The sequence below is a fragment of the Vidua macroura genome, chromosome 3 (assembly GCF_024509145.1).
Source record: "Vidua macroura isolate BioBank_ID:100142 chromosome 3, ASM2450914v1, whole genome shotgun sequence".
In the NCBI taxonomy this organism is placed as follows: Eukaryota; Metazoa; Chordata; class Aves; order Passeriformes; family Viduidae; genus Vidua; species Vidua macroura.
Genome location: NC_071573.1, coordinates 59714231 through 59829624, shown reverse-complemented (window position 1 = coordinate 59829624; position 115394 = coordinate 59714231). Strand labels below are relative to the sequence as shown.

Genomic DNA, 115394 nt, shown 5'->3' with positions numbered 1-115394 from the left:
GAAGGATGCGTTCACACGGCTGCTAGTACCAGGCTCGGGAGGACAAGGAGGATGCGATAGCCACAGCATCGGGGCTCCTCCTGGCCCAGCTACCTGAGAAATGACAGGTGAGCCTCCAGGCTGCCTACACAGCATTTGAGGCATTTCTGCATCCTCCCCGCTTCTTCAAAGGGACAATGACAAGGCCAAACGCTCCCCAGAGCCCCGGGGCTGAGCTGCTTTGTCTGCAGGATACCCCCGTGTGCATTAAATAGCACAGAGCAAACAGCCCGCAGCGCCCGAATGCTGGGAATGCCGCCTCCTCCACACAGCCCAGCCTCGCCTGAGGAAAAGCTGCAGAAACTGGGAAATGCAAGTTTAATTCTGCTTCATCATATAACTTGGTCGTTGCTAAGATTTAGAAATAGCTGAAGCAGTGAAAAATGTACTGGGCATCCTAACCCAGTAATAACAGACAAGTCTAATAAACTGCAAACACAATGGAGTATTAAGTTAAAGGCCTGAAATAGGCAAGACTACCCTTTACCTTACATTCGTGGTTCTTGCTGTGTCTCAAAGCATGCTGAAAGGAGAGACAACATAGGCTCCGAGACTTGTATGCTTATATAGAGTTCTTACATTAATTGATGGTTGGAAGTGTCATTTTATCACTTTCATGAATTGAAGTTACTAAGGAAAAAAGCCATTCTGATATGCCCTTTTGCTGCAGGAATGCTGTATACATAGTCAATCTATTTTTACCAGGCTATTTTATTACTGATGATTTTAGCATTGCTACATGTGCGGGTGTTTCCTCCAAGATCCCACTAGATGGTGCACTAATGAGAGTATAATGCACATTCCTTCCAAATTAAGGGCCTGCCTTGATTATTATTTCTGTCATATAACCTCCATTGATTGATCCAGTCAGTCACTCCTGCTTTATAAAACTTCAGCAGAGATCATGGCCAGTTTTCCTCCAGAAAACAGTACATCTTTTACTTTATGATTTCAAAAATGTATTTCTCCTTAAAAAAGTGACCCTTTATCAGTGAGAATACTTTTCCTGCAGGTCACCACTTGGGTACTTTTTTTTTAGGCTCAGAGGTAAGACCCAGTCATCACTGATCAATGCTCATTCTCATTCTATGGAAACAAGATATCCAAATACTTTTCTAGTGAAGCTGTGTGCTTCATGAAGAAAATCCTGCTCCTCATCTGCTGTTAGCTCACATCATAAGCATCCACATTTTGCTGTTAAAGATCTCAAAGTCATATGATTATTTAAAGTAACCAGTAGAAGAATAATATAAAAACCTGAAAGGGAAAAATGGATTATAAAATAAACTTTTCAATGAATTTTCTGTACTATAAAAATACCTAAGTAGCCTTTGTAATAGAATGATAAAATAATTATGAATGTACAGTTACTAGACTATTGATCAGACTTATTGATCAGAACTGCTAATAGCATGGTATGCCCTCAGAATATTTTTGTTAACTCCTATAGAAAAGCCATTGACTGGAAGAACATGCCCTGTTTCACCCTTTTAAATAAAACCAGAAGATTCCTTCAATTTCTTATTCTAGCAATCATGCACAGACAGGGGTTGTAAAGAAGCCATACCTAAGTGTTATCAGAAATGCTGATGCCTTTGTGCCTCTAAATGCATTTCATTGGCTCGTCTCTAGAGCTCTCACATCAGCATTACCTGGGGATTGAATAAAGAATCATCATTCACCTATCTCTCCTGTTTCTTGTGGAACATAATCAGATTTCAAATGACTGAATTAAATGGGGAAAGCTCTGAGCAAAGAAAAGGTGAAACACTGAGCCCCTTCTATGCATGGTCACTACATATCATGGAAGATGCTCTGGATATTTACTGACTGAAGGTCAGAGTGTTTGCCATTTATATTCTTTTCATGTGTATAAAACAAAAATGAAAGTATGTCCTGTTTGGGGATCCATGCCCAGTATGGCATATAACATCTGAAAGAGATGGAAGTTAAGCCACACCAGAATGGTGTGATTTTGAAAAAGCACACCTTCCTCCTGGCCCAGCATCCAAATCAGGACCCACCCTCCTGACTGTGTTTCTGCCTCCCACTTCCTGCTCCTGCCCTGGCCCCTTATGAGCAGACACACAGGCCCAGCAGCGTGGGTGGCACAAGCTCCAGGGCCACCAGTGACACAGAAATGAGGCACTCATTTCCATGCAGCTCCCTGGGCCAGCACAATGCATGATGAAATGAAGGGGAGCAGCCCAGCCCTGGCCTCATATTCCTGATGAGTGTCCTCTTTCCAAGGCATGAGCAGTGCCTAAGCGGTGCGTAATTTACTGTATGGGCCAATTTCATTCTCTGCTATCACATCTCGCTTGGGCACCTCTGGCTTTACATAGGAAGAGTAATGTTTTCAGTATTTGGCAAATAATCTGGCAGAGCTTCCCAGACAGTTATTACTGACACATTCCACCATCAGCAAGAATTCCTGTTATTATCATTGTCATCTCTGTTTGCTAATTGAATCAAAATATCCACTCCAGAACCTGAAATGAGATTAAGTTCCCATTATACCCAGGCCTGTATATAATTATGATGGATGATGGTTTCCAGCTTGAACAGATTTATGGTTTAATTATACTGTAGAATGACCTGTAAAACCTCTTTATTAAATAAAAAAAAAAAAAAAAAAAGAAAACCATTTTCATGTTATTTAGGCTGGCACTTGCTCTCCAGCAACAGTAATGAACATAGTAGCATACCTTTTAAATAAACAGAGAAATCTATTCCCAATATTGATAATGTTTCCTAAAAAAAGAGAAAAAAATCACTACCAACTTATTTTCAGATCTTTCTTTGCCTAACAGTTTAATTTTCAAAGACATGTTATACTTTCATCTGCAGTAATGAAATGAGCTGACATTAATATTTCAAAGCCCAATGTTTAATTAAGTAGTACCTGAAAATACATAATTTCTCTAACTTCAGACAGACCATTTTGAAACAATAAATATTTATAAAAGGCATAAAATGAAACAGCATTGCTTTGTTCAGATATAGAAATACAAACCTACAGAAGAAAAAATATTAAAGATAAAAGAATCTATGGACTGCAAGTTCAGCAACTAGCTCTGATAGAATCTGATAGTCTTCATTTGGAAAATGAGGTCATTGTTAAGCAATCAATATTCATTATTTTACAGTTCATCATCATCATTGTCCTCCTCTACATTTTCAATTCATAATGATCTTAATTGCTTTCTGGAACCATACAAAATAAAAGGAGAAACTTACACAAAGGGATCCTACAGAATTTGTCTAGGTAAACCAAACAGATAGCAAAGGTAAGAGGACACAGGGCAGAACTCTAAAGGTGAGGAAAAAGTTGTTTAGTGGTATTTCCAAAATGAAGTGTCAGAAAATTTGGAATCTTGACTACTTCCAGAATTTTAGCAATATTTCCTCCTCACTTACCTGCTCTGCCATTGCTACTGTACGCATCAGTACTCTGGGTTCTGCTTTTCCCTTTCTCCATCATTCCAGCTGGCAGTTTAGCAAAAAAGGAGATCTAGCAACAACCACAAGGTATTATGTCACAATTCTCACAATTCTCACATAGCAGTATCGATCACAGATGGTGGTCACCACTGAGGGCCTAAATCGCATCCACTTCCACAAAAGAAAACTATAAAAGCAGATTATGCAAAGGGACTAAAAAAAAAACAAAAAAAAAAAACAAAAAAAAAAAAAAAAAAAAAACCACCAAAAAAGAGTGACTAATTGCATTCATGTCATATACCCACTGTAATCTGTTGAAGGCTGGTAGAAAATATCTCAAAAACTAATTAGCAACTTTTGAATGTTCCCAATGTCCATGTAAGTTATGAAAGGTGTCAATGTTGCTAAGTTGCCCCTAGGACATGACTCAGTTTGAGGCTTGCAGATTTCTGCACAGCTAAATGTCAAAACTTCTGTTATGTGCCTTGCTTAAGCCTGATGCCTCAGAGAGAAGCATCTAGTGCCATTTTAGATGCCCGGACATGTCTCACCTGGCTCTTTAGCTACTGTGTAGGCATCTCAGGTTCCCTATTACACCTTAGGTAGCATTTGGCAAATTATTCATATTTTCTGAATAGCCACTGGCCACTACACTGGAACTTAAACATCCATTCCAACTGTAGCTATAATCAGAACTTAGACACTTACCAGAATTATAAACGCCTACTTACAAATATAAGAGTCTTAGTCTCAAAACTCATCCCAGTCTAGGTCTTCCAGTGTGTACCACAGCTTTTCTGTGTATTTCTGTGGTAATTTGGTACCAGAACTTTTATAAGCACTCTGTTCTGCCCTTCACTCTTCAGCCTAATCCTGTGAGTTTGGTAACCTTATTATAGAAAATCTGCAACTACGAGCAGTATGGGACAGGTTTTAACCTTCTGCTACAGCATGAATAGGCAGAGAAACAGTAGAAGCAGCTTTGGCTTCTGTTCCAAGAAACAATGACCATTAATCTGGCAAAATGGGGGGACATCAGACACTGGGAGAATGAAGTAAGATTGAATTACACTCCAACTCCAAACACAAGGCTTCCTATAAGTCGCAGTTTAAAACCACTAAAAATTTATGATTACTTTCAATTCAGGAAATCACAAAAATATCACATAAGCCCTCTTTCTTGTCTCTTTCCTCTAGATACTTGATCTAATTTCAAATGTTATGAATACCAGTATTTTTTCTCTGACCAGAGTCTTAACTTTACGTACAAAACCAAAAAGGATTTGAAATAAACAGATGTCAGAACATATTACATAACCTCTAAGTTGTAACTAACTAGTACTAGGAAAGGAAACTGTTCTTGACATTCAAAAAAAAAAAATGATCAGACAAAACAGAGGGAAAAGAGTTTTACCATTTATTTTATTGCACATATTAAAATATGTAGCAGCTACAATATGTATTGCACTGATGTCCTATGGAATACCTACTGAATATTTACTGTGCCATTCCTTTTTCTAGTTCTTATACATGTAGGGCCTGATTCAATTGCCTGCTGCATGTTGTGAAAAGTTTACCACTTTTCAACAGGCTGTCAGGCATCTGCTGGTCTCTTGCTGTTAGCTGCATGCTTCCTACAGCAATTTTTTCTTTTAGGGTTTGTACTTTTCCCCCTCTCTTCTCATCTGATCAAGGGAAAAGAGACCAGTTCACAATTAAGAGAAGGGTCAAATAACGACAATTCACATCTTTCTAATGTGAGACAAGTAGAGATTTTTATCATATATTAACTTACAATGTTAAGAATGCTATCACAAAATTTTAAAATGTCCATCATACTGTTCCTTCTCTTTACCCTTCCTTCTTCAGACAGAATTGCTGGGTACAGTCTCAAACTGAATTTTTGTTGAATGTGCTATGCAGCCCAGCAATCCACAGGAAAACCCAAAAGAAAAAAAAAAAAAAAGGATAAGTGTGTTATCTGATATGGTTCAATCTACAGTAAAGTCATGCATAGCCAATGTCTTTTCTTATTGAAACTGCTGCACTTAACCTGTAAGTTCTACATACCTCTAAGTAACCTCTGAATCTGAGTTCCTTAAAATAGAAGAAGACAATTTCAGAGGATTATTGATTTTCTAAAAGGTCCACCATCTGTGCCCCTTTGCCGCGAATTTTTTTCCTCACAGCTACCAAAACAGCCAATCTGGGATCTTTAAATAGAATATAACAGTTTGAGAAAGCTATAGGCTTACTAAAATGACCTACACAGAGCTAGAACACTCATATCTCAAATCTTCCATCCCATGTATTACAGCCCGTAGTGCTGGCTTTTGCTCTCCCTTAGTAGTGAGTAGTGACCACCTCTGAAGAAGTTGGTTGAGTGTTTTATCATTAATGCAGAGTGGTGGGAATGTGTGTAGTGTAAATACTCTCTCAGTTCCTTTTAAGATCCTACTAGGTGTAACACACCCCATCTCCCAGACAGGGGGTTTCCACGGATATGGTGTGTAATTTCTCTTCATATTTCTTGCAAAAATGTAAAGATTTGACCTTAAGCTTTGTAGCTGGAAAATTCTAGTCTAAAGCACTTGCAATAAATTACTCCACCTGCTGCATCCTATTTCTATGTAACTTTTGCTTTTATGTTTTCCTGCTTTTAGTTATATTGATCTGTTTTCTATCTACTCAACTGCTCATGTAGGACACACCCATATGATCAGCTTTAGAAGCAGCACCTCTGTAAGCTGTCACAACTTAAACCATGTTAAAAGTGAATATGGAGAGAAATCACTACCTTCTCCAACTGTAGCATCTTTGTCAAATTAGTCAGCTGAAAAAAGGATAATTTAGTTCAGAAAGTCAATAAAAAGAAGATATCTTGTCTCTTATCTTTGAAATTAACAACTCATATATTTACTTCACTCTAGGATTGTTTTACTACAAAATAAAATGTTATTTCTTTCAATTTATTGATCTTGTTATCCTTTGTCTCTTTTTTTCATTTATGAAAAATTTGCAGATATTAATCTTATAATAAATCGAAAAATACCAATAGTTCATCATTCAAAATATTCTATTTCATAATTTTTTCTATCCAAACTTTTTTCTGATTGTGATCTGAAAGTACAGTTTTTAGTGATTATTGATGAAGTAGACAGAAAATTATGATGATATTGACAGAAAATGTCAAAATACACATAGAAAAGAGTTGAATAGTTGAATGTGACAGTCTTTGGGTCAATAGGTCCCTGCAGAAGAATTAATTAATAACAGGTGTTAAAAGTAATCCCTCAACTGCACAAGAGTTCTGCAGGTACAACCAATACAGCCCTTCTCCAGGGTTCTCAATTCCCTTTGCTGTTGTTTGCGATGAGCAAAACACAAGTAATCTGGGAATAATCTAAGCAAAACAAGCAAGGTGTTACTAGGACTTGTTAATTCACATTTCAGAAGAAAAATTAGAAACTTAGGCTATTTTAAGCTGATAGAAAAGGAAGGGAGAGGGGAAGGTAAGGTGGTGTGCTTCACAGCACAGGCAGAACAAAACAAATGAAGAATTAATATACTGAAATACAAGCCACCAATTAGTCCCGCCAGTGGAAAGCACCAAATGGCCTTCAACCACCTTGATATGGCCCATCCAAAGCTGCCTTTTCACACTGAGCAGTATTTTAGTGGTAGAAGAAGGGCTGAGGTGGCTGAACTGGCCTGGGCAAGGAGAGAGCAAGGCAGGTCAAAGGAGACCTCCACATCCCCCATATTCGGCTGGTTCCAGGCACCTGCACAGCCCTGACCTGCAGCCAGACTGCCGGTCCCAGGCTGTGCAGATACCACTCACTACCTGCAATTTCCACCAAAGGAAGCAGAAATGGCCAACAGAATTGCCTGCAATTGTCCAGTGGTGAATCTGCGGGATTAGAGGTGATGTTCTGGTCCAGGGCTGCTCCACAGACTTTAAACATAATTTTTAAACTCTGTAGAAACACATTTTCTTCCTTTCTGAGTGGACCATGTTGCACTGCTGGTCATGTTGCTTGAATGAGATACTGACTTCTGCTAAATTGTCACAGCAAGAAATAAAAATCACTATCGCTATTATTATGGGCTGATAAAAAAAAAATATCAGCCCATAAAATTAGAAAAGCTGGATGCACCAGAATGTTTTGCATCACCAAATAGGGTCATCTTCCATCTGTACTTACACACTAAAATAGCTGCATAGCAGAACCCAGCTATCACTTTGCTGTCTGATCTGTGGGAAAGGGGTGCAGTGCAGTAACCACTGGGGAGACATAGCTGAAGCTTTGCCCATGCAACCTTTGACAAATATTATAGGGGCTTTATTTATATTTCATTTATTCCCTTTTTGAAAAATCTAACCTTTAATTTCCCTGAGGGAATGTACCCACCTTCCTAAATGATAACTTATTTTCATAAGGAATGAAGTGTAGCACATGGAAAGGCAGGCAGTTTTACCAAAAGTAGGCCATCATACCATAAATTAACCCACATTTAAAATATTTTTCAGCTACAGAATGAAAAATTACTTTTATAAAATCAGGCTGAGATTGGTTTACCATGTCTGCAGTCCTGTGAGTAGGTAAAGATGATGGGAGTGTTTTCAGTTGGAAAAAGTTCTGGCTCTGTTCTCATCCCCTAGCTCATTTGGAAAGATTGGTGTAACTAGGGTGTTAACTTTCAGACAGTGATATCTAAATAACTACCTCCTGTGATTCAAGCATGAGTGCTTCCACTGACTCATGGATGCAATGGTTCTTCGGTGTCTTGGCCATGTAACTTGTGATAGTGTACACACAGCAGAGAATCTGGATAATGTATCCTGTACATGTTTCAGTGTGCTGGGTCATTTCTCAGAATCCAGCACATTTCTTAGGTTATTGTATTGTCTTTCTGGATCTAAGTCCACTCATAGGTTACCTGTTACTGTATGTGACAGTAAATGCAAATACTGAAAAGATAAAGGAACCTATATAAATACTTGCAGTTTTCTGAAAGGAATTCCAGGAGTTGCTAATAAATTTATAAAGAATAGAACAGGAAGAGTACACTGAAGATAGTCTGAGTATTGCAACTGCAGTGACTATTTTCAAAGTGTTTTTTAATCAAATTATAAAGCATAAATTATAGACCTGCAGGCAGAGCTGAAATAATCCATCAGAAGGTGTCATTGCACAAGTCCTTAGGTGCTAAGAAGTTAGTAAAAATATCAACTATTGGAGAAAGGTAGTCAAGAAAACAAAACAACCGACTAATGAATCAACAACAACAGAAAAAAAGCCAAATCAAAACTGTACAAACCAGATAATATTTAGCCCTAAGAAAACTATGCTAGAGGTGAACAAGAATGAAATTGAAAAGCTATCTAAGAAAATTACTTCTTTCACAGGGATGGTGGTTTTGGTGATCTAAGGAAATGGGTGAAAGATGGTATAATTAGAGTCAAGAGAGAAAAATCCAACAGGAAGGTGAGATGCTACACACAACTGTATAAGAAGATGTGCAGGGTTTGTAGGAGCCCCAAGGTACTGGCATGATTTCATGGAGCTGGCTGTGTTGTGGGCCAAAGCATGACACTGGGCCAATGTCAGTTTTGACCATGGAGCAGACCAGAAACTTGTTGGGAGAGTGAATTTCAAGAGATGATGGATGGAATCACTCACAGACATATTTACCACATCCATGTTTTGGAGAGGATGGTTCCACACCTGTACGTGCACATAGCACAGGGGCAAAGCCCACACTTTGCATTTGTAGGGCCTGAAATCTTAACAAAGTCAGACCAATACTACACCAGGTGTGAGCTCCAGAGCCTGGATGGAGTTGTGATTTGGCAACTTAAGGTATTCAACAAAGTATTGCAACACAGTCAGTCCTGAGGAAGAAAACCAGATTAAAAAATTGTTTACACATTGAATAAAAAGATCTGCTGGGGAAAGTTTTCTAGGGAAAAAGATGTCCTTCAGTACACAATCTCTTCTTTGAATCTTTTTTCTCCATCCTGCATTTTAGTGGAAATGCGTAATTAAAAATAAAAGTGAAAACATTCCTCTTTTCTTACAGGAAAAATTGGAATGTTCTTGGTTTATATACAGCTAAAAAGATTCATGGCTGTCTTTTGAAAAACTGCACATCCTTTCTAATGTCAATGTTCACTGTAATGCTTCATCAATGCTCTGTTGCTGCTGCAGCCATTAAGGCTGACATACAACTGATCCGGAAGGAAGATAATTTGATTAGGTTCTATAAACAGAAGAATAAATAAATGACTGTAATAAATTACTGTTATAGCTGTATATGCCCTTTTGTCAGCAATTTCTTGGAACAGTTACTTTCATTTACCTAATTTTCATTAAAACTAATTAAAATGTTGTAGGATTTTTTGTTAAAAAACATTGTAGCTGAAAAATAGATGCAATTTAGCACTAATTTACCTGAACTTATCTGACTTCTTTGACATATTTTAGTTTTGAGTAGAAAAATTAATACTGAAATTTTTAATTTAAATAATGAAGAATTAATTTTCAAACTATGCTAAAAGATCAACACAGAGCTTGCAAAAGTAAACCCATTTATTTCTCAAAGTTTTCAGATGGTGTTTTTGCAACTGAAGGATTTAGCTTTTTTTTTTTTTTTTTACCCCTGTCTTAATACAAGGTGTTGCTGACATTTTTTGTTAAAGCTGCTTTTGCCTATGGGCTCCACAAGAGGGTAGGAAATCCTTCCTGAATGTTTAAGCTGTGACAGAAAAGATTAAAAGAATAAAATAGAGTTTAACAATTCTGACGACAAGCAGGCACTGCAGAAATACCTGCGAGTTCCTGATCTGCAAATCATCTGAGGGTAAGAATATAGCCCTTTTCTGAATAAAAAATCACTGTCTTTGAAGAGAACTCTGAATGTTGCTGTTTGAGGCATTGCAACAGGGAGGCTGAGTTCAGATTTCCTGGGTGGGATACTCTTAACCACATCTAGCTGTCCTGCATGTTCAAACTGGGATGTACCAAAAAGGAAAAGGACCATGGACATGCTCCTAGACTGAGGCCCTCACCTGGATGTGGAAGCTTGAACTTCCTCCTGAAACCAGAATTGTCCTTCCTCTGAGGGCAATGTCAACTCTTGCTGGAATCAAGACGTCCTAACCATTTCGTCTGATTCTTTGAGGAATGAGAACACTGTCTGTATTTGATATAGACCAGAATTCATGCTAAACAGTCCACTTGTGTTTAATTCCACTGTGTAGAGTGGAAAAATAGATAATGTATGATAATGTTTTTCAGGGGGAAAAAAACCCAACCCCCCAAAAAACCCACCGAAACAAAACAAAAAAACTAACACAGACACTTATGTTCCCCTGTGTACCAGCAGGTGTGGTCCACAGAAAAAAAAGTCCCTTTTATTCTGATGAGCTAGGTTTTGTGCCAAGCAGTGGGGTATTTTTTAGTAGAAAGTTTAGCACCAGCATCAAGCTTAACAGCAGGGAGAACAGCATGGCATGCCACAAAGTCACTCGAGAGCAAAATTACACCATCTGACAGATCTGCAAGAGCCCTTAGCCAGAAGAACTACTAAAGACCTACTGACAGGTTGCAAGTCGTTTGGCAAAACTAGCTAAGTAGATACTCATTTAACATCCAAGGGCACACATTGAACACACAGAAGGACATGACACACTGAAACCTCACAGACAGGTCAATATTATTCCCTGAAGATGTGCTGTCTAAGACAAAAATTGTCACTGTAGGAAATGTCGTGTACTGGGTTGACTCTAAATTATTTATGCTATATGTTAATGAAGTAATTTTATCATTACTTAAATGTCTCCAATTGCATTGTGTGTCACAATGACATTAAACACTTACAAGAGCTTTCAGGAATATCTAAATGTTTCTTTAGAGACTTAGGCATCTAACATTTATGTAGCACATTCTTGTGCAACTAACAGAAGGGATTTAAACTCTGCAAAATAGTTGAGTACCATGGAAAATACTGCTCGCAGCAAACATTGTGAAGACACTTAAAAAGGATCTGTATTTGTCTCTGAGACTAATGTTATAATTTTTTGTGTTCCATCATTTGACTCATGGTCTCACTGTTGGGAGGATATCAGGGACCATATATAATTTGTTAGCTTTCAATAAAAACCCATCACGGACTAGTTATAACACACAGACAAATCTGGCATGCAAATTTCTCTGAAGAAGGCAGATTGAGCTGCATGCAGACAGTATCTGGCACAGCTGGCTGCAACACCGTTTCTGCTGCAACAGTTCACCTCTCCCTCCCATTGCTGACACACTACAGGTCCTATCACCCCCAAACACTGCGTATCTCACATGGCTCAGCTCCAAAAGGAGGAGCAGAAAGTTCCTGGTGACATCTCAGATGTGACCCTGGCCACTAAGGTGTTGTGTGAAAGGTGTTGTATGCAAAGGTTGCCCTCTGCTTCCCCAGATAGCTGGCCCCCAGGAATGCACTGCAGGAGCAAAACTAGATTAAGATGAGTTTAGAAAAACCTGAGGCAGCAGCACAGGCTCTGAAAGTCAGGGCTAGGCTGTGTTGGAGATCCAGCTTTCCAGAACTGAGTCTCTGGCTGCAATCAATCTGGCTGCTCAGGTTTCTTGCTTGCCCCAAGCACCTCTCTGGCTGCCCTTGTGTTTAATCCAGGGGCCTTCCAAGGCATACATGGAGCAATGTTATGGGACAGCACATTATCCACCTTGCAGGTGCCTAAAGGCTTTATTGCATCCAGCTCTGCTCTGTTCCCTGGTCTGGCTATTCAGCTAGCGACAACTGTGCACAAAGAAACAACTTGTGTCAAATTAAAGACCTTGGGGTTTATGTTTCAATTGAGAAAGGTGAGAGCCTTACACAACAATTCAGATAAGTCTGTGACCTTCCAGATCCTTGCTGTCTTAAGTGTTTCAGGGTTGATGTGAAACTTGAATTCTGCAGATCCAAAATAGCATGTGTTTATGTTATCACAGATCCATTAAGAAGTTTTCAGCAAACAAAACAAGCAGCCATCACTGGCATGGCATGCCAGTGCAGATGTGATAAGCCAACAAGTGGATGAACGTGGATGGCTTTTTGGTAGTCCCTCTTTAATAAGGGTAGAGTATACACTGTAGGTGTAGTGCAAAAGGTAAATCAGGGGTACAATTCACAATAAAACCACTTTAGTGCCTGCATTCACTAAAGACAACTCAGTTAAGCTCATTTTAAACATGTAACTGATGTGAATGTTGACAGTGCTTCTTTCTGATTTCACAGGGAGGTCAGCATGGCAAGGACTTAAGTTAGATGTTCCAGTTCAGTGTGAAGGTACGGTGAGATGTTAGCAGGTGTATTTTATAACATCTGGAGCCTGACATCTAAACAAAGACCAGACAAGCACAAAGCTGAGTGCGAGCCATGCTCTGGTTCCTGAGTACTCCTTCCCAAGTACAAAGCACACAGAAAATAAAGGGTGAAATCCTGATTCTATTGTTTTCAGGGGTAAAGATCAACTTCAAGCCAAAATTACACTCCCATTCTATTTGCTTGGGAATAGCAGGAGACTACACATCTGCTAACGTCTCCTTCACAAATTGAACCTGGGATACATTCAGTTTAGGGTTATTACGAGTGAACCCTAAGAAAGATTAGCTGCATAAATACAAGACTAGGTGAAATACTGAGTTTATGGGCTGTATGTAAATAATTTCTGAAATTAAAAAGAATTCTACAGGACTGACTCATAAAATTCATATTGCATTCATACTGAAACATGAATATTCAGGAATCCACTGTTTCTTCTTCATTTCTAGAGATAGTCTCACTTATAGAATCTATTGCTGTGACTGATCTTCAGATAAAATTTTTATTGTACAAAAATGTGGATTAAATATTTTGTCTTTTAAGATATATTTAAATGTTTTCCGAAGCCATGGATAGAAAAATCTATATATTAATGGATTGCAGAAAGAATTTAGATATCCAAGCCAGTTTAGAGAATCAAACAGAGGCAAAGGAGTGGAAAATTTTAAAAATGAATCAATTAAGATTGCAAAAAAACAAGAAAACAAACATATTAAGAAACCCAGCATAACAATACTCAAACTCTTAGCAACTTTCCTGTCTTTATTCTTAGAAAGCTCAAGCTTCTTATTATTTTTTGAGAGCCTGTGTGCCTGGCTCAACTTTGATGTGTGCCTTTGGGAGACAGTAAAAATTTTAACATAAATGCCTATATAATGCAAGCAGGAGCAGATAAACAGACTGTAAATAAGAAAGCCCCCCACAGTTTGTTGAACACAATCAGGCACAAGCCCAAGCACTTATTCAACATTTCATAGCCCTCAATTTCAGAAGCATAAGCTTCTGAGAAAACCACACCAACAGCAAAAAGCAGCAGGCACTGACCAGCACACAGCCAATTTGTTTTATGGCTGTGGCAGTCATGGTGCTGGAGTAATGCAGAGGGTGGCAGATTGCATAAAACCGATCCATGGCAATGGAACAAAGATGGAAAATGGAAGCTAAACTGAGCATCAAGTCAAAACTAATGAACCTTGCAGCATATAATTCCAAAAACCCAGCAGTTCTCTACAGACCTCACCATGCTGTAGGGCATAATGGCAAAGCCCAGCAGAAAATCTGTTATAGCCATGGATAAGATGAGGAAATTGTTTGGAGAATGGAGCTGCTTGAAATACAAGATGTAAATGATTATGGCCAGATTCCCAAAGACGGTGAGAACGAAGACTGCTGTTATGAATAAATACATAACCCCCCGTATTCCTGCTGACCTAAGGTTCTCAAGAGAGGATTTGTTTCCAAACTCAGAACAATCAGTCAAATCCTTTCATATATTTGGAGAAATCCTTTCCGAGACTTTTCTTTCGAAGTGCAGTTCCATCAGCAGATTTAATTTTCACAAGTTTCCAAAATATTCCAAATCCTAACATGAGAATACAAGGTAAAGTAAGTCAAGAGCATGAACTCCATAACTAAATGAAATGCAATAATGCAGAAGCAAATACCCTTTGCACTTAATTTTTATTATGATCCTATGAGATTGCAGTAAGGTATATTCTGCTCCACCAGACCTAACTCATAATCTGATTGGACAACAGCATCAAGCATTTTTCTTATGCTTTCCTAATTTATTCATGTCTTGGGTTTAAATAGAGTCCCTGTGGCCTCATTAACACATCTCATTTGCACATCACCCTCACACTGGGAAACAGCCTTATGCAGTCTGTGATTAGAGCTAATGAGAGAAAGTGACCTGGGACTTCATTACAGTCACTGTGCCAGACAAGGCTCTCTGTAAATAGAGGGCAAGGAGGCTCTTTTAGGTGCCACCTTTAGGTAATAGGACACCAGAGGAAAAAGTTACTCCTGAAACTTTCTGAGTTGGGCCATGCCCAAAGCTGGCTTTTATTTTAGTTTATTAACCAGCCTTCTAGGATTAGGTGAAGCTCACCAGCAATCTGTATGTGGAAACTCCTTCTTCTGCAGAGAATAAATATTGGTGACACCTTGGTTAGACTGGCTTTCCCAGAGAGTTTTTCATCTATACATTGAAAATTTCCTTTACTATTTCCACTTACATTAAATAGTATATGGTGGTCTTATGCAGCCACAATGTTTGGATGCCCTTTCTATTGGTTTTGGCTGGGAAAGGGTTAATTTTCTTTTTAGTAGTTTGTGTGGTGTTGTGTTTTGGATTTGTGATGAAAGCAGTGTTGACAACTCACACACAATCCCCATTTAAGCTAAGACTGAGCAGCGCTTACACAGTATTAAGGCCTTCTCTTTGAGTAGCCTGGGGGTGCACAATGGTTTGGGAAGGGACATCTGAACCCAGCTGACCAGAGAGATATTCCACACCGTATGATGGGCTCAGCAATAAAAACCTTGGGGGAAGAAGGAGGAACTGGAGTGTTGGGAATTACAGTGTTTTTTTCCCCAAGTAACCATGACAAAAGGTGGAGCCCTGCTTTCCTCAAAATGGCTGAAGGTCTGCTTTGTGGGTGGGAAGTAGTGATGAATTCCTTAATTTGCTTTACTTGCATACATGGCTTTTGCTCTACCTATTAGACTGTCTTTATCAACATTTTTTTCTGACTTCTGGAGTGTGGCTCTGGTTTCTATGGATTTATAAGTATTAGCTTTGCAGTAGGTTCCAGGCACTGTCTGCAGGGACATGCCCTATTTGAACTACAGTCTGTCCTGCAAGCAAGCTGGGATCCTACTCATTCACAAATTCCTTCTGCAACCAGAAAACAATGCTTGAGAGAAGCCACAACAAGTTATGAAAAGAAAATTACCAGCTGTAAACTCTGGTAGAGCTGGAATTATCTGGAAACACAGTAATATTTCCAGATTTTTTGGGAGATAGGGCCATAAGGAATAAAGGGAAAGAAACAACTTCATTGACTTCCTGAAGGGTCTACATAATATGTGCCGATCTTACTAAATATACTTTAAAATGCCTTAGATTGCATTTGTCATAGAGGATCTAGCTTTCTTTCAATCTAAATTATGACCAGACAAAGGAGGTATCACCTGGCAGCACTTCTGAAATTGTTACTTCAAGTGAGATCAAAATGTACCAAGTAATCACACATTTTATTTTCAGAAAGTAACACTGAGGGTGAGAATATTAACTAGAGCAGGGCCAGACTCACTGGAGATGAAGAAAGAAAATAATTACCCATTATATAGCAGAAAGAATTTTTTTTTAATTTTATCTTGCTTTATTTTTGTGAGATTAAGTATTAAAGTAGTCATATTGTCATTAGCCAGGATCCACAGTAGAAGTGCTGATGTGGTGTACGTTTCATTGTTCCTTTTTACATCATTTCTAGGAGGGCAAACTTTGCAAGATGGCAATGACACAGTAATATACACAATTTCAGATCCTGATACTTTGCCCTGCTGAAATGTATCATCACTCAACTTTTTAGCTTTCCAGCACAGAGTGCTTCAGTACTCTACAAAGTACAGAAAACAAAGACAAGATACAGATGTGATGCACTTTTACAAGAAACACAAATGGAGGACATACTGCTGAGTATAGCTCTTACTTTAGTACAGAGTCATCAATTTCTCTCCATGGTCTCTTCTCAGATACTGATCATTTCCTGCCCACTCCCAGTACAGTTCCTTCATAATTCAGCTGAGTTCAACCACAGGATTTCTTCACAATCTTCTATATGCTTTCCTCGAAAACTCTAACAGCATTGCCATGAGACAAAATAACATGTCCAAGCAAAAAAAAAAGTTCTCTAAGATGCAATGTAGCAAATAATTTTTTCACATCTAAGCATTCATTAGATAAACACAATTTTCTGGCATTCTCAGGTGCAATGCAGCTTTTTTACGATTGCTTTTCACTTCATGCTTCATTTTTTTTCTTGTCTTTGATCTTGTTAAACACACTTTTGATCTCATTAAGCAGCAAAGCCTTTAAGTGACAAACTCATAAGTGACAAGTACTAGCTGAAATGGAAACAGAAAGAGCAGCACAACCTTTCTCTGTCTCACCTTCTCTCCATGGAGTTTGTGGGTATGGCTGGCTGTTGCCCTATTTTGAGCTTTGCACACATATGGAAGGGGAAGGACAAAACTTGGAGGGCTTTGGGTTATTAGCCAAAGATGCCAAGAAATCCAAAGGAAAAGGTTTCTCTGCTCTTTCTAGAGGAGAACACAAATGAACACAAATATTGTAATATAAATACACCTTGTTCAAGAAATTAATCTGTTGTGTCAGAATATTTTTTTAATTATGAAGATTAGGGATATAAACTGCTATAAGTTTTTTTTAAATGGAAGTCTTGCTTTTCTGTGCATTGCAAATAAATAGATATAATCAAAACACCACATACAAAACCCAATCTGGAATGAAAGAATATGTAAAACACAATGGTTGCTTATCTGCTTGAACTACATTTGGTAAATAGGTAAACAAATTTTGGAAGGAATTTCCTTCCTTCACAGCTCTTACATCTGTGAGTTCAGCCTCCAGGCAAAAGTTCAAAGCCATGAATCCAACCATTTAAAGCATATTAGTCTGAAAACAAATGAGTCCTGGAAGACTCCTGTTGAAAAACTTTTCCAAACAGAATCATCTTCAATGCCCTGCGAAACCACATGTAAAAAAATGCATAAACAATTGGGTTAAGTGTAGAATTTAAATAGCCAAACCAAACCAAAGCATCAATGAGAACAGGAGGTATCACGTAATTCATAAATGGATTGGTAGCTGTAAAGAAGAAGAATGGAGTCCAGCAGATGAGAAACGCTCCCATTATGATACCTAAAGTCTTAGCAGCTTTCCTTTCTCTGCAGAATGAAATGTGGTGCTTCATTTCAAACTGCATTTTTTTCCTGCTAATTGCATTGATGGATCTTGCCTGCTTCCTGGCTACAGAGTATATTTTCCTATAGATGCACAGCATAACAAATCCAGGGATGTAAAAAGACACTATGGAGGCCACAATACCTGAAGTTTCACTAAAAATGAGAAAACATCCTCCTGCACAGTGGACATGATTATAAATCTTTTCTGCCCCTCTCAAGTTTAGGTCTAGAAAGATCATCCCAAAAGCAAAAGCAGCAGGGACCATCCAGCTTATACACACCATGACCACGATGACAAAAGTATTTATCTTTGATTTGTATCTTAAAGGGTCACACACAGCATAGTAACGGTCGATGGATATGAAGGAAAGATGGAAGATAGAAGCTGTGCTCAGCATAATGTCCATGCTCGTGTGGATCTTGCAGAAGAACTCCCCAAAATACCAGCAGTGCTCAACAGACCGCACCATACTGCAAGGCATGATGAAGAATCCCAGCAGGAAGTCTACTGTAGCCATTGAAAGTATCAGGAAATTTGTAGGTGTGTGGAGCTGCTTGAAATGTGATATTGAGATGATAACTGTCAGATTTCCAACCACTGTGGCCAGAATAATGCAAACCATGAAGATGTACATGGAAATACGGATGCTGTTCGACCAGCTGCTCCTTATGCAAGAGCCATTTACGGATTCACAGCACAATTGCATCCTTACTGGAGTCTCAAATCCACGTAGGTATGCAGCACAGATATTGTTTTTCCTAAATCTGAGGTATGTTTATGACTAATTTTCGATTTTCTAGATGGGAAGAGCTGCAGAGAGGAAAATAAAAGGGCATTGTAAACATCTTCATTTGGTTGGATGTGTAGGAAATTCACATCTCATTATTTAGGAAGGATGAAAGTATTTTGTAATTACATTTATCAGAATGACATTTTTATAATCTGACTTCCCTGGAAATGAGAATCTCCTTTGGAGAAATAAACTGCATAATGGGCTGTTCTCACACCAGGACAGCAGTGACTCTGAGAGGCCTGCACTGGGCAGTGCCTTGTCCAGTGGGCAGATGAGAAGCCCTTTTCAATATTTCCTGTTTCCATTTTCAGTCCTAGTCTTCTTCATCAATATTGGCTGGAGTCCTGTATCTCCACTTTGCTCTTGAAAATCAGTAATTTTAAATTCTAAAGCTCCCTTAACTTCTTTTTGGATACAGAAGTCTAAAACAGAAGGCTACAAGTATAAAACAAAAGGCTAAAGCTGAGGAGTCCATGCATGACCTCTCCTCCAGCCCTGCCCTGATAGTGATGACTGGGCAGATCAAGTTTTACTGGAAAATCCTTGCAGGCTTTAGCTGTAAATAGAGATGCAAGGAAAAGACCTAAGAGAAGAGAAAAAAAAAAAAAAACAAAACAAAACCAAAAACTTTTCTGCCCTTTTGCTGACAAAATAAAGTGGAAGAATCTGACTAATCTAAAACATTATCTGCTGTATAAGCAAATGGGTTTTTTTCTGCCGAGCTCTAGTTTTTTTTCAGTGCTAGGAGTTTAGCATTACTATGAGTATTGATTATATTAGTCTGATTTCTAGCTAAGGCACAAACATGGAGAGAAGCATTTTCAGAACACATAGTTTGCATCCAAGGACACAAACACCGCTGTCCTCTTGTGTAGGTAGTAGCATGTCCCTTTTGCAAGTCACTCTTTTTATGAAAACTTTTAATGAAAGTACTTAAGCACTTGGCAAGCAATATTTATTTCTGAAAAATCTGTTTTTCTTTTAAATAATAGAAAGATAGTGTTATTGTGAAAAAAATAGAGATCGTTAGCATATGTTCTTCAGTAACACTATCATTATGGTGTAAAATGGTTGTCAGAAAAATACTGACATGGCAATTCAGCCAGTACTGATCTAACCCACTTGCTTTGGGATTTAGTTGCCTCTGGTTATTCTGGATAGAACACAATTAAAAAAATAATTTATTTCCCATACTAAACCAAATGTTATTATAAGCACACCATGGCACTGGAAACTGAATGAACATAGACAAAAAACTATAGCTAGCAAAACCTTGACAGCTACAGCTAGCAAACAGCCTGTGTTACACAGAGGGATTTTGCAAGTAGGGCCAGGCAGTGGCACCCAAGTACCAGGGACAAGGCTCACCCAAAGTCTCTCTCAGGAGTAGGGAACATATGGAGTGTGAGTATATTTATGTACTGTTTGGGGTGCTTTTCACTTCCCTTTTTTTCTGCCTACTAATATTTAACACCATCTCTGCTCTTTTTCACCTCATTTTAATTATCACTTCATATACCTTTTCCTTCCATTTTTTGTCAGTCTCTTCATGTTTATTTTCCTGCCTGTCATTTCTTCTTTCAGCACATTTACACCCAAGGCCAGATGAATATTTATTAACTGAAATTTTCAATTTTCACAGTAGAAAGAATTAAACACCAATTTAACTGTATCTACTGGGCATCATTATAAAGGTTTTAAGCCCAATAGGATTGTAAATGTGTCACATAGATTTTGAACTTCATTTGTTCTGTATAAACGTATAAATAAATTAAATTAAATGATTGTGGTAAAACACTCTATGAGGCCAATCAAAAATAATTAACATGCTATCTCTAGTTTTCCTGTAAGATTTAGAAGATCGATAACTGCGCTGTGTTTTCTGATAAACTGTTTAGCCCAAAGAAATATGATCTGCCCTGAAAACAGGTTTTCTTAAAAAAAAAAAAAAAAAAAAATCACGGAAATTTTTTTTTTAATAAAAGAAAGTAGAAACTCCAGCCAAAGGATGGAGATGGAGAAAACTGAGATCAAGTGTGGGACTTCGCATTTCATGGAAACTAAATAAATCAAAACACGTGGCAAACTGTTCAAGTGAGCTGAACTCTGAAGAAGTTTTCAAGAAGAAAGCAGAATGTTTTCCTTCCATATATAGTCACAAAAGTTAAAATGTAATAAAATGGAAATACAAAGAAGCATACTCTTAAAAACCTCTTCTCTTACCTTTGTCACTTCATGCTGGGTAGAAGTCTGTTCTTGACACTCATTTGTTTTCTGCTGGTTGAGTGGCACTTCTTCCTTTTAAAGACCATCTCAGAAGGCAGTTGATCCTCTTCACCAGCATTACAGTTCTGGGTAACACAAATTTTGAGAGAACAGGCTTTTAATCCACAGCTGGAATAGCCTCCAGAAACCCCTGGGGGATGGTGGTGTGATGAACACCATTCTGGCCCTATCAGCTGTTGATGTAAACAGTAGATCAAACTGTTTGATTTGTCACCCATGTAGAGGACTAAATCATGGCTGTAGCACTCATACTTGTTTAATGAGCCTTATTTATAGGTAAATTGAATTGATTTGAAGTGTATTTACTTGTTTGATTAAATGTTACAGTCATATTGTGAGCGGCCCAGTATTACCTAAGGAAAGAACAAAAGACACCACACAGTCTACCTCCTGTAAGCTTTTAAAATATAGCAAAATACATAAGTATAGGTTGGTTACAGAAGCATGTAAGATTTCCTTGGAAAGGTATAATGTAGACAGAGTGACACATTGTGTATCTACCAGCCTAGTTATGATTACTGAACAAACAGGTTGAATCTATCAGCTCACCAGTTAACAGCTACAACTGTTGAAAAAGTGTTTTAAGTAAACACCTATTATTGGCCATACCAGAGTCACTGATGAGGAGCATCAATTTTTGGCTCCACAAAGGACTATGCAGCTTTTTAAAGTAGTGATACTGCTGAATGTAAAAAAGTGTTATTGTGATGACCATCAGCTAAAGCCCAGCTAAGCTGGGTGCCTTGAGGGCATATGTCACAAGGTGGGTTAAGATACTACTTCTTGCGAATTCTTCTGATGGCCTGGGTTAGCTACTTTATTATGTTATGTGCACAAAAATCAAAATAAATGCATGTAACTCTGGGGGGTTTTTTGGGTGTTTTTTTGTTTGTTTGTTTGGTTGGTTGGTTGGTTTTTTTGGGTTTTTTTGGGTTTTTTTTTTGTTTTGTTTTGTTGTTTTGTTTTTTTTTTGTTTTGTTTTTTTGTTTTTTTTTTTTTTTTTCTTTTTGGTTTTTTTTTTTTTTGTTTTTTGAGTCTGCTCTCTTATGCAGACTGGAGTTTTGAACTACAAGGTTCTCTTTGCTATAGCAAGAGAGTTTGACAACTAAAAAAGTGCAGAAACAATGATCAGGCTGAGAGAGAAACCACTGGAGAGTGTTGAAAGGATATGTTGAAGAGAGGAGTCAGGTCCAATTCTTCAGAGCTAGAGAAAAGTGAAAAAGACATATTAGGTCCCAAATACTGGTCTGTGAAAGAGGCCTTTACCCTTCTGAGACGCTGTGTGCTTCCTTGGAGCCAGGCACTTCTCTTTCAGGATTGAAGGTTTCGGCCTTGGTAACTACTGTCTTGACACATACACATTTTATAAGAAGGTAAAATTTCAGGGAATAAACCCATGTTACATTACTCTGTACAACTCATTGTTATAGAGAAGTCTGGCAGCCAGCTCATGGGCACTCAGTCCAAGGCCATGCATGCACACAGGGCTCTCCCACCATGCTCCATGCTCTCTTCCTTGAGTAACAACAGGGTCAAAACTCAAGGGTATTTTCTGGAATGGCAGCTCTGCTTCAAGTGCTTGTTCCAGAGACAGCTGCCTGGCAGCAACCTGTAAACTGCTGGGGGAACCCCTGGGGCTGGGGAGCAAGTGTGCCCTGCTGCAGAGAGGCAGGCAGCAGCCAGCCATAGAGTGTGGGTTTCGCTCTGCCTCCTCCTGTGCCCAGGCTGTGTGTGTGGCCAGAGAGCACTTCCCTCCATCTCCTGGCTTCCAATACAACTGTACTGCAAGACCCACGCACGTCGGAAAGGAGTGGGCCACAGATCTAGGGGGAGCTGTGAGCATGGGAACAGTGATATTTAATGGTGTGTTGGCTGAAATGAAAGTAAAGCAGAAGGTTTTGATATATCAAGATAATTAAGCAGGCCAAATTGTCAACTAATTGAGAGTGAGAAGTAACGCTGTGGTAACAAACTTTCACTCTGTTGGTGCAGATGCTTCAAACAGGCATTTTCTTGAGCCTTTATGCTGATGTGGAAAAAATATTCCAAATATTTATGCCACGAAAATATTCTCAGAGTTGCTCCTTAAAGTATCAAGGAGAAACATGCCAAACTCTGTTTTTGTGAGAACTCAAAATACTTACAAATTGTCAGTGTTTAGCAGTCTTGTCAATCTGTAGTATAGTAAAACAGTTATACATCAAAATTCAAAGTAAAAACTTTTCTACAAAATTGTTGCTGTGTTTTTTTTTTTTTTTCCCCCTAAAGAAAACTATATTTCTGCAATAAGTAGTTTTCAGAGTTTTGGAAAACCAAAAAAGAGAGATGTCACAGTGTCTAGAATACTGTGGGTCATCTACTCTCCTTGTTTGTTTGTCTTTAAAACATAAAGTAATTAAAATGGAAAACAGCACAGAAGGGAATGGAAACAGCACTTTTTCCATCATAAAATCATATTTGAAAAATGTGTTGAAAAATTATTATGTCCTTCTTACACAAAACTGTGGAAGGGACACTAGAAGTGGGAAAGAAGAGAAAAGGACTTGAGAATGAGAACTGTTACTGTGAAAAAATGTCAGGAAAGCATTGGTTTCTACTGTGATTCATTTAGCTTGCATTTCTGTGGGTACTGTTTGGTCAATCAAGAAAGTTTCTCATTTTCAAACAGTTCATTTTAAAAACTGTTTCTCTGTTAGGAGAACCATGGATTCATAAATATTGAAGGCTGTAAGGTGACCCTATAGCTGAAGAGGAGTTTTGAAAGTGTATAATTCCACTCACCTTTTATGCAGTTCTCTGAAAGAAAAAAAAATTAAAAAAAAAAAGGAAAAGGAAAAAAAAAAGGAAAAAAGAAAAAATAAGAGAAAAAAAGAGCACAATATTAAAAAAAAGTCTTCCTAAGTTTCCATTCATATGTTTGAAATCTAGGGGGAATGCCCAAATTCCCAATAAGCTATTACTACAAAATAATTCTTTCTTTATAGGGGTTAAACAAGAAGATCTGGCAACTACTAATCTGAATGCTACTTCTGCAAACCTGATGCAATTCCACTGAAGACAGTCTGAAATTAGCCCGGACTTGTACCAGAGGAATTTGAAGAATACATGACTGAGCTTTAGACGTTTTCCCATGGTTTCTTTTCCTAGTTTTCAGTGGAAAACATCAGTTTTCCTTGCCAAGTAAAGCCATCTGTTTATACAGAGTAATGCAATGTTTGTGCTCTTTCTGCAAGTATAGTACTTAGGATAAGGACTATAAATCCAAACTCCAATATAAATGCAAATCTCTGAAATGCACAGAGGAGTAAGAGTTTCCAAGAAAATAATGTTTTAATAGCAAAGCAAAACATATCCATCCAAAGCCAAGAAACTATCTCTGCACAGGGTGCATATTGGTAGTCTCAGTACTACATATTTGGTAGTCTCAGTAAGTAATGCCATAACGTGGTCCATTGCCTTCATTCTGCAGCAAAAGCTTCTCTCAGGGCTCCCGAGGGCAGGAGCAGCCCCTTGCCTCTCACTCCAGCAGGGCAAGTGAATCCTTGCATCTGCTGCACAGAGCAGAGGCACAGCAGGGCAGGTCTCTTGTGTCTTGCCAGTGCTCCTCTGCACCCACCAATCCAACAGGAAAAAACTGCAGTTACTAACTGTAACTGCTTTGTTGATATTTGCTGGCTTCTGAACACCACCTCCAAAATGAAGGCAAACACAGAGGAGGGAGGCACTGAACAGTGAAAAGGTACAATCCCATTCTGCATCCTTATGGCCCTCTAATAACTTCACAGAAACTAAAGAGACTTACTCTGAACTCATAGCTGTGTGTGAAAAGAGCTTTGCCCCTAGCTATATTTCTTTTTCAGCCACTGGGAATGAATGGCTTTTTAAATCATACTTTAAATCATACTTACTGCTGTTGGTGCTATTGCTGTTCCTTACAGAAAGAACTGTGCAGAGTAACAACCATTATCTTCAGTGCTAACTGTAGGAGATTGATCTTGAAAGAAAATATAACCCAGACTAGCAAATCAGCAGCTCACTGTATTCCAGACTGCATGACACGGCACAGGAATCACTTCCTCATCACCAACCGGTGCGGGCTGCAGATACAGCATGGGACTGACTCATCCCACACCAATTCTCCCAGCTAAGTGGCTACATGCTTGGTCTGACTGGTTCACAGCCTGCTGGGAAAATCTCATCAACAGGATGACGTAAATCTTAAATATCCAGAAAAGACAAACATGTAGTAAATCTATTCTGACACAAGCCACTAGCATATGCAAAGATTAATCAATTTGAAGTAAGCTAAAGCCAGGCTTCTTTTAAGAAAAGAAGCATGCGGAGTGAAGGAAATGTTTATTGTGGTCAAGGAGCAGATGGAGTTAATAGCACTGAACTGTTTTTAACATTGCCCAATATTTCACGTACACCTTTCCGTTTTGTGTAATGTTGACAAACTTTAACACTTTCAGTTATCTTTAAAAATTTGATTTCTCTATCCCAGAGTGGATATTTTCCAAAAGCTCTAAGCACAATACTTTGACAGTGTCTGGCAACAAGACTGATTAAAAGATATTGCTTCCTTCTAATGAAAAAATTTGCTAGCTGTTTATTTATGATGCTCAGGTGTTTATATGATATGCTTTGTAGCAGGGACTTAAGAGCTGTTGTTTTCCTATTTATATACTTTTACCATACCAGAGAACTATACCTGCAACTCAATGACAGCATCCCCCATCCTCAAACAATAGTGTTAGTATTGCTGTGGAACACAAGAAGGAGCATCCTTCCAGGAAAAAAAGTAACCCCAGAGAAAAGAACTGACCCACTTTGGGTCAGTTTGTGTGTGTCAGTTAATGGGCTGCATTGGAGAGCCAGGACTTTCAGCTCCTGCTCCCCAGAGGTTTCTCTGAGCCTATAGCAGGACCTGTAGGGCTAAGGCTCCCCTGGATGTTTGGGGTTGGGATAAGCTTGGGACTTAGGAAAGTATGGCACTGGCAAGGTGCACAAAGGACGTAAGGCTGAAGAAGAAGGATAGCTCATGGTGAAATGGAAGTCTTGAAATGTCACATTCTGGTCCGGAAGTGCGACTACTCTACTGGAAGCCACTGAGAGCTAAAATTGCTAATAAAGACTTATATGTCAATAAATGGTGTCCTCTAACTTACCTTCTCATGGAGTGTTCTCTGTTCCTTTCACAAATGCTGAATTTGACTACAGTAGACACGTGTTATTTTCCCAGAAGTATTGCATCTGTTGTCTAGTAGTCCATTTGCAAGGCCAACAGGCTGCAGATGCCAGTGCTAATGCACTGTGGGCCATTTTAAGGGGGCAACCTGCTAGGGCCATCTTTTGCTTCTCAGTCATTACTTGCTGTAGGAAGCAGTGATGCTGTACGTGAACATCAGTGGTATCATGGCACTGCAGAAACAGCAACACAACTAGTGCAGAAATTACCAGTGCCAGGGGCTGTACCTTCTCTTGCTGACCCTCTGCTCAGGAAGACATGCCTGGACAGCCCATTTTTTCACCACAAAAGCTTTATTTATCTTGTCAGTAGGTGCTCTATATCAGTTGAATACCAGGTCACTGAAGAAGAGGTAAGGGTGTACTGAAGTAGATTTGAACTTGATTTATGAGTTGTTATCAAGTTCTTACTGACTAGCTAGCTCCTGCCAATACACAAGACACTTAAAGGGAACAGATGGCAACAGGAGGTTCAGCTGTTTAAATGTTCCTCTACCATCTTGCGTACGTTTTTATTCATGCAGGTGAGGAGTGGTGAAGAGAAAGCATCTCTCTCTTCTCCTCCCTCCCTTTTTTACTCCCTGTAATCCATTTTGTTCTTATCTGCAATTCTCCCTTCTACTTGCAAATGTTTGTAAGTCATCAAGATCTAATGATGAGCCCTGGCAAATCAGGGAGGAATACAGGTCACATCCTTGGTGACAGAAGGGACAACAATCTATAAGAAAAGGCTCAGCAGAAAACAACTGGCATTATAAGTCTCCCTTGGCAAAATACAAAAATGGTTACATTAAGTGTAACACAACCCTGAAGTACAAGAGGTTTCTGTTTTCGATTAGTCTGATGTTGAGCTTGGAAGGATTCCTGCAAACAGAGGTTAATGTTAACATGAATAAACAACTAAAAGGCCTAGTATAACATTAAAGATAGTCTCATAAACTCTTCAACAAAAAAAAATGTTTAAGCCAGTTGCTAGGTAATGATGATTGATTAAACTTAAGCTTTTATATATACACAACCCTCATACATACAGCCATCTGATACTCTTAAGGTACAGCTAATTTACACCAGTTATGAAAAGACCACACATATTTTTATACTCACGCCTGCCAAAAGCTTTCTGTCTTTCAGCCTAGCTACCAGGAAGTACCTCATTATTTATTAATGGCCATGTTTTTACAGTTTGCTCTTCCCTCCTGTAAATCAGTGTCAGATATGTTTGATTTCTTCTTAGACAAGAATAATTCTTCTTTTTAAAAAAAAAGTTCCCATGAATGAATTACAATGTGTTTTCACCATTTGTTTATGGTAGTTATTGTGGCCAACTTGGCATAAAAACCTCTCTGAGAAAATTGGAGAAGACAACCTCTTAACAAGAAGGGGATGGGAAGAAAATAAAGGTTTGTACACTTTTTAGATCAATTTTTATACACTTTGTCAGCTGGGTGATAAACTAAGGTACTGGGAATTTCACAAGATCAGTGTGCATAACTTTTGTCAGAATGGGAGCTATATCAGTCTCTATCTCTGAACTCTTCAGGGCAGAGTTGATGACTTCCAATCACAACTAAACCCAGTCAAGTTGTGTGAGACCCTCCATGCAGAGGGAACTGAAAAAAAACACAGATTATGACTGTTTGAGTTCAAAGCTAAATGTAGAACAGCTCTGTTTCTGCAGATGCACAATCAGTAGATGTAAACTGAATGTAATGTCCATTCAAAATGTCCAACTTTATTGGACCTCAGTGAAGAGAGCATTAAGTCAAGATTTCTGGCTCCTAGTGGAGACAAAATGAAAAGAAGGGAGAGTTTTAGGTATTACACAGCAGCACTTGGGTAGCACAGGAATAAATCCTATATGGAAAACTTAGAAAGGTCTCTAAAAAGCATGGAAGAGTGTATCCTAAAGAGTCTGTAAGTAACATGGCAATAGCATAGGCCTAGAGTTCACTGTACTTTCTTTGCTCAACTTAATGAAAACTGTCTGTCAGTACTATATTTTGTCTAAGAATTTCATAAATGTTGCAGAATAAAGGTTAGATTTTTCCAAACTCATCCATAAGTTTGACAAGAAAGTCTTGCCTGAACCGCCCCTCTCTCCCCCCCACAATGAATTTTCCTTATAGAGCCCTAAAACTAGAACTGAATAGACCTTTTTCAGGGTACGAAAATCAATCTCAGATGGCTGGAAAACACATCAAGGTGAATTGTAAAATAGAAAAATAACCATCTTATAAAAAACTGACCTTAATATTTCCATGTATTTAACTTTGATAAGTTCAAGTGTGTCTCATACTCCTAATTTTCATTTAGAAGTAAATGTTCAAAATTGCTGTTACAAAAGTCATCACTTGCTCTTGAAGACTATCTCAAAGGTATTCAAATTATTTTTTTTTAGTTTTATGTTATTATGTTTTGCAGTACATAAGCTGGGTGACCAACTGTATGCAAATATTCATTCTCTCATTTTTCTGAAAGAGGATTTCCTAAAGACTGACTATTCATTTGACATTAAAATCTATCCCTGCTTTGTGTACTCCTTGTTAATCTTGCATCCTGACACTATCGCAGGTCCCAGACTATGAGTTCGTCAATTAACTTTAACAGTAGAAGTAGCAAATAAGGATGGATAGACAAAGTTAAAATCATGCAGTTACAATGCATTTCCTATATTGTACATATTTGTAGTAGAAATTCCCTGCTGCCATGAGAATATCTGAACAGAAACTGGATTATTTCCCCTGAAACTTTATAGTAATGAGTGGTTACAAGAAATATTTTAATACTTTCACAGCTGCTATTTTTTTTCCAGACTGAAAGAGAAAATAACATTCTGTTGTCAATATGCAAAGTTTCTGTTTCACCAATCAGCTGTGTCTGACTCACAGATAAATATCACTTGGTAATGTTGTCATGCTCATCTGTGGCTTCAGTAGGAGGTGGTGTTTGTCTACAATGTTAAAAGGTTAATTTTTGGAAGGTGTACTATAATTACTTCTCTGTTGGGGGTCCATGACATCTCATGGTCCATCACAAGCCACAGAGAAGCATTCTTGTATTATCTGTGGTAAACCTTATAATAACTGCTGCTCTCTTTATTGACCTATGCAATTTATATCTCTCTTTCAGCTTTGTTGCCTGCCCTGGTGGTGGGCAGTGGCATTGCAAACACTATCTGGATGAAGTGGGGTTATAATTCAATTGTTGGTTAATTAGAAATTCTGCAGTTCAAATTTAGGTCATTGTCATTCTGTCTATCACTCAGTGTAAATGCACTGATTCAATGTACCTAGGAATGCTGTCCCATACTGTCAGTAATTCACCCATGATAACACGAATTGTTCATAAACATTTAGCTTTGAATTCCTTGGTCTACAAGTCGCACAACCTCTGACTGTACCTCAGTGTACCACATTATTTAATGCATAACTTGAGGTCATGATAACTTAAATATATGTGTAAGGACATAGCTGAAGAGTTCTTCACTCTTTAAAACTCCCTATTATTAAGATTTTGTTTCTCTGTTTTTTTCCCAAGGCCTCCTTACTTTAATTCAATATGTAAAATAAAGTAAATTAGATTTTACTCAAAATTTCCCCAAAATTGTTACCAGTTTTACTTAAGGTAGCTACAAGGTTTGGATCATATTTGTTTAAACGGAGTATTTTTCTACCTTCATCTGAAGTCTTGCATCAATAAAATCTATTATGAAGTTGTTTTTCTTTCTCTGTGGTTAGAAACACTGTGGACAGGTGGGTCTTGTTTGCTTTGGCCAGCATCAAGGTGTAAGGAAGATATATTGATGTATGAAGGGCATGCTTTTCCAGCTCAGAGAGGGATGGGTCTCATTAAGATACCATCTGTAGTAGCTTTTGGGGTGGGATCATTGACATGAATTACTTATAAATTAATTTGACTTTTCTATTCAGTACATCTGTCCCAGAGTCAGTAAATACTGCTGCTGTTAGAGATAAATTTGTCTGTTGTGTTGCCCATTTGTTGCATTGGGCATTCATCACCTCTCTGCTTCTCTGTTCTGAATGTTTCTGTAATTTGCATCATTTGAAATTTCCTTTTATTACAAAACCTCACATTTCATTTACTGAACTTTGTCTAGTCACTTGTGACCACAAATCACTGAGGTGAAGATCTGGTTGGTTTTTGCAACCCCTTCAGGGAATCCTCTCTCAAAAGCAGGGTTCATGGTTCTTGTGTATTGAAATGATGGAGCTATTCTGAGGATGCTGAAACAGTCCATGCAACTTCATCCTCTCCTTGTCCAAATTCTTGCTTTGTCTTCAGAAATGGGAAAGGGCTTAATAAACTCCTCAGCAGTTCATTGTATGACACCCTTGGAAACCTCTCAGGGAGAGGAAAGTTGTGCAGCGCATCTCAAAAACTGCAGGTCAGCCGTTCTTCAAATTTGCTTTTAGTGTAATTTTCAAGGAATCCTGGACTTCTGCACTGCTAATGGATGAGATACGAGAGTCCTTTCCTGATATCCTGTATTTAACTAGCAATATTAATTGTATCCTACCTGTGTCCAGCTCTGACAACCCAAGACAGTCAGCTCTGCATGTACCTGGGAAGTACCCAGAACTTCAGAAATGCCAGCAAGCAATACATGGAAGATTTTTGTGTTCACTTGTGAGGTGCTGAACAAGGAACCAGCAAGCACAACTTAGAATCCCTGTCTGTTTTGAGTAACTGCTCTCAAGTGGTACATTTATCCCATTGAGTGCAAGTTCAACTGTTTTATTTTCAGGATGAAAACACTCCCAGAAAGAGCCCCTAAAGTTGCATGCTGAGAAGCTGCAGCACGGGGCAAAACAGAAATCATGTGATTTCAACAACTTCTGGATAACATACATAGGTACGCGTGGGGTGGGAAGTCACAAAGTGTCTCTTACATGCCACATTTAGCACAGCTCAGTGCTAACCTTGGTGCAGGCTGTAAGAATGGCAGTAGATGCAAAATGCTATGGGATAAGTGTGGAGGTAGGGACCACTCCAAGGCATATTTGATGCAAACAAAGCTCATTTGCTCCATAACATGATAGACAGAAATGAGGCCCAGAGCTGCCAGGTCTGATATATCATTGCTAGAAATCCAAAATAAGGCCCATTTCTTATGCTATAGGGTGAAATGTGTTTCAGGTGCTAAAAGATTGCCTATTTCATATATCTTAACAGTTTTGAAGAAATTATCCATGTACCCAGGAGAAGGTGTTGGAATACTGTGTTGTATATAGTAAGTTGGATGTGACGTGCCCGGGACCTAACACCCATCTGCCATGTAAAAAGAGGTGCAAGATCAGAGGGACTGCAGAACTGGATGTGCTTTATGACCTCAGCCAGGCCCAACACCTGGGTAGGTTACACCTGGAGCACCACTTTCTCTCTCTAAGATTGCACCTAAGATAATTTCAAATCTGTTTTTCTCTTTATTTATAGTACCTTGGTCAGAATGGGGCCAAGGCTCATTGAGTGTTAAGTAGGCCCTGTTGACTGGGCTGTAAGGCTGAAAAATACAGAAACTTAATGATTATACAGTCTGAAAAACAGGAAGGGGCAAAAGGGACAGAAAGGCTTTCTTGGAGAGAATTTATTCTCAATAAATTCTCATTTCATAAATTTTGGTGTCAGTCTTCTTTCTGCTGTAATCCTATCAATCTATAGGAAATCTTGGAGAAAACAAAATTTCTGATTAAAAGGTTCATGCAGACAGATCATGCATACTAAAAATAATTGCACTGGCACAAGCACTGTTAAAAAGTCATGCACAGCAGGGTGAACACATCACTTTCTCACAAATAAGCCCAACTGCCACAGGTGCTGAGCGGAAGTGCAATATTGCAGAATAGGAATCATACAAGCTAACTGCTACGGCTCAGGAGGAAATTCCCCTACTGTCTCTGGTGAGTGTGTAACTCCTAGGGAGATACTTTACAGGGAAATTCGCAGGGGATGTGGGTGGTCCTTCTCATAAAGCCTTCCAAAAAGTGTCGCTGTTATGAGTGGTTTCAAAGTGCCATGCTTGCTTTCCAAACGCCCGTCACGTAGCACCTGGTGGAAAAGAGAAAGAATGGCACTAATAGTCAACTATCAGAGTAGCAATACTGCATAGTACAGAAAGAATAGACCTTAGATGCTGAATACTTTGACGCAACACTTTTAAAAACAATCATGATAGTGAAAGAAAACAGAATTCTCTCTGGGTCTGCCACAGCCTCCCCATTATAGCCTTCCCACATTTCCTTGGACCCAGAAGTCATTAAACCTTCCTCTGTCTTTGGAAAAAAGATAATTTTCTCTACCTTATAAGAAGGTGAGAGTGAGAATAACTAATTTGATAGGTTCTCTTTAGTTACTCATACAAGGCAACAAAGGTTATATGCAGATCTAGGACATACTTGAAACATTTTTTGATTTGTTGACCCCAAAACAATTTTCAGATGGAAATAGAGAATTTCAGGGTACTGGCCATATGTAGCTTTTCTTAGTTCCTTTTTATCAATTTGAAATCACTGTTTACCAACTGTGAACATCTGTAAAAACATTTTTTGCCCCTGCAACAAAAGGTAAGCATGTATTTCTTAAGAAAATACAACCTATTGTTTTAAAATTAGACCACAATCATATTTTTAGCATACCAATAAATTCTTTGATGGGCTTATTTTTAGAAGTCTCATTCAAAAACAAGTATGAAGGATGAACAAGGCTTTTCAATTTCCTACTTTGTAAAAAAAAAATCACCCTTGTTTCCCCTAAAATTTTTCAGGTCTTTCTCACTGTCGTCATTGTCTCTTGTAAGCTGTTAAATGCTTCTTCCAATCAATTAGGATTTCATGTAGCCTATTGCATAAAACTAATATAAGGCTTATAAATGAAAACATCTTTTGGCAAAAATAAAATATGAACTGCCAAATAAAAAGAAATAAAACCCACAAACCTCTCAAAAATCACTTTTAACATTCTTAACTGCATAGAATCTCTGCTCTTACACATAATACTTCTAAGTAGTTTTTCTTGTTTGGACAATTTCTCAGAGTATTGTATTTTATTTTCTCCTAAAATGCCCATCATGAGAAACCTGTAGAAAATAGCTCATTGAAAGTCGTGGTTTCTTCATTTACTATCTGAAGTGGGAATGCAGATTTGCTAAAGAAAGCACTGAAGAGCTCCAGGACTGGTATGTTCTCATCAGTAAGGATTGATTCAATCCACCTGTTTAAATCTGTCCCCTTGGGTTCCAGTCTGCAGAACCAAAGAAAGTTGTTCTGGGATGGGACTTTGCTGCCAGATCAGTTTTCAGCACCACAGCGTGAGAAACCTTGCAAGAAACAGCTCCAGGGTGTCCCATTACCTCAAACTCCCCAGGGGCCAGCTGCACCCCGCTGTACAACACTTCTGGGAAGACATAGCTGGTGCCAAATGTGCCGCTGAGGGAGAACATCTCAAACTTGGTCTGAGCCGTCTCCGTGGCTTGCCCACACGTGCTCAGGTTTGTGCTGGGGCACTTGAGCAGGCTGCAGATCTGTGGGGAGGAGGAGACAGAAAGGCAAAACACCACTAAGCTTTCAGCAAGCACAAAATGGATTTGATAGCAAGAAAAGTTCCCAGGATGGACAAATGTTTTTAGGTGGTTGGCATGTGGCCACACTCACCTCTAAACATGCAATTACCTGCCAATGGTATTTTATGAGAGAACCGTGAAGCCCATCAAATGCACCCAGGACATAAACTTCATCTTTCCTCTTGTCTGACATCTGGTAGACCAGATGACAGCAAAGGTCTCCTTGGCAAACAGTGTAATTTCCATCCTTGTGCCTGAGTTCTCTGAAAGTGAATATATCCTTTCGGACAGGTCCCGAGAAAGTGTCATTTTCACCAGGAAATTTCTTGATGCTCGTGGCATACAAACTCCAGTTGATGGCAGGAGGGTAGGTGGGGGAAAGACGGGGGTGTGCACTCAACTCTGCTAGCAGGAGATGTCCCTCCTCAGTGGCACTGTCGTAGTGGTAGGCGGCAGGTCCTTCTGGCGTGAACAGCCCACTGCCTGCCAAGGACATCACCGGCCCTCCGTTAGCCAGCACCACACAGCACAGCTTGGCAGGGGCACCAGTCACCTCCCACACCACACTGGCATTGTTTTCCAGTGATACTATTTTCATTCAATACGTTACTGAGAGTTTTGGAATCATTTTAAAGCACAGAACAGCTGAAATAACCATCCTAATGCTAAAACTTAGGTTCATTTAAAAATAAATCATAGCTCTCAGAGTGGCATATTTGACAAAGGGGGCAATCATGGGGGTAGTTGTGTTTCACTGAAGGACACACAGGGCTGTGGCCTAAACTCAGCTCAGTCCATTTAGGGCAGGCAAAAATGTTCCTTTGTAGTTTTCACTTTGCTTCAGGGGAAAGTAACAGATGCAGCTACGCCCTTTTCTCAGTTAAGAGAATAAAAAATAGGCAGTAAATATATATTAAGAGCAAAACATAATATCTCTAAGTCTTCAGCAACCACAAGAAAAAAGAGAATGTTTTATTCAGTATACAAGTGGAATTCTCCTTTTGGTTTTACACTATTAGGGTCTGAGTAAAACATTTTTTTCTCCATTTAGCTGTTGATCGAATTTTAAACAGCAAATGCTGCCTCTAGATGAGAGACTGAAAATTTAAGTGAAACTTTGTGCTATTTTTTAAATAAAATTTCACTTTTAAGTTATCAAAAGTTAATGTCACAGGCTTTCTATTTTTACCTTTTTCAGAACATTCAACATTTTCTTACCTGAAGTTGTTTGTTGCATTCAGTGCCAAATCGCAAAGATCTTGAGTTCAATTAAAACACTGTTTTTCAGAGACTTCACTATGTCTTAAAACATTTCTGCCTGCTTCTGAATCTAGGAACAATTTCCCTGTTCCTGAATGCAACTCACCTGTCATTGCCATGCTGGTGTTGTGAGTATTTGCTGAGAGTAAATTAACACGCATGCCCATAGCCCAAGCAGAGTGAATTTCAATTGCAGTCAGAAAGGGCAGGACATTCATCCAAGCTGTTGGGAAAAGCACGGTGTCCACCTGCATCTTGCTCACCAGGACCACGGCAGGCTCATAGAAAAGGATGTCAAAGCAAGTGAAAATGCCAAACTTTCCAAAAGGAGTCTCAAAGGTGACAGCTTCTGGCTCTTTTGGATAATTAAACTGAGTTTCACCTCTAAACAGATTGTACTGCAGGTGAAGAAAATGGCAATTAGAAACTGAAAATAAGGCAAGATTATGAACAGCTTTTGCATCTGAGACAGGCTTTAATGCAGAACTGGGAGTTGAGGTAGCTGAGCTGGCTAGCACAGCTGGTTTGTATCCATCCAGCTGACCGTCCCCCCCAAAAATGGAGTGGCTGTGCCCCATGTACCTCCTGAAAGCAATGCCCATTCAATATTAGCTGCTAAACTCCAAGACCAAGGGCCAAGATGTCCCCTCCAAAAGCACTGACTAGGTTGGGTATGAATGTACCAAGGAAAAGCTTATGTTCACTGAGTATGGAAAATTCTGTCAATGCTTCTTTACCATTTACTGTCATAAACGTAGCCCCCAAGTGTTTGGCAGCTGGCATGAACTCTGCAGCTGCAGTGCTCCTGGGAATAATTTGCCTGACTGGTCAAGCAATTGCTTGGTTTTTCTTCTGGCCATAAGATCATCAAATCATCCTGGATTGACTGTCACTTTATAATAACATAAAATTCTTGCATAAACAATCTGAAATTGGTGCCAGAGAGCTGAAAAATCCATTGATAATAAATTAGAGTTTGATGCTGAAGCATTTCCTTACCTTATGGTACCGAGCCACCAGTTTCCCCTGTGCATCAAACACGACATCCGTATTGTACTGGTAGCGACCGTCCCTGGGGCAGTTGGGATCGCTGGAGTCACACGGCTTCTTGTCCCCAATATTTGCAACTACATAGATGGAGTTATTTCTGGCCATGCAGCTGAGTCGTTCCTGCACTGGTGCTGGACCAAATCTATTGCATTTTAGGGAAGGAGAAAAACAAAATTAACAAAACCTGTGCTGTCAGTGGTGTCCATTTCCAGAGTACTTGACGTCTCACCGGCAGCATCTCCAACCCTGCAGCCATGGCACAGTAGGCAGATACACAGAGTTGCTGCAGTGCTTCCTCAGATTGCTTCTTGCACCTTGCGGTATGGCCTCTGCAGGGACATGCCTGCCAGTCCCCTTCAGCACCTGGAACATGCTCTGCAGTAAAGAGGTAATCCTCAGGCTGGGAAAGGGCAGAACAGCAATCTCCGGGCAGAGGAAGACACTAGCTTGGTGTCACACAAGCAAATATTTCAGCATCAGGCATACTGGCACCTGAGGACTGCAGCTCTGGGCCCTTAGCACACTAATTAGGGTTGAGCTGTGGGATAATGCAGATGATATGGTTAAGGCAATTCAGCAATTCATTTCCTCCCATAGACAGGAGCACACAGACCTGTAACCATGGCATGAAGAGCAGTGGGTTATTAATTTTGAGATATGACAGGGTCCATGTGCCAGAAACTGGCAGCACCTCTGAAGCATCCATAGCAGGCCATAAAGAGAGCAGCCAGTCATTCCCCTTTGTAATGTGGCAATGCCTACAGCTGTGCAAGGTGTGCATGGTCCAAAAAGGAGGACCTCCATGCAAGATACACACACAGCACCAGGAATAAGGCATGCCAGACACTGATGGCAAGGGTTATATTCCCAAAAGCCGCTAGTGAAACCCCTGATTTGGAACAGTGAGGAGGCACTCGGATCACATCTGCTAAACCTGTGTGGTGCACCAGAATAAAGACCTGCTTAGACACACTGCCACCCCCCACTCCACCTTCAATGAAAGACTGTATACTTTAGCTACTTTACATCTCAGCAAAAAGTTGCACATCCTGTGCAACTGTGACTCTTCTTCTTGGAAGCATTGAGTTATTATATCCTCACAGATACAATAACCTGCTCCTCATCAAGCAGGTGCAGAAAGCCATGGTGAAAAGGGCAGACCACAGCTGTAATTCCATAGCTGAACACGTATTGCAAGCTGTATGAGTCTGAAGTCCAGTGCTCAGCTCTAGCTTAGTTTGTCACTGCTGGAATACGCTGCTTGAATGACAGATCATGTTCTACAGCACAGAGACTCTAGCAATTCAGACTTTATCTTACCTTAATTGTGGAAAACCAAGATTAAAAGTTCCTGGGTTTTTATAATTTAGAAGTTTGGACTTCATTTACTGACTTCATCACCTCTTGCTCAGAGACTACTTCATGTCCACAAAAATGGTTTGTGTGCTTTTGTTGCAACAAGTCATTTGCAACAGACAAACAAACCAAAAAATCAAAGAAATACTACTGTTAATAATTTAGAGTCAGTCCTATTCACAATCGTGTGGAAAAATTGAAAGCAGAATGAGAAGCAGGATATTCTGGCATCAAAAAAAGACATTTGCTTAACTTTTAGTAACCCAAATTCTGTATGTTGTTTGAATTTCACCTTAAAGTGTGTAATTTTAAAAAAATCATAATGTTTCCCTCATCAGTTCGTCATGGACATGCTATATATTTAAACATTTAACTACCTTCATACTCAATTTTAATTGAAACTTATATCAGAGTTGTTAGCAGTTCTTAGTAATTTAACGTGAGCTGCTCAAGGCTTCATGAGATAACAGGTTGAAATCACCTAAAGCACTGCAGAAGGAATCACCTTGAGGGGTCAGTGCAGGGAATCCAATTCACCACCGGATCAGGGATATCCTCCAGGTAGGGGTAGATGGATTCTCTTGTGAATCGCCAGCCATAGATGCCGTCTTCAGGAGTCACAATGATGTGGGCACCCTGTCACAACAAGCTCCATTTAAAGGTCACCCATCAACAGACAACCAGGAGGGTCAGCAGGAGCAGAAAACACTGATGGACAACCTTCATGGTAGCTGCCCTCGTACCTGCTGGGCAGCTTCCTTGATGGCCCCTTCCAAGACATCCATGTTTTTGTTCATCAGGGCCAAAGCATCGCTGGGAGAAACGGGCTCCTCGGTGGGATGTGGCAGGATGACGGCGTGCTCGTAGACAGCTGCCACGAAGGTGTCGGAAGCAAGGGCCTGAAGGGCTGCGAGTTCAAACACCACAGCGAGCAGGATAGCCTGGGAAGGGAGCATGGCTGCAGCCTCCCAGCTCCTAGAGCGCTCTGAACAAACAGTGCAAAAGGAAAATGCAGAGAAAAGAGAAGGGGGACAAAGTTTACTTTGAAAGAGGGAGGAATGAACTGCAGGTCTGTTAAAGCATTACCTTGGAACCAAGTGTGAGATATAAGAAAGTATTGCAGTACACAGTAAGGATGTCACAACTGAACAAACCAAAAATGCTGAGCAATGCCAAGCCTAATGGGGCTAGTAAAGAAATAAATCAATAAAAACATATCTAGAAAGAAGAGTCCAATTCTTGTTGTTATACTCTTCCCTATCACTGATTACAGCAAGATTTTTATCTGTGTAGGCTCAGCTGATACCCAGGTGGATATCGCCACCTGGCGATATGTGGAGCTAGACTTCTGTGAATTTTGAGTGGCAAAACTCAGGGTAATAAAATCTTCCTTATTCTAGTATCTTTCTATTCCTCAATTCCTGTGCTATGTGTCAGTAGGTGCAGCTTGCATCTGAGTTTCTCTAGACCAAAGAATTTGCATTACTGTCTCACTGTACTTAGATGCCATGGACCCAACACGCCAGCAATGGAACTGTCCCTTCAATTCACCCCAGTGTCTCTCCCAGTCACTTCTGTTTAGCTGAGCATCGCTTTCCAACAGTCTTCCACCAGAAAATATGAATCTGGATAGAATTTTTCCTCAGAATTAAAGCATGTAAGTACCTCATTGCCTGTCTCTCACTAGCCTGAAGCAAAAGAGCAGGCTAGTTCACAGGTGTAGTAGCATGCCTGCTCCTCTGCACACCTTTCTGTCCAAAGGAAGCTGCACTATATTGAGAAGCCTTCATTTTAATCTTCAACTCATTTCAAATCCATTTGTTCCAATGACATTTTCCATTTTTTGACCTTCTAGTATTTGCAGTATTCTCATTTGAAAAAGGCTATGTGAGCAGGGGAAACAGGCTGTCTGCTTTCAGCTACAGCAGACTGTCACTGTAGAGCTGGTTCAGAAAATACAGACCAGCAGATGAGTGCAGATACCGCAGAGTTCTCTCACAGAGTAGTGCTGACTGAGGGTGTCAATCATTAGGAACTTTGATTTTTATCCAGTGATGTTCATCCCTAAGTACTTCACTACACACATTACTACATCCAGCATGCTCATTCAGTAGCCTTAAATACAAGCCTTTTGAAGGCTGCAGTAGAGATCTCGGTGATACTTGAACTAATGTAGCTTTGAAGCCTTCCTCCCTCTCTGCCTCACTTTTTTACCAAATGAAATATAGGTTGAGTCACATTAAGCACAGTCAGACATCATTGTGAAAGAGGAAGCAGCAAATGCTCCTTTGTTTAGCAATAGTGAGGACATCAGCCAGAAAGGAGACTGCCCTGCCAGGCTGAGCAGAAATATTTACAAGTGCAGTGCTAGGGGAATGCCCCGCAGAATTCAAGTCCCACGGCCGGGACAAGGTGCAGTGGAGTTCTTCTCCCTGTTTGCCTCTGTACCAGCAGGCACCGCTCCCTATTTCCTGCGGAGCTGGGGGCTCCCCCAATAGCAAGGAACTGACACCAGGTAAACAAATAAATCCACCGAATAAACTGAAGAAAACTGCAGTGATCTGGGCTCTCCGTGGCTGTGGACAACGTAAGGGGAAACTTATCTAGAGGTCCGCCTACTTTCCACACTTCTCTCCTCCCAATCCACTCTTCCCACCCAGGTACTGCATCCACCCCCATCGCTGCTACCGCCTGATGGTGGGGGCTACCTGAAGATTTACTTGTGGGAAGTAGGATGCAATTCGGTGTTAATTTTTCTTAAATCAGCTTAGCTGTAGAGGGAGTCTTTCCTCAGACCGTGCTCCGGCTTCTTTTCTTGTGCTCAGCGAGAGGAGAGCTAACAGAGGAAGACTGCTGCGCATTCCAAGGGTTAACCTTGCCTGGAGAAGGCTGTGTGAAAGGTCCCTCCGACAGCCACGCAATCACTGCCGAGCACTGAGTACATGTGAGCAGGAGTCAGGAAGTCAGAAGGCGCTCACTTCTGGCAACAGCACGTAGTTATGTTACTTGTGCCGTAAGAGGACAGCTTTTAGTCGGGCGTAGGTAGAAATTTAAAGATACAGTGCTTTTCCTCTCCGAACAGTGGAATGTTCCCCATTACTTCTACTATATGATTTGTAGAGGGCTTCAGTTTGATACTTTCACGGACTACAGTCTTATTTTTAAGACATTTCCTTGTCAGAAACACCAATGTGTTTTGCCTCCTGCGAGTCTGTATTTTTTTAATGTTGTTGGTCAGATTAAGCGTAAACAATGTTTGTGCTTCAAAACAAACCTTCAGAACAAACAACAGAATTAGACACACATCGAACTCTTAGCTGGGAAACACAAAGTAATCCAGTCCACTTGCCTAAGAAGTACAGTCTGCAGGGCCCACATCCTCACACGTGCCAGCGTGCCCCACCTGCTCCAGCGGTTCACTCCCCTTTCCCAACACCTGCTGGCACAGTCCCGGCTCTCCCTTGCCCTGCTAGCAGCAACCATTCCATGGAAACACAGACATGCTCCTGAGAAATTGCTTGTACTGAGCATTTGTGACACAAAGAGTTATCAACAATCCTGTGCTAGGGAGATTCCTCATCCTAAAAATGTGTCCAGAAAGATTAAAGTAGACTCCTCTCTCATGAAGTACAGAGCATGGTATGATAACACATTGTGCGCTGAGCTGAATAACTGGTTTTTGAAGGAACATGTTTTACAGACTTGTTTTTCTTTTCAATGGAAATTAGAATTTTCCAAGGTTCTGGTAATCTCTTGTTTACAAAAGCACCTGTTCAGAAATGGGGTGGGAGCAGTGTTGTGAAAATGGCTGCTAATAAACCAACAAACATTTCAAATAATTAAAAACTATTTTTTATTGGGCCACACCCTACTGAATCCTACACCACTAAAGTAAGAGGAAGTTATTTTCTATTGTTCCCAGTGTTAAGGCCAAGCCAATGCCAACCAAAGCTATCATATAAAAACACATACACAACGGTCCAGCAGCATATTGATTTTTGCTGCAAAATCCAGTCAATAAATCAAAATACAGTAACTATGCCATTAGGAAAGGCAACTTGAAAAATAGAATGCCATTTTAATTATGAAGATTAGTATTAATTAGCATTATTTGTGATTAATTAGTGTTACATAAACAAGCAGATGAATGCTTGAAGGATCTACATTGAAATCATGCTGAAGCTTGATCTGTGCGTGGTGGGTCCTTTTCATACCACCTCCCATAGAGTGTTACCGTCAAAACTGGCTTTGATGTAGTATTCCGATTTATCAGACGTCCATCAGCTAGCACCTGGTTATGAAAAAGTAAAATAAGCAGGAGCAGCATCAAAGCAGTACTTTTGTATGGCAAACTCAAAATCATATATTCAGTAATGTTGATCTAATTGAGAGAGCCCCAATCTCAATTGGAGCTAGCAGGAAGTCTGAGAAAAACTACATTTCTGTCTTGAGGGAGATCTTGTTCTAGAGGATCTGGGGGAAAAGGGCAGAAGAGAATTGGCAAGGTGGACTTACTGTATGAATACAACCAGGAAAATCAGGCAGAAATAAAGCTACCTTGAACTTAAGGCAGAGGAGAGAGGACTCTGGTAACAATTAAGTTGCTCTTGCCTTTTGACCACTGATGTCTGACAAATCACAAGGGTATCCCATTACCTCAAACTCCCCAGGGGCCAGCTGCACCCCGCTGTACAACACTTCTGGGAAGACATAGCTGGTGCCAAATGTGCCGCTGAGGGAGAACATCTCAAACTTGGTCTGAGCCATCTCCGTGGCTTGCCCACATGTGCTCAGGTTTGTGCTGGGGCACTTGAGCAGGCTGCAGATCTGTGGGGAGGAGACAATGTATTTAGCAAGACATTAACACTGGTAGGGAAGCCTTGTGTCATCAAAGCTAATGTGTGTCAGAGCAGGTGATAGTCACAGGATATTTTTCATAATACTTGGGCGACTCATTTTCAGTTGTAGCTTATTTTTTTATCCCTTGATCTGATTGGGTGTATTCCAGACCTGCATTCTTATAATTTTATAAATAAATTGTGTTTTATATAAGTGCAGCCAAAGCACTTTATTTCATCTCTGAAGCCTGATCTTGTCCCTTCCACTAATTCTTTCAATTGCCCGTTGTCTTATTTGAAGGTTTCTTTCCTACATGTCTTAGAAGATGTGTTTGTGAATAGAAATTTTAGGCAAATGAAAAAAATTCTTCCACATAAGTACATTGTACAAGTGCACATCCAGGTCCTCTTACTGCTAATTGTATATGTTGCTAACGGTACTTCATTAGATGGCCTGGTAGTCCATGGGAAATCTGAATTTGCTGTTCCCTGTCCAAATCCTAGTTAATATAGGCCAAGGAGATGATGTCAGCATATTTTGTTACAGTTTTGTGTTAGTAGTTGCAGCACATAGAGTAAAGTAGGAATCACAATGTTGTTTCCCTTTTGTCATGAGAGTTAATTATCCATCTGATAAATGTTTATGGTCTTCATAAGGAAATATGAAATAGGGCTAGCCCTCCTCTCATTCAGCAATGATTTGAAGCATGTTGTCTGGTTTTGCTGATAGGTGATGGAGTTTTTCTACATGTCTGGTATAGGGGGATAGAAGCATGTTTGCAAAAAACCAAAAGTATTATTCATCAGCAAATATGGTTTTGTGTTGAAATGTAAATAAGCAGAAAAATAAGGAATATGTTCTGAGAAAATGAAAAAATATTGAGGGGAGAAAGGAAGAGTAGAAATTCCTGTATTCTCTAGAACTTTCAATACTGGCAGAGACTATGTGGCAACTTCCACAACCACTGAAATCAAGTTTACAGCCAAGCTCACCAAGAACTGAATTTATTCAAGCTATCTTCCTAGTGTTAGATAAGCTGTTTGCTGGATAACACCAGCCCTCATATCCCGAGGTCTGTACCAGCTGGTACAAAATGGTGATGCTGACAGACAGAAATAACTAAAAAAAAGTATAATCTGCTGGCACAATAACTTAATTATGAAGGCAAAGGATGTTTTCAAATATGGCTTTAAGAAAATTCAACCAGTATGTAGCTCACTGTCTTTCCAAATATTTGATTAAAAGAGAGGAAGAGAGGATATTTCCACTATAAGTCATAAGCCATTTAAGTAAGCTTCATTGCTATGATTTGGATAATGACAAAAAAAATTAACATCTCTGTGACCCTAAGTTAACAGAGCATCTCATAAAGATAGCTATGATCAACTGATTTTTAACAGCAACTCTTTGATGAAAATACACTAAGACCACATCTGGAGTACTGTGCCCAGGCTTCTCAGCACAAGTAAGAAAAGGAACTACTGGAGAGTGTCCAGCTGAGGCCACAAAGATGATGAAGAGTCTGGAGCATCTCTCTTATGAGGAGAGACTGCGGGAGCTGGGCCTGTTGAGTCTAGAGATGACTGAGAGGGGTCTCATCAATACATACAAATATCTCAAAGGTGTGTGCCAAGAAGATGGTGCCAGGCTCTTTTCAGTGGTGCCCAATGACACGATGAGGACCGATGGCCATAAAAACACAAGAAGTTTCACCTCAACATGAGGAAGACCTTTTTTACATTTAGGGTGGCAGAGCATCAGAACAGGCTGCCCAGGGAGGTCTTGGATTCTCCCTCTCTGGAGACACTCAAAAGCCACCCAGATGTGTTTCTGTGTAATCTGCTCTAGGTGACCTTGCCTTGGCAGGGGGATTGGACTATGTGATCTTCAGATGTCCCTTTCAATCCTAACTATTCTGTGATTCTGTGATACAGAGGAGATTCAGAACACTTAACTGCAGATATTCACAGAAGAGAACCTAAATTTAGCCAATATTGCACACCCCTAAAAATAGTGAGTACACTCTGGGCATTTAAAAGAGGTTTAGAGACCTCTCTACTGCATTTGTTTGATTTGAAGGCAAACAGGCCTGGAAGTTTTAGCAACTTCTTTCTATTACTAACAAAAGGTGCACTAGGACTCCGGCATAGAAGAGAGACATTGTCTTCTCTTTTTCTACCACAGAGCTGAAGGTTTGTCCCTGTAAATAAGCTTCCTAAAGTAAGTAGCCCCCTCCAAAGAATTACCTGCAGATAATACTGTCCTTCAATAACATGAAGGCCATCAAAAGCACCCAGGACATAAACTTCATCATCTCTTTTCTCTGCCATCTTATAGCTCAAGTGACAGCAGAGGTTTTTTTGGCAGACAGTGAGATTCCCCCCAGGCTTAGTGAGCTCTGTGAAAGTAAAGAGGTCTTCAAAGATGATTCCTGTGAATTCATGGTCATTCTGTGAGAATCTTTCAACACTCAAAGCATACGAGTTCCAGCTGACAGCAGGCGGGGAGGCAGGAGAAAGACGAGGGTGTGCATCTAGTTCAGCAATGAGGAGATGACCATCTTCAGTTTTCATGTTGTAGGAGTATGTTCTGGCTCCAGCTGGTGCATAAATGCCACTCCCTGTGGAGAGCACAATAGTCAGTCCAAGAAGAATTTAAAAAATCCTGTTATCCTTCTAATTGTCTCTACTGATAGCTTATCCACTATTCTACACAGATTACCATTATTTTAGTCTCATCAAAGGTGACCATTAGCAACTCAGTACACAGAGCTCATGCTTTGGCAAAGAATAGCATTTATTCCCTTAAATAAGGTCTGCTCAGTGTAGCCAGAGGCAGAGGATGTTTGGTTTTTTATGTTATGTTATGATTATATTTATGGCCTCCTCAGTTCTCTTTTTTTCCTGTATGCAATAGAGCTGATAATTCCTTTTTTCTTGGCTGATTGATGCAAAAGGGCCAGCTACTGATTGAGACAATCCAAAACACGACACAGGCAAGTATCACAGGCCTGTCCATGAACAGAAGGAGATAGCAATTGTCCAGCCTCCTTTACACTGGCTGAGAATGGGTGAGTCACATCTGACCAGCACCAAGCAACAGAGGGAAATCAAAGGTCTGTCATACCCATCACTGCAGAAGCCTGTCAGGCATTTCAAATGAAAAGTCTCAAAGCAATACTGTGGTTGCACAGCTCAGTGAAGATACTGGTGTAATTGAAATATACTATTTCATAAGCTGAGCTCTAAAAAAATCAATGCTACATTCTAAAATGAATATGTGGACTTCTTAGCAGTGTTACTACAACAGGCCTGAACATGTGTTTTTAACGGTTTTTTGTAACAGTGTTAAATACAGCTATAAATATCTAATTTGGCAGAAGAAATGGAGCCACATATATGGTTTATGAGTATATTTACAGTTTGGCATTCAATCATAGACTTAGAAGTGCAGAGGGAAAGAGCCTTAGAAACCACAAAAATTTCTGTTCAGCTATAAGGGCAGTGACCTACTACTTATTTAGAGCCATTAAAAGAAAAGATAATCCTAAGAAGCTAGGGGAAATAAAACACTACAAGTTTTGTTGCGTCTTTATGAAACCAATAGTAACAGGATCCATCAGCATTGAAATTTGGTGACTAGACTCTTCACCTTCCAGAAAAATACATTATATTCCTCTGCAAAATCACTTTGTAGAACGGGGAATAAGAGATTTGTGGTTATAAAGATTCTTGCACAGAGTGAAAATTAAGTTACCTGTCATTTCCATGCTAGTGTTGTGAGTATTGGCAGCTAAGACATTGACACGCATGCCCATAGCCCAAGCAGAGTGAAACTCAATTGCAGTCAGAAAGGGCAGGACATTCATCCAAGCTGTTGGGAAGAGCACGGTGTCCACCTGCATCTTGCTCACCAGGACCACGGCAGGCTCATAGAAAAGGATGTCAAAGCAAGTGAAAATGCCAAACTTTCCAAAAGGAGTCTCAAAGGTGACAGCTTCTGGCTTTTTTGGATAATTAAACTGATTTTCTCCTAGAAAGAGATTATACTGTAGGGGAAGGAAAACAGAGAAACCTGTTAGAGGCACTTACTAATCATGTGTCTTGGAGTCATTCCCTAAAACTGTTCAGAATGACTAAAGAAAAATTTTGACCGTGTTGGAAGCCCTCACATGTAGGACATCTGGCTAACATTGTATTTTCATCGTACCCAAAATATGGAACACATATTACATATTGCCCTGGCATCTAGCTAGGAAAGCAGCCAGCTGCCTTCAGGTCTGTTGGCGTCATCTTCATAAGAATAATCTCTCCACTTCCCCCACCTAGTTTATATTTCTGGTGACCCAAATGCAACCAGAAGAGAAATAGTAATGTAACAGAAGTGTGGGGGATCTGGTGCCAAGAGACAAAATCGGTGACTTTGGTGTGGAGGTGCCCAGAATCACTGAAAGTACAGAGCACCAGCAGGAAGCACAGGACAGTATTTTGGGATACTGCAGAGTAGAAAACTAAGGTTGTGCTGATGGGGGAAAGGCAGATTATCTCAGCCAGCAGAAAAACTGAAGTTTGTGACGTTCTCAGCTTTCCAACATTTTCCTTCTTCCTTCACATACATATTTATTAAGAGTCCTTTATAAATGTCCAGATGGTCTGAAAGCAAATATGGACACCACACCAGAAAAGAAGTTCACGTTTACTTAACTTGTAATTCAGCACATGGGCCATAGCAGGCTGGGGGACAGATTTGTATTATCAGTGTTTCACTCACCCAGTTTGCTCACAAATAGATATCTTGGCATTGTCTTTAAACAACCAGATGAAATACCAGGCCCAAAGTGCATTAAATGAACTGACTTTACTCTATCCACATTGGCATGATATCTGGTTCATAAACAGCTTTGATGGAACTTGCAGGTAGGCACATAATACTGAAAGAGGAACTTCCATTTGGTGCAAATGTTTCAATATCCTTATGTGTTTTTATACCCATCTTAGGTTCATCATTTTGTCCAAATAATTCCCATTGTGCAAAAACTGTGCCAAACCAGCATCAGAAAAAAAGGCCCTGCTTCTCTGAAATCAGAGTGCTCATCTACCATGAAACAGATGAGAACACTGAAATCCAGGAACATGAAGTGGTAGTCTGGTGAAAAGCTGGCACTGAAAATTGAAGCTGCTCAAGCAGCAGAATTTGCAGTAGTAGTGAGCTAATGAACTGAGGAAGTCAACCAAAACCATATGCCACTAAATTGCACCAGAACAATCATTTTTCATTCCAGTCTGTTTTGAGAAAAATGACAGCAAATGCAAATTTGGCATTGATGCTTCATAGCAAGAGAGATATTCTTTTAAATTATAAAGAAAAACAAAACTCTGACAGTGGACAATGACTGGCATCTAATTCTCTTCCCAAACTGAGACATTTTGGAAGTAGTGGAAAATTAATTTCTGTCTCCCCAAGCCCAATTTACCTTATGGTACCGAGCCACCAGTTTCCCCTGTGCATCAAACACGACATCCGTATTGTACTGGTAGCGACCGTCCCTGGGGCAGTTGGGATCGCTGGAGTCACACGGCTTCTTGTCCCCAATATTTGCAACTACATAGATGGAGTTATTTCTGGCCATGCAGCTGAGTCGTTCCTGCACTGGTGCTGGACCAAATCTATTGCATTTTAGGGAAGGAGAAAAACAAAATTAACAAAACCTGTGCTGTCAGTGGTGTCCATTTCCAGAGTACTTGACGTCTCACCAGCAGCATCTCCAACCCTGCAGCCATGGCACAGTAGGCAGATACACAGAGTTGCTGCAGTGCTTCCTCAGATTGCTTCTTGCACCTTGCGGTATGGCCTCTGCAGGGACATGCCTGCCAGTCCCCTTCAGCACCTGGAACATGCTCTGCAGTAAAGAGGTAATCCTCAGGCTGGGAAAGGGCAGAAGAGCAATCTCTGGGCAGAGGAAGACACTAGCTTGGTGTCACATAAGCAAATATTTCAGCATCAGGCATACTGGCACCTGAGGACTGCAGCTCTGGGCCCTTAGCACACTAATTAGGGTTGAGCTGTGGGATAATGCAGATGATATGGTTAAGGCAATTCAGCAATTCATTTCCTCCCATAGACAGGAGCACACAGACCTGTAACCATGGCATGAAGAGCAGTGGGTTATTAATTTTGAGATATGACAGGGTCCATGTGCCAGAAACTGGCAGCACCTCTGAAGCATCCATAGCAGGCCATAAAGAGAGCAGCCATTCATTCCCCTTTGTAATGTGGCAATGCCTACAGCTGTGCAAGGTGTGCATGGTCCAAAAAGGAGGACCTCCATGCAAGATACACACACAGCACCAGGAATAAGGCACGCCAGACACTGATGGCAAGGGTTATATTCCCAAAAGCCGCTAGTGAAACCCCTGATTTGGAACAGTGAGGAGGCACTCGGATCACCTCTGCTAAACCTGTGTGGTGCACCAGAATAAAGACCTGCTTAGACACACTGCCACCCCCCACTCCACCTTCAATGAAAGACTGTATACTTTAGCTACTTTACATCTCAGCAAAAAGTTGCACATCCTGTGCAACTGTGACTCTTCTTCTTGGAAGCATTGAGTTATTATATCCTCACAGATACAATAACCTGCTCCTCATCAAGCAGGTGCAGAAAGCCATGGTGAAAAGGGCAGACCACAGCTGTAATTCCATAGCTGAACACGTATTGCAAGCTGTATGAGTCTAAAGTCCAGTGCTCAGCTCTAGCTTAGTTTGTCACTGCTGGAATACGCTGCTTGAATGACAGATCATGTTCTACAGCACAGAGACTCTAGCAATTCAGACTTTATCTTACCTTAATTGTGGAAAACCAAGATTAAAAGTTCCTGGGTTTTTATAATTTAGAAGTTTGGACTTCATTTATTGACTTCATCACCTCTTGCTCAGAGACTACTTCATGTCCACAAAAATGGTTTGTGTGCTTTTGTTGCAACAAGTCATTTGCAACAGACAAACAAACCAAAAAATCAAAGAAATACTACTGTTAATAATTTAGAGTCAGTTCTATTCAAAATCGTGTGGAAAAATTGAAAGCAGGATGAGAAGCAGGATATTCTGGCATCAAAAAAAGACATTTGCTTAACTTTTAGTAACCCAAATTCTGTATGTTGTTTGAATTTCACCTTAAAGTGTGTAATTTTAAAAAAATCATAATGTTTCCCTCATCAGTTCGTCATGGACATGCTATATATTTAAACATTTAACTACCTTCATACTCAATTTTAATTGAAATTTATATCAGAGTTATTAGCAGTTCTTAGTAATTTAACGTGAGCTGCTCAAAGCTCCATGAGATAACAGGTTGAAATCACATAAAGCACTGCAGAAGGAATCACCTTGAGGGGTCAGTGCAGGGAATCCAATTCACCACTGGATCAGGGATATCCTCCAGGTAGGGGTAGATGGATTCTCTTGTGAATCGCCAGCCATAGATGCCGTCTTCAGGAGTCACAATGATGTGGGCACCCTGTCACAACAAGCTCCATTTAAAGGTCACCCATCAACAGACAACCAGGAGGGTCAGCAGGAGCAGAAAACACTGATGGACAACCTTCATGGTAGCTGCCCTCGTACCTGCTGGGCAGCTTCCTTGATGGCCCCTTCCAAGACATCCATGTTTTTGTTCATCAGGGCCAAAGCATCGCTGGGAGAAACGGGCTCCTCGGTGGGATGTGGCAGGATGACGGCGTGCTCGTAGACAGCTGCCACGAAGGTGTCGGAAGCAAGGGCCTGAAGGGCTGCGAGTTCAAACACCACAGCGAGCAGGATAGCCTGGGAAGGGAGCATGGCTGCAGCCTCCCAGCTCCTAGAGCGCTCTGAACAAACAGTGCAAAAGGAAAATGCAGAGAAAAGAGAAGGGGGACAAAGTTTACTTTGAAAGAGGGAGGAATGAACTGCAGGTCTGTTAAAGCATTACCTTGGAACCAAGTGTGAGATATAAGAAAGTATTGCAGTACACAGTAAGGATGTCACAACTGAACAAACCAAAAATGCTGAGCAATGCCAAGCTTAATGGGGCTAGTAAAGAAATAAATCAATAACAACATATCTAGAAAGAAGAGTCCAATTCTTGTTGTTATACTCTTCCCTATCACTGATTACAGCAAGATTTTTATCTGTGTAGGCTCAGCTGATACCCAGGTGGATATCGCCACCCGTGGAGCTAGACTTCTGTGAATTTTGAGTGGCAAAACTCAGGGTAATAAAATCTTCCTTATTCTAGTATCTTTCTATTCCTCAATTCCTGTGCTATGTGTCAGTAGGTGCAGCTTGCATCTGAGTTTCTCTAGACCAAAGAATTTGCATTACTGTCTCACTGTACTTAGATGCCATGTACCCAACATGCCAGCAATGGAACTGTCCCTTCAATTCACCCCAGTGTCTCTCCCAGTCACTTCTGTTTAGCTGAGCATCGCTTTCCAACAGTCTTCCACCAGAAAATATGAATCTGGATAGAATTTTTCCTCAGAATTAAAGCATGTAAGTACCTCATTGCCTGTCTCTCACTAGCCTGAAGCAAAAGAGCAGGCTAGTTCACAGGTGTAGTAGCATGCCTGCTCCTCTGCACACCTTTCTGTCCAAAGGAAGCTGCACTATATTTTAATCTTCAACTCATTTCAAATCCATTTGTTCCAATGACATTTTCCATTTTTTGACCTTCTAGTATTTGCAGTATTCTCATTTGAAAAAGGCTATGTGAGCAGGGGAAACAGGCTGCCTGCTTTCAGCTACAGCAGACTGTCACTGTAGAGCTGGTTCAGAAAATACAGACCAGCAGATGAGTGCAGATACCGCAGAGTTCTCTCACAGAGTAGTGCTGACTGAGGGTGTCAATCATTAGGAACTTTGATTTTTATCCAGTGATGTTCATCCCTAAGTACTTCACTACACACATTACTACATCCAGCATGCTCATTCAGTAGCCTTAAATACAAGCCTTTTGAAGGCTGCAGTAGAGATCTCGGTGATACTTGAACTAATGTAGCTTTGAAGCCTTCCTCCCTCTCTGCCTCACTTTTTTACCAAATGAAATATAGGTTGAGTCACATTAAGCACAGTCAGACATCATTGTGAAAGAGGAAGCAGCAAATGCTCCTTTGTTTAGCAATAGTGAGGACATCAGCCAGAAAGGAGACTGCCCTGCCAGGCTGAGCAGAAATATTTACAAGTGCAGTGCTAGGGGAATGCCCCGCAGAATTCAAGTCCCACGGCCGGGACAAGGTGCAGTGGAGTTCTTCTCCCTGTTTGCCTCTGTACCAGCAGGCACCGCTCCCTATTTCCTGCGGAGCTGGGGGCTCCCCCAATAGCAAGGAACTGACACCAGGTAAACAAATAAATCCACCGAATAAACTGAAGAAAACTGCAGTGATCTGGGCTCTCCGTAGCTGTGGACAACGTAAGGGGAAACTTATCTAGAGGTCCGCCTACTTCCCACACTTCTCTCCTCCCAATCCACTCTTCCCACCCCGGTACTGCATCCGCCCCCATCGCTGCTACCGCCTGATGGTGGGGGCTACCTGAAGCTTTACTTCAGTGGGAAGCAGGATGCAATTCGGTGCTAATTTTTCCTAAATCAGCTTAGCTGTAGAAGGAGTCTTTCCTCAGCCCGTGCTCCGGCTTCTTTTCTTGTGCTCAGCGAGAGGAGAGCTAACAGAGGAAGACTGCTGCGCATTCCAAGGGTTAACCTTGCCTGGAGAAGGCTGTGTGAAAGGTCCCTCCGACAGCCACGCAATCACTGCCGAGCACTGAGTACATGTGAGCAGGAGTCAGGAAGTCAGAAGGCGCTCACTTCTGGCAACAGCACGTAGTTATGTTACTTGTGCCGTAAGAGGACAGCTTTTAGTCGGGCGTAGGTAGAAATTTAAAGATACAGTGCTTTTCCTCTCCGAACAGTGGAATGTTCCCCATTACTTCTACTATATGATTTGTAGAGGGCTTCAGTTTGATACTTTCACGGACTACAGTCTTATTTTTAAGACATTTCCTTGTCAGAAACACCAATGTGTTTTGCCTCCTGCGAGTCTGTATTTTTTTAATGTTGTTGGTCAGATTAAGCGTAAACAATGTTTGTGCTTCAAAACAAACCTTCAGAACAAACAACAGAATTAGACACACATCGAACTCTTAGCTGGGAAACACAAAGTAATCCAGTCCACTTGCCTAAGAAGTACAGTCTGCAGGGCCCACATCCTCACACGTGCCAGCGTGCCCCACCTGCTCCAGCGGTTCACTCCCCTTTCCCAACACCTGCTGGCACAGTCCCGGCTCTCCCTTGCCCTGCTAGCAGCAACCATTCCATGGAAACACAGACATGCTCCTGAGAAATTGCTTGTACTGAGCATTTGTGACACAGAGTTATCAACAATTCTGTGCTAGGGAGATTTTCCTCATCCTAAAAATGTGGCCAGAAAGATTAAAGTAGACTCCTCTCTCATGAAGTACAGAGCATGGTATGATAACACATTGTGCGCTGAGCTGAATAATTGGTTTTTGAAGGAACATGTTTTCAAGACTTGTTTTTCTTTTCAAAGGAAATTAGAATTTTCCAAGGTTCTGGTAATCTCTTGTTCACAAAAGCACCTGTTCAGAAATGGGGTGGGAGCAGTGTTGTGAAAATGGCTGCTAATAAACCAACAAACATTTCAAATAATTAAAAACTGTTTTTTTATTGGGCCACACCCTACTGAATCCTACAGCACTAAAGTCAAAGGAATTTATTTTCTATTGTTCCCAGTGTCAAGGCCAAGCCTATGCCAACCAAAGCTATCATATAAAAACACATACACAACGGTCCAGCAGCATATTGATTTTTGCTGCAAAATCAAGTCAATAAATCAAAATACAATGACTATGGTGTTAGATAAAGGAAATTGAGGAATAGAATACTTTTATAATTAGAAATATTAGTATTAATTACCATTATTAGTATTAATTAGCATTATTTGTGATTAATTGTCATTACAGAAACTAGCAGATCGAAGCTTGAAGGATCTACATTGAAATCATGCTAAAGCTTGATCTCACCCTCTAGTGTGGAGGGTCCTTTTCATACCACCTCCCATAGAGTGTTACTGTCAAAACTGGCTTTGATGTAGTATTCCGATTTATCAGACGTCCATCAGCTAGCACCTGGTTATGAAAAAGTAAAATAAGCAGGAGCAGCATCAAAGCTGTACTATTGTATGGCAAACTCAAAATCATATATTCAGTAATGTTGATCTAATTGAGAGAGCTCCAATCTCAACTGGAGCTAGCAGGAAGTCTGAGAAAAACTACATTTCTGTCTTGAGGGAGATCTTGTTCTAGAGGATTTGGGGGAAAAGGGCAGAAGAGAATTGGCATGGTGGACTTACTGTATGAATACAACCAGGAAAATCAGGCAGAAATAAAGCTACCTTGAACTTAAGGCAGAGGAGAGAGGACTCTGGTAACAACTAAGTTGCTCTTGCCTTTTGACCACTGATGTCTGACAAATCACAAATCACCATTACCTCAAACCTCCCACCAGGGGCCCGCTCCACCCTGCTGTACATCATTTCTGGGAAGATGTAGCTGGTATCAAACATGCCGCAAAGGGTAAAGGTCTCAAACTTGGTCTGAGCTGTCTCCATGGGCTGCCCACATGTGCTACAAGGAAAGAGTGCAGATCTGTGGGGAGGAGGAGACAGAAAGGCAAAACATTGCTAAGCTTTCAGTAACTATGAGCTGGATTTGATAGCAAGAAAAGCTGTCATGATGAAAAAGCTATCTAATACACCTATGCATTTATTAATTATATACTCTGTATAGTTCTCTATATATTTCTATGTATAAAGAAATTATTTACAGCACACTAAAAAAAACGTGGCAGCAAAATTTTGAAGAATCTATACACTGACAAGCCAAGTGAATACAAATGGTATATCCACATTTAGTTTCCTTATTTTGTTAGATAACCAGATGGTAGATAATCACATCAGCACAATGCTACAAACTACTGAGCAGAAAACAGCTCTCTTGTGACAAGAGCATCCCTATGAAGACAGGGAGACACAAACATTCTTCTGTCCTTTTCATATATATATAAAGAAACCTGCTTAGAATCATAAAATCATTTAGGTTAGAAAAGACCTTCAAGGCCATCAAGTCCAAGCATGACCCAGCACTGCTAAACCAACCACTAAACCATGTCCCTAAGCATCACATCTACACATTCTTTAAATACCTTCAAGGATGGCAACTAAACCACTTCCCTGGGCAACCTGTTCCAATGCTTGACAATCCTTTCAGTGAAGATATTTTTCCTAGTAACCAATTTAAACCTCCCCTGGCACAACCTGAAGCCACTTCCTCATGTCCTGTCACTTGGGAGAAGTGATCAACCTGACCTCCACCTCACCACAACCTCCTTTCAGGTAGTTGCAGGGAGCAATAAGGTCTTCCCTCAGCAATAAGTCCTGGCAAACCTATAACCTGCAAAACCTTAAGAGCAACTTCTGCAGATGTGTTGCAGATGTACAACTGGCACAGAGAAGCATACATACTTATCTTCTCGTGTCCTAGCCAAAACTGGTGGGTGACCTCACCTTCAAGGGTGTTACAGCATAGGGTCAACACAAGGTCTACACTTACATAATTTATAACACTGAAAAGCAGATTAAAACCCCTAATGAAGTCAAAATATATAATGAAGAAAATAAATGTTGGGGGACAGACTAAAAAATTCCTTGTCTTAAAAAAAAAAAAAAAAAAAAAAGCAAACAGCCTGCAAAAGAGAGTATTGCAACCTTCCCACTGTTCAAATAAGAGCAGAAAACTCTTACCTGCAAATAATACTGTCTTTCAACAACATGTAGCCCATCAAAAGCACCTAGGACATAAATTTCATCTTGGTGCTTCTCTACCATCTTGGAAGAGATGGCAACAGAGGTCCTGCTGGCAAATGGCTCGATTTCCCGTAGATTCAGTGAGTTCCATGGACGAGAAGAGATTGTGGTAAATGACCCCACTGAAAGAGTGTTTGTTTGATGGAAGCTGTTTGATCTGGCTGGCATACAATGTCCAGTTAACAGCAGCAGGATAGTCAGGAGAGAGATGTGGGTGTGAACTCAGTTCTGTCACCAAAAGGTGACCATTATCCATTTCAGTATTGTAGTAATATGCTCTTGGACCATCTGGGGCATAAATACGACTCCCTGCAAACACATAACATCAGAAATTTTCTAATCTGAAAGTAAATATATGGGACAGGTAAGCAGTAGTCACTAATTATGTATGTGCAGAATTTAATTATAATGTTTACCAGACTGTTTTGAAACTAAATTGAGCCTTCACAGACTACAATCTTAACCTAATGTTTTTTTTTGCCATCAATGGGAAGTAGATCAAACTCTGGTGTTTCATGTATTGGAAGTGACAATATTAGTGTCCTGACTGTATGTGATTTAAATGACTGAATTTTTGCATTCTTCTCTAACTGCATTAGAAATCAGTAATTCTGATTAAAATGGGTGGTAACACTGTCCAATCAAAAAGTTCTGTGAGGAAAAGATATTACCAAAATTCACAAATTTATGCAAGTGCTTTATATAAATAGAGACGTCTTTAAAGCCCAGAGTAAAACCTATCCATAAAGAATGAGTTGTATGACATAGGGTCATCAACTGAGAACTAAAGGAATGGCTCATATCTCCTTTGGATGTCAAAGTTTAGAGATACATTTTAGCAGTATGCTCCTCTCAATTCTGCAAACACATGCACACAAAATTTGTGCTTGGCTTTTGCTCAGGAAAAATATACCGTGAAAACAAAGCCTACAAAGAAAATGTGACACACAAGGTCTCCAGCCCAGTACTATTTGTAGAACTCACAAGAACATTTCTAAGAGTTAGGGTTCCATCTAGTGGAGAAAATGAAGTTTGGGTCTTTACCTGGCCAAAATACCAATAAAACACCAGGGTCAGAAGATGAAGAGTAACGCTCATAAACTTCCAGGACTGATTATTTAACAAAGACTAGAGGTGTTGTAGTCAACTTAAGAATTTCCAAGTTCTTACATGGCACATTTTTATTTCCTTTGTATCAAGAACTTTACAAGTTCTCATGTCCTATTCCTATTGACATGAGTATGCATGCTTAATGAGAACGAGGGTCAATTAGAGCACTGTCACGTTACCTGTCATATCTAAAGTGGAGTTGTGTATATTTGCTGAAAGGAAGTTGACCCCATTCCCAAGGCCCATGCTGAGTAGAACTGGACAGCTGACAGCAGTAGAAGGGTGTTCACCCAAGCAGTTGGGAACAGAATGGTGTTAATCTGAAATCTGCTAGCAATGACCGCAGCTGGGTTATGGTAGAGTATGTCTGCGTAAGGGACAATGCCAAAGTAGCCAAAGTATTGAAAGTCACTAATCCTGGATCCTGAGTTAATTAAACTGTTTCTCTGTCACAAAAAGGTTGTACTGCTGCTCACAGAAAAGAAAAAAGAATGGAGAAAATAAAATATTAGAAAATAAATCAAACCATTCGAGTTAAATGAACATTGAATCAGTCACATAAATACAAGGAATGGAGAATATGTTTTGTGAATGTACTAGATGTTAATTTCAAATAGGAGAACTCATACCACTGCAAGAGAAGTCAAACACAAATATCTGTTACTTCTGATTTATATCAGTAAAAGGGATTTGTGTTTAGTTAGGAAAAAATTATTTAGTATGTTAATGTTTAAATATCTTATGTGTCACTTCCTATTGAGATGCAGTAAAAATAGAGGGTTTATTGAGTTTTACTTATCATTTAGTTACTTGCTTTTAAATTCAGAATAGTGGCAGTGGTTTCCATCTGCCCTCTGACAATTGGTCTATTGGTCTGACTCTATGCAGAAATACATTTAAGCCCAGGAAGCAGCTTCTGTTTCACATCTTTAATCTCCTGAGAATCATGCACTTCCTGAACATTGTAAAATTCTCTCACCTTGTGATTACGAGCCACTAGTTTCCTTTCTCAGTGAAAGACTACATTGTTATTGTACTGATAGTGGCCATCACTCGGACACCTCGGGTCACTGGAATTACAGTTTCCTGTCTCCCATATTTGCAACCACATAGATGGAGTTATCCTTGCCAGACAGCTCAGTCTTTCAAGCATGGATGAGGGAGCAAACCTAATCAGAAGGGAAAAAAATAAAAAAAACATCAAAACCATTTAATAAAAGAAATTTCCAATGTTAAGACTACAGATCATCAGACTGATAGATCTAAGTTAGTCATATCTACAAGGAGATTGCTGTTTTCTGTAACTTGACAGAAGACAGCATATTTGTGCTTCAGAGCTTAGCAGCTGAAATGCTACAATCACCTCACATTAACTGAAGAATGCAGGGGCTCCCTTGCAGTGGAAGCAAATCACACCTTCAAGTCTCTATTCTGCTCCTGGGGTGTTGCACAGTGCTGAAGCTACACCCACACGTGGGCTAATCTTAGCCATTCTGCTCCATTCTCTGTGTGGCTGGTGTGCTGAGGTAGCTTAGGATTTGTTTCTTCTATGGTGTGTTTTGTTACCTGTCTGCTTACTGCAGCTTCAAAAAATGGTGCAATATATTAAGGAAAATGACTGAATAAAAGGCTACCATATCATAATTCAAAAATCTAAATTTGTTATTGTGCAGTATATTCTTTCAGTAGTAGCTGTTATTTTATTCACAAATATTCCTAATAATTCTGTATCTTAAACATTTTCTACAACATACATAGAATTCCTTACTGAAAAATAATTTCTGTGTATTTGTTTTTTCTATTAAATAAATCTCAACATTCCTAGTATACTAACTAAAATAGAAAAAAAATTACACTGAGAAAAAATGGCAGAGAAAAATTATGATGAAATTTGTCTGAAGCTATTTATGGCAACTACATGATGTCTTAACTTGGCTTCATTTCATAGAACTTGTTTCAAGACATTTAAAACTATCAACAACCACCCCTAGCTGTCTTTCACTTCAGACTGCTCCCCCATGCAGAACAGGGATGATACCTTCCAGGATGAGCATACGGAATCCAGTCCACCTGTGGGTCTGGGATATCCTCAAGATAAGGCTATATTGTTTCCCTTGTGAAGACGCATCTGTAAATGCCATCTTCAGGAGTCACAACAATATGGTACCAACATACAAACACCATTAAGACAATAAAAAATGGTCAGTGTTTACTCAAACAAATGTCTCTAATGAGTCCATAATACCTGTCTGGCTGCTTCCTTGATGGCTGCTTCCAATATTGCAATATTTTTTTCCATCAGCATCAAGGCCTCCTCAGGAGAAACTGCCACTTCAGTGTCCTCTGACAAGACCACGTTGTGCTCATAGACAGCTGCAACATCTGTGTCCATGGCACAGGCCCCCAGAGCAGACAGCACCAAAAGCACAGCAGAGGCACAAATTTTAGGAAGCCCCATGTCTGGAGCCTGGAAGTCACCCAAGAGGAGGCTGCAGACAGGCAAAGGCAGTGAGCTTTAAAAAGAGAAAGTCTTGCACAGAGCCTGGGAATTCACTAGGGTGGGTGAAAGCTGACACCCTGAGATGCAATCACCCTGCCTGGAAAGTCTCACAATATCAAAGGCAATAGAGCTGCCAGCATTGAGCAATTCTGCCTTACACCGTGGCAGGGAAGTCAGCACTGTGCTCCAGCACCAAAGAAATGCACACTTGCCAAACCTGTGAGTCAGCCAGGCAATAGTGACAGAGCTTAAGGCAAGCCTGGCTCCCAGCAGGAAAACAACTTTGGGAAATCTCAGCAGAGACCAGCACTGCCCAAACCTAAGGGCCCAGGCGTGGCTGTGGAAGGCAGGCAGGCAGATGACCCCAAGCTCAGTGCTGCCACATGGGCTCCTGCTCAGGGCTGCCCTGGTCCCACCAATTGTAGTCTGGCTATACCTGGCAGAGTCTCTGGCCATTACAGCTTCTACAGCTGTGTCAGTAGTGGCAGGTTGGTATTTAGACCTGCCACTGCATGAGACAAGCACAGCACTAACGAGGGGAGTGGCTTAGCTTCCCACAGAAGCCCTCACTGCTCTGTTAGAGAAGTTGGTTAGGTTTGTCTAGTTTCTACTGGTGGTCTGGTGAAGTTCACACACTGCAGGGCAGCTCAGTATTTTCAGTGACATTTGTGCTCTTTTTGGTCTTCCGGCCCATCTAAAGTCCTAACAGCACACATCAGGTAAGAGAACATATTGCACAAAACAAGCCAATTAAGTCACACGTCTACAGATCTGTATCTTGCATCCAACTCTAGTCCTTTCAGCTCCTTCTCACCCGGCTCATCATCAGCACTGGCATGGTCAGCATTTCCTAGGAAGTTGAGGTGTACATTCCTGGTTTCAGTAAAGACTAATGTCCGATACAGAAAGGAAAGGAAGTTATTAACAAGATGTTCCATGGGGAGGCCTGGCCTTTGGTACCCAGAACATGGGTACCAAATGGTACAGCTCATTTGGCTACCACAGCAGTTGTTCTTTCTAGTCCAAAAGAGCTCTGGTAGAGAAAGAAGTATTTATTATGTAAAATCCAGGAACTAGTCACAAAAGAAAGATCAGAAGTTGCTAGGACAGACCATTTTCCCCACAGTAGCCCTAGACTCCTTATAGATCTGCTGTTGCAGAAGCAATTAGTACAAACATTCCAGCTAGGATTTATTAGCAAAATAAATCTCACAATCACCAAGCTGAGTCTTCACATATAATACAAACATGCATTTATCTTTTGTGTATGTATATAAATGTATACACCAGATGCTAAGTCTCCCCCAGGACTGAAGATCAGTTTTTATTGTGTAGACATCTCAAATTTTCGTTATTTTGGCATCCCATTTTCAGGCACTCTCAGGATAACACAAGTGCTGGTAAGACAAGAAGTGTTTTAGACTCTTGCTGTCTAAGCAAATGTACAAAACTTAGGGAAAAATTGCTTTATTGAAAACAATATTGTGCTTGGTCCTTTATAATTCTCTTTTTACAAGATAATGAACTTCCTTTTAAAAAAAAATACAGAAAATCACGGTAGCAAAATAATAGCTTTAATCAAGAATAATGCACAGCACACACAAGCACGGAAACCAGACATTTGAAAACACATCTTTTCACATACAGTGGTGCTCTGTACATGGAACACAATTAGACAGGCTGACACCTGAGGGTTACTCATCATTTAGGAGAACTTCCAAAACAAAGGCAGTCAGTGTTTAGTGTTTCAAAACAGTAATGCCTCTACAATTAAACCACAACTGGTTGTTCACTAAGGGATCATGCCCCAGCTCCAGAATAACGAAGCACTGTTAAGGCCAGTCACCTCAATACTGGGTTAAACCACAACAGCAAACACAGAACTGAAAGTATGTCTGGCTACGTTTCATTGCCCATTAGATGAGTCCTTTCTTCATTATCACCAGGAGGATTTTGCAGGCTGGAACTGGAACTGTTTGCGTAAGGAAAAGAACAAGAGAGATTAACACAGATTTTATATTCTCTAGATATTTCTATGTGATACCAAAATAATAGGCAAAGAAGCACATTACATTCAAAGAGCTACATGGATCACTGGATTTGGTCCCCTACTACTGCACAGAACCATGCACTGTTCATTCCCATGATCCTACAATGGTTCAGATTGAAAGGGACCTTTAAAGGTCAGCTAGGCCAGCTACCCTGCCATGGGTAGCAACATCTTAAACTAGCCCAGGTTGCTCAGAGCATGTCCACCCTGGTCCTGAATGTTTCCAGGCATCCACTACCTCTCTGGGCAACCTGGTCCAGTGTTTCACTATCCTCACCGTAAAATTTTTTTCCTCATATCTAGTCTGAATCTACCTTCTTTTAGTTGTTGGTGAGGATACTAAACAGTACTGGTCTCAAGGCAGACCCCTGAGGGACACCACTCGTCACCAGTCTGTGTCTGGACATTGAGCCATTGACCACTACTCTCTGCATGTGACCATCCAAACAATTCCAGCTCACAGACACCCTCCTGGAGGAACCATCAGTAGGGTTTGCTCCTTAATGCCATGGTCCTGCTGTTTGTCTAGAATAGACATTGCCTGGTTTAGCTGTCTGTTTAGGTCAGTAGGGATTTAGGAAACCATACAGACAAATTATTTAAGTAATGTTTTTATTGCTCATCTTATCATTCATTATTAGGTTGGTAATGAGGAAAAATGCAAGCACATATTTCAAAGGTTTGCTTTACATGATGGCAAGCAAAATGAAGAATAAATATCTCAGCATACCTTTTCCTTGTTGCCTCAATGATATAAAATATTCCAGTTGCAAGACCCTTTGAGGAAACAGCCAGTTACAATTGTAGTAATTATAACAAACTTATGCAATAGCTCATAACTGCAATAGATATAAAAATTATGCATAATTACTTACACTTAACAGTGGCCAACCTCCTTGAATGGCTGCGGCCCATTCAAAACCCAGCTTTTCATTTAGAAATCCTCCCAGAATTGGACCTACAAATGCCCTGCATCAAATCAAAATCAGGTATTGGCATCCCAAACATAAAGGATAACATACCATATTCTCAAAGAACTGTTTATTGGGTTTTGTGGCCTTCCTTCATAGATTCTCACCTTTGACAACAAAGAGATTTTCTTCCACAGACCTAACTTTCCTAAAATTCACAGTAAGTATGAATTTGTTGTTTGCCAAGGCCCCAGTAATCACCTCCTAATCTAGAAATAAGATCCACCTCAGAAAGCTGAATGCAGTCTTTTTCAGTGGAGAGACCCCATTAAGGACGACGCTCAAAGAAAACATCTACACTGATCAATTCTATTGTAAGAGAATTTCAAAGTCGTATCCCTCAAAACATAAAGTTTCTAAACTTCAGGACAAAGGTCTGATGAATATAAGCAGGTGGGGAGGCACAATGTGACAGACACAGTCACTGCAAGGCTGACCTGTGTGTAACTGCCCTGCACCTTTATGCCTGTCTAAAAATGCAAGTTATAAAGGTTATGGAGCTGCTGTCTCTTTATGGAAGGTCTTACATTATATGGTCTCTCACAACAGAAAGGGACAAAACTTTGTAACACTAGAGAGACTTCCTAGAAGCAAGTTACATTCTAAAACCAGGCTTGATAGCAGCATAAACTTGGGGTTTGCTAAGTTTATACTATCTGCATCTGTACTAAACCCCATACCAAATAAACAGGACTGCTAGACAGCTAGATCTTGGAAAAAAAAGGGTGCAAATTTGTGCCACTGAAACATACCTGCAACCACAGAGGACTACAAGAACAGATAAAAATATCCTGTAAGTGACTGCCAATAGGGGCACTCTGTCACTTCCCACTGAGTGACAGCTCTAAGGGGCCACTCAGCCAGTCGCATCTTTCAGTTATTTCTGGGATGATGACCCTGAGTTATAAACACACTGTATAGTGTTTATAGAGTGTATATAGAGTGAGTTATAGACACACTCTGCTAAGCTATACAAACCTAAACCTTAAAGAATTGCTGTGACTTAAAAAGAAGTCTCTACCTTAAGCTATCCCAGACAAAAGGAGGAAATGTGGAAAATGGAAAAAGGAAAACAGAATTAGTCAGGAGCAGACATCTAGCTCACTCCATCTGGGTGGACTTAGCTTTGTAAAAAATTAAGGTCCACATCTCTCTATACTGAGCATTAGATATTTTAGTGAAAGAAAAAATGACCACACAGAAATGCAAGCAAACATCCACTTTAATCACTGCAGTTTTTTGATATGCAGAGCAATATGTTTCAAGAAAGACAAGTTCAGAGCATTGTCAAAACAGAAGTTTTACCTTTTGCTGGGTAAAAAGCTTTAACATGCCTACCAGGCACCTGTCAAGCAAGAAACTTTTGAATCAAGGTCAGCACAGTGACAGCCAGGTTTCCATGTGGCAGTAGTGTGAACAGATGAACTCTCATAGCTTACAAAAAGGACTACACTTACCCAAGGGACCACATGGCATTGAAGAGCCCAGACACCAGTCCCAGAAGACTCAGACCTTCTTCAAATCCATTCTCACTGCAGAAGGACAGACTAGTTAGGGTAGTACAATACATATTGTGTCTCAGTCTGTAGCCTCTCCCTACAGACTTTTTCCCCTCCTTTTAATTTGCACACCACATAAATAGTTAACAAGGAAAAGTGTACAGTAGAATGTCTGTTTACCCAGTACTTTCTTCTTTGTTGCCTCTCTGGAGGATTGAAGTGCCATTCCTCATCTCCGTTTTCTCCCAAGCTAAGATCACATCATCACACCAACGCCCCATGTTTCATATGGTAAGTGTGAAACTGTGATAGGTGGTTTTTTAGAAGCAAAGACCTTTCTCCAAAAGGAACATGCTAAGAGTAAATCAAGACCCTTCTAGGTCATTACTGATTACTGATCATTTACAAAGTTATACTGGGAGGATAATGACTGGGGTGCTCAGTCAGAAGACAATAGAGTAGTGGAAGCATTTAAGTGTTACTATTTGCCTTTGTCTCAAAAAGGGGCAAAAAAGCCCCACTTCATATTCACCCCTGAAAAACAGTTGCAGATTCCTAGTGTCAGTAACATGAAAGAAGGGGTGGACTGAGTTACTTACTATGCACATTGCAGGATCTCTGGAAACACTGGGATAGCACTCATGCCAAGGGAAAAGCCAATCAAAACCAACACTAGCACAAATATCCACAGCTGACTGAAAGAGAGGCATTTACAAGAAGTTAGCTGCTGAAGACTCTTTTCAGTAAGGACTCCATTTGACTGAAGGCTGTTGTATCAGCTCTCCCTGACTGATCAGCAAACTATGTGTCCTGAAGCCAATCCTAATACTTGAAAAATCCAGTTCTATGCTTTAGAAAAAAGACTTTGTAAAAGAATATTAAAAACTCGTGCTCAAATTATATATTTTCTTATCAAATGCAGTTCATTTTATGACATACGTATAGGGAAGAGTTAGACAGATGAGGTTGACTGAGCAGTGCCTGTGTGCAAGCATCAGACTTGGTTTGTTGCAGAAGTGAAGGATTTTGAAGTTAAAATTTTGTAGCCTAATATATGACAACCAAATAGACTTAGCTAAAGAATTTTGAAGACTTTACTAATTTATTTTTCTCCCTAGCTCAAATCTGTGATCTAAATTTGAAACCACACCAGTTACAAATCTATGATATTTAAAAATTAGCAACCTAGGAGGAGTTCTATGCATTAACAAGCCTATTACTTTAACACAGTATCTTAACACAGTACCTTGTATCACAGTAGTTGTTTTGTAAATGTAGTAGAGTGTTTTGCTGGGAATTGACTTGAGAAATATGACATTACAGCATTCAGGTACAACAGACATTGTCTTTGCTAGTGAAAAAAAAGCTATACTCTGTCACTTTTCTCAGTAGGCTATATATAGAGAGAAGTAAAATCAGTACTGATGCACAGCCATGCAAATAAAAACACTGATGAAACAGAAAAATTTGGAAAATAAGACAAAATGAGAACTTTGTTTTGCTGAACGGGAAATGCCACAAAACTGCGAGGGAAGGAAAATAAAAAACAACGTTCTTCCTACTGTACACATTAATATGAACACAGTAACACTGAAAAGCAAAAGAAAAGGTTCTATTTTATGAAGCTATAAAACCTCTGTTTTCAGATGCTTTCACAGCTTTACATTCAGTCTCATGCTACACATCAAAAAACAACTATGTTTCATGGTCAAAGGTAGAAGTTAAAAAACAAATCTCTTTCACGGTCAGAGCTGTTAATTACAGCCTTACGGACATACATGACCATGGTTGAAAACACCATATAGCGGGACAGACTCAGGTAGAGGCAGTACCTTTCAATGTGCAGTACAGGAGCAGGTCCAAGCATGAAAAGACACACTGCTGTCATTAAGTCTCCAAATATCAGCAGCCACTTCCTGATGTACTGTGTAAGAAAAGGAAAAGCTATGCAATTTAAAATTGGGAATTTGCCACGTACATCAAAAATCAACAGATTCTTGTTTCCTCACCCCAGATGCAATTACTGGCAGCAATGGCAGCAGAGATTTCAGGATACTGAGCAGTGGTCCTTCTCAGTTAGCGAAGTATTTTAGGTCTTACTCTTCTTTAACATAAGAAACACCCTGTATCATTTTATGATGATCTTTAAGTTCCTTCCAACCCAGGCCATTCCATGATTCTATGTAATTCTCATGTACAAACGGCATTACTAGTTTGTGTCAGGAAAAAAGTATCAGAAAATTGTCACTGTCCTTCAGGCATAGTATTCAAAGTGTAGGTTTCCTTGATCAATTAGCACTGGCTGTCAAACAGGCAGTTTTAGGTGTACCACTGTCAAAGACTCTTTCTATGGTGCTGTTAAGAGCTAAAGGATGAGGCAAAAGGATAGGCAGCCCACTGTGCTGATCTAATTTGAATATTACACTTTTTAAGAAATAAAGTCAATACAGCTAACCAGAACATCTTTACTCCGCTTCTCAAAAGCTAATAAAATTAGATGTGGTTAAAAGCATTGATAACTGGGACATATTTTCCTACTCTCTCTTCCATATTGCTTTGAAAAAGATTGTGCTTAGTCCACTAGAAAAGCTCAGCACACTTCAGCTGCTTGTCTGATTTTCTTTACTGACTTGGACATTCTTAAATTACCCTGGATCTTCCAAAAGAGACCTCCCGCGTGGCAGTTATGGGTGCACATGCAAGGTCTTGAAAGGCAGATCCCTTTAGAAGACCAGGTCTAGATCCTTTGTTTCATCCACTGTTCCCCACCTTTAAGCAAATGCACAAAGTGCTTCAGTCACCCTGCACACACAGCAGGGTAAGACTCACCGGCAGTTTGTCGCTTACAAGTCCAAGGAGGGGAGAAGACAGTGAGTACGAGAGTGCCAAACCAAGGAACACCAAGCCCACATAACCAGCTGGGAGTTTGAACTATGGAAAGGAAGATAAATAAACCAAAAAACAAGACAAAACATATATGCAACATTCATTGAAGGATAATCCAAGAATTATATATTAAGTCAAAATACTGAAATGTGCAATTTTAAGTATTTTACTGATACCCTACAGAGGTTTTTCAAGTATTTGAAATCATCCACAGAGCTTCAGTTTCATTGCTTTCACCAACACTTTTTAAGCATGGAGTGGTGGAAACACCTGACACAACTGTACTCATATAAAGCCTAAATAATGTCAGGAGGAAACATTATGCTATGTCCCCTATACCAGCACACTGGATTCTAACATTACAATCTGACACACTTGAAACAGACACTTCAATACTGAAATTTCAATGGATTTAGTCTCTACCTCTCCAATCTTTAGTTTTATTTGCATTAGAAAAGCCTAAGTACTGTATTTATCCACTGTTAACCAGCACATCTTAAAAGTAAGTAGTGCCATAAAACTCAACTCCAACTTTTCAAGCATAGGATGATTTTTATGAGAAGGAATAAGAGGTTTTTTGCTGACACCTGAGGCCCACATTTTCGTAATAGACACATATTTCTGCACTGAAACAGAATGTGTAATGAATCAAAAGCACCTTAGTTCCTCAAGTAAGTGCCTTAACTAAGAGTTAGAAGTATTCCAAGACATTTCATATGGTATAGACTACATAAATATTCACTACTTCCTTGTCATATGCAAATACATGATAATAACTCTTAATTTAGTGCTTAGAATACCTGCCTAGAGGGCCACAGCCCTTTCACAGCAAGTATCTGTCAGCACAGAGCAGAGGGAAAGCAGAAGCCACAGAATCACAGATTCTACAGTGGGATAATTTCAGATCCCTCCTGGGAGATGGAAGATGTACATTCACATCTCATCTAATGAAAAAAGTTAGCATCAAGTCCCCTCTACCGTGGACAAGTGCTCAAAGTACTGACTAGGCAGACAAAAAGCAGCACAACCATCTGTGAAACATTACCTGATGGAAAAACAATTAATAACTAAAGCCCTTAAAGACCATTGCTTAATTTTACCTAGAGACAGAATCTTAAAGGGGTTCATATCAAGAGATGTAACGCTGTCAGTGGCTGCAGCAGCTTTCAAGAATTTGATTTCAGGAAGGAAGAAGAAAATCCCATTTTTACAAAAGCAGTTTCTATGCCCTATTCAGAGACAGTACTTTGCAGCTGAAAGACATTTAAGTGGAGAAAGCCCATTTTAAAAGGTCTTACACTTCTTCATTCTCAAAGTTATCAAGACCCAGCAGGAAGAGATGGTGCAATAGATATTGACTTATCAGTACTGTGGAAATCAAGTTATTTGGAATTCCTACAACTAACAGTTAACTAAAGCAGTGTTAATTGGATGAAGCTCAATTTTGTTAAGGATATTTACATTTATAACCAGTTACTCACTATTTATTAAGTCAAGACTTCACTGCATGTTAGCAGGACTTACCTTCTTTAGGATAAATAGAGATATTGTGGGATCAAAAAAACCCAAGCATGCACTTAGAGAAAATATAGTGAGACAGAGTATTAGGACTTTTGGCAGAAGAATGAGCTTCCAAAAGGATTCCTTCCTAGGAGTTGAATCTGTTTCAATAGAAGAGGGGGGGAACTGCATTATTTTCAGCAGCATAAGTTCATGGTTGATCTTCTTGCTTTAGAAAAGAAATAGTATTTCCTTTTTTTTAGTCTTCTTACTCCTGTTGCACAAGAGATGAAAGTCAATAGTTGATTATTACATGCTATACTATTTTTATTGTAAAAACTAAAACTCAATAGGTGAAGAAGAAAAGCATACAATTTAGATTCCAACACTGCAAATCCCCAACTTGGAAAGAACTAAAGCATGTATTACTCCAATTATGTGAAAAAAGTATTTGTTTCTCTGCTAGCAGTTATACAGTGAAATCCTCATGGATCTGTCTCAGCTTGCTACACGAACACATATATGAACAATTCATATCCAATAAAAGAAACATGCTTTGAGAGTAAGATAGCTATTTATCAATTGAGATCTATCCAAGCTTTTAAACAACTATTGAACTCCAACATGTTCAATTTGTACTCCAGGAAACTCAGATGTCATGGTTATGTGGGATTTTTTAGCCAGGCCCTCTTCCTGATGGTATTTCTCCTATAATAACTGAATGTGGTCTCAAAGTATATAAACAACTGAAAGTTCAAGCATTAGCATCTACCAGCTCAGAGCTAGCATTTATGTAACATACTTCCAAACTGGCAGCAATATCATGACAATTTCAGAGTTTGGGGAGGTCGGGGGGAAAATCAGCAGTAGCAACACATGGTTAATCATTTTAAGTTTCTTCTAAAAGCCAATAAACTTATTCTCCATTATTTTTGTATTAAAGGATAAAAAAAAATTAAAGAAGCATTTCCAAGTTACTAGCTTTTTTTCTCTAGAAAAGAATAACAGAACTGTAGCCTTACAGTCTTGCGTGAGGACTTATCTTTAAGCTAGTTTTCTGTCCAAGGAGGATCATCTAAAATGTAATAAATTTATACGACCTCCATCACTTCATTGAACCCCTCTTTTATTAACGTTTTAACATTCTTTCGTGTTAATCAGATCCCGCATTGTTCAGTACAAATAAACACTTTTTCTCCCTATAATTAGTTTTCCCCTCCACTGTTCACTCCTCAAACATGTTGAGTTCCCCTGTTTTAGGCAAAATTTGTCTCCAGCTTTTCTTCAACTAGCTGCAATGACAGACCTATAGGAAGAAGACACAACTGGTCCTCTACAAGCCCTAAATCTAAGACAAAAGAAAACAAAAATATGTCCCAGTTCACTTGCATACAAAGTTCTACTGTTTGCAGAAATGGGCATGAGGAGTTGTGTTAATTCCAGGCCATCTCATGAATTTAGGTTAGCATCAAACATGGGCCTGATCAAGATGATAAGCTAATTCAACTGAGGTTATGTCCTCTGACTTGGATCAAACTCCAGAAGCTGACACTTTTTTAAAGACACAAGTACATGAGAAGTTAAGGTGAGTGAAGGAAGCAGGTAGAAGGATGCTTACCGTATCTTGGCAATAAGCACATATTCACAGGCACCAAAGCCAACACTATGCATCCCAGCGTGATGAAAGGGACCTCATAACCAAATGATTGATACAAAAAGCCACCCAGAGGTGGGCCCAGCACCAGTCCGAGCCCTGAAAAAATTTCAAGGCTGCCCTAAAGGATGAAAAAGAAAGCAGAAAGGAAGTTGGTGTGTTGAAAAAATACAATGCAACAATACAAAGCAAGCCATGTGTCTGAGGAGCAGCACAACATATCCAGGGTAGTGAAAAGCAAGACACTTCATTGCTAAGACAAGAGCTAGTGACCTTCACAGGGTGGGACAACAAAAGGAATTCCAGTTATGTGTGTGACAGCCATGACCTCTTTTGCTTCACTACATGGAACCACCCGTACTGCAATATTCACAACTCTGCTGTCACCTAACAGATCTCAATTTTGAGGCAAGGCAAATGCTCCAGTAGCAGAAAGCATCCACAGGACACCTCAGGCTGAAGGGATCACCTCTCCCACCTGCCATTACACTCCAGCCTAAGTGAAAGGATCTAAACAAACTTACACAGATGGGTCATTATCTCATGGGATGAAATACATGTGCCAAGTTAAAGCTTTGTCTCCATAAACAACTGTTTGGACTCATTCCCTAGGTGTAGGAAAAAATAATGAAACTTCAATGAAACTCGGATTGTTTTGGATATAATTTAATAATTTGTTCTGTTTTATATGATACTAATTTGTAAAAGGACAGTAATACAAATACATCTTGTGCTACAACATCATAGTCACCACTGTCAACATCTGCCTCAACTAATCAATGCTTAGACCACCAGCAAGAGCTGGTGGTAATAACTGCTTACAGATAAAAGTTTTGAACCCAGAAAGATACTCCAGGGAATCATCCTCATCTTTAATTTTAGAAGTCAGAGAAGTCAAATCTCCTGAAAACAGAGTCAGCAAAAGCCAAGTTCTTTACCCTATGTCAGTCTAGGGTTACAACCTTTTTCTTTCCTAGCAAAGAAAATAACTAGGCATGGCCATTAACATCATTGCATTCAGATGATGCTTTCACTTTTGTTGCTCACCAGTCATACAAACATTTGATTTGTGAGACTTTGGTTCAAATAATTTACATGATTTGGGGCTGTACATCGTCCTTCTAAGTTAGTGAAGTGGGGAGGGCATGGAGGGGAAGCTGAGACATTGCAGTAGTACAGATCAGAGGATAAGATAAACCTGATACTGTAAGAGAAGTAAGATTGCTTATGTTCTGAAGTCCACACCTCCTCCATCCACAGAAGGATCACGATGATGGATGCTCAACTTCCCACGCCAACAAGGCAAATGTGCCTATATTTAATAACTTCCCCATATACCATCTAGGGTACCCAACAAATAAAAGGAAGGCTGAAAAAATAGGTAACTAAGTCCCTTTAAGTCAACATTACTTCACTTACTTATTTAAATTATGTTTTAAAATTTGCAAACAGGAAACCTTAACCTTATTGACTGAATAAATCCAAACCATGATTACAATATATACATTGCTCTCCAATGAAAAGGTCAGCTAATCACTGCTGATACAACTTAGTAGTTTTTTTCTAGTTAGAAAGACATATTCTTATAGATACATATTTATAGACGTGATTAAACAGCTTAACAACAATATCAATAAAAGCAGCAACTTTTTTAATTTTACTTCATTTCCTTAAATAAGTTCTCAACATTTGCTCACTCATTAAAATTTAACCCAATTATTTCTGACAGAATAAATTTGAACTGAAAAACACAATTATTGAAAAATAGACAGATAAAGCAGCATTTTATTAAACACAAAACTTTTCTTTAACACCTTAAAACTTCAAATGAAAAAGGGTAATATCTCTAGTTAAAATAAATTGTTGATGATCAGAAATACTTCCCCCCAGATTTCAAGAAATTCCAGCTCTCATCTTTTCATAAATAACTTTTATCAACAGATTAGAAAAATTAAGCCAAAATTGTTTCAGTTTTGCATCTTTCAGTCGTTTAAATCAACACCATTTGAATTAATTTACCATTTTTTTAATCAATTCACATGGATTCTTACTATCCAGGCAGAAGTAGTCACTAAAAGCTGTAGTAGTGTTTTATTAGTATTTTGTCTTGATTTTCACTGAAGAGATAACTACTGCCACTAATGGTCAGCTGTCTTCAAAGCACAGGCAACTAATATATACTGCTTAATTTATATCTAACAAGAGTTATGCTAAGGTTTAAACTCGTTCTAGGATTGTGATTCTAGATTACAAATAAAACATTACATGATGATTTCAAATAAGCCTGCATATGAGAAAACAGATTTTCTCCTCCTGATTTTAGGCTGCCCACTGGCAATTTGTCACATTGCTGGAACTCAGCTGTAACACTGCTTTCTGAACTTACCAGGACAGTAGCTATATTAGTGGGAAATGCCTTTGCAAGGATTGAGAACGATGCTGTCATTGCTGCTGCAAAGCTTATTGCATCCATTGCTCTTACTAAAAAGCAGAAACCAATGAACATTGGTCCACTTGGCACCTTGTCAAGCATTCTGGAAAAGAAAAATCCCAACAGTACATTGGACTTCTCTCAGGATGGAAGAAGCCATCTACTAAAGGCCCCATAATTTCTTGCTCATTAAAAGACACATTTACAAGACACTCAATGCTTTCTATTACCACTTTGAACCACATCAGTGAAATCATTCAAACTCTACCAAACTATTTCTAGCAGCTTTCTCCTTTTCTCCTTTACTTGGCAGTGAAAAGAGCATGAAAACCGTAACCTGTGAAAAACTCTAATGCCACCTTTGTTGTATTTCATAGCTTTTCCAAGCACCTGTGCAAGAAGTCTAATGCAGTGTGTTAGAACTAACTAATAGGAGATTCATTACTACTAAGGCATTTATTTTGCTGAAATTAGTGACTTAGCCTCTCACCTGCCAGGCAAAGCTTCCCATTTAAGCCAAATATTTTTAAGGAAAGAATAATTAAAACATCATGCAAAAACAGTTTTCTTATTGCTGCACTTTGACAGGTTTCTCACCGTCCATGAACTACTACTTAAATAGACAGAACCTACCTCCTCTGAAACCTAGTGAAAGGGAGAAGTGCTTCTGCTTTACAGGAGGTAGATAAAAATTAAAGATGCAAGAAGTTAGATGATCTAACCAACACACAAAAGATGACCAGGAGTTTCTAATTTTATGTCCATCTTTTCATATGGATGAAAATGATCGGGAAACAAATGCTACAAAACCAAGCAATAGAAATTACTTACCCAAACAGAATGGTCACACATCCTGAAACAAACATCCCTGACACAAACATGAATTTTGCTCCAATTTGTGAAAGCTGTAAATTAAATACCATTTTTACATGTTAGTATTTCAAGAAAAGATCAAAAATTTTCAACGTAAATTACTGTAAAGAAATCAAAAGATTATGGGAACTTTATACCACCTGTAGCTAAAAGATTGGGACTGATGCGCCTTCATTCAATAATGAACCTAAAAATACTCTGAACAGTTAAGTGACTTAACCCAGTTTTAGAAAGGTAAGACAATGCTGCAGTTAACTATTTCACAGCAGCATGCTGCAGCTTCTGCAGAGCAGCAGGTTACAGCAGCATTCCTCATTATAAACAAGCAGAACGTTTGTTTCTAAACCTCCCCTCCAGCACTATCACTGATTGAGGCAAGGCCAGTAATACCCAACACAAATCTGGCTAGTGAGAGATAATGCAAGCTGATTTTCAAGCAAATTTATGACAACCCTTAACAGCACAAAGCTTTGGCACGGGAAGCATGGTACTTTCAGGTCTCCTCAGGTCTCTCTCCCATTCATCACCAGGGAAGGACCCCCCCACCTTTCTTCATTTCAGACTCTCTCACCAGAGTGGAGGATGACAAGAGGCATGCCATAAAGGAAACTCAATCCCACAACAAAGTACAGCTGAGCTTCTAATTCCACGCTGCAACTTCCCCTAAGGACAGCAGGTATTTCAAGCTCCTTTTTTTGTTCAGGCCTGAACAAAGTCCCTGCCTTTCAGCCGTTATTACTAAAGCCCACATTTTGCTGGGTTTCACTGAAACCCTCAGCATCTCTGATTGCTGCACTGTCCAGGTCTATTGATGCTCACTTCAGCTGTATGTAGTGAGGATGGCACACACTCTCTCCCCTGTAAAGTACTTGGTGAGGCTTGTGCCATAGCTGAATACCACTACAGGCACCAAGACTTGGACTTAGTAATGACACTTATGTGACACTTTATGATCCACCTCAGCACCAGAGAAAAAGCATTCACCACTCACTCACTCCTCAGCAAAGAGGCTGCCCAGTCAAAGACAGAGACGATTTTGAACTCTGCAACAGCCCCAGCTTAGGTAATGATCCTGAGCAGCCCTAGCAAATAATGCGTAGACAGCAGTGCTGCAGCACATAAACAAACATTTATATAATTTATTTGTGATTTCTTCAACATGAAAAAAATCCTGAATCTCTGGGAAAGCTCAAGTTACAAGAACTGGAGACATTTCTCTCATATTACTATAGAATGAAGTTGAAGGGGAAACTGAGTTAAGCAGCAGAAAGTCTTAACAGGAGCAAATTAAAAAAAAAAAAAAAGACAACATAGCAGAAAAGAAGAAGAGGTGCAGCTAACTAAAGAAAAAAACAAAACGAAACCAAAACACCTTAATGTCACCAAAGGCAAACAGAATATATAAGTGCCACAAATAAAATGGGGGGGGGTAGGAGAAAGGAGGTCATAGAAAGCAGAATTGATCATCAAATTACTCTAAAGCAAACAGAACAGTTACATGTCTGTTGTCCTATGCTACTCTCAGGAACAACAGAAGAGTACTGACAAGACTTAGATCACATTCAGACTGACTGGTCAGACTCCAGTTACTGCAGACAGAAAATTACAAGAGCACTACTGAAGAGATGTTTCCTTTCTCAGGCTTGCAGAACTGCCTTCACGTACCAACCTGTGTCATCACAGAAAAAAGGTACAGCTTCAATTATACTTACATAATTTCCCAATATTAAAGAAGTCAAGAAATTGAACAAAGCAAAACATCCAAAAATCAGGCCAACAATTGTGTTACTGGCACCTTTTTTTTCTGCCTGCAAAAAAGATCACAACTGTGTTAAGACTCAGTCAAATTCTTGAGGTGAACAACATTCATACCTTGCATATTTAAATCATTTTAATTGTCTATTAATGCAGTAAGAAAGCAATTTCTTTTCTCAAAGGCAGTAGGGGCTCATAAGGTAACAACACAATTTAAAGATATGTTGCACTTCTAATATGTCATCAAGGGAAAAGCAACGTTAATTTGTCAGTGAATGAAAGTGTGTTATTTGCTGAACAGGCAGCCAGACTATATAAAGGCAGCTTCAATTTGTGTGTAAGGGTACTAGCTACAAAACTTTGATCCCTTGCACAGTGAGAAGGCAGTAAACAGAGATATCTGTTATCTTTACTGTGACACGCCATCATATAACAAGCATCAGACAATTTTTTTACTTATTTAGCTGGTTAAACACACTCACTTGGGCACAAGCAGAGGAATATTTAGAGAAAAAGAATATTTCTTTGGAAATACTTGGTAACAATTTGGTCATGAGAGAAATGGACTTCTGCTGCAAAGGCACCATGATCATCTTTTTCTTTGTTGTATTCATTCAACATAAGCAGAGATTTTATTTTTTTTTTCCCTTCCTAGGTCAGGAAGTCAGCACAGTTAATGATGGCCCAGAATGAGTTAATGGAGGTAGCTATAAATAAAAAGTCATTGAGTAGGTAGGGCACAGCTCAGTCAAGGAGCAGTCAAAGACAGTCAAAGACACAAGTCAGGACATTGGCACAGTTTAATCTCATCTCTACAAAACTACTATGCAACACTGAGCAAAAAATTATTTCACTTCTCCAAGAACCCACTTGGACTTCTATCTCATCTCATTAGTTTGCTGTCACCTCTGCAGTCATAGGGAAGATTAATCCATGGACAAGCTCCAGGTCACCATTTTATGCACTGTAACTACAGCAGCATCATGCTATCACTGAATTCCCACAACTGAAAAGTCTTAACTCAGAGCTTACAGCCAGCCATAAATGTCCCATGGAGCTCAAGATATTTCTAAAAGTTTCACATGGAAACAAGTAATGTAGAGTAGCTAAGTTGTTTGTTTACCTCTGAAGGGAAAAAGGGTCCCAGGATTGAGTAGCACATCATTGAACTGAAATTTATAGAAGCTGCTGCAACTATTGTAAAAAGCTGTTCTCTGGTAAGCAGTCTTGATTCCTCACCAACTGCTTCTGACACGCCATCATCTAAAAGTACCAAATAAAAATTATAACGAAGTATTAGAAGCTGACAAAGAGGAACAATTTACAAACCAGGTTGGAAAATTAAAATCCACACAAAACTTTTCCCCTCCCGGCTCTGAGAACGGAGCGGAGCCGTGCTGCCTTCTACCCCGTGCAGGAGCGCAGACCTGGCAGCGGCGCAGGAAGCCGCCCCTCAGCCCGCCCTGGAGGCGCTGGGCTGCAGCCGGAGCTCCCCGCCGCGCTCCCGGCCCGGCCCGCGCCGTGCACGCTGCACCTCAGCGGCCCCGGCGAGAGACCCGTTCCGCTCCCCGCGCTCCCGCTCCGCTCCCGGCCTGGCCCGGCCGCAGCCCGCGGGGGAGCCGCTGTCCCCGGCCCGAGCCATGCCGGCGGAGGAACGCGGGGCGCCCCCGCCTCGCACCTGGGGGCTGCTCGCCGGCCGCGCCGCCCGCCGCCCGGCTGCCCATGGGGCCGCAGCGGCGCCTCCCGCCGCACGTGTGGCAGCGCCCGCGGGCTCGGCGAGCACCGGGGCCAGCGCCAGCCCCGCCGCCGGCACTGAGCATGCCCGGCCCGCGGGAGCGGCCGCCGCCCCGCGCCCGGAGCCGCCGCCGGGACTGCCCGCACGGGCCGGCAGAGCGCCGGGCTTGCCACGGTCCGATGGCAACCTGCCGGCAGCCGGGGTACGCTGCACACCTGGCTCAGGGCATTCACGGTACATTGCTAAGATTGGTAGACCGAGCAAGATAGTCGATGATTACACAGCTCCAGCGAGAGGAGGAGCACTTTCAAGTCATCATGAGTTCACAAAAGGATAACAACAAAAGCATGATATATTCAAAGTATAACACAGAAGTAGAGTGAATAACAGAAACTTATAGAGAAAGAATAAAATTGTGGCAAGAGAATGAAGCATTCATTTTTGTGGTTGAAGATGCAGTCAATTATCTTCAGGAGATGAAATAATTCTTACTCCAAGTATTTGCTCTTTCAAATCTAGACTCCATAGCTTCCAACTATTTTCAAACCCCAATTGTCCTTTCATTACTAATTACCTATGAGTAACCCAACAAAGCCTATAGAGTCAGATTTCCACAAAGTCAGTGTGCACAGAAGGCTGAAGTGTGAGAAGTAGCAGTGATACATGACTCCAATAGTGAAACATGGCTATGCACTGCTCATTATTGCCAAAAGAAACTTGTTAACAGAACATGTTGGTTAATTCTTCACATATTCTTATTAAGCTATCATTGTGGTTTAACACCAGCCAGCAACTCAGCCCCACACATCTTCTCATTCACTCCCTCCCAGTGGGATCGGGCAAAGAATCAGAAGAGCAAAAAGTTAGAAAACCTATGTGTTGAGATAAAGACAGTTTAACTGGTGAAGGAAGAGCCATGCATGCAAGCAAAGCAAAACAAGGAATTTCTTCACCATTCCCAGGGGCAGGCAGGTGTTCGGCAATCTCGAGGAAAGCAGGGCTCCCTCACATGTAAGCATTACTTGGTAAGGCAAATGCCATCACTCCAAATGTCCCCCACTTTCTTCTTCTTTCCCCAGCTCTGCATATGGTGAGCATGACATCATACAGTATGGGATATCCCTGTGGTCAGTTGGGGTTAGCTGTCCTGGCTGAATCTCCTCCCAGCTCCTTGTGCATCCCCAGCTTCCTCACTGTTGCAAGGCTGAGAAGCAGAAAAGGCCTTGGCTCTGTGCAAGCACTGCTCAGCAGAAACTAAAACACCCCTGTGTTATCAACACTGTTTACAGCACAAATCCAAAAACACAGCCCCATACTGGCTACTGTGAGGATAAATAACACTATCCCAGCCAAAACCAGTAGAGCTACAAATACTTGCTGACCTTAGAACCAGGACGTGTTACCAGCCTATTACAACAGTTTATCAAGTCTAATAAATATATATATATATCTACATCTACAACTTTAATAACATGTATTTTTTCTTTCAGATTCCAAATTGAATGTAAGATTCAAGGTTTAGAGCACTAGTTCTCTATAAATCCTAGACATAGAGTCAAATTCATGGCTTATGTTCACAAGGTAAAAACATAGAAGGACAATTGCATTAAGAGTAGCTTCCTTCATGGATATCCAGGACATTATGAAATGCTCAGCACATGTGGGAATACATATTCCTTATTATTGCTCTGTATAGTTGTAGAGATCTTAGAAAGACTTGCATTGCAATCAAGAAAATCCTTAGTGCATATTTACATCATGTTAGTATTTTTTTTGTCAGCAGCTGCACAATGCTACTGGGAAATAGTTTAAAATTACTCTAATGTGACCACATGATAACCACATCCTTTTAGCACCTCATGCAAAATCTGTAGAAGGCAACAGAAACCAGCAAACTGTTTTGTTCGGTTATCATGAATCAAGGCCTTAGTTAATTTCAAATTGGCATTGAAATACCATAGCTTGTCCTCTCTCTGAAACTCCAGAACGACCTCTCCATAATTTCTTCAAGCACTTGAAACTTGACACAGACATCTCTTGCACATGGGTGGCTGTTCTTTTCTACATCTGGAGGCAGTTGGAAATACACATCTCTCTCTTGGGACTCATGAGCAGAACTTCTGTGGATATAGAAGAAGAAGGTTTCCAGCTTGATTTTGCACAGGACTGAGAAATAACTTCTGTTTTGCAAGGAAGATGAGACAATTCTATCCTATGACATTTATTTATTGTTCATGCTCATGTTTTGTATTTCTAGAGACAGATGTGAGATGAAAATAAGTTTTTGCAAGGATTGTTCAGAACTGAAATTCAGAACTTATTGTTCAGAGTTTAGCAGTGTCATGGACCTCTCTTGGGAGTTTGCAATACCTGATAATTTCATCTGCCTACATGGCTGCCTCACCAGACTGTGCCACTCAGTTCCTGAGTCTCCAGTTTACAATATGGCAGTTAAACTATCCCTGAAGTCTGACATTTTGAAGAAAACATGGGTTGTGGTTTCCAGGGTGAGTACAAGGGGAAGATACATGTTACCAGAGCAAGAGACAAGGAGACATAATGGGGAAAAGGAGTAGGAAGAGGATGGCTGAGACAAGAGTGAACCATTATAGTCTTGCTGCAGTACTGCTCTTCTGAAAAAGTCCCCAAGTTTGGTTCCCATTTTGATCAAAGTGGAAAAAGAAAGGAAGGCTGCCAGCCTGGAAAGGGAGAGTCAGGGAGAGTCAAGGAAATGAATGGCAAGCACAAAGGGTAGTAGCTATAACCAAAGGGTTTTTAAATATATGCAGCAAGATGGTGAGTCCAAATGGATTCCTCAGAACAGCAGGCTGGAGAGAATCAAAATTCTTGAATGCCATATGACAGCACCTCATCTTCCTCTCCCCAAATCCAAGTTTATAGGTAGCATGTTATGCTGCTTGAGAGGACCAAGTTCCTCTGCTGGGGCTGGCTGCTCAGTGAAGCTGCAGGTCAGCATCTGCACTGACAACACCGCAGCCCTTTAGAACCCTGCAGCTGGCAGCCTCTCATTTTCTAGCACTCTTGTTACACCACTCACCCAGCCTCAAGTGCACTGGAAGTACTTTTAGCACAGGGCTGCAATCCTTGGTTTAAACATGTCATTCCCCATGGCTGTATGCCAGCATTTGAATTGCAGGGTGCTCAATGAACATAACTCCAAGGGAAAATGCAGTGCTTAAGTAACTAGCTATTGCTTCTAGGAATATGGACAGAAAGGTGGAGCAGGTGGAGTAGTACCAACAGCATGCAGAATGCCCATATGAACTCTAAGGTCACAGCGTGCAATGAAGCAGACCTTCCAACAGGATCACATACTTTCATTAGTTATTAGACAAAAGTAACAGACTACTACTAGGCTATACCAACATTTCCACACAGAGTTCAGTGCCAATAAAAACCTCCTCTCTACAAATACATAACTTTTATCTCAGCACAGCTTTGTTTTCTTGCAAGTGTTCTAGGAAAACTGCTTTTTAGTGTTCTACTGCGAGAATATTAGACTATACTTTGACTGTTATTATCATTCTTGCTGTAATAAAAAGCTTTCAGATGTGTATACTTCCATCTTCTGGGCTGAATGTATATAGCACTTCCTGGAGATACTGATGTGTCTTAGGCTGCATACAGACTTCTTATCCTTTCAAGACCTTTAGGGGAAATAATGGTATATTGGTCCACTCAGTACAAAAACTACTCTATAGATTAGGCGCCTTTGAGGCTTTTCAAGGGCACAAGAAGATTAAGTGATGGGTGGATATAGGGAAAAACATTCTCCCCTGAAGAAATGGGAAAAAAACAGGCAGTATTATTTGTGTGTGCTTGCGTGCTTGCATGCTTTCTGAGCAGTACAAAGGAAATTACATGTTCCCACTTTTTGTGGAGGAAGAAGGGAAGAAGTCAGGACCACATGTCTCACAGGAGCTGCTAAATTAGAATATCTGTGTTGGGACTGCAGTGGTTGCAACACACTGGGGTATTGCAACAGGAGTTGCAGTTCAGAGTTTCAAACAATATATGGCAGTGTTGGCGGTGCCAAATGCATCTCAGAGGCTACCCATGTTAGCAGGGGGCAGGCAATGTAGTTCCTACCCCCTTTGTCCTTGGTAGCTCAGCTTGGAGGGAGAGGACAGCCCCCATACTGTGCTTCTCTCTCCATGACTTGCTTAGAGTTGGCTTCTGCCCTTTCTAGATCTCTGTAGTGTAAATATATGTGGCTGCCTCAAGAGTTGAGATGAGCTGGGTCTCACAGCTGGAGCCTGGAAGTGCTGCAGCCCCCAGCCAGGCCTTTCCCCTGGGCAAGCTCCGAAAGGCTGTGCAGCCTGAGCTGGGGGCATGTGGGGTGGCTCCGAGACAGCTGAGCAGGTTCCACTTTTCCTCTCTGTCCTCCTCTGCCCTGACCAGCTCCAGTGAGTCGCTTTTGAACAGTGTCTCTTCCCTAGCTGTATTTAGTTTACATCTTGCTGCTTGGCAACACCAGGAAGACCAAGGAAGAACATATTGTGGAAAAGATGGCTGACAACACTGGTGACAAATGTGTTTGATTGCACTAGCCACAAACCATGGCTATCAATATTTGTTACCTATTTCTCTTATATTTTATCACTATGTACTTTTTACACAGATGGTGACACGTAGAGTACCCAACAGTCAAGTTGGCTGAAGCAGCTGGGATGGACAAAGCCCGTGTCAGACTGACAGCACTGGAGCAAGGAACACATTGCAGCGTGGTGGCTGGGCTGCACTTGCCATCAGCTGAATCACCTGTGCATGTGTGACGGGAACAGGGGCGAGCAGTCCTACTTACGAGGTTTCCAATCTACAGCTCAGTGTTGTGACCCGCTGGCAGAGAGGGGAATTAGGGTGTTTTCTCCATGTTCCCCATTTCTTGGCCACCAGCGACACAGGGATGGTGCCAGTGAGGCCAGTGACCGCTTTGGCAGCACCAGGTGCACATCCTGCCCTGGGGAAGCAGCCCAGGTGGCCCCTGGCTGGTGATCCACCCCTAGGTGACTCCTGCCCAGCTGTCACAGTTGGTTTTCCCCCCAGAGGCTGCTCCCCCAAATCAAATGGAGACTTTAAGGACTTAAAAGTGTTTTTTTCCGTTAAAAGAACAATGTTCCTTTTTTAAGAACCTCTTGGGTGATAGTTTTCCTTTGCAGACTAAATTTGCACCGTTCTTTCCCTGGAAAATAGCAAACCGAGTTTCTTGTGAGGCTTTATTTAATCCTCATTGAGGAAGGGCCTCTGCTGTGACTGCTGGGGTCAGCCATTGATATCAGCAGAGGTATCTCCCATAGAGTATTTGTTTGACAAAGCCAATTTGCAGTTATTGCTTACAGCTACTCAGTTTCATCCTTTAATTTCTATTTCAAACCACTTCCCAGCTCTTGGTTTCAAACGTGCACAAACCTCCCCCTCCCGTGGACACGAGGCAGGTAACCCTCAGGCACCGCGACGGGCAGCCCCGGCGCGCGCGCGCGCGTACAGGCCGGGGTCCTGTGGCGCTATAAGAGCGCGCGGCGGCGGTCACGCCCCCTCTCTGTGCAGCGGCGCGCGGCGGTGCCGGGTGAGTGTCCGCGATGGCGCCGGGGCCCGGCCGGGCGGGATCCCCCCGGCCCTCGGGGCATCGCGGCGGGAGCGGGCCGGGCGGGGGCCCCGGGGCGGCCGGCGCCGCTCACCGGGGCGGCCTGTGTCTGTATTTGCAGTAGGAACCCAGGCGGGGACCGCACCCACCGAGAGCGCCATGGCCGAGGAAGGGTGAGCAGGGCCGGGGCCGTCGGGGGCGGCGGGCGGAGGGGCCGGGTGGCTCCGTTGCGCGTCAGGCTCGGGAGCTCTGGCTGTGCCGTGTGTGCAGGCCCCGGCGCGGTGCAGCTGCGTGCTTCCTGCGGGCCGGGAGATGGGCGCGGGGTCCGCCTGGCAGGGCTGCTGTGCGCATGGCGTCCTTCTCCCTAAAGGAGCACGGAGGCAGCATGGCCCGGTGGCTCGCCAGGAGGATTTAATGCCTTAGCTTCTTTCAAGTTCTTTCTGTTCATCTGTTCATCTGTTCTTTCTTCGGTATAGTGCTTTAACTTGATTTTTTTCTGTACTTTTTAACGGCCGGATGCTTGCAGGTGAACGGGAAGCTTTTGCTTTTAGTTTAAAGTTGTTAGCACGATCAGAACATTTTGTGTTTTCTCTTTAGCATTACTGCTGGAGGTGTAATGGATGTTAACACCGCTCTGCAAGAAGTGCTGAAGACCGCACTTATCCACGATGGCCTTGCTCGCGGTATCCGTGAAGCAGCCAAAGCCTTGGACAAGTAAGTGTGGTGTCACCAGTTTCTCTGCTGTGAATAGTAAAACTGGGTGAGACCTTGTGATGAGGTGTGTTGAACACCTGCAGTGGCCATTTTGTTCAGGTGTTCAGTTTAAAACTTACACAAGATGATCTGCCAGTAATTTTTGTCTTTTGTAACTTCTGGTTTGGGGCCTTAAAGTGGAATCTTAAAATACAGAAGCTAAACTCGTTGATTGAAGATCAGCAGCATCTGGTGTATTAGGTTCTGTAATTTTGTGGCCCCAGTGCCACTGAGTGTTCATGTGGGTGTGTGGGTTTTGTGAAGAAAATTGAATGGGGCCTGCTGTAGTGACTATAAACATCTGGCTCTCAAGAACCTTACGTTTTAAGACGTAATAAAGTATTCTCGGAACTTTATAAGATTTTAATCGGGTCAATATGTGTTTCAGACTTTTCCTGGAAGAGTTAATTTCCTTTTTATGAAAAAGCCTTAAATTCATAGATTTCTTATACTTCTTCTGCTGTCTTTTTGTATATTGCAACAGTACGTAAATTGTCACGGTGCAATGTCAAAACAGCATTGAACTTAAATGCCTGTCATTAGGTAATGAGTTATGGTCTTTTCTAGGCAAAGTATATCTGTATATATATACTTTATATATATATATATATATACATACAATGTATGTTTATATGCAAATCCATACACGCCTTGCAAGGAAAATCTGCTTAAATGTAAAGCTGCAGTGTTTGGGTGATGACTTCTCAGTTAGTCGGATACCCCTTCACTCGTCCTGTGAGTGATAACTGCTGTCTGACAAACCTGTATGCAGAAACCTCTGGGACAAGGCACTAAACAAGGGCAGAGAAACAACGTAGGTGACTGACAGCTGGTTTGTGTGAGCTCTTCTGAGTGCAGCTACTGCTTTATAAGCTGTGTGTTCAGATGATGTGTGTGAGGTTTGTACACGTGTGTGCAATGGTTCTTGCTTGGAAATGTTTCTGGCATTCTGGTGACACTCCTGATGAAGAAGGTCTTTTTAGGGAAAACTGACTTTGTTTGCAGAGGTCACATTTCATTAGGTTAAGCATAGAAGACCTACTCAGCTCTCTCTGTTGTCAGGTATCCCTTTGGTATCTTAACATTGTACCACAGTATACAAAGATCCTAATTAGAATTGAGGCCCTGTCATTACAGCTTCTCTGAACGTAAGTAGAAAAGATTGTTCTGAAGAACTTAAAACACCTTGACATGGAAATTCAGCTTTTAGTAATTAAAATTCTAATGTTCAATTACTGTAATCTGTGGTAAATAAGAAAAAGTGACTTGTAACTTGGTTGCTTTGTAACGATGACAGTTCTGTAGGAGACCTGGTGTTTATCCAGTCATCAGACCTTTTTCCTATGGCTGAGAATTTATTTAGTGGGATTTTTAGAAGCTTTCAAAACAAAAATAGAATCTGAGGATAAAGCTAACAATGTATAAATAGCCTGTAATGTATATATGTAAAACATTAAAAATGATAAATCACATCAAAAGTATACTTAGAATTTCAAAAGCTTATGGTGTCTTGTAACCAAAAGTTAAAACTTAGGAAGTGGTTCTCTAGAAATGCATGTGTTGAAGGCAATTATTTTTGGTTTTGATTATCAAGAAATTTTAATTGGTGCCTCAAGTAACATCTGTTAGTTCTCTTTTTTTTTAGACGCCAAGCCCACCTCTGTGTTCTGGCCTCAAACTGTGATGAACCCACATATGTAAAATTAGTTGAAGCACTCTGTGCAGAACATCAGATCAACTTAATAAAGGTAAGTGTCAACTTGAGACAAAAGTTTGGAGCAGTTATGCTCCTTGTTTCAGCACGTAGAGAGCTGAAGCTTTAGAGCACTACTGTAATTCTGTGTATGCCTTACCTGGAGAGAACTTCCCTTAGCAGCAGATTGTTCTGGTTCTGCATGATTGCCATTTTTCACAGTACAAAAGCTGTGGGTGTAAATGGCAAGGGATGTGGATTGGTTACTTTGCACAGTTAAAGTAAATTCTGGTGTTCTGTTTAAGAACTAAAATTATTGCTGGGAGTGGAAGGTGGGAGAAACATTCCTGTGACTTCAGGGAGGCTCAAGCTGTACGATGATGATACTTTGGCTCCCTCTGCTGATGCCTGTGAGGAAAGCAGCCATCCGTTACCCAATGCTTCTGACAGTACAGCAGCTTCTGGGCTGAGCCAGCTGTGCCAGAAGTGGCAAGTTCTAATGTGATGTGGTGCTCTGCACAGGTTGATGACAACAAGAAGCTGGGCGAATGGGTGGGTCTCTGCAAGATCGACAGAGAAGGAAAACCTCGCAAAGTGGTGGGCTGCAGTTGTGTGGTTGTCAAAGTAAGATTGCTAATTATATCTTATTTCTTGACTTCTGAAAATAAGTAGTAAACCAAAGGTTGCTTTAGATAAGGAACTGTTAAATACAGCTCCTAATTTTTTTTTATAGTTTTATATTGTTGATAGTGAATAGAAGCTGCTTTCCTGTTTCATAGTCCCTGTCATTTTTATTTATTCATGTACATTTTGTGAGTTAATGGTTGTGTCCTCAAAGTATCTATGCCTATCTGCCAGTAATCATTAAAAGGAAAGGCCTACCTAGAAGATAGGAAGCTTTGCTTTAGACAGAAGAGCCAGTTCAGTGTGTCCGCTCAACTTGAAAATGTTTTGCGGAGCTTATTTCACACTAACACTGGCAAAGTAAAGCCACAGTACGAGCCTTGAAGACTTTGTGGTCTCTGAGGTCCCAAGAGATGGCTACATCTTCATTATGAAGACTAGTGCCTTCTGCATGCATTTTCATAGTTACTCTACTTTTTCACATGCTTTACTTGAGTTTCTTTAAGCAGAAAAAATTTTGTTTGCGTTCCTGCCAATGGGTGGTACATTTGAATGGAATAGAACAGTACTTTATTAGAACAGTCTTATTAAAGAAGAGGGGAAAAACTGGCAAATTGCTTGAGCTTACTTTTGTGGAATTTTGATAATTTCTTGTGAAAAAGTGTCAGAATCCATTTGTCCTTGTGAAAAACAGTTTGTAAAATTTAGGATGGGTCTGTCTTTATGTTAACAATGGGTTTTATTGTGTTACAGGACTATGGCAAGGAATCTCAGGCCAAAGATGTCATCGAAGAGTACTTCAAGTGCAAGAAATGAATGACAAATAAATTTTGAACCAGTCTAGTGTATGTGTGATTAATGGTTTGGTGTCTGGAACAGATCTTTTGAGTTGTAAAGGATAACATCAGAAGATGCAAAAAACTTTTCAAGTGTTGGTGTAATTTATTAGTATTTTAACTGTGCCAGATTGCTAAAAAGATTGTGGGGATCCCTGCCACCATTCCTCTTTTAGGGTAGTTCTGCTTTCTGTTCCTACCCCAGAAGTTACCAGCTAGAACATGGCACAGATTCAAGTTGCAATAATGCAGACAGTTAAATACTATCCTTGCTTGGTAGTGCTTTGGTCTATATTTCTAGGATTCTGAGTAACTTATCTAAAGTATTAGTGCCTCTGTGATAAAAGTTTGGGTCCTTCTACTGAGACAAATGAGAAGAACAGCTTTAACTGTTTCCCAATTCTTCTGAGATGTTGCAGGATTTCTATAAATGCTTTCCTGATGTATCCAGGGAAGTTAATGGACACAATATGTGTTTCACTTCTTTCTCTGCCTCAAATTGTGGGCGATAGTATCTTCTAACTAGTATCGTCATGCACTTGTAGATCTGATTCTGTAGTTCTCGGTAGGGTAGCCAAGTAGTTAAATTCTTACTTGCTCAGATTAGGCAGTGTTAAACTCCTAACTTGCCCAGTGTTTTGGTTTCTATAGTAGTTAATAACTTGGTTCAGAGCTTGTGTTTTCGTCTGTTTTTTTTGGAAGCAGGGGATTTAGTCTGGTGTGATATGTTACCCTCCTGCAAGTTGTTTTATATATCTTCAATTTTGTGCTGAGTAGCTCTTAAGTGGAGTGAGTCATAAGGAATTGCTGATAATGCTGATGTGTAAGATATGAATGTAAGTATATGGGGATGAGCACCTGTGGCTGAGGAGATGGGAATGTTTATCTGTTTTTCAGGCTTGACTTAAGTTTTCATTATGGTTTGTAACCCCTCTTGATATCCCTAGTCATAAGAGTGAAGGCAGGCATCTTCCCCATCTGGGCTCAGGTGCACTTTTCTTACAGCTCTCTTCTAGGCTCTTGAAGGGTCTCGTAGTTTTGGCCCTGTCTGTTACTTGTAGTAGAGTTGAGTGACTTGGGTTGTTGAAAAGGTTTCTGTAGTAACATTTTCAGGTGTACTCAATAAAGTCACCTGCTTAAATTTGTATGGTCTGTATCTTTTGCTAAACTAATGCATGTTCTCAGAAAACAGACCTTAAGGTTTGTCCAAAGGAGGCTGGCAAATCTTGTGAAGAGTCTGGAACCAGTTAGGAAGCGCATTATTTAGCCTGGAGGAGGCTTATGGGAGACTATGTCACTACAGCCATCTGAAAGGAGGTCGGAATGAGGTGGTCTGCTCTCTGAAGGAGCAGGTTACAGGTTAAGAGAAAATGGACTGATGAGTTTCAGACTGGGTATTAGGAAATACAGTCAGGCATTGGATCAAGCTGCCCAGGGAAATGGTGGAATCAGCAATCCTGGAGGCAGTTAAAAGACCTGAAAATGTGACACTTAAGAGCATGGTTTAGTGGTGGGCTTGGCAGTGTTTGGTTTGCAGTTGGACTCCATGATCTTTTCCAAACCTAATATATTCCATGGTTTAATTCATGTGTGTTAAGCCTGCAACAAAGTTGAGAAGAGTCCAGCTCACACAAACTTATTTAGGTTTACAAAATACTAATTTAACATGTTTTAACTTGGTGTGAGAAAAATAACATCAAAATCTTTTTCGTGCTCGATTTATACCAGTAGAATGGCAAATGAATTAGCAGTAGCTGCGTTATTACATTTCCTCCTAATTCCTGTGAAGGGATTAAAGTAAGGGGGGCTGTAGTTTACAAGCAGGTTTGTTAGGCAGTGTTTTGCTGCAGTGGAATGACACCTCAGTAAACGTTCAGGAATGTTTTTTTTTTTTCCTTTTTTTTTTTAGTGTCACTGTACCATTTTACATAGCAATGAATATTAATACTAAGGAATAATATCTTTCCATGCTGAGTTTTTTTCATTGGAATAGAATCAACACTTCCTAAGTGTTTTTTGAAAGAAGGAATTAGGTTGAAACCTGAATTTTCTTATCAAAATGCTTAGGTGTCAAATTAGGGCTTTTCCAGGAAATGAAACATAAGAAATGACCTTGGAGCCTATGCAGAGTAAGCACTGGAGAACTGATTTAAGTTTGTTTTCTGCTTTTTACTTAAGATATCCCTAGGTTTTGGTTTATTTTCAAAAAATTCCTGAGATCCAAATTGCACCCAAGGCTTTTGATTCATCTTGATATTTAGTGAAAGTTTATTTTCCTAAATTGGCTGAGGCAAAGAAGTGACTGTTAGTCCTTCATACTGCATGACTTAGTAAATGCTTGTCTGAGGCCTCTCTTTTGTGGACTAAAAAGAGCCAATATCTTCATGCTTTCTTAAAAAAGGGTATTTTTTGCTTAACTGTAGAAGATGGACTGATTTTGATATATCCTTCAGGATTTCAGATAAGGTTTTGAAGGAGTAGGGTTTGGGATTCTACTTGAGGTTGCAGCCCCCCTGCCCAAAGGGGTACACTACTGGCCTCCAGAATGCATGTGGTTAGCACTAAACATGGGAATGGAAATTAAAGACTTCAGTTAGGGTTTCAGGACTGACCCTGACTTTTCCTCTGTTCATTGTATTTAATGTCACTTGCATGTTTTCCCTTTGAAACAGGGATAGCACAGAATGGTTTACTCAGTAGTGATGCATGTTTTATGGCTTTTGATTTTTTTTTTTTTTTCTTAACAGAAATATAGTGTTTGGGTGATTTTGTGTGGAAGGGTTGGTGTTTACAGGCCTAAAATATGTTTCACCATGAAGTAGAAAGCTAATGAAGTGCTTTGAAGAAATTATGGTAAGTCATTGTGAATGTGTCAAGCACAGACTTCAGAGAGCATTGGAGAACATCCTATATGATAATAATAATAATAAAAAAAATTTTGAAACCAGTTAAGGTAATTTTCTTTTAGAACCACCAGTGTGTCATCTGGACCACTACTGGTTTTCTGTCTTGTGTTTTGCTGTAGGTCACAAAAGCTCGAGTGTCTGGACAACAGCAGCACCAACCACCACATTTGTACAGTTCCTGGTTTGATGGAGTCAAGGGCCTGACTGCAGCTCCTGTAGGAGAATTGGTTATACCTGACCTCCCCTGTTTCCCATGACAGTGCATATTTCACTGTTTCAGCCCCTTGGAGTCTGGGGTAGTGGCACAGCTACTCTGCTGCTTCTTTTTAAAAAGGGGTGTGTGTGCTTCTGATGTGTGAGCCTGAGAGCTCGCTTGAAGGTAATTTTGTTTTAGGACAGCTCGCTCAGCAGGATCCCATTGTAGTGTGCTGGTGTGGTTTGCAGTAGCACAAGTGTTGGGGCATCAGGGCTTGTCAGCAGCAAATCTGCTACTGCACAAGCACTTTTGTGGGCTTCAGCTATTTGGAGAGAATTGTTTGCTTTGCTTGCTCTGCCAATAGAAGAGATGTTCCTGTCTTATTTAATGCATTAAGTACTTCATGAAGGGTGAGAACTAATCCCACATACAGAAAAAAAAATAATAGGCCACAAAATAACCTGTAAATAAATAGGCATAGGTCCCAATATTTTCTGTTTAATAACATTTCTGGTTAAGAATTGCCTCTACCTGTCTGATTTTGTTCCTTGTTGATTTTGAAAAACCTGGCTATGCCAGCTACAAGCCAGTGTTCCTCAGGTGTCTGTGTTCCTGAAACTGGTGCAAGCATTGTCCCTGAAACCTGCTCCATTTCCTGAGGACTTTGCAAAGGTCTCTCATCCAAGGGTGTGAAGGAATTCTGAACATCTATTTTTCAGCCTTGAAGATCTCTTGGAGATTATATGTTTTGGATGTGAAGCCTTAGTAAGATTTGTAATTTTTGTTAGACTGTTGCCTGGAAAGTAGAACAGATCTTCCCTAATAACATTAGAGTGATAACATAAAAGCAAACCTTTACTTGAAAGCTTTCAGGTACACGATATGGCAAAAACTGAACATGGCACAGTAATTCTACAATTTTTATAAGGTTAATTGATTAGTATACCTATCACATATTGTCCAATTAAAAGATTGGTCGGTTAGGTAATAATACCCAGGGTACTACCCCACTGTAAGCAGCCCAGGGGCTTCTTTGCCCCAGTTCTGTTATCTCTAGTCCAGATTCTGGTTGTGTAACAGAACATCCTTGTAGTTGGTTCTCTTCTTGGAATAAGACTAAATATTTTAGGAATGTGTTTAGGAGGTTAGCTTATTTTCCTAAATGTAGGGAAAGAGGGCAGGAAAATTACTAGGAGCTACAGCCATGCATTAGCAATCTACAAAACTACAAATGTAAGAAAAATAGAAAAAGCTAAAAATCTTGGGCGTCAAGACCATTGAACCAGATAGCAGATGTTACGTGAGCACAGATGTGGTTTGTATTTTTAAGCCTTAAGGAAAGCAGACGTAATGACAAATAATTATGTTTTCAATGGTTTTAGACATTTAAGTAAATGCACATTTTTTCAGCCATTGGTCAACAAACAAATGTTTGTTTTGAGATTCTCTTTAATAAATTGAGCAGATGGAGCAGTTAGTATGGGTTGTATGTAATGATTCCACATGCATGCATAATTTCTTGGTGCACTGGCATTATTTTTGTATGAAAGTCCACTACAAAAATCCCTAAGTGCACATCAATTGCTTCATGTACCTGATCTAGTCTAAATTATAATACAATCTTTTACAGAAGTAAATCACTATACAAATAGCTGAACTTTCAGCCATTTGTTACCATGCTTCCTCCTTTTCATTCTGAAAGTGTCCAAGTCATATTATGTGAACTAATGGAAACTAATCTGAAAGTCACTTTGTCTTAAGGAGCTTTTACCATCCTCTCCAATCCAAAAATGGGGGGGGGGGATGGAGGGGGGTTATAGTTTGTAAGTAAAAGTATTTAAAGTATTTTCACTGAGACCTCTGAGCAACACAATATTACATGAAATGGGGATACTTAAAGTAACAAGTATGCTTTTAAAAATTTTTAAAAAAATACAATCCAAACACAATTTGTTTTAAGAAAATTATTGATACCTAATATTTCATACTGCTGAAAGATTAATAGGCACAAAACAGAGTTATATAAAAATATATCTACAAGGGTGAAAATGTTTAGGTACAAATCGACCTAGCTTGTCCTATAGCTCAGTCACTGTCAGGAATCTGTTGAACTTTGCTTTAGTCTGACTAAGGTCTAAGGTAAGTTTTACACTTTGAAGCGGAACAGTAGTGTCAGTATGTTAATGTTCTAAAGTATACTAATGTGTAAGCAGATAGATACTGTTTTCCAGAAGTGATGAAAAAGGCATTTATGTCAGTTCCTGTCATGCCAGGTTCCTGCCCTATAAAATTTACGATCAAGTTGTGAAACTTAAAAATTTTTTTTATGTGGAAATGGAGAAAAATGTTTATTAAATTGCCTGTTTCCAAATTAAAAAAAAAGAAAAAAAAATGTACTTCCAGTATGCTTTATTTTTCCTTCTTACCTGAGTGGTTCTAAGACATTTTCTACAGTGAAAGCGATCAGATCCCTCTTAAAATAAGCTTTGTATTTTGAGGACAGAAAAAAATCCATGACCCCTAAGTAACCTTTTGTATTGATTGTATTGTTAGCAGCCAGTGTGTTGGATAACATAGTACAGATGCTTAGGACGGGTTTAGGAAGGCAAATGGGGGAAAAAACCGAAAGGTTTCTAGTTTTAAGACTATGTGTTTAAGGGAATTGAGGTCATGTTTTGTAGAACGCCTCCACAAAAAAAATGAAACACCCTTAGATATCCATATATATAAAAGTGTTCGTATGTCAATAGAGCTATGGTATATATTCTTTTTCATCCATTTATTTGAATGGACAAAATTCAAGTATGACCCTCCAGCTTTGCTGTTTTCAGAGCAGCAAAATAGAATGTTTGTCAGCACGTGTACCTTTACAAGCACAAAACTTAGCAAGCTACTGTACTTGAAAAAAACATGTAAATTCAAATCCTATTTCTGCAGAGGCTGACTTCCATCCCTCCAAATAAAAAGCTCAGCTTGTTCTGACTCTTCCCTCATGGTTGTCCACCATTTGTTTTTCAGCACCACAGCTTTTACACTTTCTTTTAAAACCAGTATTTCTTGATGCTTTTTTGATCATTGTGAACAGCATCATCATTCTATCTGACCTTCAAGACCATATACACGTCCTTTTCAGATTAAAGTTATTGGAAATATATGTGCCTCTTTTACTTGTTATTGTGTGAAAATACCCCTAAAGCTACTGTTTGGACATGAATTTTGAGTGATTTTTCTTATATTAAGAAGAGAAACAGCAAAGTGGTCAACATGGTTAGTAGGAGGTGGAGGCAGAGCAACAATTACAAGAGGCTAAGTCAATGAGACAGAGACAGTCTGGCCATGAGCCTTGAGGTGACCCTCTCTCACTCTTGATTTCCTGCCAATAAAAATCCATAAAATGAGTGGCAAAGTATAGGGAGATCAACTGTCAAGGGACAGAAGAATGGAAGAACAAAGATGCATCCATGCAGACATGTGGGTGTGCCATTTTAAAGGTAGATTACAAAGCTCAAGATAGTATTAGGTGGGAAAGAAAAAGGCTGTGTGTACTGTCCTGTTCAAGTCTCTTGGCATGTATGATTTATTTAAACATTCAGTCATATGCTATTTTTTCTACAGTTGTCTCGGGAAATTTGAAGGCAAACCAGCAGACCCTAAGAATGGTCCAAGGTTCTGCTGGGATGAAGTCTGCAGTGTATAAAATAAACCAAACAACAAAACCAAAAATACTACCAAACAACCACTACCCCCGCCCTCCCCCGCTCAAAATCAGCCCCAACAAACCAAAATGAAGACTGTGGTTTTATGGTTAAAAATGGTGATGGATATTTGTGCCACCAAGCACCTGTGTGGAGGTTGGTAAATCACTTGGAAATGTTCATTGAATGTGTGTTTTCATTCCTTGGATGCACCAGCTTGCTAGTGCTTTGTTCTTTACTTAAGCATAGAAAGCTACCAAGCATGCTTTATTCTTGAAAAATAGAGTTTAGAAGAGTCTCAGACTGGGAGGTCTGCGTGGATGGGTGCCTGTAGCTTATAAATTCTAATTTCCCAAAGTGTAGAATGGGGAACTAGTCCTGTTTGGGAGGATGGGTACCCCAAACCCTGTTCTGCTTGTCCCGGGTGCCTGCGCTGGGGCTGGGTGTCGGGCGCTCCCGGGGACCCGGCGGCGCTTCCCCGGCGAGGCAGGAGGTGGCAGCCGAGCCCCGGCCGGAGCCCGGGCCGGCGGGAGCAGGTGCCGGCCGCGGTGATCCCGGCGGGCTGGCAGCGAAGGAAGCGAATGTGGAATGCGACTCTTTAATGCCTTTGAATGAAGTTGCATGCTATGCCTACTTTCCAGCATTGCAACCTTGTAAAACCCCAGCACGTCAGGTGTTGGGGCTTTTACGGTGTGTAGAAATGTGTTTGCTAAACCCGAGGACTAAGTTGTTCAGCTGCGACACCTTTAATCCGTTTTTGTGGGAGCTGTACCACACAGGGCAAACACTCTCGTCTGCTTTCCTTCACAGAGATACTTAACGAACAAGCTAGCAGGTTTGGGTCATGTGGTCAAGGATCCGGTTGTGTGGAAGTTCACTTCATACCTTGTAAGTAGCGCCATCCATCAGACCAAAGAGCACCATTGTCAAACACATAAAGGAGCAGCATAGACTTGAGATAAGAGCCAAGATAGGTGAAGGCTTTTTTTTTTTTTTTTCCTCCCTGACTCAAGTGTCTGATGTATTACAGTGTTCAAAGTATTTCAGTATGGTTATATTGTATTCACACATATGCAATGTATTTGAAACATTCCTACCAAGGAGATTGTGGTAAAAACAGTAATGTGCAGCTTGCTGGGTTTCATTGTGAAGTAATATAATATCCACATGTGCGAAGGCCAACGCAATATTTTATTTTTTGCTTACCCCAGGGAATATGATATTAAATTTATCAGCTGAAGTATTTGAATGAGAACTCATAAATATTTTCTGAGGTGCATCAGTGGCATACATAGGGAGGGAGAAGACATGCAGCACTGGGTGCAGAGGAAGTTGTTCATGCTTTCCATCCTGCACTATCCCATAACAGCTATGCCTTGCCCTTCAGATGGGATATTGGTAAAGTTTCTTGGTGACTGAAAACAAGTCTTAAATTGTGGAGAATTTGCTTGTCTGTGATTTTTTCTTGTAATTATTAACTCTGTTGTACATGGACTGGATACAGAGCTTGGGGAGAGAGGAGAAGGCTCCCAAAAAGAGAGGTACTGTTCTGAAGACATTTCAAATGCACAGGAGGGCTGTCGGCCTGCCTCCTTTACCTGATGTGCTGTGATTGTAGGCATCCTAGATGGACAAGCTGCTACCAAATCTAGGAGGAGTTTGCACACTGCCTTTGAGTAGTTGTAAATATTCCAGGGCTTAAGCAAGCATCTCTGCATGGCATTGCCCTGTCTGGCTGTGGTCTAGCCTCTTGTTTGGAGTTCATTTAAGCATCTCCTAAGCAATTCTGTAGTGCTTTAGAACAGTCCAAGCCATGCTGAGTTAGCAGTTCTCTATCAGCATTGACTCAGTGTGTACCTGCAGCTAAAATTGCCCATATCAGGAACAGTACTGAGAACAAGACCAAAGAGTACATTTTAACAATGTAGAAAATCTTTGTGCCTCCACACCTTGATTATCACTTACAATTAGTCTCTGCATCTCAAGAAGGGCATATTTTTTCTCAAAAAAAGAAAAAAAAAAGAAAAAAAAAAGAAAGAAAGAAAAGGACATCTAAATTTACTGCAAAAAAGTAATAGCAGGCTTATGGTTTCACTACAGTTTGGAGAGAAAACTGAAGAGGGGTGAAGCCGATTTATGGCATCAAGAAGGCAGCGCAGAAGATGAGTGTTAAACTTGTTTACTAAATCCTACAGTACTGGATCAGAGAACATGTATTGAAACTGATCAGATGTAATTTAAAACAGGTTTTTAAAAGTGCCTTTCTTTAAAGCCTGTAATAAACTTCTAAAACTGGCTGCTGCATGAAAGTGTGAAGTCAGAACACATCAAGAGTTTCAAAATAGATTAGACAAATTAATGGATAAAAGGTGCAAACCAGATCCTATTGGGAAGGTAGTGATATTCCCGCTAACACCTGAAATCTAACAGCAGGATGCAGAAGGAGCATGAGGATTAGATTTCAGATAGTGGCTTTTTTCATGTGCTCTCCTTAAGCCACTTCTGCCACAGCCACTGTGGGAGACAGAAACCTGCGTGATGGACATTGGTCTCACCACCTGGGGCATTTCTGGTAGAAAAAGATTATATGGGCATGCCCTTGGAGTGCTAAAAGAGCTCAAATTGCTGCCTAAAGTCTCTTGTTTCAAGGTCACAGAATTAAAAAGGTACAAAAGAAATCAGCACTTGCAGAGAAAGCAAGTCAAGAGGAGGTAGCTGCTACAATCCTTTGGTAGTGAAGAAGCAAGACTTTTTAGGAGTCTGGTTGATTAGCAGCCAGCTCAAAGGTGAAGACTAGCAGACTGAGGATGGCTCAGAAGTGAAAGAAGTAAAAAACCTTTTTTTTGTTAACATTTGAGTTGAGAATATGAGAACCATGATAACCTATCAAGTTAGCTTTCTATCTTTACTTGTGGGAAATTGTATTAAAATGTCCTTGAGCTTCTTTCTTTCTGAGCTTGCTCTGGTTTTGCAGTGGATGCACATTCTGTGACAATGTCATCCTGGGAATTACATCGCTCTTGGATCTACTTATCTTCTACTGGCTGAAATTGGTCCAGGGCTGAAGCTGGCATGTGCTCTCTATGTATGTCACCTCCAAGTATGTCACCTTTGTGCACCAGGATGGGCTATTTCCAAAAGGAGGTGAAAGTTGTATTTGTCCAGCCCGTAATGTCTTTAGTCACCCAGGTCTGCCCTTATTAGATACATTCTCTCTTCATAATATTTAATCCATCAGAAAAGATGAACTGGCACTTTTTTTTTTGGTATAATAGCAAGGAAGCTCTTGGCACTTCAGAAGGCATTTCTCCCTTTGATCTAAAATAGCCTGTGTGCACTGACTTCTCTGGCACACTGCAATGTTCACCAGTTCTCTTAAGTTTTCCTGAGAGGAACAGAATTGTGAAGGTGGTGAAAGGGTGAACACGGCAAGAATTTATTTGTTTTTTTTCTTTTAGCTGCTGTTGGCCTGACATCTGAGGAATGAAGCTAAATTTGTAAGGACCATATTTTAAAATATTTGCCAGTTGTTCCAGATAATAAAATAGGGATTTTTGTCCAGAGGAGAAGAAATGAAAAAAAATAAATATAGATCTTTTTCACCTAATTTATGACCTGCAAATAGGGTTCCTCCTCAACCTGCATGATTAAATCTCTCCAGTCAAAAGGGACCATTTTGATTACATCTTCTATCAATAAAAAGTCATTTTTTTTTTTTTTTGATAAGAGAAAAGAAATCCAACAATATTAGGCAGCTGTGGTTTAGATTGTTTTGCCATTTCTACCAGGAATTTGACCATGTTACAGGCAATATATAAATTATAGTTCCTCACCTTTAACATCACTTTCAAATTTAGTTTAATGGACATTGCCTTTACGTATACCAATTCTATACATGGTAGAGATGGAAAGTTTTTTTTGTATAGGCGTGATATTACTTATTCTTATGGATGCTGGTTATGGCACAGCTTTGGTTTTTGACCTTGTAGATGTGTCAAGGGGGATTAGAAAGATTTGTTTAAAATGTTGCATTTGTTTAGCATTTCTGAAGCTCAGTCTTCTTTTAGAAATACTTTGTGGCATAAGTACTTTAGGAGAAAAGTTGATTCCCAAAGGAAAAGGTGCAGCAGTTCTGTGTTAAGATGACTGTTCAAACAGTGATCTTAACACAGAACAAATCCCAGCCTCAGAAATGTGTTTTCACTAACCTAAGAGTGTGATAAGCTGAAGGAGAAGGTCCACAGCTTAGGCATTTGGCAGTGCTTCCACTGGAGCTGCTGTGCAGGGGTAGTGATGGAGGATCATGAAGTGAGGTGTTCTTTCAAGTCTTATCATGTCTCAGCTACTTTACAATCTCTGGAGGTCCCAGGCAGAGTTTCTACAAGCTGCGCCTTAGTGTTCACCAAATTGTACATGTGCTGCAGATGTTTTGGGCTATCACCTGAAATTTGTGATAACTACAACACATGCTGTTTTAGATGATCTCAATAGGGCATCCAGTATCTTATTTCTGAGGCATTTTTGCTGCAAGAAGCAATAAATTCTATTCTGTCATCATTAGGCAGGTGTTTATAAGTACTGCAAGGCTTTAATCTCTCTCCAGGGAGAAAAATACTTCAGGGGCCTATTCTACAACTTGGCATTTGCTTTGCATCTCTGGCATGTTCCCATTTCTTTCTATGTCAGGAGAGCAAGCGTGGTTTTATGGCTAGGACACAGGTCTTGAATAGTTTCCCAGCTTTGCCAGTGACTGCTATGAAGTGTAGAGCAAATCTGTCCCTCAAATTGCCAGCTACAAAGAGTGAGGGTAGTGTGGCTTTTTATTTCTGTGGTGTGTTTCTTTTACATAGCTTTAGGACACAGACCATATTGTGTTAGATCTATGTATCATGGATCCAAAATTTGTACACAAAGTCACCATCTACTGCTAATAATAGAGCAGAAGTTTAATTTAATCAAAATATTTGATAAATTGACCTCCAAATGACTTTGACTTTGATAGTCATATGATGTTCCAACAAGAAATTCATGGCTGTGATATGACTACTGCAGTGTTTGGGTTTGGGAGAATGTCCGTGTGTAGCAACTCTTGTTTCCTGAAACAGGTTTATGTAGATAGTGATCTAATTTACAACTGGATCATGAATTAATTTTCTTCAGACCTACAAAAGTTTATTCATGCGATGTCTCCCTGGTGCCTGTAGGAAGCCCTGTGGTCTCTCACATCCTCCATTTCCAAGGAGACATTTTTTCTGACTGAAATAATTCCTGGATCTGAAGTCAGTTTGCACCATCTGAAAGGCCTGGAAAACCTAAAGTCCACTCACTGATAATTGTTGAGCAGTCACTAGTGAAACTGTGTTGAAACTTTTTGAAAATTATATGGGTAGCTATGAGAAAACTCATAAAACAAAGAACACAGGGAAAGAAAATGGCTTGGAGAAGCTTTGACTGAATTGCATAGAAGCCCAGTAGCTCTCATTGCTGGAAAATTACTTCAGGGAAGAAAAGAACATGATTTTTAAAGTTTTGGGCCCTGGGAGAAAAGTCACAAAGAAATTCAACAGGTTTCTGTTTCAACAGAAAATTTTGATGTGCCACATTGACCTTGGAGCAGCCCACCCATAAAGGCAATGTTAAAATAATTCTCTCAAGAAAATGTGGTGAACTGAAAAAAATAAATAAACATTTCCAAGTAAACTTCCCATATTTAGAGGAATATGGTAGAATAACATTAAGGCAATCAGGAAGACTATGAGAAACACAAACAAATCTTTAAAGCTTTAAATATGAGCTAATTTGATGCATGCATAAAGTCATGACAACCGCTGCCATTTGCATCAAGCAGTTAATATTTGCTTTCAGCTGTAGTTTATTTTTTCCATTAAATTAAGATAATATTCTTTGTTTTACTCATTAAAACATTTCCAATCATTTTATAAACTATAGGCTATAGCTAGCCTTCAGAAATCTGTGCTGATGCAAAGAAGAAACTTCTCCATTGTTATTTTACAGCTTTTAATTTGTTTTTTTCATGAAAAATACACCATAATCTATTTTTCTTTTTTCCTGGTGAGTCTAGGAAAATTAAATTGCTTTCTTTCCTAACTCCCCCACTGCATGTTTTTACACACATATAGGTGCAGATGTGCATACACGTGTTTCCCTCGCACAAAAAGGTAATATACTTGCAAACATTCATGTTATCTCTACTCACGTCTTTCTTGACTTTAATGATAATGACATCAGAGTTTCACACTCCGTTGTGCTTAAAAATCTGAAGTACTTAAGTACTTTAATATGTGCAGTATAGTACCTTAATTTGATATATTTTTATTCCGGCGAATAAATATCCATTTTATTATTTTTTTCCTGTTAGAAAGTTTCTGTAATAGTGATTTTAACTGGTTTATCTTTTGAACTAATCTAGCCTTTTCTGTCCGTCTGCGTAGATTGTGCCTCCCCAGTCCTGCTGAAGCTGGACCTGTGCGGTGTAAAGGTTGAAATCTTGAAGAAAGAAGAAGGGGTGGCACAGAGATTTGTAGTTTAGTGTGTACAACCCTGGACTAGGGATGGGGAGAAAGAAGTTTGGTCCTTTATGTCCAAGTAATTTCTTGAGTCTTTGCATTTGTTTTTCAATAACTCTCTGAAGTAAAATGTAGAAATAGTTCATGGGACAAAATACCAGGAAGGCTGTTGAGTGTCTTCTGGTAAGGTCCCTCATCTCTCCTTTGGTGTCTCTGTTTATGACTTCAAGACTGGTTTACCAAACCTATGTATCTACAAGGTACAGTAAGCACCCCTGACTCTCCTTATGGCCAATGGAAAACACAAATAGAGTCACTTCATCTCATCTTAAAGCAGATATTTAAATGATGAGTGAAATTAAGCATCTACTCCTCCAGAAGTGCAATGGGAGCTTTTGAAGACTGGTCCAGGTGCCTGCATACCTCTGGTGCATGGATCCTCATGGTGCTGTGAACAAAGACACCTCAGGCCAGGGCTAAGTCAGAGTACTCCAGATAAGTAGGCCTGACTTAAGATTTTACAGGAAAAGCCTGAGTTGTTTCCTTGCTCCCTGATTTTATCTGCTGGAATCTGACTAGCAGCCACCAGTATTTGTCTGTTCTCCAAATTTGGTAAGAATAGGGAGAATCTCCCTTCCAAAAAACCTCCAAAAGACCCAACAAACCAGCAACAAAACCTCAGGAACCACCACATAGAAAGAAATGGATTGTGCTTGATTAGTGAGCTCTATGTGGGGGAAGGCATTGGAAGGAAATCAAAGGCAAGGTCAGTGCTTAAAAATAGTGTGTACAGAGTACCAAATACTCTGTACACCAAATACTTAGTACAGAGTACTAAGGCTGCTTTACCCTTAGCACAGCCACCTAAAAACTGTCCAAAGCTGCAGTTCTGCTCTCAGTGTGCAAGCTGAATATATCCCAAACTCAAATTGCAGTCCATGAGACTGCAAATCCACGTGGCCAGTTGGTAATGCTGAAAGTCAGCTTAATAAATATCAGTAAATGTGAATACACTGTAGCTGCCCCTACATTTAAAGGAAGAACTAGCAAGTGCACACTTTGGCCCTTTGTTCTTATTGGCTCCAGTGGAAGGTGATGTGGAAACTGTTAAATCAGGTCTGAAGATTATGAAGTCCTAGAAATAAAATTATTTGTAAAAGAAACATCTAACAAGAGAAGATCCTTGCCATCTTCTCCATAGCATGTCTATTCAGAATAGTACATTTTTAAAAGTTATTGTAAAGGTGTTTCCTTCCCTCTAAATGACTCTGAAAGACATAGAGACACATATTTCTTCCCTCCTTCATAATAAGGAATCAGAATCACATACCCATCCTTTGTGCAAACCAGATGCTGGGACTTGGCATTGTATCTAGCCATAACAATATATAAGATGGGCAAAACCACAAATGTGTCTAACCTAAGAAAGATGCAAATTTTTGCTTTCACAAAATATTGGAAACAAAGTGACTCTACAAAATTTGAAGCAGATAAGCTTTAAACTCTTTTCCCTCTAGGTCAGTGCCATGATCAGCACAGGATGGGGAAGATGCAGCTCTGGTCATGAAGGACAGAAGGAGGAAGGAGCTAAAGGGGGTTTGCTGAATGGCTGTACCCCTTCCACGGGACACCACCTTCTAATTGTTCTTGGCAGATCCAGCTGCAAATTGCCTAAAAATTCTGATAGATGTACTATGCCTGCCCTAGAATCTGAGTTACTCAGTCTTAGATTTCTGCTCCCTGATTAATTTTTTCTGGATTATTTAATTTGTGACTCCTGAAGTAAAGAAATTATTAGTAGCTGCATTACCCATAGTGTTGCAACAAATAATGTCTGGCACATTCCTGCTTCAGCTATTGTAAACATGCTGAGGGTTCCTCATCCTAGGATAAAACTAAGCTTCAAAAACAAATACCAAAAATCTTCTCTATGACCTTTTCTCCATACCCAGTGAAATTAACTGCAGGGCCATGTTTCCCCTTAGAGCAGGAAATCACTCAGCTGAAAGTATTATAAAATATTAAATAGTTATCAAATATTTTTCGAGGAATTTTTCAGTACTCATCAGAAAACAGTATCATAACTTATATGCACTAATTTTCACTCTTTTACATGTGTGTAGAGTGTAACTTCCATTAATTTGTGTCGTGGTTTAACTCCAGCTGCCCCATAGCTGCTTCCTGACTTGGATTGAGCACTGCACAGCAACAACTCAAACATCAGTATGTTACCAACATTGTTCTCATCCTGAATCCAAGACACAGCACCCTACCAGCTACTGAGAAGAAAATTAACTCCATTCTATCCTAACCTAGGGCAAAGTGCCTTTACATTTACAAAAGGGATACTGTAAAAATTACCCCGTGGTCTCCCAATTTTTTCTTTCAATGGTTTTGGATCAAATTTGCCTACTTTAAATATTATTTTAAAAAACTGACAGTGTCATTCACTGATCCCACCTTGAATCACATTTTGTTTTTTCTCTGTTGCATTTATAATGAGGATGACTTCATTATTTCACTAACAGTGTTATTAATGATGTGCAAGAGAGGTTAGAGACTGGCCCTTCAAGCCTTCCTCCCTTTCTATCTTGCCCTCACAGGAATTGTTGTAATTGTAGACTGTTAACAGAGGAAAAATCTGTATTGTTTGGCCAAATGTGGAGATATATCTGGATGAGAAAGACAGAGCCTGGTGGGAAGGAATCATATACTAAGCTTTTCTGATCATGGTTGTATTTTAAGACTAATGAGAACTTAGTCCACATGTTGAGTGAAAGGATTTAGGCATCTTAAATCACTGCAAACCTAGATTCATTGGTGGTTGCCTTCTCTTTACTTATGTTTCCTTCCACCTTATCTCCAGAGAACTTCAGTGGGAGCAACCTGCAACCCTAAATCCCACCCCAAAGATTTGTGTGTTGCTGTTGGGTGTTGCCCAGGATCCAGGAGAAGGCTGCTTCACCACATGTCACGGCTGTATTGCTTCTGCCCCCTCCACTTCCCCAGCAATGTTTGCTACCCATTGTGCGGCTTCCCTAGAAGAAGCAGGTTTGTCTGCATTCAAACATTTTGCATATACAGCCTTGGCAGTTAAGAATATTAAAAGAGAAGAAAGGAAACATGCCTTAATTAAACCATCAGTTCTGGTCTATGTTCTTATAGAAGCAAAAAGCTCTGTTGAGAGGTTTAACTTCTGTCATGCGGATAGCTGGTTTAGACATTCCTAGCAAACATATCTTGCCAGTATGCACCACATCCCCACAGAGTTTGTTGTGAAAGCTATGTCTGCAATGATTTTGTACTATGGAGAAGGTTCTAGCCACAGGGTGGAAGTGCTATTATGTTGAAAGCGAAACTTCAGTTTTCCTAGTCTGTAGTGTGTCGCTGTTGAGAAAGAAACAACAGTAGTGGAGTCTGAAATTGCATGAAATGGGGATAAACAGGCAAATGGACCCCAGTATCTCCTAACACTTTAAACAGTAGCTTGGCTTTTAGAGCAGATGCTTTGTAAATACTTCCTCTGCCTGGAAGCTTCTCATCACCTGCAGAGCCTCCAGACAATGATCCAGTGTGCAGGCTTCAGCAGAATAATTTCCACTGACTCTTTGGGCAGTTTCTTTCCCTAATTTTGCTGACTGGAGATGGTGTGAGTGCATCTACTCTCTTGCAGTGTTCAAGAGTTCCTGTGTGTGAACAGAGTGGTTGTCTGGGAACAGCAGCAAGGCACCTGAGGCTGATGTGTGGGTGCTGAGTGAGCAGCAGCTTATAGTAAAGCCAGCAGTAGGAAGGGGAAGAATTATAGAATAGTTTGTGTTGGGACTTTTAAAGTTCATCTAGTCCAATAAATGCAGCTGCTTTCTGTCCTGTGTGCCCTGTGCCTGTGGGCTACTGTGATTCATCCCTGAGATTTTCCTGCTGGTGGTGCTTGGTGCAAAAAGTGAAATCTGAGAATCTAGTGCAGGGGGTATTACAGATAATAACCTTTCCACTGAGAACAATGGACAGAAGCAGCAGGACATCAGACGTGACACTGCCTCCAGTCATCTATCGGGCTGTGTTGGCCATTCCAGTGGTTTGTATAAGTGGAAGAGTTCATATCAGAAATATTTCCCTTCCATCCAGCCTAGAACATCTGGGCTTTGCTGAAGTCATTAAGTGCAGTTATTTCATTGTGAACTAAATGCCAATTAGCAGAGTGAAGCCATGCTAGAGACAGGCTGCATGACTGAAATATTTAAAACCCATGGTGATCCAGACAAACTTGGAGTAAAATGCAGAAGAATTAAAGCTCCTTTTCACATAGGTTTAATGCATTTACTTGCGGACAAGAGGGAAATGTGTCTTAACATAAGCTTCATTTTCAGGGAAATGCATGCATGGATTGGCTGATCTATTAATTATAATAGAATTGAAGGAAAATGTTCACAGCATTTTTAAACCACCCTTAGCACTGCCACTGCTATCACTGCTAGTGACTGGGAATTATAGAAAAAAATGTAAACCTGCAGTTTTCCCTATTTGTATCTGTTTGACTCAGTTTAGACTATGAAATTACTAGACTTGTCTGGTTCACTTTTCTTCATGGTCAATGCAGTATTCTGGCTTTCATATCCTATAAAAGTAGTGATGCCACAAAATTGCAAGGGAAATGCTTTGGTCCCGCAGCATAGATATAATTAAATCCAACTAAAGTATTATCATTGCCTGAGATGAGGAATCTTAACAAAAAAACTAGGCCAGCAATTCAGGTAAAAACATAATTTTTAATACCATATTATCAGAATGTTGATGAGAATTTTCAATTGAATCTTTAAATACTTTCTTTAATGAAACATACAATCATTATCATATGGTATAATGCCTATAACCAGCTATACCTAACAGGATTGTAATCCTGTTGAGCTGCTGTAATGGCATGAACCACAAAAGCAAAACCCAAGCGGTTTATCAATGTCAACAAACTCCCAGATGGAATTACAGTCTTATACGCACCATTTAGCTGTATGCTATTCATTACAACATATGACAAAAATTATGCTTCTATTAAAAATGCACAGATGAGAATATGTGTTGTTGAAGAGGGACTGTTTAAAGAGCAGAAGGCATCTTTTCCTGCAATGCAGTCTCATTTTTTGTGCAATGCCTTTTCAGGCGTATTTGCAGAATGATGGGGAATTAGGTTCAAGCCCTGAAAGAAATGCTGTGCCTTAGGCTCAGTAGAATATTTCTGGCTTTGTTTTTTCATATGAACTTTCCTTGTGCTGTCCATGTGTGGTGAAATCTGGCCACCCTCAGAGAAAGCATGAGCTGGAGCATGGCAATGAGAATCTTTGAGAAAGAAACCACGAGGTGCTGGCCTTGGAAGTCCTCTGGAACACACTGGGACTTTGTAACAGAGTGGAGGCAGCCCTTGGACGTTGTAAGGATCATTATTTTGTAAAATATCAAAACTAGTCAAACAGTATGGATTCCGAAGTTCAATGTGTGGTTTGTCATTTTTGTAAAAAAGTCCCAGTGTAAAAAAAAAAAATAAATTCCCAGCTTAAAATGAAATTGCAGTGGAAAGCAGTGCCATGAGACCAACATGAAGCTAAATTGTACCAAACAAAAGTGGCTTGGAGCCACCTTGGGAACCCCCAAAGTGTTTGAAGAGATCCTCAGTGCTTCAAGCAGCACTCATCTATTATTGAAGTAGATGGGCTCTCCAGTATTTACCACTATAATGGCTGCATGGGCAAAGAGGAGAGGTGAAAGCAGAAAAGAGGCTGAGTGGGAGAAGTGGTTTGCTTGCTATGCCCTAGGATCATCCAGATGACCAGTATGGATGACCACTCCACCCACAGCGATGCAGCTCTGGGGCTGACTGGGAGAGTTCAGCAGGTCACTCCAGGGAAGCAGTAAGGCAGGCTCTATGAGAACAGTGTGCTCCTGTAGGTTTAATTCTCTGCTGCAATATCAGAAATAGGGTGATAGCATTGTAGGATAATGCTTTAAGTAGCTCTGAGTTATTTAATTCCCCCATCCTATGGAACCAAGACATGCTTGCCAGGAGCTGGCTTCTCCAGGTGTGCTTTATGCAGGAACAACAATGGTGGGAACAAACAGGATACATGTGCAGGATGAAGAAGGAAAACACTCCTTTACATTCTGTGCCTCAGCTAGCAGATGCTTGATGCAGATTTCTGCAGCATTCTTAGTGTGGAAGACATGTCTGGGGACATAAATCCTGTCCCCATGGCCCATGTGACACATTCATGTTGTGGTTTAAGTCCAGATGACAACTAGACATCACTCAGCTGCTCACTCAGTCCCCCGCCAGCAGAATGGGGGAGAGTAAAAGTGAGAAAACTTGTGGGTTGAGATAAAGACAGTTTAATAAGAGAAAAAAAGGAAGAAAATAATAACAATAATAAAAAAACATACAAAGCAAGTGATGCACAGTGCAATTGCTTACCACTCACCAATAGATGCCCAGCCAGTCCCTAAGCAGCAGCCCCTGCCAAGCTTTCCCTCCAGTTTATGTACCAAGCATGATGCCATATGGTACAGGGTACCCCTTTGGACAGCTGGGATCAGCTGTCCTGTGTCCCCTCACACCTTCTTGTGACCCTCCAGCATTCTCTCTGGCAGAGCATAGGAAGCTGGAAAGTCCTTGACTTAGTATAAACAGTACTTAGAAACAACTAAAAATATGAGTGTATTATCAACATTACTCTCATGCTAAATCCATAACACATCACTGTACTAGCTACAAAAAATTAAATCTAAAAAATATCAATTTTTAATTTTAAAAGTTAACTCTATCCCAGCCAAATCCAGGATAATGCACATCCCCAACAGGCCACAAATGTATATCAACAAATGCAAGGAGCTGCCATCATTGGCCAGGGCAGCTTGTCTGAATTGTTGACAGTGTCATAATTTACTTTTCTTCTGAGCTGGGCATGCATGGAAATTTCTTTCAAACATATTGAACCTATCTTAGCAGAGAGAAAGCAGGGAATGCCTTGGGTTGTCACTGATGGGGGACAGTAGCTGGGTATCATCAACTGCATGAAGGACAAGCTCCAGTCGCCTATAAATGGACAGGGTGGAAATTAAGTTAATTTGCAAGACAGCAAGAAATTTTAAGGGCAAAGACTAGGAAATTAGATTGAGCTGGATAGACATATTTTCTTTAGGTTAATCTTGGTGTCGTGGTTTGACATGGAAGTGAATTTTTTCCAGGAAGTTGGGTCAAACCAATCAGTGGTCAAGTTTGGATATTGGCACCTGGAGTGACCACTGAAAGTATGGACACGCCTCTGAGAACACAGGGGGTTAAAAGCAAGAACTCCCAGGAGAACTGTCTCTTTTGGTTCCGGTCGTCAGAGAGTGCAGACTTCCCCTGCCCGGCCTCAGGCTGGGTGGGGGAGGGGAAGCCACGCGGCCTTGTCCGGGTAGGCTGAGGGGGCTGAAGGTCTGGAACCGAGCCAGCTCCTGTGGACGGAAGGGTGGAGAGAAGCGGAGATGCCTTTGCCCCCCCCCCCGCCAAGAGGGAAAGAGACAGAGAGCCTGGCGGCACCTGGAAATCTGCCGGCAGAGGAGAAGGAGAAGGCGGCGGGGGGGGACGGCCAGCGTGGGAGGTGGAACACCGGACTGAGATATCAGCCGTCCAGGGAGTCTGAACTTTTAACCCTTTCCAGGAAATGAGGGCTTTTTAAAAGTATTACTCCTCCTTGATTTGTAGTGGAAGAGAGATAGTCCGGGAACTGAGATGTTAGAAGAAGAAATATTTAGGTGGGAAGAGATGATGAAGTAGCTTTGGCTGGACTTTTCTTGTTAGCCATGGACTGAACCAAAATCTCCTGCAATGGAGACTGCATTTTAGGGGGATGCAGTGGTGACCCAGGGAGACCTGTTTCAGCTTCGAACAGCACAGGAATGGCGAGAAACGAAGAAAGCTGAAGAGGGAATGGTGATACCCTCTGTCTTCGGGAAGAAGATGAGTCCTGTTTTTGGACCCCTCGGCCCCAGGGGAAAATGGGGGGGACTGTAGTCCCAGGATGAGAAACTGAACTGTTGTATCTTTGGGTCTGTGGCAAAGCATCCTTAAAGGAGCCCTATGAGCAGTCTGTCCATGCACGGTGGTGAGAGCACTGTGACATGGAATGGAGAGTGTCACACTGGCAGATTTTTTCCGGGCGGTTGCCATGTGTGACAGGGAAACACAGGGGGGCAGCTGTGTTTCCTGGGGGTCTGTGGTACAAGAGAGACTTCTCTCTCCCTTGATAGTTTGAGTATAGATTACCTGAAGGGTGGTAATTTGATCAAGAATCCCGGGTGATGTTTCATGGCTGGGTGTTTTTGGAATTGGGAGGAGGAGGGGTGGTTTAAAAGGTCTTCATCCTGGATTTAGTTTATGTGTTTTCTGTATTAGTAGTAGTTTAATAAAGTTTTTTTTTCCTTTGTTATTAAGCTTGGGCCTGCTCTGCTCTGTTCCTGATAACATCTCGCAGCATTTATTTAGAAAAGGTGCATTTTCATGGGGACGCTGGCATTGCGCCAGTGTCCAACCATGACACTTGGGTTTTCTTTGTTTTAGTAAAGCAGATTTCATCCCAGTGTCTTCTCATGCCTAGACCCCTCTATCTTTCATGTTTTCCTCATGTACAAATACAAATTCAAAGCTTTGTTTTCAGAAAAAAAAATTAGGAATGAGAAAGTTTTCCTGTAAGGTTTAGGTTTTGTATTTTTCACTGTTGTTTGTATTCTGTAATTCCATGAGATGTCAGTAGTAACGTGTTTCAAGATAGTAGAAATACCACCATAACATGTTGGAATATTTCACACTCTGTTTTATAATAGAAAGACCCTGATTTTTACAGGAACAGGAATGAAAGCATAAAACCACAAATGAAATTTAAAATGAAATCTCAATTTTCTGAACAACATTTTCAAGACAAATGCCAGAAAATCAGAGCATTTTTACAAAATTGTTGTTATTAAATTCAGAAACCAATTGGTTGAAAAAAGAGAATCTTAAAATCTTTGTGCAAACTTCATTTTGCTGTTCTCAACAACTTTCACAAGGAGACTAAAAGCAAGAAAATCCAGGCATGATATTACCCCTTGACCCCTTCCCATATCTCTCAGTGCTGTTCCTCTCTGGCTGAAATTGGGTGGTGGGGATTCCTGAGTGAGCTAGAAGTAGCAGGTGAGAGGGTTAAATAAGCTCCTTAAACTATTTCCAACCTGCCAATGCTCTGTCTTAAAATCCCTGAATTACACACCAGCACAACTGTTTATTTCATTATTAAAATTAGGCTACAGGGCTCTCCCTTCTCCCACCCATGCATGATGTTCATGGAAGGAGAACTACTCCCACACAATTACAAGGTCTACTATTAAGTGTGAACTTCATATTTAATTGTAATTGCTAGAAAAATATAATTTAACAGTGAAGTATGCTGAATTTGTAACAAAGTACCCCTTTTATTTGAGCAGGAATATGGATGCTGCCCAAATGTGTCCGCATGGTTCCAATTAAGTTGAGGAATGTTTAATGTAAAACTCAACTTGATGAAAATAACTAAAGTTTCTGACAAACCAATAAATTTGAGTCTAGAAAGTTCTGCATATACAGTACAGTCAGGGAGGGGCAACACCCACTGGGTCATCAATTTTGGTGCAGTCTTCCTGGTCGTTTATGCTAAAATAATACTATGTAGTTAATTCAATTTCTTCCCAACTGTAAACATAGAGAGGAATGCTAGATGCAGATCTAGCTGAGGATGGAGGGGGCCCTGGGCTGATTCATTAGCCTCTGTGCAATTTCCAGGCTAAAATGCTAAGAAATGTAAACCCAGCATTACTTTCCTTCTTTTCCCTCCTTCTCCTTCTCCTTCTCCTTCTCCTTCTCCTTCTCCTTCTCCTTCTCCTTCTCCTTCTCCTTCTCCTTCTCCTTCTCCTTCTCCTTCTCCTTCTCCTTCTCCTTCTCCTTCTCCTTCTCCTTCTCCTTCTCCTTCTCCTTCTCCTTCTCCTTCTTTCTTCTTCTCCTTCTCCTTTCTTCTTCTCCTTCTCCTTCTCCTTCTCCTTCTCCTTCTCCTTCTCCTTCTCCTTCTCCTTCTCCTTCTCCTTCTCCTTCTCCTTCTCCTTCTCCTTCTCCTTCTCCTTCTCCTTCTCCTTCTCCTTCTCCTTCTCCTTCTCCTTCTCCTTCTTCTCCTTCTCCTCCTTCTCCTTCTCCTTCTCCTTCTCCTTCTCCTTCTCCTTCTCCTTCTCCTTCTCCTTCTCCTTCTCCTTCTCCTTCTCCTTCTCCTTCTCCTTCTCCTTCTCCTTCTCCTTCTCCTTCTCCTTCTCCTTCTCCTTCTCCTTCTCCTTCTCCTTCTCCTTCTCCTTCTCCTTCTCCTCCTTCTCCTTCTCCTTCTCCTTCTTCTCCTTCTTCTCCTTCTTCTCCTCCTTCTTCTCCTCCTTCTTCTTCTTCTCCTCCTTCTTCTCCTTCTTCTTCTTCTCCTTCTTCTTCTTCTTCTTCTTCTTCTTCTTCTTCTTCTCCTCCTTCTTCTCCTCCTTCTTCTTCTTCTCCTCCTTCTTCTCCTTCTTCTTCTTCTCCTTCTTCTCCTTCTTCTTCTTCTTCTTCTTCTTCTTCTTCTTCTTCTTCTTCTTCTTCTTCTCCTTCTTCTTCTTCTTCTTCTTCTTCTTCTTCTTCTTCTTCTTCTTCTTCTTCTTCTTCTTTCTTCTTTCTTCTTTCTTCTTCTTTCTTCTTCTTTCTTCTTCTTTCTTCTTCTTTCTTCTTTCTTCTTCTTCTTGGTGGCTAGCACAGCAAGAGTTCAGAAAATCAGAGTGTTTGTGGATGGAGACCTGCACACGTGGTTACCTGTAGGAGATACCAAGGATGCTGAGTATGCTGCTAGGAGATGTTCAGCAGATCTCTCAGTGAGTTCTATTCTTCTCAGCCCTCTACTGGCAGGTCCCACCTCAAGGTTTTGTTGAAGCTCGTGGTAATGTTGGGATCACAGTTTGATCTTGACACACCTATGTAAAACCAGCTGAGCTCAAAGTGTGACCTTCTACTTAACATAGGTTTAGGGTTGGGTTGGTGTTTTGGTTTTTTTTTCAGTAGAATTTCTGAATTATAAAAATAAAGCTGTTGTGGTTAATGAGCTTGCATATACACGGGAAGAAATTGATGGTGGACTGTTTTATCAATGTTGATGTTGTGAATAAAATATGCAGTTCTTGGGAGTCCTGCCTTCTAAAAGGGGAGAGCCTTAGGGCTATAAAAGCATCTAAAAGAGAACTGAAGAGAGATGACCCCAGAGAACTGGAGTCAAGAGATGATGGTTATACCCCTGCAATGAGTGCTGCTGTGTGTGATAAACAAAATAATCATCAGTTTTTTAGCTATCACATATAAATCTTCCTCAAGAACCAGGGAAGATCATTTAGCTGGGGTGAGTTCAAAAAGAATGTGACAGATAAGAAAAGTTTAGCTTTTCTCTGCTGCTGTTACCAGGCTGTACCTCACTTTTCTCCACAGGTGCATCTGCAGACAGCCCAGGCTCAGGTTTTCAGAGGTGGCTGCATTCCCAAGGGGTTTCACCAGTGACTAGAACAGCATCTGTAGAAGGGACCAACTCTGGGCTACCCCAAGTGACCCCATTGTGCCCAAATAGTGCAAGAGGAGAACGTGCTGGGAAACCACCTGTGCTGGTGGGGGTTTCCTCATCATCCTCTGAACCACCAATCTCTGTTCTACCTAATACTCTATCTCTCATTGCAGAATTCATCTTATATACTCATTTCCCTCCTCACATTCTTTCTACTGAAACTCTGACCTCCTCAGCAGAGTTTTCCATGCCTACCAGGATAATGCCTGTTCCATGTTTTAAGACAGGCTATGACACGCTCCTCTGAAATGCATTAAAAATTATCTCAGTTAACAATAATTGCTCTCTTATTCTGCTCAGTGTTTGTGTGCAGACTACCTCTCTGAATTCATCTGGCATCTTTTCTTATTCGGGTGTATTCCTAAAGGATCTTATGCAAGGGGAGTTTTGTTTCTCCAGCCCTTTGCTCCTCCCCACCAACTTTGTAAGACAAAAGAAAAGCTGGCTAATTAATTTTCACTTTGCTTTCTACCTACTAAGAGATCTGTTTACACTTTAAATGGGGTGGGCCAAGTTGCTCTTGCCCTCCCAAGGCCAAAATAAGAACAGATTTTAAAAGAAGACTTTGTAAGTACCTGTGTTTGCTAGAAATATTTAGCGTCTGAATCTTGTGATCGAAGCAAGTTGTTCATTTGAGCAGAATACAATGGACTTTTATTTCCCATTATGGGAAATACAATCTCTGAGATCCTGAGAGCATCATTTGGTAGCTGAGGCTTGAGGGTCAGTTCAAAGTTATTGCTAGCTGTCTCCTGCTCCTGCTTTCCCTTTTCTACCTGGTCTTATGATGAGACACTACTTCAGTCAGCATTTATGTAACCTTTTAAAGGCTAAGAAAGTTATTTTGCCATTTTTTCTCCTAACTTCACAAATTCAGAATGCTCCCTCTATGGTAATTTTGAAATACAGTGACAGAAATATGGGCTAAATAATCAGAAGAGACTCAGAGGATCTAATATGTATTTAAAACTATCAAGATATATTGTTCTATTTATCCAGAAGTGTAATAATGAATAACCATAAACCTGGCATGCTTATATTAATCTCTATAGGATATTACAGTTTGCACTCAAGACCTGAAGTATTTTTTCTGTGACAGCATTAGTTGGTTTGCATCTTTTCCAATTTTTCTATGCTAGACAGGTCTATGCATAAGCCATGTGCTATTTTCTTGTACAAAGACAATAACTAGATGATAATGCAAAGGGAGAAAAAACCCGCATTTTTATTTTCTACTTTTCAAATACTATCAACAAATTTGATTTGCATAAGATATTTCTACACTTTGGAAGATACTTTTTGTTGATATGGCAGAACTTTAAATTGGTACTCAAGGAATACCTTGATATTTTTGTCTGTCTTTATCTCAGAATATAAACTTGCTCATGACACTGGGCAAAGAGGAGTTTGATAACAAGGAGCAATTTCACACTTCAACATCTGTGCTTAGACGCTACTATAAAGATACTGAAGGGGAATGGGTGTGTTTGGGACTTGCGGGTCTTTAACTTGTGGGACGGGGACTTTAACTCCCCGTGGGTATCCTTCATTGTGGGTACCTGATCCAGGTTATGACATTATCATTTATGTGTTTGTGACAAGCAGGCGGTGTTTTGTTCTCTTCAGGGTTTTTAAATGTCTGGAATATTGGAGCAGGAGAAACCATATCTTTCTAGAGCTTATTTTTATGGAATGTATTATGAAAAGGGATACTTAGGAAATGACAAGTCACCAGTATGCTTATTAAAATGACCTTAAGGTCAGATTCTGCCACTGTTAATCAAAAGAGTTGTACCTTACTCCTTGAGGTTTCCTATTGGATTCTGTGGGATTACTTTAGGAATTCAGGTACTACCTGATGGGAACAAAGTGGCAGGGAGGCTGGCTCCTAATAAGTTAGCAGCTGTAGTGGAGCATGTCTTCATTTTTACCTTCTATTTTAGCTAGGTAAAAATATTTCATATGCAAGTTATTTTCTTTTGAATATCCCTACTTCACAGAGATAAAATTTTATGTAGCAATTATTTATATATTTTTGATCAATATTTTCATAGATTTATTTTTGTAATATGAAGTCATCTTTGTTGAAAATGTACTTCTAGCTTTTTATTTTCAAAAAATATGCATAGAAAGAAAATAATTTTGTTGCGATGTCTCCTTGAAATCCTGCAAGTTTTGCAAAGATGTTTTCCAGTGTTTATTTGTGTTTCTTTTTTATTTTAATTTTATCAGGCCAAATAGCTTGATTTTAGAAGAACTGAGCAGTTCTTCATGGTCTCTCTGAACGGACAATTAGTGAACAGTGACCTGATTCAATATTGTAATATTCTAATAGCTGCATGAAACAGAATGGAACCATATTGTGGTTTGGGAATGGTACTCCCCAGTTTAGTGCTCCCGCTGATTGTCCCCAAACCATGTGCCCCCTCCTTCCCCTGCAGCAGGATGGAGAGAAGAATTGGAGGTACAAAACCTGAAGATCACTGACTGAAATAAGAACAATTTACTGGAAACAGCAATGAGATAAGAAAACGAACAGTAAGAGCAACAATACTAATGACAGAGGGTACAAGAAAGAGAAGAATGATTCACAGAGGAAACCCCCAACAATACCTGGCTGCTCCCTCCACCATGCTCTGCCAGCTTGGACGAGAGCCCTTCCCCCACCCCCAAAAAATGACGTGAAGTAGTAAAGAATAACTTCTGAGTCCCAGCCATATCCCTTCCTGCCTACTGCATAAAATGACCCCAGTTCTGGCACAAACCTGGACAGGTTTCTATACATTTCTGAACATAAATGGGAAACTCACCTATGAAGAATTATTTGAACTTCTGCAAAATAAAGTGATGAGAACTTATTTACACACTTTTATACACTGGGAAAAAGGAATGCAGGAATTATTTTTTTCTTGTCCTTGCTGGAGAAGAAAACAAATCTGGCTAAGGTTTCACTCTAATAAATAGGTTCTTTTCAGCTAGACACAAACCTCTTCTTTGGGCATTTGCAAGAACATTCCTAGCTTTGAGTGTTAGTTCAGGTTTTTGGACTTGAACTCAAGGACTTGAGCACTGCAAGAAGGTATTTTACTAGTAAAAGCTTTCATTTTTCAAAGTAATAAAGGGTTGTTGTTTGTGGGGATTTGGTGGGGGGGGGTTGTGTTGTGTTTTTTTTTTTTTGTTTTCTTTTTAATAAGCCAGCAAATTTAAACATGCTCAGATACAAGGAAATTCTGTGATACACAGCTTGCAGTGCAGATGTGTAGCCCTTTCAGAATATTTCAGATCCTGGAAAGGATTTATGCCCTGTGCTAGTCCTGTGCTCATAGGCAAATTTAGCGCTGTCTAGTGTAGGTGAAATTGTTCATGTGAAACAACAAAACTAGATTTTAAAAAGAGCTTAATAATGACTTAACTGCATTGCAGTGTGCACTATGCAAATGTAATTCAGAGGAATCAAATATCAGTATTGATTCAATGTATGTTCCTGTGTCCTGTTTTCTGTGATCTGTTGTTGTGACTGCAGTTATTAAGATGTTTTTTTTAAATTTCTCTCTGATGAAAACAATCATGATTATAGAAAATAAAACTTAGAACTTAAAATAAATGTAGGTCATTCTTATGAATGATGTCATAAGAAAAGACAGGCCTTTTGCTCCTTTCCTTGGGCCAAACTGTGCCTTAAGAGTATGAATGTAAATGTCAGTGATTTTTGCAAGTTTCCTGGATATAAGGACAAAAAAATCTGGTGGACAGTTTAGGTAACGAAGAGTAATTATTAGAATTAATAGAATAATTATTTCTTATTAAAGAATAAATATTATTTGTTTTTTTTTAACTAAATGCAAAATATTTCCCTCAAATAGAAGTAGAGATAAAGAAATTTCTTTTTAGATTTTTGAGCATAGTCAATGTAAGCCATTAACATGGCAATTTAAATGCTGAAAATATATCTTGACTCTTTAGACAATATTTCTGAATAATTAGTACATTCAAAGGAGAGTGAGGTTCATATCATGTTATATGTAAAAGGAAAAAGATATAGCTGTTAATATTTAAGAACTCCTGAGAAGGAAAATTCTGCATCATCTTTTTTTTTTTTTTGACAGTAAAAAATTGTTTATTGTGTATGTTTTGTCCAATGAAAGTTGAACATAGTAGTGAAGACAATATTATTTCCCTAGAAAATAATTTTCAGAGTAATATCTCAGCCCCTTGAGATGAACTTTTTCTCCAGTTTTAACTCTTAGTGTTTCACGTTCTAATCCACTGGCAAAATATTGTGTATCTTTTATGTAATTTCTTTCTACTGCAGACACGGCAGATCTTTCAAATGCTTATAATTTATGTTTTCCTCTGAAATAGCCAGTATTCGAGTTATACTGATTTTGTCCTTTACGTTCCTTGGCTAAACATGGTGTTAACAATATTACACCTGCAGACTTGACTTTCCAATCTTAAGAGAGCATCTGGAGACCGTGGTCACAGGCTGTGGTCCTGAAGCACTTGTGCGATGCCAGCATAAACCAAGGTCTGTGGAGACTTTGCAGACAGAGCACAAAATGGTGGGACAGGCACTAATGGAGGGAATTATCTCAAGAGCAGGACAAATATTGGTCAGCTCTCAGGGCTTAAAAACTGAGGGCTTAGGAAAGGCACCTCCTGGGTCAAGTGTTGATCAGCAGTTTTCTGGGTTGTCTGAGGGTGTGCTTTCCTTCACTTGGTCATCTGTGATGGGCTTCTGAACAAGGGTCCAGAGAATGATTACTTTG

The 115394-nt window shown here is 40.3% G+C and overlaps 6 protein-coding genes, 1 long non-coding RNA gene, 3 other non-coding genes and 1 pseudogene across 14 annotated transcripts; 5 read left to right on the top strand and 6 right to left on the bottom strand.

Moving 5' to 3' along the window:
- Positions 1-13334: 13334 nt before the first annotated feature.
- On the bottom strand, positions 13335-17539 carry LOC128804945 (trace amine-associated receptor 2-like). Its single transcript, XM_053973290.1, is given in 6 exon segments — positions 13335-13738; positions 13741-13894; positions 13896-13923; positions 13925-14050; positions 14052-14347; positions 17501-17539. Coding segments are annotated over 6 exon segments (1047 nt in total).
- Positions 17540-17561: 22 nt separating this feature from the next.
- TAAR1 (trace amine associated receptor 1) lies at positions 17562-18578 on the bottom strand. Its single transcript, XM_053973715.1, has one exon. The coding sequence runs from the start codon at positions 18561-18563 to the stop codon at positions 17562-17564; it is 1002 nt and encodes a 333-aa protein (XP_053829690.1). The 5' UTR covers positions 18564-18578.
- Positions 18579-31773: 13195 nt separating this feature from the next.
- LOC128805583 (pantetheinase-like) lies at positions 31774-38585 on the bottom strand. The gene is made up of 7 exons (XM_053974377.1): positions 38169-38585; positions 37931-38061; positions 36019-36211; positions 35126-35417; positions 33869-34242; positions 33550-33720; positions 31774-32249 (listed from the first exon to the last, which is right to left on the bottom strand). Exons 1-7 carry the CDS (start codon positions 38379-38381, stop codon positions 32130-32132), a joined length of 1494 nt encoding a protein of 497 aa, XP_053830352.1. The 5' UTR covers positions 38382-38585; the 3' UTR covers positions 31774-32129.
- A 2669-nt stretch (positions 38586-41254) lies between these two features.
- LOC128804625 (pantetheinase-like) lies at positions 41255-51848 on the bottom strand. Of its 2 annotated transcripts, none has more exons than XM_053972563.1 (8): positions 51831-51848; positions 49888-50129; positions 49650-49780; positions 47738-47930; positions 46021-46312; positions 44511-44884; positions 42082-42252; positions 41255-41716 (listed from the first exon to the last, which is right to left on the bottom strand). In XM_053972563.1, the coding sequence occupies exons 2-8, from the start codon at positions 50098-50100 to the stop codon at positions 41597-41599; spliced, it is 1494 nt and encodes a 497-aa protein (XP_053828538.1). In that variant the 5' UTR covers positions 50101-50129; positions 51831-51848; the 3' UTR covers positions 41255-41596. The 2 variants fall into 2 exon arrangements, with proteins under 2 accessions (XP_053828538.1, XP_053828539.1); XM_053972564.1 differs by lacking the exon at positions 51831-51848 and adding an exon at positions 50623-50762.
- Positions 51849-53340: 1492 nt separating this feature from the next.
- On the bottom strand, positions 53341-58746 carry LOC128804944 (pantetheinase-like; annotated as a pseudogene).
- Positions 58747-60340: 1594 nt separating this feature from the next.
- SLC18B1 (solute carrier family 18 member B1) lies at positions 60341-81616 on the bottom strand. Of its 4 annotated transcripts, none has more exons than XM_053972566.1 (15): positions 81501-81616; positions 78099-78262; positions 75531-75670; positions 74365-74460; positions 72611-72684; positions 71735-71882; positions 69313-69469; positions 67719-67855; positions 66138-66239; positions 65141-65232; positions 63908-64003; positions 63267-63341; positions 61714-61807; positions 61569-61615; positions 60341-60760 (listed from the first exon to the last, which is right to left on the bottom strand). In XM_053972566.1, exons 2-15 carry the CDS (start codon positions 78139-78141, stop codon positions 60688-60690), a joined length of 1374 nt encoding a protein of 457 aa, XP_053828541.1. In that variant the 5' UTR covers positions 78142-78262; positions 81501-81616; the 3' UTR covers positions 60341-60687. The 4 variants fall into 4 exon arrangements, with proteins under 4 accessions (XP_053828541.1, XP_053828542.1, XP_053828540.1 ...); XM_053972567.1 differs by lacking the exon at positions 81501-81616 and adding an exon at positions 80968-81027; XM_053972565.1 differs by lacking the exons at positions 78099-78262; positions 81501-81616 and adding an exon at positions 76086-76187.
- A 47-nt stretch (positions 81617-81663) lies between these two features.
- On the top strand, positions 81664-85660 carry RPS12 (ribosomal protein S12). Its single transcript, XM_053972569.1, has 6 exons — positions 81664-81729; positions 81869-81920; positions 82345-82461; positions 84146-84248; positions 84716-84817; positions 85571-85660. The coding sequence occupies exons 2-6, from the start codon at positions 81907-81909 to the stop codon at positions 85631-85633; spliced, it is 399 nt and encodes a 132-aa protein (XP_053828544.1). The 5' UTR covers positions 81664-81729; positions 81869-81906; the 3' UTR covers positions 85634-85660.
- Positions 83188-83262, top strand: LOC128805859 (small nucleolar RNA SNORD101). Its single transcript, XR_008436608.1, has one exon. It is a non-coding gene; the product is annotated as a small nucleolar RNA SNORD101 (small nucleolar RNA).
- LOC128805858 (small nucleolar RNA SNORD100) lies at positions 84563-84649 on the top strand. Its single transcript, XR_008436607.1, has one exon. It is a non-coding gene; the product is annotated as a small nucleolar RNA SNORD100 (small nucleolar RNA).
- On the top strand, positions 85108-85242 carry LOC128805857 (small nucleolar RNA SNORA33). Its single transcript, XR_008436606.1, has one exon. It is a non-coding gene; the product is annotated as a small nucleolar RNA SNORA33 (small nucleolar RNA).
- Positions 85661-87879: 2219 nt separating the features above from the next.
- LOC128804628 (uncharacterized) lies at positions 87880-89620 on the top strand. The gene is made up of 2 exons (XR_008436127.1): positions 87880-88506; positions 88679-89620. It is a non-coding gene; the product is annotated as an uncharacterized LOC128804628 (long non-coding RNA).
- Positions 89621-115394: the final 25774 nt, after the last annotated feature.

Coding starts and splice junctions, on each gene's coding strand:
- TAAR1 (XM_053973715.1), bottom strand. CDS start 18,563: ATGCAATTGTGCTGTGAATCCGTAAATGGCTCTTGCATAAGGAGCAGC.
- LOC128805583 (XM_053974377.1), bottom strand. CDS start 38,381: ATGCTCCCTTCCCAGGCTATCCTGCTCGCTGTGGTGTTTGAACTCGCA. Junction 34,243..35,125: donor CACCAGCATGGCAATGACAG/GTGAGTTGCATT, acceptor TGTCCTTGGCAG/GCAGTGGGCTGTTCACGCCA. Junction 33,721..33,868: donor TCATAAAATACCATTGGCAG/GTAATTGCATGT, acceptor TCCTCCCCACAG/ATCTGCAGCCTGCTCAAGTG.
- LOC128804625 (XM_053972563.1), bottom strand. CDS start 50,100: ATGCTCCCTTCCCAGGCTATCCTGCTCGCTGTGGTGTTTGAACTCGCA. Junction 49,781..49,887: donor TCAAGGAAGCTGCCCAGCAG/GTACGAGGGCAG, acceptor TTGTTGTGACAG/GGTGCCCACATCATTGTGAC. Junction 44,885..46,020: donor CACTAGCATGGAAATGACAG/GTAACTTAATTT, acceptor TGCTCTCCACAG/GGAGTGGCATTTATGCACCA.
- SLC18B1 (XM_053972565.1), bottom strand. CDS start 76,131: ATGGGCAGCCGGGCGGCGGGCGGCGCGGCCGGCGAGCAGCCCCCAG. Junction 74,461..75,530: donor GACCCTTTTTCCCTTCAGAG/GTAAACAAACAA, acceptor TCTTTTTTGCAG/GCAGAAAAAAAAGGTGCCAG. Junction 69,470..71,734: donor CTAATATAGCTACTGTCCTG/GTAAGTTCAGAA, acceptor TTCATCCTTTAG/GGCAGCCTTGAAATTTTTTC.
- RPS12 (XM_053972569.1), top strand. Junction 82,462..84,145: donor GCAGCCAAAGCCTTGGACAA/GTAAGTGTGGTG, acceptor CTTTTTTTTTAG/ACGCCAAGCCCACCTCTGTG. Junction 84,818..85,570: donor GCAGTTGTGTGGTTGTCAAA/GTAAGATTGCTA, acceptor ATTGTGTTACAG/GACTATGGCAAGGAATCTCA.